The 105,141-nt window shown below is 39.6% G+C and overlaps 6 protein-coding genes across 8 annotated transcripts; 4 read left to right on the top strand and 2 right to left on the bottom strand.

Annotated features, from left to right (window-relative positions):
* Positions 1 to 4,101: 4,101 nt before the first annotated feature.
* LOC146318674 (protein LBH-like) lies at positions 4,102 to 9,388 on the bottom strand. The gene is made up of 4 exons (XM_084730291.1): positions 9,223 to 9,388; positions 6,655 to 6,733; positions 6,119 to 6,372; positions 4,102 to 5,513 (listed from the first exon to the last, which is right to left on the bottom strand). The coding sequence occupies exons 1-4, from the start codon at positions 9,246 to 9,248 to the stop codon at positions 5,396 to 5,398; spliced, it is 477 nt and encodes a 158-aa protein (XP_084586417.1). The 5' UTR covers positions 9,249 to 9,388; the 3' UTR covers positions 4,102 to 5,395.
* Positions 9,389 to 13,712: 4,324 nt separating this feature from the next.
* Positions 13,713 to 38,664, top strand: dmpk (DM1 protein kinase). The gene is made up of 15 exons (XM_084730769.1): positions 13,713 to 14,736; positions 29,819 to 29,910; positions 30,114 to 30,213; positions 30,316 to 30,440; positions 30,533 to 30,681; positions 30,970 to 31,063; positions 31,188 to 31,385; positions 32,510 to 32,758; positions 33,018 to 33,097; positions 33,202 to 33,298; positions 34,165 to 34,331; positions 34,509 to 34,606; positions 36,580 to 36,641; positions 36,899 to 36,973; positions 37,631 to 38,664. The coding sequence occupies exons 1-15, from the start codon at positions 14,571 to 14,573 to the stop codon at positions 37,730 to 37,732; spliced, it is 1,854 nt and encodes a 617-aa protein (XP_084586895.1). The 5' UTR covers positions 13,713 to 14,570; the 3' UTR covers positions 37,733 to 38,664.
* Positions 38,665 to 44,300: 5,636 nt separating this feature from the next.
* LOC146318672 (putative transcription factor ovo-like protein 3) lies at positions 44,301 to 47,606 on the bottom strand. Its single transcript, XM_084730394.1, has 4 exons — positions 47,180 to 47,606; positions 46,821 to 47,038; positions 45,693 to 45,882; positions 44,301 to 44,814 (listed from the first exon to the last, which is right to left on the bottom strand). Exons 1-4 carry the CDS (start codon positions 47,277 to 47,279, stop codon positions 44,480 to 44,482), a joined length of 843 nt encoding a protein of 280 aa, XP_084586520.1. The 5' UTR covers positions 47,280 to 47,606; the 3' UTR covers positions 44,301 to 44,479.
* An 8,462-nt stretch (positions 47,607 to 56,068) lies between these two features.
* Positions 56,069 to 65,795, top strand: LOC146318671 (vasodilator-stimulated phosphoprotein-like). The gene is made up of 13 exons (XM_084730768.1): positions 56,069 to 56,319; positions 59,126 to 59,297; positions 60,291 to 60,471; positions 60,965 to 61,013; positions 61,653 to 61,959; positions 62,136 to 62,233; positions 62,315 to 62,363; positions 62,463 to 62,505; positions 63,601 to 63,643; positions 63,804 to 63,866; positions 65,037 to 65,103; positions 65,483 to 65,540; positions 65,645 to 65,795. Exons 1-13 carry the CDS (start codon positions 56,315 to 56,317, stop codon positions 65,692 to 65,694), a joined length of 1,185 nt encoding a protein of 394 aa, XP_084586894.1. The 5' UTR covers positions 56,069 to 56,314; the 3' UTR covers positions 65,695 to 65,795.
* Positions 65,796 to 72,082: 6,287 nt separating this feature from the next.
* LOC146318670 (RAC-beta serine/threonine-protein kinase-like) lies at positions 72,083 to 87,174 on the top strand. Of its 3 annotated transcripts, XM_084730767.1 has the most exons (15): positions 72,154 to 72,238; positions 73,087 to 73,141; positions 74,150 to 74,312; positions 76,299 to 76,427; positions 76,586 to 76,697; positions 76,860 to 77,010; positions 78,385 to 78,516; positions 79,094 to 79,159; positions 79,974 to 80,042; positions 80,181 to 80,303; positions 81,431 to 81,559; positions 83,761 to 83,975; positions 84,052 to 84,139; positions 85,815 to 85,917; positions 86,051 to 87,174. In XM_084730767.1, the coding sequence occupies exons 3-15, from the start codon at positions 74,267 to 74,269 to the stop codon at positions 86,128 to 86,130; spliced, it is 1,443 nt and encodes a 480-aa protein (XP_084586893.1). In that variant the 5' UTR covers positions 72,154 to 72,238; positions 73,087 to 73,141; positions 74,150 to 74,266; the 3' UTR covers positions 86,131 to 87,174. The 3 variants fall into 3 exon arrangements, with proteins under 3 accessions (XP_084586891.1, XP_084586892.1, XP_084586893.1); XM_084730765.1 differs by lacking the exon at positions 73,087 to 73,141 and having other exon boundaries at positions 72,083 to 72,238; XM_084730766.1 differs by lacking the exon at positions 73,087 to 73,141 and having other exon boundaries at positions 72,100 to 72,238; positions 74,153 to 74,312.
* Positions 87,175 to 94,460: 7,286 nt separating this feature from the next.
* LOC146318669 (uncharacterized) lies at positions 94,461 to 102,668 on the top strand. Its single transcript, XM_084730764.1, has 5 exons — positions 94,461 to 94,597; positions 94,777 to 94,887; positions 98,381 to 98,588; positions 99,905 to 100,089; positions 101,325 to 102,668. The coding sequence occupies exons 3-5, from the start codon at positions 98,390 to 98,392 to the stop codon at positions 102,654 to 102,656; spliced, it is 1,716 nt and encodes a 571-aa protein (XP_084586890.1). The 5' UTR covers positions 94,461 to 94,597; positions 94,777 to 94,887; positions 98,381 to 98,389; the 3' UTR covers positions 102,657 to 102,668.
* The last annotated feature ends 2,473 nt before the right edge of the window (positions 102,669 to 105,141 follow it).

The following is a 105,141-nucleotide window of genomic DNA, read 5'->3' as shown; positions in this document are numbered from 1 at the left end:
GGTCATCATCTTCCTACAACATGATGGTTTCCACAGAAAAATCATAGATTTGTTTATAATTGCACAATCAATATTACTATAGCAACAAGCTAGCCAGCATCCATCTGTTACCTAGCAACAGAATGAATACCTAAACTGAATGAATAAACTGATTTGTTTTCAGAAGTTAGAAAGCAGCCATTAACCAGTTAGCTTGAGCATGTACAGTATGACAGCCTCAGCATGTCTGCTGAGGTATTTTACAGATAATGAAGAAGACCAACCACAACTACTTGTGTAATTTAATGATATTTAGCTGAGTAGATCAAGTCATAAACTTAAATATTCTCTTGAAAACTTTGTATTGTGTTAGACCAAAGTTTCAGTGAACATACAGTGCCTCACTGTCACTGTCTCTTACCTTTTAAAGAGACATGTAACTGTGGTCCAGTTTGAAGAACAAGGTGTTTCATCCAGTGATGGTTACTTCATGGACTGGTAGCTCAGTGAGCACAGTGAGAATGGAAGTGAACACTGCCACAGAGACCGACAGAGGTTTGACAGCAGAGAATATAGTACAAAAGTGGTTTTCTAACAGCACTATAGCTAGCTGTTAGCTATAGCTAATAAAGCTATCTTTTTTTTTTTATCAGGAAACACTGTAAAACAACCTTGGTACTGTATTCTATCGGTTGCAGAGGCTGTGTTCAGTCTCAGTCCACCTGTGTTCTCTGGTAGGCTGAGGCAGTCCACTGCAAAATGTCTCACACATAATCTGCTGTAACAGACACTACATTCCCCAAAGTGAATAAATTCTAGTCAGTGGACATGTAACTATGGTATTTTGGGGACACGGAACACTGTTTGGCATGACAAGCATCTCTGAAGACACACCAACATACCATATTGTTGTTATGAATCTTACCCTTAGCATCTGCTGAAAGCTGAAGATTGATTGATTAGTGGATGTCATGATATTATTGGTTGAAATTGGTTGGTTCTAATTCACATAGGCATGTGTCATATTTAGTCAGTAATAGGAAGAAAACATTATTGGATTTTGATATAAACTACAAAAAATATTTTTTTAATCATTCTTTTCTTTTCTTTTTTTTTGTGCATAGGCATATTGTTAAATAAGTGCTACAGATGCACCAGAATCTTAACGTGACTTCTGGTATACACCACACCCACTTTTGATCTTTATCTGAATACAGAAACAGAGATTTTGTTGGTTAAACAGATACAGATCCTAATGATGATGTCCTTAAGCACCTCTAATAGGTGCACAATATGACTAGGAATGTGATCTAAAAGGGTTCAAACTGACTCGACTCGACTTTAAGTTTCCATTCATTACAGTTGAATACCTTTGAGGCCCAACGTTTCACAGATCTAAAGATCTAATCTCAGCACTTGTGGGCATGTATCCTCAAAGTCAGGATAATTTACCAGAATATCTGTTGTTGTAATACTGACTTTCCCACAGGGTTTGAGCAGCAGTCTTCCGATTGCCCTGCCTGCAGCATGTTTAGTCTGGGATTAATATAAAAACAGCCACAGTCCTGAGGGGACGATGGGACCATCAGCGTAGACAAAGAGGGAAAGTTTGAAATAAGAGACAAAGTGAGTGTGTCTCAGTGTCAGCATCGTTTCTCCAGTCCCTGGGAAATGTCAACCAACCTCTGACAGCTTCTCCCCAGGGGCCCCCTCCCCCCCAGAGCTTTAAATTCAACCCTGATAAATGTGAGACAGAGCGAGAGACGTTAATGTATATCACACATAACAACTGCTCAGCCTGTATGAAACATGGGCACATTTCAGGCCTGAAGCCAGACACACTATCTACAGTATTACTGCTTCATATAGTCAGATGTCAGAATCTAATCTGTATCTCTTCTCCTCTCACCGCCGCACAGCCTCTCTGTCTGTCAGGCTTTCTTTATGCATGTGGGAGTGTTTGTAATTTCTGCTGACTGTGGAGATATCAGCATGTAATTCTCAAGGGAAAAGAATAAAATGTCAAGCAAAGTTTAAAACATACTGACTATGTTTGAACCGTATTCAAAGCCCTTAATAACATCTCTAAACATTTGTTTTCTTCGCATTCCTTTTTAAAGTTATTCCAGGTCTCCTGTGCAGCTCATCATACAGTACAATGGAGATGTTATGCTCTGTCCAGTTGTCTGATAACTGGTGACAGTTGCAGGGTTTTTTCTTTGTGAGACAGTCTTAAAAAAACAGTCCTGAGACCTGCTGGATCGCTTCCCTGCTCTGACATTGAATGTTGTTTCTGTTTATTGTAAAAGTCAGTGTTTGCCTCATGGAACCTTTCAACATGATGAAAACTGCACTTGGTCAGCAGAACTCTGCGGCAGCCTGTCATCAGATATGTGACGGATCGACCAGAGATCTGGACCCATTTATTGGTTTTTGCACCACACAATTGTGTCAGTGCTTAATCTAAGCCATGTTTTCACCAAAAGTACCCAATATTTACTCCCAGGAACTGCTTTTCAAGGAACTAAAAGGTTCCTTCAGCCCATGGTTGTGATTCCAGCATGGTCCCACAAAGACCCACAAAGATTAAGTAAATAAGACAGCTGACATATGAAAAGCTGCACATAGCTGTACATAAACAATAATGTCATATAATGCAATGGACAGGACTCATTATTTGTCTGACAGAAGGACAGTTCCTCCTGGATGTTGTCCTGAGCATAAATGCTCAATAAGCCTGAACTTTGCTATTGGTCCATCTGTGGTTTTGCCATTTGTGGTTTTTGACCAATCAGAAATGTTCAAATGTTGCAAACCCCACTGTCAAAGTTCCAAAACTTTTGTAAAAGTATTATCCCCACTGAAGACTTTTTTGGGGTAAAATGATGTCTCCGGAACTTTATTTAGATCCTGGTCCTTGCAGTGGAAACACAGCTTTTAACTGACCAATAAAAGCCACAAAATAACCTTTGACATACCCAGAATTCTCTAGTTGGGCAGAATCATGCAGGTTTTATTAGACTCTTTATAAAAATTTTGATATTCCAGAAATGTGTTTGTCAGTGTTGTTTCAGTTCCACCACTGTACTGTCCTTTTAAGAAGCTTCTCAGTAGAATAAAGAACTTTTTTTTTTTTTTTTTTTTTTTTTACTGTTCTTTACATACATAATGTGAATATTTGCAGCATGGGAAGCGTTCTACAGTTGTGTGTGTTGCTCTGCTCCCCTCTAGAGGCCACCTACTGTAATCACATGGCGTCTCACTGGTGTAACTTGATATTGTTTCTTACTCTGAGGGGTTAATGGCCCCTCTAGTTAACACTGAGGTGAAATTAACGGCAGCAGACCCCTTTGACTTGTTAAATTGTCAGTCAGCAAAACAGCAGAGTCATAAGTGGAAAGGGTTGTCGTTTATCTGAAAATCTTCAAATAAAGCTTTAAGCAATTCAACATAAGAACCTGAAGAGTTTAAAGAACCTAAAAATAAAACAACATAAATTGGATTTGACTTTTTGCCTTAATTTGCCTTAATACTCTTGTGTTACTCACTGATCTGAGGGCATCTCAACTGTGTACAGTACACTATGTGTGTCTGTGGGTGTTATTATTGGCTTCTAATGACACCCTGTATGCTTGCTGTTTAATCCGTCAGGCTTTGGTTGTCTGCTGGAGCAGCAAGTGTCATCTCTGAGCTGATAAGGACCTGGGCAAGGTTTTGTACTTAAGATTGAAAATCAGGGGAATTTACTGTTTCATATTCATGTTCATATTCTGTGAAATCAACTCGATTTTTGCACTGAGGTCATAATAACTATACACACATGTTTTTCATGTTTTTAAATTAGCATCAAGTCACAATTTTGTGAAATATTTGGACAAACATAATCTGCAACGTCCTAGCTGACTGCTAAAAACACAGTAAAATTATAGCCACAGCAAATCCTGCTTCTTGCATCAAGGTGTGTGTGCACAGCTTCTGCTTTTATTCGGCTCCAATGGTGCAGGACTTCATTTCCAGACAAATGCAGGCCTTTCTACACTTCTCAGTCTAGAACTATTCACTAATATACAAAATTTCTAGGAGACAGGGTTGCATATAATGACCTTCTGCATAAGAACCATGTGGAAATAAATACAACTTTATTGTTGTACGGTAGCCTTCCAGACTGAGCTGTCAGTACATAAAGGAAAAGGTGCATACAGACCTAGAGCTATCGCCACATAAAGATTATACAAAAATTATATGTTGGTTTCTCCTCTTTACATTTCAACTTTCACTCAGCTTTGTCCATGACTGTGGCATAAATCTTTACAGTTTCATGACAAGATGCAAATCAAATTTGTGCATTTGTGAGAAACTAAAATGGAGGAAAAAGCAACATACCAAACAACTTAGGTTGTAAAAACAATTAACACTGGAGTTCCCAACAAACAATCATACAGATATGATACTTTTCACTTTTTTTTAAAATAGGGGTGGACCTATACATAGCATATTTGCTATATCAAGCAGCATTTCAATAAAAAAAAAAGAATTTGCAGCTAATCATTGTAGCTGTGTATATACAATGTATTCAAGTCAATATTCCACAGGTTAACAATAACTTGACTTTGCTTAATGAATATGACTGTTCTGAAGGGTCTGCACACATTGACGTTAATTTCAGTTTTCAATTGTGAGGGTTTGAATTTAGAGCTGTGCTGCCCCAATGTGGACTAAATCCCATTAAAGTGCATGTTATTACATCTTGACATAAAAATATATATATATATTTGACAGTGTAGTTTAGCCATATTTTAATGCTGGCACAAAATGTGGTCAATCAAGACCTAACAAACTAGGTATGATCAGAGTCGTCAGTCTTATCCCTGAACTTAACCACCGGGACTTTAAAATCCCACACAGGCCACGGCAGCTATTCCTTTTGGAGATGATGGAGGTGTCCTCCTTTCTGTTGGTCCACTAATGTTATGACGGAGTTATTCCATGACACAGTTGGAGCTCTCATTACTACAGCAACAGCCATAACAGACATGTTGGGCCAGGGCCAGGCTTTGGCCCCGATAGTCATTCATCACATGCATATTTTCTGTGGGATGAGATTTGCGTCATAAAAGAAATAAATCAGCCTGGGAGGTCCTGGACCTTCTGGTTACCTACTTTAGCAGTAAAGTGCAACAGATTATTTTAAATGAGAGGTATCAATCCAAATATGGCAGTACTTGAATCAGCTTAGTACTAGTTATTTGGAAATGGACCTTGTTTTAGTCCAAATACATTTACATGTGTAAGCATCTCAACCTTCCCAAAGGGTTCATCTGTTATCGGGATCGTCAGACACGCAGAGGTTACACATCATAAAGGTTCAGGTTCAGCTGAACTGCAGTGGTTATCAGTCCATACTGGTTGTACTGGTTCAGCTCCTCAGGCAGGGTGGGGCCGCCTCAGGTGGGGTGGGGGAGGCAGGTGGGGTTAACCGAGAGAGGGACAGCTGACTCTGGGATGGTCCAATGGAAGACTTCCTGGCAATTGAGCTGCAACAGAGAAAACAGTCCAACACGGTCAGTCAGGTGGTCCAGTCAATGCAGAGGATATTAAAAACACTTTATATTAAAGGGCCTATTAGGTAAAAGGGTAATAGGTAATAAGACTCTTATTAACATAAATATGTGTTATTGTCACTATATATGTGTTAATAATACCACAATAAACATGTTTATTGTGAGATCATAAGACATTTCGAAACACTTATAAGAAACTTGTTTACAGTTTATATATTATTACATATTATTTCTTAGTAGCTGACTATGAATTTATTAGAAGTTAATTATGCTTTTATTAACATTTAACTATTTTTAAGTTAAGTTAACTTTGCATTTATTAACTGTTAACTATGAATTTATTAACAGTATGCATTTTGTAGCTACAAGGATCTAAGGTGTGATCAGTGCTTATTAAGGTCAATAAATCTTTCATTATGCTCTTGGATTAATGTGTAATGAAGGGATAAAATGTAAAAGAATTTTCTGTCACATATAATACTGTCAGCATTAATCAGAAATCCCAGTATTAGTCCTCATTGGTTAAATCCTGACAGACTGTGGTTGAATTGCAGAGACTGTAACAGTCTAGTCCTTACCCTTCCTCCCCCATGTCCTCCTGCTGCTCTCCATCCATACTGCCCTCTGTGCGATCAGCACTGCTGTCCTCGTCCTCCTCTTCCACATTGTTGCTCATCAGGCATCCTGGAGGCCAGCGCAGCTCCCCGCTCTCCATCTCGCTGTGTTCTGTTGGCTCCACTACTATGGAGGGGAGACGCTCTCTCCTGTACAGGAAGTCTTCAGGATAGGTGTTGGAATCCGACTCTTCATTCATGTTGGTTTCAGGGAAGATCTGGACCAGGAAGGACATTTATAAGTTATGCATTGTCCTAAATTCATGGAATAAAAACAACACATATCACCACATCTGAGACAGTGCTATCATCTTCACATCCTTGCCAAAGCATCAGCCTTCTCAGAAGAATTAAAAAATATGGGGAAATTTTTGCTATTGCACTAAGATATTAAAGAAAATGCGTCATGCACATTTGAAGACAAGTAATAGTATTTAAACAAGGCTAAGTAAGACAGAACACTGCACTAGACTGAGCCAAAGTAAAGGTGTCAGTTGTACCTGGTAGGCTCTGCTCCCTCTTCTCTGAACTGGATTCTCCTCTAGTTGAGACTCCACTTGACTGAGAAGAGTGGTCATACTGCAAACACACACACACACACACACACACATACACACACACACACACACACACACACACACACACACACACACACACACACACACACACAAACATACAGTATTGCTTGATTCAAGTACATGTTGTCTGTGATGTGTATATTATCCAACCACATCAATAATCATTAAATTTCAGAACTATTTAATCCAAAGATGCCTTGTTTGACTTTAGTTTACACTGAATTGAATTGGTTTCAGTAATGAATTAAAGTTACAAAAGAACTGCACATGCTTAAACCAGAACTCAAAACCATTGTACAATAATCACAAGACACAAGTTCGACTGGAACTAAGACACACTGTCAGAGCAACGTGAGATCTGCTGTTCAGGCTGTAAGGTTTTTCACACTTCACTTAGTCCAGGGCTAAGACTCTCTTAGAACCTTATTAGTCCCTTGCTAAGAAAGCTTTCACACTGGCACAATCCTGACACGTTCCAAAGCAGGCTAACCATGACTTTAGCCTAGGGCCTGCTGCTCCCAGGCAGGGTTAGCCTCCTGTTTCTGGGATTTTCCTCTGAAAATGCACTAAACTGGACAAAAAGCTGTCAGTGTGAAATGGGCCTAAAGGTGGAAATATACTTGGTTTTAACTACACGTTCGCTTACGCACCCCTATGCATCCCTATGCTTCATGGCTGCCTCGCGTATCCTGTGTCCATTTGGAGCGATGGTTGTGCGTGTCCTCAGAAATTAACGCTATGCATACGCAAACGTATGGTTAAACAGCAAGTATATCTCTGGCCAAAGGCTGCTAAATATGAGTTACCAGTTATTCTGGAATGTAAACATTTGTTGTATGTTCCACAGATTTTTAACCCATCTAACAGAAGTACAATGTGAATCATATAGCCCAGGATGTAGGTTAACCCCAGGTTAACAATATGTGTGTGAAAAGGGGCTAAATTATCCCGAGTCAACTCATAGTCCTGGACTAAGAATAGCCTTAGTCTAGAAATATGCAGTATGGAAAGCCTATGTAAAGGTTTACAAAGATTGTCACACTTTTGGGACCATATATTTAAATGTAATAAGAGCTTTGTGACAAAATATCTTAAGTCTGAATTAATTCTGACATTATTTTAAGAATTCTGTCATAAAACTCAGAATTTTGACTTTAAAGTCAGAGAGAAGAGTTAGAATTATGTTAGAATTCACAATTCCAAGACTGTTCTCAGGATTCAGATATTAAAATAAATTCTTACTTCATTGTTAGAATTTTTACTTCAAGCTCAGAATTTTTACTTTATTAATTCTTACACAGAAATCTGACGTAAAACTGACGTAAAACTCTGCTGATGAAGTCAGACCTCTGACTTAATTTTAATCTCAGAGCTGAAAGAAATTTTTCACGTGTGGTCCTAATCCTGTTCTTTACAAATGTATTACCTTCCACCTGGCCCCAAGCCCAGGCATTATCCTCACAGTTAAAAAAAGACAACAACAACAAACACTGCATTTATACTGACATGAAATTCGGATGTGACCTAAGATTTATGAGTTTTATCTCAGGGATTTCCAATTTAGGTCAAGTCCACAGCGACAGGCAGATGGAGGACTGATTTTCCCTGTGTTTCACAGTGAGATGTTCCATTTTTTTTTTTTTTTTTAAAAGGCACTAGCTGTGTGGACAACGAGTGAAGGGATGAGGATGGAGAGGGGAAAGAGTTTCTCCTGCTGTGTTAATCTGCAGGTAAGCACTTAATAACATAACAGGCTTTAACGACAAGTGACTCCTCAACTCTAGCGATGGGGGAGGGATGAGAGAGGGTGGAAAATAAAAACAGGACCTGAGATTTATTTATTTAGAATTATAAAGAGGAAAGTAGGAGAACATTTGGTTTCACTAGTTGAAGTGTATAAAAGTGATTGACCAGTTGATTTAACCGCCTGTAAAGTCAGAATAGAAAGACCAGACCTGTTATATTTTTATTCTTTCCAAATAGGCATAAATACATATTAATGAATGTACAGTGTGTTTATACTGTATATGCACACTGGCATGATGGCATGGATCATCTGAATAAAATATCTATTGGGATGGGACACATGGGTAAAATCAGAGTTTACAGTCTCCAATTACTACTAATTTTATTTTTAATTTTTATTTATTTGAGCTTAACCAGAGTCGGTGGCATCACTGCACAGTTCTGTTACAGTACTACAGTAGCTACAGTATAGTGAGCTGTTGAAATTGGGGCACTGATTGACATGGTGTTTATCCAGGCTGTTGCTGTGTAATCCCATTTCCACTTCAAGGTTTTGATAAATTTAGTTTCAGGTATAAGAAACCTCTTGAATCAATTATCTTGTTCGCTTGTTAAATCTACAGTCTGGTCTCATAATAACACACACACTGAATTTGTCACAGCTATGGCAGTCTGAGCAGGTAGTTCCATTGTGTAAAATTTCTGTTTAGTGATTATTTATTATTATTTAGTCATGTATCTTACCTGTGTGAGGCGGGGATACAGCTCATCTTTGCTGGGACTTAAAGCACCCGTAGGCCCTGAGAAATAAAAAACCAGAAGGTATTCCCAATATCTTCTTTTTCAAAAATGCCCCAGAAGCTGGACTATTCCTTGTGAAAGTCGGCCACGCTGTGCTGTCAGTCACTTTCCTTCCTCCCAGCAGTCACAGGTTGAGCTTCTTTTCTTCCACCCCCTCCTCCTCCTCCTCCTCCTCCTCCTCATCCCACCCCCCCCCCTCCCCATCCTCCTCCCTTCATTTTCCCACAGTGTCCCGGTCAGTGACGCACACAATGCTGCACATTCAGTCTGATGTGCAAAACCTGCTGTCCAAACTGACAGGCTTAGTGTCGCCTTCAATTACTAACAAAACCTTGATGTAACATGTGAGTGTGCGGCCACACGGGGCCTCATACATGCAGACAGCAGGTGAGCTGCCCCGGTCGCACACACTCATCATATCCCTGAGATTATTTTACATCGTGATTAATGCCACAGGCTTTCCCCCAAATAACTCCGACTATTCATCATTCGCAGAGCTGCTGATGCCATGGCAGATTATGAAACACCCAGATAAGACTGCCTAATAGGGAATCCAAGAGGATTGTGGGTAGAACATTTCCAATGAACAAGATTTTAAAGTAAACAGCAGACTTTCTGTGATATTCTGGGATCAGAGCTTAGTCTATGTGTCCAGGAGTGTGTGGCGCATGCGGGGCTGCAGGACTAAGTGGGAACTCAGTGCAGATAACAGTGATTTTTATAGGTTTGCCTATACTGGCACTTCCATTGATCGTCTAATTATATGTGGGCTGTTCCCCTGCTGCTGCTGCTGCAGGATTAGGACTCATTTTCTAGTTTGACCAGCAGGAGGTGCCAGCATATTTGGGGTAGTTCTGTTGTCTGTGCTGTAACTCCCCATCCACTGCTCTGAATACATGAACAGGCTGCAACAGGAGTGTTTTCACCATGTATGTTATATTTGTGTGGTCCGATCCAGAACTGATTTAATTGCTGAACCCCTACAGACTGTTTTCTACATGTCATTACTTTGCTTAACGTGTTCACATTGTTTGTATTCAGGATTCAGAGATTAATATTAAGCATGCTTTTATCGAATGGCAGTTTGAAGCAGGGCTGCCCCCTGAAAATCCAAGGTTTTAATCATCAGTCGGAGACCCCTCAGTCGACTGAGATTCTTCCAATTGAGCAGACATATTTTGTCCGTCAGCGTGCATTACAGTAATAGGATAAAAAAAAATCTGGAAGCTTACAAAACTCCACAGGGAGAACATTTCAATGAAGAAGTATAAACATGAGAAATCATGAATGGATTTTTATAGCTGCTGGATTTATTTTTAAAATATCCTGGCGACAACATGCACTGGTGGTATTCTGAGGGTGAAACAAGTGGTTGATAAACAAGTTTCGGCTCTTGTTTTTCAGCTGCATCCATGGGCGCTATTGTGCCCCTGCAGAATTAAAGATGGGTCTGCAGTGCCCCCCAGTCCTGAGGCAAAGCAGGAAAGAGAAAGTACGAAAGTTGTAAAACTGCCATAAACTAATACAGATAATTAGTGACAACACAACACAATGTCTGTCAACAGCTTTGTGTGGAAATATTATAAAGTGTGTGTATAAAGTGGCATTTCATCCTTGCAGCCGTAGCACAGGTCAGGTTGCATGCAGCATGTGTAGTTTATATTATGCTCATTATAATGTTAATTAGTATTCAGGTTTTGAACCCACATACATCAGGCTTTTGTTCCAAGGATAGAAAATGTCTTAATTTGGGGAAAATTATTAATATGTATTCCTCACAACATCATGACGTTTACCATTACATTGGCTGATATTTTTGCCCTCCCAGTCAAGAGCAGGACAGCTTGCTTATGCTTGTTTTGCCACTGATAGGCTTAGATTGTTATTTCATGTGTCTGACAGCATTATGTAAAGGATCCCTTTAATGAGTAAGTTATGTTTTGTTTAACCAGACACAGTTGTTTTATTGCTCTCTGCAAAATAACCACCCCCTTTGGAAAACTGTCATTTGCTTCATTCAAATAGTAATATAATATTCAAATAGACCCTTTAATTTGAGGCATGAAGGAGCACGGAGCGCACAGGGCAGCTGCAGTACTGCTGCAGTCTGAGGAGAGAAGTTCCTATAGCTCAAGTGTGCGTCCACCTATGGACCTGTGGGAGGACGCAGACTTGTACTTTCTCTGACTGTGTAAGCAGTCAGTTCTCTGGGGATGCTATACTGGAGAAGTCTCAGGAGACGTTGGTTTTTTTTTGGTTCACTAAATCTCAGATAATTGGGCAATAGTGTTACTGGCATCACACTTGAGTGGTTTTGATGATGTTAGATATTGTGATATTATGATAGTGACTTTGTTATTTGGTGTGTAACTGGTAGATGTGAATACCATATCCATGTTAAGGCAGGGGCTGCAGTCATCATGTATCCACTTAAGTAAAATAAAACATTATTTATGTACTGTAACTTTAGTTTTATGGTACTTCTGGATTTGGAACCTAAATAAAAAAATACTGACAACAGTAATGAATGGCATCAGAACATTGGTCTCAGATATAGATGAACTTATAAATATTACAACCCCTTGTAAAGGAAAGTTTCAATATAGGTTGCTGAAATATTTTTGTTGCAAAAGGCAATAAGACAAATTTTCAAATAAAAATAAAGACCAAAAATTATGAACCCCACATTTAAAATGTGATATCACTCTAATAAAGCCGTGGCAAAATGGATTTCAGATTTGAACTACTTTACTGTATCTCAACAAAGTACTAGTAGGATGGCAAAGCATGCAGCAGAAAAAAAGACAAGCATTCTTTCATTATTTACTATTAACCTGGCATCAGGTGTGTCCCCATAAGGGAATAAGAGGGGGGCAGCCATCCCAATAAAATCGCTGGTCCCCTGTAGTCAAGAGCGGCCAGTGAATTGAAATATTTGTAACTGACCCCAAACATGACCTGTTCATATTAACTTAAGCCTAACAGAGGAAAATTCCTATTTCTATATTTGTCAAAATAGTTGATGTGAATGAAATAACAAATGCAACCAGCCATGTTTCACCTTCGACTCCCACCTTTATATGTGCGCATGACAACCATGGTCTTACTATATACGCAGGTGGCAGAAAATAATATGTCAGTGTGTTTGAAATTCCTTAATCTTTAGGGTTTGTCCACAAGTCAGAATGTAAGATGTACATGCAGTCACATATTAAAGACACTGGAAAGCAACAATAAATGTGTGTTCTCACCACAGAAACGTGTTATTGACCACCCAGCCAAATTTGAAGGATTAAAAAAAAAGTCACTAAGGATTTAAAGGTAAGTCTGAAAGAAATGTTGGGGTTGTCTGTCTCAGTGTCAAACACCGCTATGACCTGAAACCTGAAACATGGGCACTCCGACTAGCAGCTTTATTGGACATGTCCAGACGTGTTTGAACCACCAGAGCCAGAGGACGGTGACAGGATATTTTTTGTGTCGTCTGTGTCGAGTTGTTAGAACAGAAGTGAGCTGAAGTGAACTGCTGGTCTGATTTGGACTGAGCGAATCTCTGAAGGTACGTTTGTAAGTGACTGTTAAGGAGGGTAAGGGGAGGGGGAGGCGGTGTTGTTTGTGAGTCGGTTCCTGGGGCTTATATTGTGCTCGGAGACCAACAGTCTAACTCCACAATTCAATACTACATAGTTCTCAGTCTTTTAACATGTTTTCAGCAATTATTTTCTAACATGTATAATGTCTTTGGAGGAAAAAGTCCCTTTTCATTTACACATTAGTGTCTGAGGGCAGGGTGAGCTTAAGTGTTTGCAATCTGCGAACTCACTGCTAGATGCCACTAAATCCTGCAAACTAAAGTCGCGTAAATTGACATTTAACAGTTAACATAACAACACAGATATTTTTGCCAGACCACTCTCATGTGATTGGTAACACAAAAACTCACTGAGAAATACACAAAACATAATACACTAATGCTTCATTTCCATGCTACACACACACAGATTAGTAGTTTGAGAAAAACAGTCACAGTCATGTGGCAGCATGGAGCATTAGTTTGATGCAGTGCAAATGCAGTTTAAACAGCTATTAAATGGCGAGACTAAAAGTTGAGGGTTGTGGTGTGTGGCAGCTGTGGTGTATTTATAAAGAGAGAAGAGGAAGGAGGCAGTTCACTCAAAAAGCCAAAACATCAAAGTTGGGGAGGAGAAAGAGGAAAGTACAGACACAGAGAGCTACAGACACTGCAGCCGAGGAGGACAGGAGGACAGACAGAGTAAACGGACAAACAGACGGACAGTGGAGGACTTTTTAAAACCAGTGAGCCGGGCGAGAGGAAACCATGTCTGCTGCATCCTTGACAAAGAGTGAGTGAGGGAGACAGACAGAGGAAAACAAGACTGAGAGGGGTGACGGGTGGGGGGAGAGAGGAGTGAGGCAGCAGGGATACAAAAAAAATTCAAGGGAACTAAAAAAGATCCTTGGACGGTTGACAAAATAAGAGATTTGCGCTCTTCAAAACATGACTGAGTGTAACAGCAACAGCCAGCAGTGATTCAGGTCAGTGGTTCCTGTTTGCTCTGTCACAATGTGAAGAAAAAGGGAAGAAAAGCAAACAAGGACAGGTAATAAAACAGAATGAAGTGACGGATGGAAAAGGAAAAGAGGAATTGTTTCAGAGTGTGTGCGTGCTTCTCTATTAGGCTGTAATGTTGTAGTGCTGTAGAAAGTTTGGAGTAGCTTGAACAGAGGGAGTGGGGAGAGAGGGAGAGGGAGACTCAAAGACCAAAAAAGGTCTGGAGTCAGAGCTGGAGGAATCACAGGCTTGACAGATGCTGCACAGCCATGGGGAGAGAAGAATAAGGAGAGAGACAGACAGACAGACAGAGGAGGGGACTGACATATCATGACAAACAGGGCAGGGGAAAAAAAGTAAGTGCAAAAAAAAAAGTAGACGCAGAGGGAAGAAGAGGGAACATGAAGTGTTAAAAGAGGATGTTTGTAGAGAAAAGTCACACTCCTGTACTGTAGAGAGAAAAGGCCGGTCAGGAGGGGCAGGGGGTGGGGTTAGGTGGTGATCCAGAAAGACATCCACAGAGTGTGTGTAGAGGGGGGGATGAGAGGCACAGTCCAAAAAAGAAAGTGAGGGCAGGCTGTTACTGTAAATGTGATTCTCAAGAGACCGACTGTAAAGTGTGAACCCAGAGGAAGAAGAAGACCCAGCTCGTCTCAAAACACCATGGACATTTCACTTCCACTCTAAACCAAAGGGATCCCCTCAGCCGCCGGGCGTCATGTCGACGGGCCCTGGCCTTGGTGCACCTGACCTGGCCAAGGGCCCCAACAACACGGGACCCGTTGGGCTCCAGACTCTGTTGGACCTACTGGTGGGCGTCTACCAGGAGTTTTACTCCTCGCCCTTCGCAAGGGAGAAGTATGTCTCCGGCTTCCTGCAATGGGGTGAGTGTTTTCCTCTTATTTTTAGGTGTTTTCCTATATACACCAAGTTCTTCCTCAGCTTCTGCTTGACTGACATGAAGCCACAGGGGAATTTGTGACAACTACACCCTGTCATTTAAATAAGAACACAATGACCTACATTATTCATTCTGCTACTGACAGTAACATGTTCCTCAGCAACCACATTGTTTGGCCTTGAAACAAGAACAATCAACTGAAACATTACCCAAAACTCACTGCACGCCATGTGTGACCAATCACACATGTCACAATTGCACAACCATGTCGTGCTTTGGAAATATAGTATACCACTGCAGGCTGTGTGGATTTTGACAGCTTGTTCTCACTCCCAACACGTTACATACAGCAGCTTGATCAGTGCCCCTACGCTTCAAACTGTAGACGCTGTAGGTACACCTGTAGCATCATTTTGGGGGGCGAACCTGTTTTGATGTGCTGTTGAAGTCAGGCGGCATCCTTTAAAGAGTGTGAAAATTAGCATATGGAGAAGGTGGAGTGGATGGATGGGTCAAACAAGCACAGAACAGGACTAAGACTCTTGTCCCGTCTAAAACCAATAGAAAGTGTTGACCAATAGTCAACATGTTACATATGTTAACTTACAAAATTCAGTAATTCATTTTATTAAACACACAGCTGTCACCCAGGAGACTGATGTTCTTGTCCTGTGCAAAACCAATAGTCAGCATTGCCTTTTTTTTAAACTTACATAATCTACAAGTTACATTATGTACAGTAACTTTTGTAACTAATTAAACTAATTTATGTGACTAACAAACTTAACCAAACCATGATTTTTTCCTACCCCTACCCAAGTAGTGGGGGGGCGGTACAAAGGGTATAGAAAGTATACCGGTATGAATTTGCCCTGAGGAATGAATTTTGACTATACCCTTTTAAAGTACTGACTGGTAGAGCCCTCACTTTGTTGATCCATCTCTCCACCCTGGCCTCCTCCCTGTGTGCCTCTATGCCAACATCTCACTGTTTCCTCCTTTGCTCTTGATGAACAAGAGTTATTATTCCTTGTAGCATTATAAAGGTGCCCCACTAGTGTTATTTTTTTAATGTGCTGTCAAAGTCAGGCGACACAGTAGCCTATGACGAGCGAGAAAGTCAGTGTACGTACATGGACTTTCTCACTCTATATACTGTGTCAAAAGCCCAGATGGGTTTACATTGAGGTCACTTGACCTGGGTACCTTTGTGTAACATTATAAGCTGTAGAGGTGTGTGACAGGCAGTCAGCTTTTTATGACATGGGAATGAGAGCACAGGACTTTCAACCTTCCCATTCATCTTTGCCTGTCCTTAACTAAATGGTTTTATTGCTTAATCCTAAGGTATCCGCTGCCTATAGATACCTTATCTATTATTTGTGCTTTTTTGCAATAACCCTTACCTTAACCATACTGTAGTGGCTATGTGTGGATAGTGTAGGGAACAAGACTTTAAAAAACTTTGCACCAAAAGTAATGTATCTGGCTGCATAGAGTTGTTTTGAAGGCACATCCTACTAATATAGTTGGAGAGCGGTTTTTGTCTGTTCCACTACTCCTCCATCTACATTCCTCCAATCCCATCTAAAACTGTGTTCAGGGCGCTGGGTTTTGGATATAGTGTGTATTATTGGTGGTTTTTGTTTTGGTTCAATTTAATTTGATTATTCATGTTAAATTAATACTTAGCAGTTTTACACTTTACTTTCAAACCCTTTATTTTGAAATCCAGAATACTTTATTTTGAAATCACCTGGCTCTACTTTTTCCACAGAACCACAAATATAACAGAAAAAAAGGAAAACAGTTACAGCTCAAGACTCCTTTAACACAAATTGTAATTTTACCTTGCATAAAACAATATCAGTTTAAGTGCGCGCTATATTTAGAACATTTTTGTTGCTTTAATTTGCTATTAGACAGCTTTTTCTAACAGGGAACTGAAGCTGCCATCAATCCTCTCTTCACAGCCACAAGTCCCCTTTGGCAATACCAGTAATTATACCTCACAGGACGCAGGAGTTACTGCTGTACTGCTGCCTCAGTTGTGTCAAAATACCAAAGTCACACAGTAACACAAACAAACTAACCAGTTGAGGCAGTGATACAGCAACTCCCACCTCAGGTAAAATTACTGATTTTGTCGAAGCAGTCTTGGTGGCAGTGAAAAGAGCACAGACGGTGCCCTCAGGTCCCAGTCTGTCGACAGCAAGGTGAAGTGATGAAAATCATCTAAATATAGTGTACACTTAAACTGATATTGTCCTCTTTAAGTGGCTAAAATACATTTTGCTGTTGCCCCCGTCTACAGTGATCCACAAACAGCAGTAGTTACATGAGTTACATGGCAGAGTTTCCATGTTGGTAGGATGATGTCAATCAAATGTGATCTGCCAGGCCTGCACAGTCTAAACAGCAAAATGAGCTGTACTTTGAACCAAGTTTTCAAATAGTTCTGAATAATTATTTTTGCTCAGATCCTTGAGGATAATGAATGAGAAACTAAACTTTGATATTATGTGTTTTTTTTCGTTGTTGTTTTTTTTTTTAAGCCACACTACGCTAAGAACAGACTTCAGGCAAAGGGTCATTTTAAGTATAATGTAACCAGTATAATGTATGTACATATCTACTATCATCAAGCCCTAAGGTTTTGTATGGAGTTTTCCTTTTTTTTTCTCCTTTTATACTTCAATTTAAACAATCACATATATTTAATTTGTTTGCCTTGCAGGTGCAAGTGATTACTATGACCTTAATATACAATATTATTATTACTGCACTATAATATGAGACTTGTGTGTGTGTGTGTGTGTGTGTGTGTGTGTGTGTGTTTTTTCAAATGTATCTGCCATGCATCTTTTGTCATATCTCTTTCATAAGCTCCATTGGGCACTTTGCACTTGATATTGTTAACCCTTTAAAGCATGACACATTAAATAATTGCCAGAAATTTCTTTTTTGTTTTTTAAACTTAAGTGTTGATTGGACCTTAAGACAAAAACACAAAGTCTATATCATTTACATATGTGATATTTTGTGTGTAACATATATGATACGTTGGACATTTAGGAAATTGATCAGAATAATTTTTATTATAGAAACAATAACAAGCATTGTTAATCACTTTTAGAAAATTTGGCACATTTCAGTTGGTTTGGTTGTTTTCTTATGTTTTTTCGTTGTCCAAACAAGAACCTTGGTCAAAAAGACAGCTTGGTCAATGTAAATTGAATATATTAGAACAATATAATTTACAATTATGATAACCCAGGAATTGTTTTATTGAAAATAAATTAAAAAGACAAATACTCTCAAGCGCTCACTTGCTCATAACTGATCATAACATACAAGTGATTATAATGTGAGCAGATTGCATATGTAATAGGAATAATGTGGTAGGGATAATGCAGATTGATGAAAATGGTGTCATACGGTTAAGGGGTGGGTTTAGAGCTTCAGGAGGGTTCAGGGAAAACTGGGAGTTAGAGTGATGGAGAGGGTTTGGGTATAGGGTCAAAAGTTTTATGAGTCAGGAGAGGGTCCAGGAAAAAGTTTGCAACGCCCAAAGGGCACTTTGTTGTAGTCACCTCTGACAATTTCTTTACAAGTACCGTGCACAGACAAAGCTAAGGTAAGTAAAAAGAGGAATCTCTTCCATCTGCAGAGTTAGGATCCATTTTTATAAATAGTGTTGTATGTGATAATTATTTCATTATCATTTACAGCATCTTAACTAGTATTTTAATGACACATTTACACGTGTAGTATTTAAGTTTCTTCTTCATGTCCCTCTTGTCTAAGAGCTAATTAGTTCCTACCTGTCGTTGTTTGGGGGGGACAGGTATGAGTGTGGTGCCATGTATGCAACAGTTTTGTTTACCCTGCTGTGAACCACGAAGAGTGAAGTTGCCTGTACTGAGCTGTCAGACCGTTTTGATGAAGAATAAGAACATGAAGAGAAGTTGTAGCATCTTATTACGAAGAAAAGAGGGTTACTGACTGATGACAGCAGTGTTTTTTCTTCGTCTTTGGATTAATTTGCAGAGGCATCAGCTAGTTTACACCCGCCAGGACTGATTGGACAGCGGCTGGCTGCGGTCTACAGGTGCTCTGTGTGTTTATTTCAGTTTTACATGGACTTACATGGAGTTTTATGGACAGTTTCCAAAGTCGCTGCGGTCATTAGCGGATGATGTTGAGGACAACGAGTCTCTGGCTGACGATGACGGCACGTTCAAAAAAAGAGGCTAAGTATCAGCAAATGCCTTGAACATCGTGGCGGTTCTTTAGATGTTTACTTGTATCGAGCGGCTAATTTTCGTATGAGTACGAGCATGTGAGGACAGTATCAGACCAATACACAATGCTGGTATCGGTGCATCTCTAATAAATAAATTACTTCTAACCCTCACCCAAGATTCATGAAAGTAAATCTTAATACAATAGCAACTTGATGTGTTTCAGCTAAAACAGACCGCAGCTCACCAAACAGAACAGATTTGTTCAGGCTAATTACTGTTGATTTTTTTTTTCTCAGATTGACGTCAGTCTGCTGTGTTTGCACAGAAATAGTCAGTGAAACTTCCGATTTTACAGTATCGATGACATCTAGCTTGATTTATGTGTTAAAGTGTGTTTTTCAAGCACATTTATACTGTAGACAACCATTTGAACCGATCTTAAACAATTAAGTTCACGCTTTAACTTTTAAGTTTGAAATTGTTGATTGAAGTGTGGCATCATAAATTATTCACAAGAGGAAAATGTATTTCTGAATACGACTTGTCAGAGTTATTGCAGGCAATGAACCATACTAATCTTAATATCTTAAATATCTTCAAATTGGTCCTAATAGATACCATTTATTTGTTTTGGCTCATGCTTTTGGTTCTGTAGCTAAACTATTTCCTTATAGTGAATGACTGGAAAATTAGGATAGACTGCAAATTAAAAGGATAAATGTGGGCGGCATGGCCCTAGGAGCAGCATGTACGACAATCTGTAATCATTCCTCATGTTAATATGTGTCGATCCTCTTAGTGAATTAATGTTTTTGGAGTCTGCACACTGACATCAGGGTCAGTTACGAATTAGCTTCACAGAAGCTAAGTCGGAGGGCACATTTGAAGCAGTTGAAACATAATTAGCCATTCTACTGGTCCAAAGATGATGTTATTGATTAGTCTACTCTTTTCAGTTCTTGCTAAAATAGCCAACAATTCTCCATGGAATTGTACACAAAGTAGAGACTTCAGGGCACTTGGAAACAGTGTGGTATATGTGCTCCCCTGATGAATAACGCTGTAGATCAGATTGATTTTTATAGCACTGTGAAACAAATAATGGCAGACAATTTAGTCCAGAAATAATCAATTAATTTTGCAACATTTCAATAATTTATCAAACTAAAATTACAAATATTCCCTATATATATATATATATATATATATATATATATATATATATATAGATATATATATATATATATATATATATATATATATATATATATATATATATATATATATATATATATACACTGGGGGGCTTTTATGACTTTAATTTAAAGGACAGCAGAAGATATAACAAGAAAGAGGGACAGAGAGCAGGGGACTGACATACAGCAAAGGGCCGTAGGTGGGAGTCAAACCCATGGCCACTGCACAGGGCTCACAGCCTCGGTACACAGGGCAAATGCCTCTACCAACTATCAGGCTACCTACTTTCATAGCTTCTAACTGAATCTCTGTTGTTTGGAATTTAGTTTCTCTCCTGCATCGCTGTTTGTACTTTCAGGTATCAGCTTTATTTTACTGTTTCATGTTCCTTTCAGCTGGATAGGAGTGGTGTTAAGTCACCTTGGTTGAAAACATGATTTTTTTCAGATTTTTTAATAAAAGCTTTTAATTCAAAAATAATTGATTACTTTTATTGAGAAGAATATAGAGGGTGTGAAATGGATTTATCAACATTTTACAACTGCTTGACTCAAAACAAAACAATTAAAATATTGTCTTCAAGCGGGTAGCCTTGTTCTAATGGAAATGCAAGTCCCTGCCATGCAGAGATGATGTTTAGAGTCAAACTGAGTCAAGCCAAGCCAACCCTAGTCTTGCATAGCCAGACATCTCTGCACAATGCTCAATGCATATCGTGCTATAGAGCAAAAAACGTCCTGTCTTGTATTTGTCTAAACCAGTCATCTTGGGTGAAGCTTAGCCCAGGATGCAGCGACAGTGCCCCTGCCCCTTTTGGTGGACCGTTTGCACATTTGGAGGTGAGCCTGGACTTTAAAGGTAACGACTGTTAGCTTGGTTGTACCATTAGCATCACAGGCACTAATTTGCCATTTTTTGCATGTATCTAGCATCTCTATTGGAGATGATTTTGTGGGGACTTTGAAAATGCAGATGCCACAATACTGACTGAAACAAGTCACCTAATGGCAGGCTTGTACTCACAGAGTGCATCCAATGAGTCACACTAAGCCAGCACGTGTATGGAAAAGGGCCACTGTGTCTATTCAGAAGGTTAATATTTTGGCATAGCTGATTGGATCACCCCAGTAACTTCATTTATTATTATCTACATACAGTATAAATTAAATATGTATACACTGAAATATTCTACTTTTTAAAAAAATCTGGAAAGCAATAACATTACTATTAAATTGCATTAACCTAATTAATGAATTTATATTCATCTAAACTAAACCCACACTGGATTCCATTTAGAGAATGACCAACAGACAAGGTCGACATTTTCCAGGGATTATAGTGCTATGACAGCACCGGGCACCGCAACTCTAAAATGAGCGGCACAGTTTTGGTCACAGACCACACAAAGCTGCCCCACTAACCTCTGTGTTGTGACCCAGAATACGGTGTGCTTAAACCACTACAAGGTCATGAAAGGCAACACTCTGTGTGGCTGACTCTGCCATCCAGCACGAACCTCGCCAACAATTTTTAACTGGTGTCGTGTCACCGAGACCACCGTGACTCAATGACATACAATGTATAGAACATAAAAGATGGAGGAGGAGAACAAATTCTGCTGACATTGCATGGAGGTTATTTCAGCTGCTGTCTTCCTGACATGCCGAACATTTTTTATCAGTTATGGTCAATTACTGTCATACATGAACACACTGAATGGCTCATAAATGCTCCCCATTGTAGTATTACTGGCTGCCTGCCACCACTCTGTGTGTACATCTGTTGACATGTCATCACCACTCAATTTTCACACCGCTTCACTCCTCACGCTTTCTATATTTCTATACTTTATATTTGCATGCATACAACTGTGAATGTGTGTGTACCTATTGTATTGTCCAGTAGGAGAGGGGTGGCGAGGGGGTATCATGTGTCCCCAGTGATGGGACATTCCAAATTTAACCACCACCATGTGTTCGGGAATGAAGATCAAGTGTCACAGCTGGCCGGCCTTCATCAGTGATGAAGCAGTTTTCTTGGTTTAGCTGCACGTGAGGCCTGAGCTTCAGATTAAATCAGCTTCACACGCCTGGCAAGGATGACAGAAGCGTCACGGACAGGGGAGATAATGCTTTAAAAGTCGTGTAAAGCAACTATAAATGTGTGTTCTAAGTTTGTCATGCTGTGGAAACGTGTTATTAACCACCCAACCAAATATGAATTATTAAAAAATGGCTAAATATATAAAATTTGGTGTCAGAATCATGAAAAAATTAGCAGTATTCTCTGCTCTGAACCACTCTGCTGTCTTGGTGTCAAACACTACTACAACCTGAAAATGACTTGAAACATGGATCTTACATCTAGCAGCTTTATTGGACATATCCAGGCAAGTTTGAGCCACCAGATCCAGAGAACAGTGACAGGATAGTACATTTTTTTCCTTCTGTGTTGGGTTGTTGGAACTGAAGTGAGCTGAAATGAACTGTAGGGCTTATTGGGACTGAGCTGAAGGTACATTTGTTAAAGTGGGGGAGGCGGTGTTGTTTGTGTGTCGGTTCGCAGGGCTTATATAGTGTCAGGGGACCATGGCTCCATAACGTCACTGAGCTATGTTTGAGATCCACCCAAAAAATCCTAAATGCAGAAATTGTGAACAAGTTAACAATTTAACTCCATAAATAGTTGTCAGTGTTTTCACATATTTTCAGCAACTGTTTTATAACATATAGAATGTGTATAGATGAAAAACTTATTAACTTATTAATTTATGTTAAATGTTAAATAGGCATACAGATATGTATAGAGCCTTCTGTACATGTTCGGCATTCATTTTGTCTGTATGTTTTGTGACAGATTCCAGATACGGACAAAACAGAGCAGAGCCTACCACTGGAAATCATCGGGGGCAGTGTAGCCAATAGTTTAAAAAAAAGACACGACTACAGTTTTAAAGTTCTATAAAGTATTGAAAAATTACATTTTACATCAATTAGCTAGCGAAAAGAAGTCTCCATCCACGTTACGATGTATTTAATGGCTGCACAGACCACTGCATTCTGCAATCCTGCCTCTGATTTTGTCTTTCTCAAGGGGTACATTGTTAAACCTCCTCCAGCATCACCATGTTTGTTGTTGTCAGAAAATTGATTCTTTTACTCCTTTGGAGTAACATTTTACTCTCTCGTATGTGGATGCGTAACATGAAGAAAGCATGGAAGTATATGGGCAGTGACAGTTGCAATATTTGAAACAGACATCCGTATTTTCGTACATAAATCAGGCATAAATACATTTTTTATTGACTGCTGTGTTTTTGTATGTTAACCAAAATGATCTGTGGTATCATTTCTTCTAACTGGAGCTCAATAATTTAACATTAGTTCTTCATGGTTCTCTCCTGCAGCGTGACTGGATGCTGTCAGATTCTGGGAATGAAGTGTAGACTTGCTTTGAATGAATAGTGCGTAATGCTTCAGATCCCATAATTTCATGGTAAATAGGGGTAATTACCATGTACTATATTTTAAATTTCTTGGACATTGCCCACATGTTACTCCCAGATTTCATGGTTAATTATGTGATAATTAGCAAGTACTGGTTCCATATAGTTGATGGTAATTACAATGCAACAGATTTGAAATTCCTCTGAATTTGACCCCAAATTTCATAATGAGTATGTATGAAAATGACACAGGAATTGAAAGGAAAATAACTGATTCATGGATTCACACTTTTAAAATAACATGCTTATACTTTTTTGATTTTGTCAAGTCTAACTCATCAAATTTGTCACTTGAGTCTGACTTAAGTTCAAGTCACGTGACTTGAGTCCACACCTTTATTTGAATTTTTAAATTATCCATCTCTATGATTTCTGCTGCCAACTGGGCCAATGGAATTTTATTGAAAATTTCTGAGACTAAGAAATTTCAACAGCAACATGGTTTTCCAGAATTAGTATCCCCATTACTCTAGACAACCAATCAGAACTGCCTTGCCTAAAGCTAGATATTCAGGTGAAGCATCCCTTTGATGTGGAAAAAGTTGCATAATGCAGCTTTAACACTGATTAAATGTGTTGTGCCTTGTGTGAAGCTCAGTGTAGGCCTTGATTAATCCAGTTTGCTATGACAAGAAGAACTGGTGGATTAAGTGGAAGACTTTGAGCTGAGCCAGACTGTGAGAGGAGCATTTCACAGAAGATTGTGTCGAACGCTGAACTCAATAAAGTGGAGGTTCGTTGGCAACAAATAAAAAAACACCTCAACCTGTTCTCACATGGCTGCTCTATTTTCATGTAGCTCTCTCTCCATGCCCTCTGTGTCTGCCTTGCTTATGGTCTGGTCTCTCCCTACATGGCTTTAACAGGAGAGGTCAGTGATGGGTACAGCGCCAGAGTCAACATTTGCAGGAACGAGCAATGACTCCATCACTGTTTGTCTTATGGCCTCAAAAATATCATTAGTAAAAGCAAAGTGCTGTATTATCTGTCCAAGTGTGTTGATATGAAACCAGCATGCAATAAAATACATTTATTGACATTGAAGTACCAGTTAATCCACTTAGATACTGTTTTGATAATAATAATACTAATAATAATAATACTACTACTAATAATAATAATAATAATAATAATAATAATAATAATAATAATGTAGAAAATAGCAGCAGCATGCTGAGTAGGTTGCCTTTCAGTGTGATACAAGACATTTGTTGTCCACATATGAGGATGGATTTTATGAATGGCCTTTAGTCATCAACATGTGCAGTCATGAGATATAATCACAAGACACCGCAGCTACTCACAACTGTTTTTCGTTGCTGTGTGTCCCATTCAGATTGGTGACTAAGAGGGATTGTTGGAGTTTTTTAAATGTGTGGTTGTATGAGGCACAGTCAGTGTAATACCTACATTAGATGGTGGTCGGCACGCCCCCAGTTTGGAGAAGCAGCAGGAGTAGCAGCAGGAGCTAAGTGATATACGGCTAATCTTCGACTCACACTGCAGCTTTCAACAACTTCAACCAACTCTGTAGAGGAGAAAATCCCTCTCTGCTCAGTTTGTTCACCGCTAAAACTCTGTGGCCACTCCGCATCCTGGACAGCGATGGCTTTTACTGAGCTAACGGTGCAGCATGGAAGCTGCTCTCCACCGCTGGTGACATAACATTAATACAGCAGAGCACTCCGCCTCTGCCTCATTTTGTTATTCTGATACAGGCAGGACACTTTATAGGTTTTTCAAATTTATAAATTAATTAATGAATACAGTTAAGTGTTTAAAATAAAAAGGCTGCAGTTATGTTACGTACTGTATTTCAGTGGGACTGAAGTAGGAGACTGAAAATTGTGCTCCCTTTCCTATTAATTCAATCAAGAATCAAATTAGCCAAAATATTCCCACCCCTGAATGTAACATACGCACCATGTTTACTTCTAAACAAGGCTACTTTTTCAGTTTTGGTGCAGATGGCTGAAAGTGAGCAACTGCAGATGGATACAATCTGACCCGAAAGCTTAAAAGCTTCAAATTTTGATGCATCAAGATGCACCGATAATTGTTTTATAATGACATCATGAGCTTCTGAATCAGAACTGAATCATGAGGTACCAAGAGATTCTGCGAACTGTTTACAGTCTTACTTTACAGCATCTGCATGTTGGAGATTTACTGTGCAAATGAAAGCAGAAATATCAGCAACAGACCCTGTGTAGGGACCTCTTATTTCTTCAGCTAACTGTTTCATTTCATATTGATCCATAATCCATCTACTCAAACTGTCTGCTCTGTCGTTCTTCATGGAGGGGAGTAATTTCCGTCCCTCAGGACAGGAAGCTGGCAGAGGGGATGGCAGAGCACTTAGGTGGTAGTGTTGAATAAACACAAGCAGGCACACAAGCACAGGATAGACACACGTGCAGTACACAGACATGCACTGTCTGCTCCACAGACCCTGCTTGCTTTGGACGGATACAGCTGCAGGAAACAGAGGACGGGATGGACAATGATGTTCATTTCCTGCACAGAAACAAACAGAATGATTTTTTCCCAGTGTTTGTTGGGATTTTTACTAAAGAGGCACAAATGTGAAGAATGAGATACTGAGTAATGAGCAGTCTGCACAGTTCAATCTGCCCAAAAATGAAAGTTATCAAGGTTATGTTTTCAATGACTAGACATCATGACCAAAAGAGACATTTGTCTTATAATCTGTGTAGTGTTTGTAAGTTCTTTTTTTATGTATGATCTTTCACCGTTGGCATGGTATTGTGGAATAGCAAGTCTCAGTGCTACAGATCTGAGAATCTAGGACACACTGGAGGAGTTACAAATCAAATATAAGCTGAATTTTTCCAGATTCCCCAGGAAGACCGGGAGGATGCAGCTAGGGCAGGGCTTCCCAATCTTTTCTCTTGAGACCCGACAGAGAAATTTGATGTCTCTCAAAGATGCAAACTTACAAGAATACATCATGAATTGCTGTGGGGACAGTGTTGTTCATGTGACAGTTTGTGGGGCTTATACGGTGTTGGAGGACCATGGCTCCGGCATGTCACAGAGCCATGTTTAGGCCCACCCAAAAAAACCTGAACACAGAAATGGAGAACAATTTAACAGTCTATCTTAAGAAAAAAACTCCCTTTTTCCTTTACACAGACTTTAAGTTTCTCATCACCACATAACAAACATGCACTGTCCACTGAAACATTGAAGGGCTTTTAATTTGAAACAGGAAGTGTTGAGTTTGTATTAACAGCATAATTGAGTAACTCAAACAACAGGGCAGACAGAAGCGTATGAAAACGAGGCATTATACTAAAATATAGTAGTGACAGTCCACATTTCCCATCATGCCTAGTGGTGGGCTGAGAGGGGTTTTTTTAGTTTGATGATTTATATTCCAAAATACAAATATTACTTTTTGTTGTGTTTTCATAATGTGTCAGTTCAGACTATGGTATTTTATGTTGAAAATCAGATTTATTTTTTTTGTGCTGGTATATGGTATAAAATATTATTGAGGTGGCTGTTACATTTCTTGACACCAGCTGTATTTTGCTACTATGTTTTAACATTCTTGTACCCCTGTGTTGGATGAAACTAAAGTCTGTGAAAAGAAAAAAAGAAGATAGAAACTAGCTGCTGAAAGATGTGAAATGACTGAGAGCTATGTAGTACTGAATTGTGAAATTAGAGCGTTAAACTGTTGTTCACAATTTCTGTGTTCAAAATTCTTTTGGTGAATCGCTCTGTGATGTGACGGAGCCATTGTCTCCTGACATTATATAAGACCAATTAACAACACCGCCTCCCCCTCCTCAAAGCGACCCCTGTGCTGATGTGAGGATGGATGAAGGTTCCCAAAACAAGAAGAAATCCCAGAGCTTCAGCAGAAAACAGCGTTGCAGCCAAATCCAGTACAATTGAAGTGAACAGCGACCACTTTTCAAACACAGCTGCGCAGCTGCAGCAAAGAAATTGTGTTCCTCTTCTATGTCGAGGTCCTTTTTTCATTTTCTTCTTTGTTCAAAGTTTGTGAAGTCAACCGTACGCGTAACAAGTCACTATTTCTGAGCAGATCTCTCTCTTTTGTCTGAGTCGCTTCCAGGTAGCATGTAAACCCATGTGTGAAGGTGTCACGAGATCTCATATATCTCGTGTCGCGTTGCTTGGGAGAGAGCTTGTGTACCTGTCGTTTATGTTGCTAAAGGCCTCTTTCTGTATCTCACTCGGTGGCAGTGCCTGTCCTAATATGATGAATTATACTTACCAAACAGAGGGAATTAAAAATAAAGACCTATCGCTAATAAAAGCCTGCTTCAACTAAAGGCCTGTTACCATCTGCAGTTGAGAGAAATAAAGGCCCTGGTTGCTATTTGAGGAAATATGTTATGCATTTGACTCAGTAAAAATAGGTCCATGACCCATTTTCAGTCATTATTCTAAGTTTGGAAATTCCTGGGCTAGAGAGAAGCACATCTGGGCTACCTAGCCTAGTCTGCTGCCACCGTAATCCAGCCCTGTCTTAAAAATACAATAAGCCGTCATATGAACCAAGTGATTTATGTTGTCATGTACTGCAATTATACAAAGGTCTGTATGACATCAAAATGAATGCTGTCTATTCATCTGTCTGTTTCTCGGTAACAGTGACACAGCACAGATCACATGGCTGGCCCGGTCTACTGACCCGCGGCTACTGTAGACTGCATGTTTGCAGTGGATAAAGGATCCTTTTCACGGGACTGTCTTGTTGCTTCAGGAAGTCTCCGGCTCTGAGGCGACACTGTGTGTTTGTCTCTGTGTGCCTGACATTGCTCCTCAGCTAAAAGCAGTTTAGACTGTGCCTCACTTGCATTCCTCTCAGTGTGTGAGGAGGTGGGGAATGAAAATAATAATAAAGGACTGGAAAACTTGCCTCAATTCATAAATGATAGCTGCTATTTTTAGCTGTACAGAGGTCCTCCACTGTAGTTACTGTTGAAGAGGAACTCCCTTTATGGCAAATAAAATCTTCTGCTCAGCTCTAAGTACACAGAGCACCAAACTGTCTGCATGCACACAGTTTATAGGAGGCTGATGGTATTTGAGAGCCAAGATGAAATGAGCACATCTGAAAAAGCAGGAGCATCGAGGCATGTCACAGTTTATGGTATCCAGAAGGTCAAATCACCTGACCTCATCAGCTTAACCAGCTCCAGAACATTTAATCTAGGTCATTATAGGAATGGGACTGTCTCCACTCATAAAATGCGACATGTTAGGAGCATGTGAAGAAACAAAATGCAACAGTTTAAGCAACAACAAAAAATGCCAGTGGTTATCAATTTTGTCATCTCTCTCTTACAGGGAAAAAAAGCAAATGAGCCCATCCTCCAAAAAATCTAACTATTTCTGTCATGTTGAAAAGTAGATTCCACAGTCTAACAGGATAAACCAGAGGTTTTCAAAGTGGGAGGCAGGCATCCTCAGGGGGCTTCAAACCATTTCCGAGGATGCTCAATGAATAGAAGTGGGGTATGGGGTGGCATCCTTTCCCTAGCTTTGTCTAAGGGGAGACAAAATCATAGACTTTGAAAAGCTCTGGTATAAACTATTTAACTTTAATTGAGCTAAATTAGGCTATTTATCATTGTAACCCAATGTCCAAATTTGAATTCAATTCTAGAAATTATCACAGAGCAGTACAATTACACTTGACAGCAGACTAATCAGTGTCTGGCTGGATAATCAAAACAATATCATTTTAATGTACAAATGAATATCTTACTCATAAACAAGGATGATAAAACTTAATTTTAACTCCTGATTATTGAGCCTAAATTAGCTAACAAGCTAACATGAATTGTAGTTGGTGCTATAAAAGGTAAACTGACATGAAGTACAGTAATCAGTGCTGGTAACTTTGCAAACACGTATCTCTGTGATAATAACTGTGTAGGAACACAATTGCATACAATACGTACAATACATACTTATGATTCTGTCACAGAAGTGCCAGAAGTTGATACAGAACATCTTCATTTCAATGTCCACTCTGATATAAGGCTACATTGCGGAGGAGAAATAATACTTATTTGAAGTCATAATTTCTGTCTTCTCTCCTCCAATCACAGCGGAGCCCCTGGTGAGGCAGGTGAAGAAGACTCGAATCAAAAGAGAGGACTTTCACATCCTGAAGGTGATTGGCCGAGGCACATTCAGTGAGGTGAGCCGGTCTGGAGCAGCAAGATCTGACTAAGTAGATTAGAATTGTTTCCAGAAGAATCTAACTAATTTATGTAACTGCTTTTACGTCATTATTTTAACAAATTGTTCTTCTTTTGATGAGTGATCCTATGTCTTGAGAAATGCTTGCAATCATTTAGTGCATGCCCGCTTCATGTGGGTATTGTGGTTATTCTGTTGCAGGTTGCTGTAGCGAGGATACGAACCACACAACAAGTGTACGCTCTGAAGATTATGAATAAGTGGGACATGCTGAGGCGAGGAGAGGTAAACCTGCATTCACATTATATGGGCAGTTATTGTAGACTATATACTGGGCTGGGATGAAAGAGTAAATTTGAGGGAAATGCTCTTCAGTATAAACTGGGTGTCCTTCAGCTGTTACCTGGTTGTCTCTGTGTTTGTGTCTTACAGACAGCATGTTACCAAGAGGAGAGGGAGGTTTTGCTGAGAGGTGACAGACGCTGGATCACAGAGCTGCACTATGCCTTTCAGGATGACAACTATCTGGTACCTATGAACATGGGCAGTCATTTATGCTCTGCTAGTCTATTGCATATGCTGCATTTAACTTAAATCCCACTGCCATTTTCCTCCCACAGTACCTGGTGATGGATTATTATGTAGGGGGGGACCTGCTTACTCTGCTCAGTAAATTTGGAGACCGGATTCCTGAGGACATGGCTCAGTTCTACCTGGCTGAGATGGTCATGGCCATTAACTCTGTCCACAGACTGGGTTATGTGCACAGGTAGACTATTCTCTTTAAGAAATTGTGCTAATATTGTTTTAATTTATTTCTTTAAGTTTTCATACTGCAGCCAGGTACAATAGCAGAGAAATTTTCACAGAAGTATTAACATTGTTTTTCACATGCTTCACATCTTGATTTTCTGATCAATAAGTCCAGTATAGCTCAGAAAACACTTTACTGGAACTTTAGCATGTCTACATGGAACCTACTGACATGTTTTTGATTCATGAAATCTGAAGTCCTCTTGAGATGACACTGTCCCTCTCTACCCCGTTTCTTCTACAGAGACATAAAACCTGATAACATCCTTCTAACAGCTGATGGACACATCAGACTGGGGGACTTTGGTTCCTGTCTAAGGCTCCTAGAGGATGGGATGGTGAGAGCCGACACTTCACGTTTTAAATATTTTTTCATGTCAATGACCGTTTCACACAACTGAACAAATGCTGGAAATATGAGGTTTTATCTTTACATCCATCAGCCCACTGTCCTCATTGCAGGTTCACTCGTCTCTAGCAGTTGGGACACCCGACTATCTATCTCCGGAGATTTTAAGAGCAGTGGAGGGAGGTGGAGGTTATGGTCCTGAATGTGACTGGTGGGCTCTGGGGATCTGTGCCTATGAGATGCTGCTGGGGGGAACACCCTTCTATGCAGAGTCAATTTCTGAGACATATGCCAAGATCATTCACTTTCAGGTACAGAAAAACACAGACAACACCTGCAAACAACTAATGTCATATATATTATATACACTGTTAGGACTTCTCACTCTGATGCCAATAACATTTTCATTGATATATTTAATTTTGAGAGATAAACTAATGATTTTGAGTTACAGGCTTTGGCAGGTAAGGTGCTGTTTTTATGAATTGTTTCAAGAATTGCACCCACAAAGTAACTCAGAAAAACTCTATCGCAAACTTGACTGCAGCAGTGCACCCACAATCCACAAGAGGATGCAGAACATATAGAACATTGTATGGGACAGGAAAGCTACAGACTCACAAACCCAAGCCTAAGACTGAGTTGAAGGTTGGTTGCTAGCAGACTGAGAAGCCGACTGTAGGCTAGTATGCTTGGAGACTGGATGGCTACTGGGGAACAGTGAGAATGGACCCTCAACGACCTACCATCAGCCTTGAGCCCAGAGCTGGGTTCTTCTCATAGATGGAAAAAACTTGATGACAGATTCACCATCAGAGTCATTTGCAGGATTACAGGATTGGACCCAGATGCCGGTGACACAAGAAGCAGATGACTTTAGAGATTTATTGAATATATAACTTACAGACAGATACAGGTAGGCAGACAGATAGGTGGGTAAATACAGGTCTAGGTAACAGAAGAGCAAAGCAAAGCAGCCAGGACAAAATGGCAAAAAAAAACAAAGGATGTGGGCTGGTATATGTAGTCAGTGGCTGAGATGATCACAGTGACTTCAGGGCAGATTTGAGTGGGATGATCTCAGGAAAAGGCTAGGGGTACCTGGTGGAAGAAATGAGAATGGCAGTGAACGTGCCTGGGAAGTGGGAATGTGGGGGCTTAGATGGTCAAAGAGGCAGGTGGCTGTTCTGTGTACATATGCAATATATTGCATTATGCATAATCCAGAGTTGGCAAAACTGTCCAATATGTGCAATGCAACTTCAGCTTTAGTTTACTTAAATTGCAAGTCACCCAACAATACTTTTCAGAATAAAATATAACATCAGAGATGCTATGAACACTCAAAGTAGCAAAGCAGTAATACTACGAGTAGTATAAGCAGCAGTGTAAAGACCAGACTTTTAAAGGATTTTCTCTTTTTTTTTGTCCCCAGGAGTATTTTGAGTTCCCGTCCTCTGGCCCTGAGATTTCAGAGAAGGCTCACTCCTTCATCACTGGGCTCATCTGTGAGAGGGAGGTCCGTCTGGGGAGGAAAGGCTTCAGTGACTTCAGGAGTCATCCTTTCTTTTGTGGACTGGACTGGGCTTCTCTGCACAAAGTCCCCGCCCCCTTCCTGCCTGAAGTGTCTAATCCCACTGACACGTCCAACTTCGACATTCTCGACGACTGTCTCAGTGAAATGGTTTGTCTTTTGACACTCACCATATAAAGTTGTACTTATACTAGAACGATGGTTGTGTCTGAAAGACAATTCCACACTTGTACAATTGAACAAAATGGTACACACTTTCTGTGGAGGATGCAAGAAACCTCACATTATTTTATGAATTTTGAGTCTGATGTGAAATAAGAATTGATAAAAAATTTCACATATACACACATTGTTTGTAATTGAATACATTAACAGAGCAAGCAATCATGGTGGTTGTTGTGTCCTGCAGGAGACGCTGTCTGATGTGATGGACAGAGCTCCAATAGGCGTACACTTGGCTTTTGTTGGATACTCTTACACTGCCACCAGGTGAACTTAAATTCATGATTAAACTTTTATGTGCATCAAACAACTCCCAGCTGTCCTTTATACAGAGTCTTACTGGGATTGTTTAACTGGTCTCTCTTTTATAGTCAGACTGGTGCCATCGACCGCAGTGAAGACATCATGATGCAGATCGACCCCTCAAGGATCAGGGACTGTGAGAGTCTTTACACACCGGAGAAGCTGGTGAGAACAGAGACATTGTCACAACTTCCATTTGTCTTTTTCTCAGGTTGCATCCATTTAAGTCATATATAGGATTTACATAGGATTTACATATTTTTCACATCGCAAAGTTAACCCAGCCAGTGATGGAAAATATGGATTATAAAATCTCAAAAGATGCCATGTATCAAGTTATTCCACAACAATCAAGCAACCATCTTCATCTATAACATGAACAGCATCTTCATTTTCATTACAGGTATTCACTGTGCATATTTCAGTTTAATCCCAACATATTTATAGTGATATATAATATTTTAATCTGTAACATGAGTGTAACAGGTGACCGAGTGAAAGTGAAAAGGATGATGAAGCATAGTTCAACTGACAGAAAAATTATGTTCTAGATTGGCAAATATGTAATGATATTAAAACTAAAGTATGACTTGGCTGTATAATATCAAGTCTAAAATTCTCATCCACAAAGGCATAAATACTTTGAATGTAATCATAACAATGGCAGAACAGTTTTTGTTCATCACGAACACAATAAAAAAGCTGGAGGAAAACATTAATACTTACTGCACTTTGCTTTTGCATTGCTATTAGAACCATATAAGGCAATGCAATGGGCAGGTTGCAGCAACTATGTTTTTGGGGTCAAAGTTCAAATTATCCATCATTGATTTTTGGGAGTAAAAATAACCTTATTAACACATATACAACGCCCATTTCCTGCACTTTAAAGCCATTTTCTCATTTGCACCCTGTGAGTAGTTGTTTAGGCTTTGTAGGGGAATGTTTATTTTCATTTATACTGTTCAGTGTTTCCTTGTTGCGTTGGTCCTGATCTACCTGGTCCTGATCTACCTGTGGTCTGAATACAGAGCCAGCTGTGGCAGCTCGCAGACTCTCTGCCAGTTGACCTACCTGGACTGCTGGAGCTCCCGCTCACTCTGGAGAAAGGCCCCACTGCATCCACCCACACCACCACCACCACTGAGGAGGAGGAGGAGACTGAGCAAATATCAGGACTCAATGAAGATCTGCAGAGGTATCACACCAACACTATATTTAATTTAAAGCATTTGATGTGTATTATGACCTATACTGCAGCCAGCCACCAGGGGGCCATCCAGATGTGTTGGCTTCACATTTGGGGAGCTGTCAAGTGGTCCATTTTTATATGTAAATGGATTAAACTGAAAGTGTTTCCTTCTTCATCCACCAGACGGCTACAAGAAGCAGAGAGGAGGTACTCCGAGCTGGAGAAAGAAATGGAGCGATTGAAGGAGGAGATGCAGGACAGGAGAGCTCCCAAGGAGACAGGCAAGGGATCAACACCCCTGCTTCCTCATCCCGCCATCATCTTCGTCATCATCATAATCATCCATCTGTACAGCCTTCTGTTCCTCCCTGTTTCATTTAATGTTGACTGCAGTTATGCCACAATGCCATAGAAGCTAATTTTGACGACAGTCATGGGAAGAGATTTTTTTATATGGTAAAGGTTACTCTGAGGGATGCACGATAAATAACAGGGCTGATAAATTAAATTATATTATGGGCCAATAATGGGAAATTTATATTACTATTTATTATTCTGATAATAAAATAATAGCTGATAAATATCAGCTATAACCAGTAGGCAAGTTGTTCATTTTAATAGGAAGAATGAACTAGCAAACCAACTAGTTTTTAACTTTACTGGAAAAACTAACTGAACATTTGAAGAGTCATCACTGTTATAATGTTGTTGTTTAATTCCACCCAGTGGCGGACTCTGACTGTCTGAGGCGCATGGGTGGAAAAATAAGGGTATGCTGTGAGGCCCCAGTGTCCCAAAAGGCCCCAAAAGTCATGATGGACATTATCATGTTTTGTCCATTGGAAGGCTAACCTAGAGGGAACTTGACCATAGTCTGTGCACTGATAGGCACCCTAAAGGACAATGCTTTATTCACGTGAAGACACTCCAGAGGGCACTTTGTCATGATTTATCCACTGGAAGGGCAACCTAAAAGGCACTTTACCACATTTTGTCCACTGAAAGGCACACTAAAGGACACTTATAATGTTTTTTTTTTCACTGGAAGGGCACTTCAGAGGGCACTTTATCATTATTTGTCCACGGAAGGTCACTTTAGATGGCACTTTATCATGTTTTGTCCGATGGAAGGGCAACCAAAAGGGCACTTGTTTCCTAACATGGTGGTCATGGATCCACCAGTGATTTCATCTCCTAAGGTGCGAGTTAATTGTCTGTGATGTAAAGCCAAAACTCAAGTTTTGCAATGTGCCGCAAATGACACCCGACAAAGTTGAATTTCACTCTGACTCTTAAATGGACCTCATGCACCTCAAAAATCAGGTTAGAAATGGGTTAAAATTGCAGAGTGTTTGACCATTTTTACCGGCCATGAGAATAAGGTAATTATCAGTTATCATACTGGCTGCAAAAACCCATATCGTGCATCCCTTGTTACTTTTAATGTTGTAGTATAACTAAACATACACTACCAGCTATCCATGCAGTTGTTGATGAAAAGCAATAAAATCCACATGAGAACATTAAAGGCCATATAGAGGTAGAGCTGTGGCTTTTGTTTTCATTTCAAATTTAACCCAGTTGGTTAAAAAAAAACAAAAAAAAAACTTCTAAGCTGTTTTCATTATGTCAGGTATTTCAGTAACATGATCTAATCACACAGACATCCACACAGACACAGCACTACTTTACTTTACAGTCCTCAGTCTGTTAAGAACAACATGAATGTGAGGTGGAATGAGTTCCACTCTGAATAAACACAGAGCTGCACAGTCCCAGTAGCATCTGCTTATGTTGGAGCCTGAGTCAGAACATGGTGGTAAATACCCAGTCTAAGAATAGCGCTGGTATGCAGGGACTTGGATGCCCATTTCAATAAATCAATAGAGTGTCATGAGCTTTTAAAAGAGGCTGTGTTGAGGCTCTTCCTGCTGCTGGGCTGATGATGGATGAAGGTGTTATGAATAATGACCACAACTCCTGTTGCTGCGAAAGCATGTGGACAAGAGACACGTACCTCTCTGTGTGTGATGATAAAAACTTGACTTCAGACACTGCTTTCTTCATCACTTTTCCTCTCACTCACACCGTACTCCCTGTCGTCACTGCAGATGTGTACTGTTTTTGGTTCTGTTCTGTTTCTTTGTGTTATTACAAATCTGGCTGGCCAGCAGTGCACCCTGAGGCTGAATGCCTGCGACAGCGCCGCCGCACATCATGGGCTCTGATGTTCCTCTTTCTCCTCCAATCACAGAGCTGAGTATCTGCCCAGCATCTGTTGCTCTGCCTGCCCACTGTGTGGACGCACCAGGGGATGTAAGCCTCTCTTTAATCACTTCATATTCTCTGTCTCTGTCTGACATGAAAACAGAAACACCTTTAAAACAGCATGAACAGGTTTGATTCTCTAATTGATTTGCAGAAGCTTTGCAGTGAGTAACTCAGACAGTCTAACAGGCAAACAGAGAGTTTCTGTGTATGACATGAAGTGTGTACAGCTGGCCAGGCTCTTATTCAACAGGCTAACCTCAGTTTGTTTCTACAAAGCTGCTGTTGACTTGCGTGTGTTACAGAGGGAGAGAGCGCCCCCAGCTTGCCACTACCCGCTGGTGATACCTCTACACCGCCACCTGCTCCTCTTCCACAGGGTACAGTAATCATCATAGTCACTGATCTGGGGTTTTGAATGCAACACTGACATTTTTATACCATTGATATGTGGGGTTAGGGGTAGTATTCAGTTCTGTCACTCTCTTAAAGGAGCTGTTCACCCCAAATTTTTTTGGAGATTCGTCTGCTTTCTCTCAAATACAATGGGACTAAATGGCACTCGGCTTGCGGTGCTGAAAAATAAAAAAAATACATTTGAAAAATTCAAAACCAGTCTCTCCTGGAACTACTTTCTTCTGTGCAAGACAGAAAGTCCTACATGAAACTGCTCACAACAGTGCGTACATGATGCACTATCTTTCGATAGTGTTTTGATTTTGGACATGTGGTTGAAAGTCCTTACCAATCCATCCACCCCACATTCTCCTGACATGCACTTTCTCACTCTGTATACTTTGGGTAAAAGCCTCTTTTAGCTACAGATGGGATTATATTGAAATTTGAAAGCCTTGCATGCTACATACAGCCAGCAACAGATACCTTGTGCATCTGAATGAGTCGCAGGGTTCCATGACAGAATGTTGGTATTTGACAACTTGGGTTTGAGAACAAGCTGAACAAAACCAACCTTTTAATCTAACTTTAATCTAATCCAAAGAACTAACATTCTTCTGCTTTGGATTTTTGTCCTCCAGGTGCGTCTACCACAGGTGAGGAGTGAGTCGTACCTGCTGGTGTGTGCAGAAGGAGGGGAGCTCCAAGCCTGGGAGAGACACTGCTATACTGAGCTCTCCTAAAAGTGACCCCTCCCACTGTCACAGGACAAAGGACTGAGCCCCTGCTCTCCGCTCGCTCCTTGCCCCCCTCCTCAGCCTCATAAACTTCCCGAGACAAAGGAACAGCAGGACTGAAACACTCGTACAGCGGAGGCTGTCGTCACTGTGTGAGGTTTTCAAACTAATGAGACAGGCAGATCTCACCGCTGGGAGCCAATGAGGAAGAAATGATGAGGACATCTTCTGACCTACCTTGCTCGCTTACCAGACTGAAAGACACGACAGAGATGCACTGAGTTCAGAGGCCACACTGATGATGTGTGACGCAGAGAGGGGCCAGAAGAATCACTCCATGAGCATCATATGATTTCTCTTGTGTACTGTGTATCTGCACCCAGGGGTGGTTTGAACTTGTTTTGCACTACTATAGGCATGTTTTTGCTGTGCCTGATTTAGTATTTAAAAGGTTACTAATAATGACCATGATGTCTGTACATTAACTTAGACCATACCACCACAGGCTCTTATAGTGTGAAGGGTGTGCTGCAGAAATAAGTTAAGTATGAAGCATAGAGATAAAAGGCAGAACACTAAAATCACGCTTGTGTATTTTGTAAGCTGATTGACATCAGTCATCATTCATTAAATGTGAGCGAAAAATTTGACTTTTCCCCCACATTTTCAAAATATTAATTAAACAATTAAATGTTTCTTTTTCTCCCTACATGATTGTCTAAATGCTATTTCAAAACCTTTTGCACATTACTAGGGATGGTAACTCTATTTGAAGGGGTGTGAATAACATGTCATGACACCTGACACATGAACATGAAAGAGTCTTTCTGAATGGTTATGATGGTTGTAATTAAGTATCGTCAATTCAGTCAGTTGCATCATTTTTAATGCAAAGGTGATTGTTTGGATGTCTTTGTTATGGCAACTTGACAACTTTGGCAACTTTTTTATGGCAACTTGACATTAACACATGACAGTGTAATAACACTAAATTACATTGTAATGACATATCCAAATGTATAAAAAAAAAATGTATCACTGTTGTGATCAAGGAAAATATATGTGGCATGGTTCTAATGGCTTCATGATAGCCAGTTACAAAACCATCCACAGATGACAGTATAATGTAATTTTATGCATAATGATAAACAATTTCTTTAAGTTTGGTAATTAGGGCTAATAATAATTAGAGAACTTTACATTGAAAATGACATAACTAACTGAATGGCACTTGATAGCACATGGTTGGTTCTGACATTGGCTGTCATGAGACTATTACAGATGTGTCAATATTTCCCTTGGTCCCAACTAAGGTGATATAGTTTGGACTTGCCATGAAGATGTCATAAGTGTTATTACACTGTCAACTGTTAATGTCAAATTGTCATCATAAAGACATTGTCAACATTTGCATTAAAAGTGACATAACTAACACTTAATAACAGGAGTCATAAACATTCATGAAGACTCCTTCATGACAGGTGTCGTGACATGCTTATGACAGTGTCATGACAGTCTAATGAACACTACTTTCAATACAGTATTACTGATCTTTTTTATTTTTTTATTTATTTATTTAATTGTTTTTTTGTTTTTTTGTTTTTTTTTAAATAGTCACATTTAAGAATTTGACTCTAAAAGCTGCAATTGCAGAAAGTAAACTCCTCCTCAGGTTGTATATAAACTCATAATGCCCTGAAATAATACTGAGGATATGTTTGTTTCCTCAGTGGTAACTACGGCCCTGATGATGATATGCACTTCTCACTATTACCCTGCTGTGCTGACACTCTCATGCCAGCACTGCTGGCTCCCTTCAATACTCCAACCTCAAGTGACTGGAGAGTAAATGAGAAAGACAGAAAAACATAAGAAGTGTGGTTTCATTTGGGTAAAATACTTTATGAAAGCAACCCTTGCACTCATCTGTTGCATTTGCACTCTCTGTTGCACAATTAATTGGCTTCTCTTGCTTGCATTGTAATAAAATTCAATTATCATTGTCAAAAATGTACAAAGGAATTTGAGATCAGCCACCTCAGGTTTACTCATGGATTGGCTGAGGTTCAGTCGCAGTTTCAATCCTATTTATTGCTTTGGTATTTGCTGAGTGCTCAAAAGTATTTAAGGGAAATCAAAAGAATGTATGTAAAGAGTGCTTCAATAAATGGATCACAAAGTGCCTGAAGAAGTGAAATTATGCATTTGATATACTCCAGCACAGATAGAAAGAAAGGGAAATAAATAAGGAGGGAAATAAATGGGAAAAGACTGGTTGATATGGTGGAACCTAATGTAGATTGTAATACATGCTAAATGTTTTTTAATTGTGGACTTCCTGGTTGAAACAAAGACTGTGTTTTATTCCTTGACATCAGCAAGAAGACCTGCTGCCCAGTCCCAATGTGGCACATAATCAGTCCAGGACAAATCCCCCTATTAACAGGTGAGAGGCTAACATAATCTGAAACACTAACTGGAATAATTAAATTAGTAAATTATTTTCTTCACCAACATTCTTAGCTATGTCCTTAGTAGAGGGAACTTTATGGGCATAATGTTTTGCGAACACTACGAGCATAACCTTCTGGGAAAGTTACAGAAGGGACCTTACGGGCATAACGTTATAGGAATGTTATGGAAAGAACGTTACGAGCATAACATTCTGGGAATGTTATGGGCATAACATTCTAGAAATGTTAAGGGCATGGTTACGGAAACAACATTCAGGGAACATTACGGAAATAACGTTGTGGGAACATTATGGAAAAACATTCCAGGAACATTATGGAAATAAATTTGGGGGAACGTTTCGAAAAATTTGTTCCGGGAATGTTGCAGGTATAACGTTCCAGGAAAGTTATGGACATAACGTTGAGGGAACATTACAGAAATAACATTTCAGGAACGTTATGGAAATATTGTTGTGGGAATGTTATCGAAATAACGTTCCAGGAATGTTGTGGGCATAATGTTGCAGGAACATTATGGAAAAAACGTTGAGGGAACATTACAGAGATGACTTTTTGGAAACGTGGGCATAATGTTGGTAGAACAACATTCAGGAAATGTGGAAATAATGTTCTGGCAAAGTTACAGAAATGACATTTGTGGAACATTACGGAAATAACGTTCCAGGAATGTTACAGAAATTACGAGGGAATATTACGGAAATAACAGTGAGGGAACATTATGGAAAAGTTCTGGGAACGTTGCAGTTATAGTGTTTCGGGAATGTTACAGAAATAACATTGATGGAACATTACGGAAATAAGGTTGTGGGAATGTTATGGAAAATGTTCCCGAAACATTGCGGGCATAAGTTCTTGGGAATGTTACAGAAATTAAGTTGAGGGAATGCTGCGGAAATACCGATCTGGGAACATTGTGGAAATAACATTCAGGGAATGTTGAGGGCATAACGTTCCGGGAACGTTCCAGAAATAACGTTGAGGGAACGTTACAGAAAAATAACGTTCCTGGAATGTTACAGAAATAACGTTGGGGGAACATTACGGAAATAACGCTCTGTGAACGTTGTGAACATAACGTTCCAGGAACGTTACAAAAATAACATTCAGGGAACAATCCGGAAATGACGTTCTGTATGTATTACATGTTATGGCTGCATAACGGAAATAATGTCACGGGTGCATTATGGAACTACCGTAACGGGAACATGTTATGGAAATAACGTTGCAGGAACGTTACGAAAATAATGTTCAGTTAACGTTAACGTCCATATATTATTACTGAAAATATCTTGCGGAAACATCATGGAAATAACTGAGGGAACTTTACAGAAATAATGTTCTGGGAATATCATGAGCATAACGTTCTGTAAACATTGCGGAAATAACGTTCAGGGAATGTTACGGAAAAAACGTTGAGGGAACATTACAGAAACAACATTTCTGAAAGGTTGCAAAAATAACGCTAAGGGAATGTTACAAAAAATAACATTCTGGGATTGTTGTGAAAATAACATTATGGGCATAACGTTCATGGAACGTTACAGATATAATCTTTGGGGAATGTTACAGAAATAACGTTGCAGGAATGTTGCAGAAATAACGTGCATGGAATGTTATGAGCAGAACATTTGGGGAAATTTATGGGAATAAAATTCAGGTAACATTACCGAAAAAACATTCCACAGACATTGCAAAAATAACATTCAGGGAATGGAACAGAAATAATGTTCCAGGAACGTTATGGATTAATTATCGTTATCATTATCGTTTCTCAAAGGTTGCAAAAATAACGCTATGGGAACGTTGTGAAAATGTTGTTCAGGGAACATTGTGAGCATAACGTTCTGGGAATATCATGGGCATAACGTTCTTTGAACATTGCGGAAATTCTTTTTTCTCTGGAAGAAATTTTGGGAACGTTACAAGCACTGGGATCAGAGTAAAGGTGCTGACTGTCAGACATGACAGTCTGACAGCTAGTCTCATCCATCTTGCACTGACCCAAATTTGCGTACTCACTCGGTTTCAGAATGTCCAGATGGAAAGATTGTAAGACCTTGAGGTTGAGGTCTAGTCTCAATTTTTTTCATGCTGGATGGAGACTGGATTGTGTTGTTTAGACTAGATTTCTAAGAAGAGCCATGCACACATCTCTGTGACCCTGTTATCTTGGGTCTAAGGAGACTGCTGGAAAGATTGCCATGCAACAATAAATACATTCATTTTTAGGATGATGAAGACCAGTGTTTTTTTTTTATTCTTCAAAGTACCATTAATATTCATTACCTATTCAAGCGGCCCTGAAAGTTCTCAGTGGGTGATGAACTCCACCAAGGCTGCCCTCCTGTTTGTGGTTTGTGGTGTCTTATTGCAGATGATGTGGTTGTGTTAGTTTCATAATGCTGTGAACATCAGCATACACTGGGGCAGTTGCAGATGAGTATGAAGCAAGTGCGAGGCCCTGATTGTCTGCCTGAGACAGTGGATTGCTTCCTGTGGGTGTGGCTGCCCCAAGCAAAGGATCTTGATCATTGCGGTGAAGAAGGAACTGAGTTGGAAGGCAAAGCTTCCAACCCTCACATATGGTCATTAACTTTGTGAAGTGACTAAACGAATGAGGTTGTGGATACAAGCAGCCAAACTGACGTACCCATGTAGTGCGACTGGGCTCAGGCCACACCGGTTGCATGTACCTGCGTGTGATGGCAACTCGCTGAAATGCTGCAGTTTGCACACAGTTACGGTGGTAGAGTCAGCCCTATCATATAACACTGAGTCTGCAGAAGGGTTTTGAAGAGAGGAGCTGTATATATTGGTATAATGTTGATAGTGTAGCAATCAGCTAGTGCTACCACAGGAGGTTACTTAAGTTCATCCCCATACACACACACACACACACCCCTTCACGCACACCCCTTCACGGTCATGTACACATCTCCGCTCCAGAGCCAATGGCCGATGACACCTCTTCGTCTTATATTGATGACAATTCACCAAGATGGCACGCGCACAGTCCAACGAGGGAATGGCGAGGCCGTCCTGTGGAAAAACGTTGCCTTGCATCTTTCTTTTTGTCCCTAATAGTCTGCACATTCACTGGAGGCCACGTGGTGGAAGTCTGATTTGATGGAAGTCTGGTTGTTTAATCACTGGAGAGACAGAGCAGAGGATTATATCCTCCTCAACCTCCTCAAGCTGCAGGGACTGTCGGAGTGACTCCTGGCTGAGTTTATTTTTGTTCTTCTTTTTTGTTCCTTCTTTCTGCTTTATGTGGGGAAAAAGACTGAACTGAACTCTTGTTTTTTGAATCAAGTGGATTGTTTCTGTTTTTGTGCACCAAACTGAATTGAACTGAACTGAACTGTGGGAAAAGAAGTGTTTTTTGCTTTGAATTTATTGAGAGGGAAATTATCCACTGGATTTTTTTTCTTCTTTTTCTTTTTTGAGTTTCTGAAAGGGAATGACGATTTCATTTCTCTATTACTGTTATGTGGTTTGCTTTGCTTTAATACACTGATTGTACTTAATCTTAAATGCAGTGGTTTTGTATTGTTTGTGGCTTTGCTGGTTGATGGTTGTATATCCTTTAAGAAAAAATAGTTTTGTTGCACATGCTCTTATTTCATTACTTTATGTGTGGTTCACAACTTTAAAAACATGAAATAAAATACTGACTCACACCCTGATGATGCGTTGTTAGGCACTGACCTAACTGGCACCCCAAGCAAATACAGTCATACGGTTACAATATGACTATCAACATATCATTTTCACTGTGTAGTTTTGCTGTGAGTTACACATGTCAACCCCAAATTATTCCTGATGGCCAATCCAGTGCCACACACTCCATTCCACACTTCACACACATGAATGAGAGGTAAATTCCAAGTGCTTTGTCCAGTAAAGTCAAAAAGTGCACTCTGGAACTCTTCTCTTGACTTTTGGTGAATGATTCAGTGAGTCAACCAAATTTGGCAAGAATGTATTTATACATAATGAAACAATGAAAACACTAAGAATCATTTTTGATTATTCATTTTTTATTTCAGCAGTAAATATACATGTGCGTTGAATAACACAAGATTATTAAAACAGGGGCATAAAAGTAAAACAGCTGATTAAAAACAATGCCTGGAAGCAAATCCTGATGAATGAACACAGAAATATGAATATATACATGGCTTAAGTGTTACACAGATGAATACTTCATTAAAGCTAACAAACATTGTTTTAATTTATGATTGGTTTAGGAACAGCTACAATACAGTAAAGTTCAGAATTAGAATGAGCCTGACATGTAGTATGCAGGAGATGTGTACAACAAATAGGGATTGAGTTTACGATCTCCTGATGCAAAGCTGCTGTTCTCATGGGCCTGGCGGCGGTAGTACCTGCGGAGGGCAGGGCTGCCGGGGTGGCACTGCCTCACGTGGAGGAAGTACTCATCAGGGCGGCTGGAGGTGTAACCACAATCCTCGCACACAAAGATCTTGGAGCGTCTCTGACGGTAGGCGTACTGTTGGTGGACACCATGAATCTTTCTCATGTGGGACTCCAGAGAGCAGCGCTGTGTGAAGGCTTTCTCACACAGCTCACACTTGTAGGGACGGATACCTGCAGCAGAGGGAGACAAAGGAGGTTTTTTTCACTGCATTTGTTTGTGTGGATGCACTTGTACATTCAGACTGGCAATAGCGGCCTTGCAGCTGTGTGACATTGTGGGCCAACTTTCAATGGTGCTTTTACAAATACTGTTGTAGATTCTATCTTTAACTGAATATGCAAGAAGGAATCAACTTGCTCATCTATATATGAAGCTGAATTTGTAGACTCCCAGCAATTTTTCCATTTACTTGGGAAGTCCAAATGAAAAGCTACATATGCCATGGCCAAGTGCATCCATTATCAGCTGACACTGCTCCACTCCTTTACTGCTGTTTATACATGATGGCAGTAAAAACCTACCAGAGGCAATGCAACAGAGCAAAGAAGCCTTGAGGGTGTTATTACATTATAATTCAATCAAATCAACGTGCATCCATGAACCTGTAGTTAAAACTAGTTAATTAATTCAGTACCAGCTATGTAATCTAACTAAGACTTCCAGTCCTTGCAAAACCACACATCATAAAACTAAATATGCACATAGTTCTATCCTGCAATCATGCAACCACACGCTACAAAGTCCATATAAAATATAATAAACTGCCCTCTGCTCTACACATGTGATGCAACTATGTCCCATGTATGTCAACTGTTAGAAAAATATTCTGAACCTATCAGTGGAAAATACAAGCCCTTGTAGTGGATGTACAGTGATGACATGCAATTGTCCATAGGGATTACAGTGTAGCTGATTTCATGGCAGACTGCTGTGGCGGACACGCTCAGTACTCAGAAACTGTTGTCCCCATTAGTCAGACCAAGAACTTCACTGAAAAACAAAAACAAGCTCCAGGCTGGTGTGTGTATGATAAAAGTTCATTGCTGACCTGTGTGTGTTCGCATGTGCCTCTTGAGGTCGAAGGTGTCGTTAAATCCTTTGCCGCAGAATCGACAGGGATGTCTCTTCACCAGGCTGTGGCACTTGAGGTGGCGGGTCAACATGCGCTGCAGAGGGAAGACCTTGTGGCACACCGAGCATACAAAGTCACCTGAGCCAGGGGAGGTACGGGGTCTGGGCTGGATGGGAGAGATAATTTCATAAACTGGCTTAATAAGTATGACAACATGACAACACTGATCAGCAGCAGCATTTTTTCTAACTTCTTCTTAACTGTCACTTTAAGCCCTTTTGATGTACTTTAGCTCTTAATTCAGAGTTGCCCATATGCCCTTCACAGTAACCATGTGAACCCGAGTGATTTGACTGACCTTTTAATGAGTACTGAACCATGCCGAATCCAAAGTTATTACCCTCTGGTGTATTCTAAGACCGTTGCTGGAAGTGACATTTCTCCAGCCACAAGGGCATACAGATACAAACTGTGTGACTGGTGGACTGAGTGTCGGGGGGGGGGTGCACTCTTTGATACCCCTATGGTAGATAAAACATGGTGAAGTGCCCTCCAAAGTGCCCTTTTAGTGGCCAAAATGTGCTAAAGTCTCCTCTAGGTTGCCCTTCTAGTAGAGAAAACAAACTGCAGTGCTATCTAGGGTATAGGCTACCCTAGATACTAGAAAATGATTTGGTCCCTACATCCCTTTAAATAGTTAAATAGGTTCCTGTGTATTTTTATTATGATTAATGGTTTTCACCATACTGGTGCCCTTTTTATTGTCTAGCTCCTGCCCCTCAGGCAGCCTGAGTCAGCCACTGCAAACTGTATCTGCACTTGTTGTTCCTCTACCTTTGATACTGTGGCTTCCATTCCCATCCCTTCTTGTTGTATTATTTGTAGCTGTAAATTGTTCAGTCTAACATGCTAAGTTTCTGCCACCATTGGAACGTCACTCCATGTTTCCAGTCCACTGCTGTCAGCTGTCTTTCCAGGCTGTCACTTTCCGTAGTTCTTAGGTCTTAGGTCTTTCCCTGGTTGTCAGTTGCTCTATTCAAAGCAGTCACTCGCTGTTTGGTCACATTATACAAGTGACACTGTACTTGACAAGTCTGACATTACCTTGGCTCTGCTGACAAGTGCGAGTGTGCTGGGATGGTAGAAGGACCCCCGGAGCATCAGCGTGGACCAGTCCGGCCTTGTGTCAGCCCCTGCTGCAGCTGATCCTGCCAAAGGTACCGACACTCTCATCCCTGCTGCTGCCCCACATCCTAAAGAGGCTACTGGCTGAGGCACAGTTACAGACTGCTGGCTGTCGTGCTCCTTAGCATTTTCATTCCCTGAAAAACCATAATAGGAAACAACTGTAAATTTAATAAGTAAATTAACAAAGACATATTAATCACCACATATAAATGCTTAACAGGGATAAAGAAACTTGTACTACATCTGAAAGTAAATTTAAAGATTGAAATTCTTACCTTCTATATTATCTTCTTTCCACTCCAGCTGTTCTGGCTCTTTCCACTGCCATGCTCCACATGCCCCACGTTTCTTCTTCACAAGGAAAGATCTCGGCATCTTTTGAATTCTCTCAGTCTCATTCAGCTTCTTCTTATATTTCTGTCATTTAACTCACCCTCAGCCTCTGATCCTCGCACTTGAATGTCACTGCTTTAAGTTTGTGATCTGCAATGGATCAGCCTGGATTCTTTCAACCCTTACATCCAACCCTCATCCCTCGACAACCGGCAGGTACAGTATCCCAGCAAAAATCACAGCGCTCATTTCCATACCACTCTCTGGGAAGAGTGGTGAAGGTTTAGAGCTGGAAAGAAGGAGGGGTAGTAAACTCAGCATTTTGACTGGACTACACCTGTGTTGACTGTGCGTGTGCACCATTTTAACTGGTCCCCCACTGGTTTTGCATGTCAGGTAGTGAGAATCCGGGGAGCTTCGTATTCAAGTGGCCCTTGGCATGCAAATTCTTGTCCCTACCAAGCCCTGGCCCCAGACAAAGGGCACGGTCTGAGTAACAGGAGCAAGCACAGAGGAGCCACAGCCTTAACTGCTAGGTAAATCAGGCCTTTCTCTTTTTTTGACCTCTTTCTATTGCGATTGTTTGGTGGGATTACAGAGCCTCTAAAAATGCACACAAAGGCCATTCACACACTGAGAAAAGATGTCAGGCTCTTGCTGTCCGTTGACTGTGTTCTTTACATAATTGTACATACACGATGGCACTTTCTACCCTGTTGTGTTGGTCCCTGGCGCTCACCCAGTGCATGCTGGGACGGGCAGCCGCCCCACAACCCTGAACAGAAAAAGATAAATTAGAAAATGCAAGGAAAGGTGGATTTAAATATTCAAGATATCTCCGACACTTTAACCAATATATTACTAATGTACATAATGCATGACTTTTATTTTCACAGACAAATTCTGACAATGAACAACATATTTTGAAAGCAAACTGCTGCACAGCCTTGTCTAATTGTCTGCAAAGTGAGCATATGCTTAAGAGGAAAATGAACTGCGTGCATGTTATTTCACTGGACTCTGCATGGCAAATACAAATGCAGGCCGAGACTAAACCCCATCATGCAAATAGCTATAGAGGTCACTCCAAGAACATCAGCAGGATCCTGTAGTGCAAACTGTACAGTAGTATCAGTACATGTCAGCCCTGACTTAACGCTACATTTGGCTCACTGAAGAAAAAGGAAAGTTACCAGACTCTTTCACACGTTAAAATCAAAATCAAACTAGACATGAAACTCTTGTTCAGTGATTGTCAGTGGGATAATGCATTGCTAGAATATTCAAATCGGTACATAGTTGAGAAACTAAAAATTAAACTGGTCCCTGAAGGTGTTACTATACTATTATACCTGATACCTCTGTTGCATTTTACTGCTGTAAACATTTTATTTCTGATAAAATCGTCTTATTTTTATAGTGTTTTGGTCCTGCAGACTTATTGAGGAACTTTTTGCTTACTTTAGTCTTTCACCATACTTTACTTACATACTATAACTTAATTTACCTTAACTAAGCACATTTCATTATTAGAAGTTTTCATTCCACTCAGCAAATACAGATAGGCTAAAGGCCTTTTCATTTATTAAAATACACTGGTACATATTTTCTTGTTTTATGCTATAGCCTCCCTGGAGAGGAATGCACCAGCCGCCACTGATTGTACATGTATGGTATGCTGCATATGTTTAAAATTGATTTTTGATTAACAAATAAGGCAAAAGTGAAGTGTATTTGTTTATTTACTAATGGGAGATGTGTTTCATAGTAGTCATAATTTTAAAATGTTTAAGTGTACGTTTTTTTCAGACAATAATTAAGTGCTCATTTTGATAAAATCTCTTATTACTTTGTGACGATATGGCGTATATGTGTGTTAGCGTTTTCTAAAATGCCTGCAGGAGACTGTTGATTGTACTGTGTGTGTTGTTGCCTTCCGGAGCTCTAACTGTATGCAAAGCACCAGCCTGTGTGCTGCAGCATGAAAATGAAATGGTAAAAAGGCAGCTCCACTTTACTTTGTCCTAGACAGAAAACTGGCCCTTCCAGTGACAACTATCTCATGTTGGGCTCTTTGTCCATGGACTTGAGTTTAAACTCTGCGCACAGTGAGCTGTGTTGACTTTGGATAGATGAGATGATGATTGCATTGACAGAAGCTAATATTAGGTTCCTGAGAGATGAAGAGCCAAAGATCAACTCTTGTGCACTGTTAGACTTGGCAAATGCTGATCAAACTTTATTTACAAATTTCCATACACTGTAACTTGTAATAAATTGACTTAACTTACTCAAAATTTTTAAGTAAAGTAGATCATTACTTTTTAAGTTGATATAGCTTAAAAGTACAAAGTTTAGGCAACCCATGACAGTCAGTACAGACAGTACATTTGAGTTTAGTTAACTCTAAATTGTTAGAATTAGCAAGTTTTGTTAAGGAGGCAGTGCTCATAAAAACAGTTAACGTCACAAGTCTAAGAGTTCACATTACTTGGAAAATATTAGTAAACTAATTGCCTTCCAGTTTCATGTAAGCTGAACTAAAAATTAGAAGCTTTTGAGTTTGGAGGGGGGATATTGCCAAGAAAAACTTGCTTTCTTTTTTTGTTCTCTTTTCAGACATGTGGTCAAACTTCAAACTTAGTACATAAATTGTATTTTGGGGGGGATTAAAACTATCAAACTATTTCAAGAACGTTGAATATACTAATGTTAGTCTTTAGAATTCTTCATCATCATGCAACTGCAAAAATGTGCAAAAGTGAGAAATACAGTCTTTGAATAAAGTCAAAATGAGTTCTTTAGTTGTTGAGGGAACCTCAAATATGTCCAAAGAGCAGATGAGTTTGATTACTTTCCTCATCCGAAAGCTGCTTACCTAAATTTACTTTGGTAAAGTCAACAAGATGAGCAGAAATCAGTTACGTTAACAGCAATTATGTTTTATTGTGTTTAGGTCAAAATGAGCTTGGGGCATCTACAATGGCCTGATGAGGAAGACTTTTTCTTTTTTGTTTATTTTACATCATATCAATGACCAGTCTGAACATGAGCCATGAGGCCATCTTTAACTGTTGCTGTGTTCATGGTCGGCCACACCCTTACTGCCTCTTTCAGGCAGATAAAAGGTCTGTGTGTACTTGTGCGTGATGATTTATTGCTGCTCTTCTTTAGCTATTGAAATGGGATAATACAAGTTAAATCAACGTAATTACAACACTTTACATAAGCCTACTAGCAGCTTTATAACAGCAACAATTCAGCTGTAACAGTGATCCACCCATTGTCTCTCAGTGTGTGAGCATGGTGTGACAGCTCTCTTTTGGTTTAGACATTTAATCTGTTCATGTTGTTTCACAGTTGTGGTAAAGTGCCTTCTCAGGTGCCCTTCAGGGGGCAAAAAGATATAAAGTGCATAACAACTTTAAGTGCACTTATGGCTCAACGCATACAGCTGTCCACCAATGCACATTTGTTATTTTTCAAGTTGTATCAGATGCACTAGATTTATGGATACAAATTGTGCTAAACTAGGCTCAACACCTCACAAAACAATACCTTAATTAATTGTTCATTAATATTCCACGTGGCAGTACTTCAATTTGCGAACCATGTCACATATTATAACTTAACCAAATATCAAGGGCTGAAAGAAGACACCACTGTTTCATTTCAGCTTTTGTTTTGTGAGAATGGCTTCCATTTAAGTTTTTTTGTAGTATTCACAGTATCTTTTTTAAAATTTAACATTATATATGTACCACAAAGCCTTTGTGATCAGTGTGACAGCACATGTCCTCTTCCACAGACACTGTCGTGTTGGTGTGGTGTTTCCAATCTTCAACCTCACCTCTAGATGCCAGTAGATCCTCTACACTGGTCCTTTAGCTTGATGGTTGGGTTACCAAACCAGCATATCATGATGCAGGATGTAGATGAAACAAGTATGAGAGAAGAAAATGAGCCAAATACTGAATATCTGCAAGCAAAAAAAGCAAAATAAAACTCAACTCAGATGGCACTGATGGATTTGTGCACAGATGTGCAACATGCAAGCGCCTAACAAGCTCATGGTTGAAGTGTACATCTCAACATTCACAAGAAGTGGCCTCTGTCATGACCATGTGTCACAAGAAGGCTATGTTCACCAATTTACCTGGAATCCAGCAGTTTTATGAACACTGATGTCCAGATGACAACATTAGCAGCTATATGGCACAGCTTATGTCAAGCTGCTGATGAGTTATCTGAGAATAGTAGTGTTATGTTTCAATTTACCAACAAAACAGAGAAGCTGGGCCCTGTTTCTCTGAGCCTCCTTAGCATTAAGTGGATCGTGAGCCGTACCTTAAGGTCTCCCTTTACCTTTAGGGATGTATTCCAGTCTCCTTAGCTAATGCAAACCTTCTGAACTCATAAGGTGCCCCTTTGTGATGTGCTCTGATCATGTCACTGTTTTATCTTTGTTAGGCCAATATTATGCAGCTCAAATGGACAGTTACTGCTACTTGCACAAATTACGTCATTAGTTAAAATAAACTTAATGAAAATTAAGAACACATCATGCAAATGTTATTTAATCTGCCTATTCTTATCATGATAGAAGCCTAATAAAATATAGGCCTCTCCATATTTTTATGTAATGGTGCTAACCGAGGATATGGCTTTTCTGAGTGTCTGGTTAGTCTATAGTAGCCTTTACATGCAAATGCACACACACACACTGCAATTAAACATGGATATGCTGCTACTGCTGCTGTGTGTAAATTTGTAATAGCCCTCAGTTTGTATGAAAACAAAATCATTTACCCATTTAGCTATATCAATTATCCTGGCCTTTCAAAAAGTCTCAGATTATGGTTTATGTCCCAATTCATTCTCTGTTTTATATTTTGTAGGCTATAGGCTTCATATTTATTGAAACTGTAACAAGGTCTCATCTGGACTCTTAAATAGATTAAATAGATGATCTTTAGTAGACATAACCTCCTTTGCTGTAATATTAGATTGAGGTAAAATGATTATGGCAGCAATTGTTATGTTAACACATTATTTATGAGCCTTTACAAGTGAACAAGTGATGCGAGAAACACCTTACAACTTACGATGTACCTTAGCAACTCATACTGGTAATTAATTTATTCACATTTTTATAAATACAAATTATATAATGTATTTCTGTGCACTGATATGTATTAATGTTATGTACTGCTGCAGACTGTGTTCAGCCTGGTATAGAGACATTAGGAGAATGAGGAACTACAGACGCATCATGAGAGGTAAGAGGAAATGAACAACACATATGTCTCGAGAAGGCTATTGATGAGAAAGCTAGACACCAACAAGGTGTCAGTTTCACACACAAACATACACGGGTGCTCAAGGTTACATGTATATTAGCAGATGTAGATATTTCTGTATATTGCAGTTGCAAAGTATTTTTAACTGTTCGCTGTGTTCTGTTCTATGCTGTTGTTTGTTGGGGGCAAGGCCTAAGCTCAGGGGACAGACAAGATCAATAAACTGATAGGGAGCTCAAGACTGTTATACAAAAGAGTGCAACACAAAAATGAAGAATCAGGAAGTCCATCAGACCTGCTGCAGTGAAGTGTTGAAAAGTGTTGCTGACGATGATATAATATTGCTATCTATAAATATGTATGTCACATACAACCACTAACATATGGTAGTACAGTCTCATTGTTGTTTATGGTGCTGTGCTCTTCCCTTTTCCCAACTGTTAAACTACTCTATGTGTATGGTGACATTTAGTTTCAGGCCTGGTTGATGACAGGTGTCCCACTCTATGGTGGATTGCACAGCATTTATATTCTGCTCCCCGCACCGCATTTTGAGACCATGTCCCGCATTTTGATTGGCTCTAGTTTTCAAAAGTCAAACTACTGCAGGACAGACACTCTTCCAAAATCTATCAATCAAATTATGCACATGTGGGTCAAGTGCAGGATAACCTGTCACCGTCCTTCCTTCCCTTCAGCCAACGGAGAATTGGGAGCCACCACTATGACAAGCTGTGCAGATTTAGTTGGAATTTGATGGAAACTACAACAAAAACTACTTATCTGTTGTCTGTCTTTGTTACTGAAATCAACCAGTGGACAAAGCACAGAGATGTTACAAGCTAAGAGGAATAATAAAAATGTTTATTTTTATAGCAAAAATTTTAGACTATCTCTTGGCATTGGTGATGTGTCCCATGCTGTCCCACACAAACATATGTTTTATCCCACATTTGGGTTGTTGGAATCTGGTGACCCTACCTCTTGGAGATTAATAAAGTATTTTGTATCATGTTGTATGAAGACAAGAGGATTCCTCAAAAAAGATTTTGTTTAAACCCCAGAAAGATAATGGTAAACAGCCAATGTTGTTATTTATACCCAGGCGTCTAGCTTGGCATGACAAAAACAAGCATCCAGGTGTCCATAGCCAACAATGCTATTTGTACCTGGGGTGCAAATCTCCACCCACATGGCAGAGACAAACCATGATCTTTTCTTAAACCTAACCAAGTAGTTTTGTTGCCTAAACCAACCCAAACTGCAACTGAAAACTGAAAAAATAATAAAAAGAATTCAAAAAGAAAGTCAACAAAGTGTTAACAGTGACTTCCAGGTTGCCTCAACTGGGACTCTGCTGTGTGTAACACATTCACCTACTACAATAATGTTTGCCAAATGACTTTGTCGGCCAGGTAAACTAGTAGGGAGGGATGTGAATAGCTGAATAGCGCATATGTGCCTATCCTCACCCGGATGTAAATAGTTACCCCGAAAGATAATTTACTTTTCAAAACAACAAACAGCACAACTACAGTTTGTTTTATGATGTATAATGTGTTGCCATAAAATCCCAAATAGCATTGCACTCTGTGTTTATACTGTTAGTGTCTCCTGTCTTAACTTTTGTGATTGTAATGCCATGCTCACTGCATGTGTTTGGTTTCTTGTTCTGATGTTTGTTGTGTATGATGTTGCAAGTAGAGCTGCTATGATGCAAGACAAATTTCAGACTTGTTCTGACAATGAAAGCATCAATCAGTCAATCTAACTTATGAGAAAAAAAAAAAAAAAAGATCTCAAATACACCGGCCAAAAAGGCCAAGTCTTTCCAACACCTTGAAATAAAAACGATAATATAAAGCAAGATGACAATTTGCAGATTTTACAATTATCTGTTCCTCCTTCTTGTAAACTAATATTTATTCAGCCCTTTACAGTCAAAAATAATGAAGTTCACAGTTCTTCTTTCATTGCTACTGCCGCTCTATGAGGAAGTGAAGTAGTAGTTAGCAATGCAGTGACAGACTGAGAGATAACACATTAAACTTCAACACCCTGTCCAGTATATTTAACAGCATGAACACAACTACATTAGTGTTTTCACTCTGAATACATAAAATCCTTGATGGCTGGATGTATTTACTATAACCATCAATCAACCATCGGGCTCAAGGTTCAGCTATTTGAGTAAAACAGTTTGGCACTTCCCTTTTTTTTGGGGGGATGACTCAGAACATTTTTTTGATGTGGTTTCCATTACCACACTGCTAACACTCTTAGAAATAAGGTTCTCAAAAGGGTTCTTACTGAAGGCCTGACCTAAGATGATTTCCTACTAAAGAACCCTTTTTGGAAGAAGGGGTTTGTCAGGTGTTCTAAAAGTTCCATTAAGCAAGGTGGTTGAAATCCTTGAAGAACTCTTTAGCAAAGGTTTATCAAGGGTTCTTTGTAACATAATATAAATATGTTCTTGATAAAACCCTTGAAATATAAAAGGGTTCTCAATAGAACCCCCTGGTGGGTTCTAGATAAACCATTGGAATATAAACTGGTTCTCAGTGGAACCCCCTGAGTGTGTTCTAGATAAAACTAATGGGATATATAAAAGTTTTCAGTAGAACCCCCCATGTGGGTTTTTGTCAGCACCTTCAGAGGGTGGGAAGGTTCTGGATAGAACCCCAGACAGGGTTCTAGGGGGAATCATTACATCTTAGTGGTGTTCTTTGTAGAATCTCTCAGAGGGAGTTTGGATGAAACCTTTCAGAGATGGTTCTAGATATTACCCTTTCTACCCTTGGTAGAACCCTTTGGAAGAAATTCCAAGTGAAACGTTTATAAAAGGTTCTACTAGGAACCGAAAAGGGTTCTCCCATGGGGGCAAGCTGAAGAACCCTTTATGGTTCTAGTTAGCACCTATATTTCCAAGTGTGTACCCATGACTCAGATGGTGGAAAATGTACATTTACTACATACAGTATACTACTACTACTGTACTTGTAGTGCTGCTGCTACTGTTATTACTGTGACTACTTCCACATCCAGTTATACTACAACTACTGTATCTAATCCAGTTTTGAGTCAGTTTTAATACTTTCAGACTGAAGTAGGACTTATGGCTTAATAAGACTACTGCTGTTGGATAATACAACTAACAAAGTCATTCATAGAAGAGTAATAACTGACCACAAACACCTAACATTTTACAGGCAGCAGAAAAAGTTGCACTGAATCACCACATGTGACACTTCCAACTCTTTATCTCACGTAGTCTAAATAATTATGTGATGAGGTCTCATGAGAAGTGTGCAAGTGTAGTGAGTTTTGTTGTCCTTCACCCCCCAACACACACATACACACACAAACAGACAGAAGTGCCATACAGCAGGGCACCACTTGTACTAAAAACTACCTCCCCTCCCCAAATAAACAGAGGGGGGGAAAGGAGAAAGCAGACAGAAATCAGAGCCACGGTAAAAAAAAAAGGAGGAGGTGTGAAAAGGAAATTTAAACGAACGAGAGAAAGAGACTAGAACAGGAAGAGAGAAAAAAAACCTGTCTAGGAAATGAGAATACAAAGGCAGAAGTGCAAGTGGTTGATGTTAAACAGTGTCATGGGAGTGAGTGGTGGAGGTGTGCAGGCAAGAATGACAGCACGTTTGACGGAGTAGACAACAAATCTACTTGTTTGAGGGAGGAGAAGGCTGTTCAAGTTGATGAGAAGAAGCAGATTGTTAAAAAGAAAGTCAAACTTTGGATACTGACGACGGCTGGAAGATGGGGTAAGTCATTTAACTAATACCAGTGAGCATGTACATTCATATAAAACTGTTTCTTTTTACGCCCAAGTCGTGTTGAATGTCTCATTCATGAATAACTGAAAAAAGCAGAACAATACAGCTTCCTATCAACTCTAAACTTGACTTAACAGGCTCTTCAGTTCTGACTACATTTCCTGCTGCATGCAAGCATAAAAAACTCAGAGCAGGTGTTCCGTTTTAAACTGTCACATATAACGTGAAGATATCAGAGCTGGAGTTTGTGCGTTTTTACCGCGGGCAGCGCATATTGTTAAATCCTAAAAAAGATGTTGCAAGCTAACAATTTGGAGAAGTTAGTAGATATCACTCACAGGTGACATGATATCGCCCATATAAGGCAGCATTGTGCTGAGCAGAGGAAGCGGTCAAAACCCTTTTGACAGGAAGTTAAGATTTCCCACAGGCTACAAACTCTGCAACAAGTTCACTGAAAAAACTCATTGTCATACCACCTCATAACAAGTACCTGCAGTGCTGCTGAAAACGTACTTCTATTTTCTATTTCCTTACTTTGACTTACAACATTCAAACTAATACAACACACATGCAAAGGCTTGCAAAGGCCTGGTTGCATATGAAATATCCTATGAAAACTGTGTATATACAACCCCAGAAATAGTTTTAATGATATAATCCACAAAAATGTGTAATAATAGTCTTACAGTGGATGAGTGACAGTAGACATACATTTACTGAAAAATCGCGTAAAGACATCATACATTTAGAACATAGTTGCTGACAACATGTGAAAAGACTGAGAACTATGAATTGTGAAGTTAAATGTAGTTGTCAACAATTTTTGTGTTCAAGATTTTTTGGGTGGACCTGAAACATGGCTCAGTGATGTCTTAGAGCCGTTGTCCCTGATTTTGTACTTGATTTCCATTTCATACCACTTTACACTTCTAGGCTACTGAGTGTTGTAGTCAGGACAACCTAACCTGAGACTTAATCTTGACCAGAAGTGTACTGAGACCGAGACAAGACCAAGACTTTGAGGGGTTGAGACAAAGGAGCCTTTTACATCAAGAATCTGGGGCCCAGATCTGATTACATTTGACCCAAAGTCCAGTTAGTTTGATTAGTGTTAACACTGTGTACTGTACCCAGGAATGGTTCATTGATTTGTGGTGTTGTGTATGGTTCATGTGTACTCATGTACAGTTCACACCCAGTGTGAAAAGTGCCAAAGTCAAAACCAAGAACAAGGCAGGGTGAGACCAACTCAAGACCAGGTACTGTCTCATCTCTAGTTTTCTCACCAACTAAGGGAGCAGCACTGCAGCGTGCAGCATTTATGTCAGAACTGACATTAGCTAAATTACGATGTAACACCTAGCTACATTGTCATCATTGTTCATCTTTACAAGCTAAAACAGTTGTCACCATGCTCCATCCCCTCAGTCTCGCACAAAGTTAACAGCATTCTCTCAGTACTTGTTAGGTAGCTTGCTTACCTAGCTAAGTGGCAAGTAGGCCTAGCTGGCAAGCATCTCAATCTAGCGCACTGTGATATACTGCAGGCTACACAGGCTAATATATATATATATATATATATATATATATATATATATATATATATATATATATATTTATAGAGCTAATATTTGCATATTTATATCTTTGGGAGAGGGGTGAAAACATTTCTCAAAAGTTTCAGTACAGAGGCAGATTGGTAATGTTCGTCACTTATTTACCTTTCTTTATGCTTAAGTGGTGATAAAGGTTTGATGTAGTCACTGCCGTCTCAGTAAACACTGCAATGTGTAGAGGTTTTGGCTGACGTCTCCTCCCAGACATCCTCTCCTGTCTCCCACATTCATTTTGTTGGAGTTGTTGTGTTGTATCAGAGGCAGGAAGTTTTACTTCCGTTCCAGTATTGATGTTAGCAAATAGTGCATTGGTAATTTAGTGATATTCTCACAGTTGTGGTCTTCACTAGTCGTGAAATAAAATCCACAGTCCTCTTTGTCTGAGATTTAGACGAGGCAGAGTTAAAATGTGTTTGATTCCACAACCAGACCAAAACCTTATTGTGAAAGAGTTAACACACTTGGTGTGGAGGAGGGCTCTGTATCTATTGATATGATATGATATCAATATGAGCACCATACTGTCCCAAAACCATTTTTGATGCTAAAATACATATAAAATTCACAATAATATTATCTGACCAAAGAACAGCTAAAAATACTTTGATACTGTGTGCTGCACGCCATGTGGTCTACACCAAAAAAAGCATTGAGGTTTGGTAGTCCGCCTGGTGTCAAGACTTTCTGGTGTGTTATGTTTCCAGTTTGTCTGAAATGAAAATATAATCTGGTTAGCATGAGCAGTTACAACATCCATGCCTGAACAGACCAATAAAAAACTTGCCATTTCCAGAGCAGATTTACATCCATACTGGAGTTAGTTTTGTTGTACAACAAACTGTTAACTATACTTTGATCATATTTTAGAAAATGTTGGGATTGGAAATGAAAATGTCCAGGGTCAGTGGTCTTGTCTCATGACAGAGCTGATGTCAATCAATCCTTTTTTACCTGCTTATTCTGAGCCTGTCCCAACACACATCGGGTAGGAGGTGACCACAAATACCTGTGGGAGAAACAAAGCAGCAATAAACACTCAGCACCAAAACTAGGGACTAATTATGAATATTCTTGAATTATTTCTAGATCTATACTATGCTATAGCTCACACTTGTTGTTCTCCACTTCCTGGTCTCTTCTCATACTCTGCATCTTATCCCCTCTCCCTCCAACAGTGAGACCAGTATCTGCCAGGTGAGGGCCACAGTCATGCTGTATGATGACACCCACAAGCGATGGGTGCCAGCAGGATCTGACACACCTTCTGTCAGCCGCGTCCAGATCTACCACCACCTCACAGCCAACACCTACAGAGTGGTGGGCCGCAAGATGCAGGCCGACCAACAGGTATGCAGACAGAGCCACACGGACAGTCACCTTCGCATGTTCTGGTTGTACACACATATAGTACAGTCACACACCAAACTGCATTATTATTTGCAGTGATCAGCCACAACATTAAAAGCACTGACAGTTGAAGTGAATCATCTTGTTATGACGGCATCTGTAAGTTGATGGGACATACAGTATTATGCAGTGAGTGAACAGTCAGCTCTTTAAGTTGATGTGTTGGCAGCAGGAAAAATAGGATGCATGAGGATCTGAGCGACTTCAACAAAGACCAGATTGCAATGATTAGTCAGCTGAGTCAGAGTATATCCAAAACAGCAGGTTTTTTGGGATGTACTGTACTCAGCATGCAGTGGTTAGTACTGTCCAAAAGTGGTCCAAGGAAGGACTGCTGAAAAAGAGAATGCTAGCTCTGAAAGAAAGATATCAGAACACACCGTGTAGCTGCTATGAAGCCGCAGATTAGTAACTGTAAGTCTCTTACTCTGAAATACTAAAATGACTTGAGCTTAACAATGTAGTTTAACAGTATGGCTCAAGTTTCTTAAAGTTCATAGAGCAGATTTCCAAGCTCGCCAAATTCTGACTAGCAAAGACTAATGTGTGCTAGTTATTAGTGGGAAATACAAAGTTGGTGTGATCGTTGCTCAGATACATTACAAAGCCAGATGCCATTTATCTATACAGAGAGGAGGGGAATGATTTCCTGTGCTCCTTTTGGCCAATGCATTATCATTACTGTCTAGTGGTTTCATTGTATTCTGCTCAGGTCATACAGACTCATTATACAGATGTAGAGAATAAGAATCACAGTGACATATGACATACACCTTTCAGTCTAATGTAATTCAAACATAAACTCATAAAGGATTATTAATCTGAATCAGCTCACATGCCTTTTCTGACGTTTGCATTGAACATTATATTGTCCGAGTGCCAGTGTCTCAAATCCTCAGTACTGTCTTCTCATGTGTATCCTGTTTATGCCAGGTGGTGATCAACTGTCCCATTATCAGAGGGATGAAGTACAATCAGGCCACAGCGAACTTTCACCAGTGGCGGGATCCCAAACAAGTGTGGGGGCTGAACTTTGCCAATAAAGATGATGCCACTCTCTTTGCCAACTCCATGATGCATGCATTAGAGGCTCTCAGTGCACCTGCAGGCACAGGTAACAGGCAATGCAGAAGGGCACATTAGATCCAGGTCAGGCAGTATGAAGTGATTCTTTTATAGTGACAATTCCATGTCTACAGCATAAACCCAAATCAAAGCCCAATTATGTCTTTTAAACATGAACAATGTAAGAAGTTATAGACATTATAAATTGATTTTGTAGTTCTTTTTCTTCAAATTCCTATGTTTTATGTTATTCAACATATTCACGTGAAAATACATCCACTATACAGTAATATGTTGAGTGCTGTGCTCAGTTTAAAGTGTTTCTTTAGTGACACATGTAATCCCAACCATCCTGTCTATTAGCTTGCCCTAATACAATGTGTGCTATGACTGAAAACCAATGTGAGGCTGTGGTTTTGGTGGGTTTTCTCTGGAATACAGCCCTGCTTGCATCTACTGATTTCTTTTAGTTTAAATAGCCTGGATTCTGCAGAGCACACTTGCCAATTGCAGCTAACAATAATGTTTTTGTTTTTGCCCAGGCCCAGCTCATAATGAACCTTCTGCACAGGAGCTGGAACAACAGAGAAGGTACTGTTAATAAAGCTGCAACTCATGTTTACTTTAATCTTTGATCGCTGTCTTGATTTCCGTATTTGATTAACTACTTATAAAAGCTTCAGAATTGAAAAAAATGCCTCCACATCCAAAACGCCGAGCTGACATTCTCAGATTGTTTACAGTCAAAAATGTAATGCAAAAATGCAATTAATGAATACAAGCTAATCCTCACAGTTGAGAAGAAGCTGTTCAGCTTTTATGCTCCATAAAAGACTTAAATGATTAATCATTTAATCAAACAATCTTTCCTGACAGTGTTCCACATATAACATTTTCTCTTTGGCTCAATTCATCTTTTTCATTTTGGTGATATTGGCCAATTTACTGACACAACAACTAGGCTTTGAAGCATGAATGAAATGTTTTGGGTGAGTTACTGCCTTTTGTAGACATGCAGTAGAGTTGTGATGTCCCGTGAGACAGTTGTTACAATTGCACGTAAGGTTTAGAAAATGTTACGCAAGACCGTTTTAAAAATGAGCCCCAGCGTTTGAGAAAAACTGTAACTCAGCTGGCTGAACATAAATATGAAACGACTTGTAAAAGCAACAGGCTTTTCACACCAACAGCAGCATAACAAAGTGATGAATGATCCGTTGATCTGTCCAGACTGGAGCGTCAGAGACAGGAGCAGCAGGAGAGGGAGCGTCTGGAGAGAGAGAGACAGGCCTCCGCTGCTGCATCTCCTCCTTCTGCGCCTCCTGCTCCTCCAGCCCCGCCAGCACCACCGGCACCTCCGGCACCGCCGGCGCCCCCACCACCTCCACCTCCGCCTTCAGGAGGTGGCCCACCTGCACCTCCAGCTCCGCCTCCTGGGGGAATGGTCCCCCCTGCACCACCTCCACCCTCTAGTGGTGGAGGTGGAGGCGATCTGGCTTCTGCGCTAGCAGGAGCCAAACTGCGTAAAACAGTCAAGGTGAGCTGCCTGTATGCTTTTTCTACTTTGTGCACACGTTCCCTGCCATATGAAATGGTATAAAAACATGTGGCTTGGATGATTGGTGTTTTCATTAATTACAGACTGAGAAGCTACTCAATGGACTAAATTCTTTTAAACATAGTGACTGGAGGTGGGGGTTTTTTTGTATTCAGGATGAGGGAGAATCAGCCCCCAAACCAGCACCGTCATCTGGTGGAGGGGGAGGAGGAGGTGACCTAATGGGAGAAATGAGCGCCATCCTGGCTAGGAGGTAAGTTATTACTTCAGATATGTCAGTGATCATCTGATATGAGGGAATGTCTATAATCGACTGTTTAAACTGTTTAAACAGGAGGAAAGCTGCTGATAATCCTGCTGCAAAGAAGGTTGAACCTCGAAATGTAAGTCAGTGATTGCTGGGAATTACTCTGCAATATTTGTGGAATAAGCAGTAAGATATGAGTGGATGATAACATTGAAATGTCTGTATGTGAATGCAGGAGGATTCTGACTCCTCAGGATCAAAATTCTCAGGAGCAGGAGGTGAGTAATGCTGCTCTCATTACTGCTACAGGACTGTAATAGATAAGGAAATGGGTTTTCACTAGGGATGTAACAATATATCGAATTTTGTGGTATTGCAATAAAAAAAATGTATCAATACCTGTGAGGATATGCATTACATGGTTAATTATTTTACTTTATTATCTTACTTTAAAAAAGGACTGCTGCTGACTGCTGCATTGTTTGTGGTCTGCAGTTGTACAGACATAATCAGATAATTAATGCTAAATTTTTGCACATGGTTTGGCCATGGCTGCTACTTTATTTTTTTTCATTAATCAAGGAAAGAAGCGTGTTTTTGTATGAACGAAAATGCTGTGTGTTTTTTTTATTTGGTGAAGGACATTTTTCATCTTTTTTTTATTTGTTTTTTAATTTTGTGATTTCTATCATTTTGGAGACTTGATTAATGTTCCTTGAGTTTTTTGTATTGTTACATCCCTAATTTCACTGTAAATTAAAAAAAAAAAACTCAAAATTTAATATTTTGTGAACAACCAAAACATATATAGAATATGAAAATTATATGTATATGTTCCATTCTGTGGTCCTCAACCCTGGGGAAGGGTCACAAGATAATTTTGGGGGTCACCAGATTATTGTGAAGAATTAAATAAAAAGCTGTGTCAGGAAGCGGTTCTTAGTGACCCTTAAAGGCATTCAACATATGGGACAAGCACTCAAAAGTATGCAAATACATCTGACCTCAACAAAAAAAAATGAATAAAAAACTCTTCTTCCAATTTTGGCACTTTTGTGCAACAGTATCGTTCTTAGAGCTAGGGCCAGTTTTTGCTAGCTGTCACATAGGATGGTTACTATGGTGCGGTGGCTTCTCAGAAAAAGTATTCCAAATCAAGATTCAGGCCGATGGGAAACTTGACAGGAAATTACATCCCGTCTCAAGGCGGGTCTGTCAGTGGCACCATCACCTGAGAAACACAAGGCACACAAACCCCCAGTCTGATTATTCTGGGGGGTCTTGTCCAGAACCACTGTGTTACATAACAACATTTTAGAGTACAACAGTCATGAAACTGTACTTTAATAATACATATAATCATATTTCACCAGAAACCAATGCAAAGCCCGTGGAAAAATCTGCAACCTTGCCAAGGTAAGAGCCTGATCCATTAAGTCTTGACAGTCCACATGTTTGATTGATCATCGCATCACATCATATTTTCCGCTAAATAACAATTTGCCCTGAGCAATCCATACCACCGCAAAAACCCAATCAGCGGGCACTTTAAAGGATCTGCATGTTTTTGCAACAGGCAAACAATCAAAAAGGACCCCAGCCCCAGCTTCCCCACTTCTCCCTCCTCTAACTCCACCAGGTATTACTCCACCCTCTGTCCTCACTTGTCGCCAAGGTTCTCTCCTATCATGGGATGCTACCTCTCAGTTTTCTCTGCTTCGTATGCTGCCTATAGTCTGAGTCAGTGAACTGAGCTCTGCGCTGGTATCACTGCTGTTTTTGTCAGTGGTTTGCTGCTTGCAAATGACTCACTACAACAAATAAAGCGCTTGACATTTGGTGGTTTCTGTCTGAGGCTATAATTACTGCATAAGACCGAAACTGCAATGGGGACCGCTGTCTTCTGCTTCAATGCAACGTGTTGCCGTGATGGTTCCCTGCAAACGCATTCAATAGAATTCTTTCTTTGTGTAAGAAGCATGAGCTAGGAGTTTTTTAATGTAGAATATCAGAGCAGTAATGAGTATTAATATTGGTCTTCCCAAAGAGTATTTTACTATATTCTTTGGACAATCATCAGTCACATTTTGAATAATACTGGCTGACAAAACTTGGCTCAAATGTCTTTATAAAGACTTGAGGAAATGGTTTCTCTTACTGAGACATACGCAGTTGTTGAGAATTTTAAAAATCAATTGGTGTGAATGCCAGAAGCACCATATTGTCCATACTGAGTGAGTTTTATTCAACTTTTAAACCCTACTCCTATTAATTAGACAGCTTTCCGTTTTTCCAGCTGCTACTTCTTCATAAAAAGTTAAGCCACCAGTACAGTTCAGATCCCAGCCATTATTGTAGCAACAAAATTCATCTCCCCTATGTTTTGCCTCCTTTATTCCCTTCCTACTTTTCCAATATCACAGGCCTACTCGCTTCACCTTTTATATACTCATTCATGATTTCTGGTAACTCCAATCAAACCTTGTCCATTGTTTCATGGTTTTATTCAACTTTTGAATCCACTCATTCCCACTTCTCCAGCTCTTCTTAATCTTCTCCATACAAATTAAAGCCAGCAAAGCAGATCAGCATCAGCTTTTCAACATGCAGAAACCACAGCGCAATTTTTTTCACAAAATTCACTATTTTTGACTGCTGCTGTGCTGTTTCCTTTTCTCTTGATACATGAAGTGCTTTTGTTATTTCTGTCTGAAATTAATTGTGGTGATCCATCTGGCCAGCTCTCCTTCGGAAAAGACATCCATTAGTCTGTTTTGTGCGAGAGTTAACATGGATCTTTTAATCTTAGGATGAAGGTGGTGAAAAAGAACTCAGATGTTGCAGGAGGTGATACTGATATGGAACGAGTCAAACAGGTTGGTTCCTCCATCTCTCTCCGGACATACAACAATATCCTGCAACTTAATTAACTACACTAAAGCTCTGTGTTGTGACTTTTTTTGTAGCACAATATTAATTTTTTATTCCAACCCACATCATTCTCTGTGTGACACAGCAAATATTGTGGCATTTTAAGATTTTTCATGTGTTTCTTAATCAGCTGTGAATTGCAGGCACCAGGGAGTAATGTCATCAAAAGTACAACAGACTTCAGGTGCAAAGTCATAACTTTGTGTCCAGGATGTCACCATTACGCCAAATTATCACATATGCCTTGAGCTTTAAGGCTGTTTACTGAAATACTGTTAATTCAGGATTGCCAAGTAAGAAAATGTGTTTCATCTGTGTTTGTAGGAAATTATTGAAGAAGTGAGAAAAGAACTTCACAAAGTGAAGGATGAGATAATCAGTGGTGAGTAACTTGTAGTGTCTGCCCTCTGTTGTCATTAGACCAACTAGATACATTTAGAGCAAGTATGAGTGTGTGTTATAACTATATATTACTTGTTCTTCCAGCACTGCTCCAGGAGCTGCAAGGTGCACAGCCAAAGGATGAAGAGTCCTGAAAGACTGAAGAATGCGGCAAGAAAATAATGATTACATGTCAATGTTTTATCATGCAATGCTCAGGAAATTTACAGATTTATCCGCAGATAGAAATTGTGTTGTTTTTCTTGACACTTTCTCTTGTATGTGACAGGGAAACACATTGTATCAAATACTGATATTTGGCTTTGTGTTTATCAGATTCATCTTTTACTCAGTCATCTCCACTTTCATGCAACTTTATTTTGTGGTAGGTGTGGTGTGCACAGCAACATGAACACACAATACAAAGAATAACCCACAATAAATATGACTATGTGAAGAACAGTTCAAATGCACTGATGTTCATGCCAAATTTTATTTTTGACTGAAACCTTCTTTCACAGCTTTCCCCTATGTGGGATTCTTTTCCTGTTGTGTTCATTTATGTGCTCACATCCGCAGAAAAATAAAAACTGTGTAATAATTTCATCAACCTCCACAGGCGGAAGGACCACTTAAGTCTTGCACACTTTAAATGCTAATTCAGGTCAACTCAAAAATGTAAATGAACTCAACTTGCGTTTTTAAAAAAGTTTTCTAAGGTTAAGATATGAAACTGAACCAACAACTGTTCAGTCACACTAACATTAATTTGCATTGGGTGTTTTTTTTTTCCATTTCCTGAAGAGTAAGAGTTTTGGATGGTTTCGCCCAACAGCAACATATATATCTTCCTCAAACTATAAAAAGACACGTCTCAGGAGATTTTTAACTCTGCAACAATTCATGCTGGGAAATCAGCTAATATGCTGCGCTTGCTTCCTAAATATAAATGCTTTGTCTCATTTTTATGTGTGTACAAGAAAATAATAAGTTGGTAAAATAGTAGGAAATTGCTGCAGTTTTAATTTAAAAAGTAAAACATTTTGTGTTTAAAGTAACATTGTTATTCTTGTTGTAAAATTATTTTGTTGTATTATGTGAGCACAAGTTTTTTTTTTTTTAGAAACTGACTTCACGTCATAAAAACATGAAAACACTGAGTACATGTTTTACAACCTTTTTTCCTGGCTCATTAAACTATCAAAATATATGGTGCACAATTTACATGATGTCAACTAGGCAACAATTTTAATAAAATTAACTTTAAAAATCAGAATTTGTTGATTAATATAAAATCCATATCAGTCTCCACTGTAAACCCGAACATGTAGAAAATACTCAAAATGTTTGACATAACCGATTACCTAAAAATATTTAAGTAGGGGTATTAATTTTTTAAAGTTGAGATATAAGTAAAAATATATTTTCAGTTAAATTATTTGATTGATTTATTTTTTTTTAAGTTTTCTGAACTTAAATGTAATACTTACATTTTCTAATTTCAGCATACTAAATGAAAATGATTTGATGACACTTATTAAAATTAAATTCAACTAACTAATCTTTTACTCAATAAATTTAATTGTGCACAACCTATATCCTAGGGGGTTTTGGAATGTCAAACAAAACAGGCAATCTGAGGAAATTCCAGTGGGCTTTAGAAAATTGTGAGGACCATGCATAATTGTATTCCTTAGCAACATTTACATAATCTAAACTATGCTTTAAATGAGCAAATAAAATAAAATAAAATACAAATAACTAACCAATAAAACAAAAAATAAATAAATAAATTAAAAAAAGTCAACTTTTATGGAATCAAAAGCAAAGAAAGATCCTTAATTGTAATAGTTTAACATAAGTAGCCACAAAGTGCAAATTGTTAGTTGAGGTAGATGAGGCAGTAGAAAAATATCAACACAAAACCCTCACCGAAAAACTATGATTTGAATATCCATAAGCTTGTAGTAAAAATACTGAGCATGTTAAACAATTTAGAAGTGTTTTAGGAGTTTGTAACATATTAACAGCCAAAAAGTCTCCAGCCCCTTTAAGTTAACTCACAAAGCTCAAATGGAACTTCTGTGCGCTCAGAAGCACAAACGTGTATGTACTATTTATGCAACTGCACATTTAAACTTCTTTAAACAAGTCATTTTTCAGATTCAGTGGGCACAGCTTTGGTGGTTTGCTATCATCAAGACGCATCGGTATCTTCTGAACAAAGCTAAATGTGTGCATGACCTTCCTTGGATAATTAAAGTGCAATGCATAGAGCAAGCCATACAACACTACAAGTGCATCAGTCAACCCGGGGAAACCTCTCGCAACAATTTCATCTTGGATTACAACGGGGTTGAAATGGACCATACCAGTAGTGTCGTCAGAGACCACAGTGAGGAGAGCCACAGGTGTGCCATCAACATCTGACTCGTCTTCCCACTGAAAAATACAGACAATGCAGTTCTGAGGATGATTACAGGAGCAAGGTCCCAAGTCATGCACTGTATGCTTGCTCTCTCCACAAACTTAAAAGGCTGTATTCATATACAACACTCATATGCCAATATGCATGTTGAGTGTTACCGGTGGCTGCAATGATTCCTTCTGTCTATACTGGCTCTATAATCCCTTCTTAATGAAACACAATTGTAAGGAGGACAAAATTCCAAGTGCTAGAAAAAAATGCCCTCTAAAGTTCAGTAGAAGCTATTATGAGGCTTTAGCAATCTGACTTAGGCTTATAGGTATTTTTCAAAGTTAGTCTTTCTTTCTCTTTTTGTGTTTCCAGAGAAAGTGTTTTCTTGCTGAGCTGTGGAAGGATACTTTTTGGTAAACACACGTTTGTTGCTAAGATAAAACATCAATAATAAATTTGCACACTTTAATAATAAAGATATCCATATGTCATATCATATCTGCTTAATTAAACTTAGGGAGACTTTTTGCATGAAACAAGGAGTGTGGATTCATCTCCATCTTCTTACAGTTTGTTCATGCCTAGGAAGGAAGTGCTTCATGAAGAGGAGGAAGGATAACAGTAACTGATAACTTGGTCATTGTGTAACATTTGAGCATTTTATTGAGGTAGACTAGAAAAAATCTAAACACATCCTATAATCTATTTGAATCTAGAAAAATACTGTGGTATTCAAGTTGGTTTCCTATTCGTCATGTCATATTAGCATCATAGTTACTGATATTGACATTTCTGTGAGTGCACTGTGTACTTACACTGCAGGTCTTAAGTCAGTCATCCTCCTGCAGACATACTGGGAGGGCATGAAGGGCCAGGCTGCGCCTCATGTATACATCATGTTGTTCCTTAATTGACAATAGGGAAATAATAATCATAATTCATTTTCCAGCACAGTCTCACAGTTCTAGCATTGGAATTCTTCATTGTAATAAAAGTATAAAGAAAAAAATCATCCATTCAGCTGCAATTTCAAAAATTCAAGAGAATTTCACAAAAACATAGTAACTCAAACAATGGATGAAATGAAATGGAAGCTAACCCTGACCTTAAACATAACAGTATATACATACGTATATACGTATATACATATCAATGATGCCAGGCTACATAACAGACACACCTCTAGGGCTGCATGATATGGTGAAAAAAAAGTCATATAGCAAGTTATATAGCGATTATTTTGACTGAAATTGCAGTTGTGGTACGATTACTGGGAATTATCAGTTTTGCACTACAATTTTTATTTTTACTGAAAAAAAAATCTTTAGGATATGACATTTGCTGGGGTCTATACAAAACAAATATGCTTTCTTTCATCTGAAGAGCAAGAATTTTAGGCCAGAGCATCTGTGCAGCACTACAGTACTTCATTGAAATGCTGTTTTCTCAAACATTTTTCCTTTTTCAAAAAAGTGCAATTTGGTTCTGGTTCTGTGATTTGGATATTGCACTTAGCCATTAATTGTGCAGCCCTACATACCTCTGTGTACAACACAATACAGGTCACCAGACCACAAACTACAGTACATCCTGCAAAATGATCACAGGGAAAAGCAATTTCAACAAAAACATTCCTCATCAATTAAGACTTTCATTACCACTGTGGTTAAATACTACTATATTAAAAGGAAGTAGCCACTTAAGATGTGGCAACTCGTCTCTGCAATGGTAGGGCTGAGGGGAAGCTTCAGGTTCACGGCCAGTAAAATGAAACAGTCAACCTTACTTCAAAACTATTTCAGGATACATCTTACCGAGATGTCTTTGAGACTCGATGAAACTTGACAAAACGTGACGAAACTCAACTTCCACTTGAGCCTAGGGGTAAAGATCAATTACTTTTAATGAATATGAATTCAAAATATATGAAATACATAATATTTACTGGTTCAGTCACAATATTAACTGTATATCTATAAGTTTTTGGATATTAGCTGAGGATATTGTACAGTACTGTTTGTTTATACTAACTTTCAGTGGATGGGTTACATGAACCCGGTCTCCTGGGTGAAAGCCCTGTGTCCATCCACCCACCCCATCTTGTCCTTTTGATGACTCTATACTACATACAACAGTGGATGGATTAACACTGAAATCATCTGAAAGCCTGGTGCATCTCTTTTTAGCTGCTGGTGGGCACTGTGTGGATCTGAAAAAGTCACCGAGGGCCATTCGCAAACTTGGTCATGAAAACAGGCTGTCTTGAGACCACAAAGTTTGTTTTCTCACGATAATGGGTTATGCTTCTTTAGAACACAAAGGGCAGTTTTCTTAAGATAACTTATCACACAGTTTATCATGAGAAACCATCACTGAAGTGTGCTCTGCACTCACTGGTGAAGCTGCAGCCAGGCCAGAGGAGGACTGATCTGAATGTTGTCTCTAACAGAAAGACATGAAGCCACTTCTGTCAGAGTTAGACATTGACTTAAGTGCAGTTTACAGTCTGCAGCCATTCCCTTTTTGTCAGCATTTTTATAATGTCTTACTTACATTCAGATCAGTCCTCATCTTTGAGAGGGCAGCCGGAGAGGGCCACTCCAGCTGCAGCTTTGCAACAATGGGTACTTGTTACAGGGTGTCTTTTTCTAACTGTTTAGTTGACTGCTCCATCCTGTGGTTAAATTTTGTATGACAGTTGGTAATGGGAAGAGCCATAGCAGTGTGTCTCTGTCTGGGTTTTGTGCTGCATGAATTAATGAAGTGAATACAGGAATCATGGAACACATCTGGCTTGTGTCTTCACTCACCAGCATTCTGCAGTACTCCTCTATCTGACATATTCAGTTTAAGTCACTTAAATATGCCTTCTGTGCTTGCTGGCATGGAACTCCTAATCCTTGATAAACATTAAATAATAAGATTATTAAATAAAATGATCTCATCTTGAGAGAACAGCCTTTTTTGTCTTGCGATAACAAAACTATTGACTCAAATTAATGAGGTAATTAACTTGTGATGTCTAGTTAATAGCATTAAAGGGATAGTTCATCCCAAAATCAAAGAATACATTTTTTTTTCTCTGACATATAGTGCTATTTATCCATCTATACTGCTGAGGATTGGAGATATCAGCCGTAGAGATGTAGTTCTTAGCTCTAGAAGTAGTTCTTATATGAAAATCCTCACAACAAGGTCTGTGGATTATCTTAAGTAACTGGGTAATGATTTTTGGAAAGTGACACTGGTTTTGAATTTTTCAAATATGTCGTTTTGGTACCTTGAGCACCACAGGACTAGTGCCATTTAGTTCCATTATACTGGAGAGAAGGCATACATCTCTCAGTCATTTCTCCAAAACTCTTCAACCCACATGGATAAGCACTACAGGCCAGAGGGAAAACATGTATTTTTGATTTAGGGTGAACTTTCCCTTTTTTTAAAAAAAAAATATATATATATTTACATGTAGGGATGATCTTGGTGTCCATATTATTCAAATGGTAGCCCATGGCCTGTATCCAGTCATTTGACTAGGCTCTGATTAGGCTATAAATTTACTATTTTCATAGTAAATAGGTGATAATTAACAATTTTATATTCAAAGTTTCTTTGAGCCTACCCACAAATTACTTCCAAATTATCCCCAAATTTCATGGTTAATTATGTGACAATTAGCACATTTTTTCATGTAATGGATGGTAATTGCAATTAACATATTTGAAATATTTTGAAATACTTAATTACCCACAAATTATCACCAAATTACCCTTTTAGATTTGCATGAAAATCTGGGGGTAATTTGCAGGTAAATTAAGAGGAACATCAAACATGTTGCTTTGTAATTACCACCTATTACATGAAAACGGTACTAGCTAATTATCACATAATTAACCATGAAATTTGGGGTAATTTTGAGGTAATGTGTAGGTATTTTCTAAGAAATTTAATATGTAATATTTTACTCGGTCACCTATTCACCATGAAATAATGGGACCTGGACGTCCAGACCCCGGCACTTTACTTTTTTCAAGTCTTCTTTACAAAAAAAAAAGTAAATGAATAACAGCCCCGTTCTGTAATATCCCACTAGTTTTAAATGAATCTGCGCCGTCTGGCCTGCAGGTGGCGCTGTGTGTCCGGAGATCAGTGAGCATCGGTCTGATACGGAGAAGAAGAGAGCCAGTCCATGGTGTTTTCCTGGGTGGATGGCCTGCACTGGATCTAGCCTGTCAAAACTGCACTGAAACGAGAGCAACGTGGGATAAAGTCAGACAAATGTGCGTTAAGTCTTGTTGTTTTATCATTAAATGTAGATTAAATCGGATTACGAGGTAAATCGAGGAGACTGTAGCTCACAGCTCATAATAATAGAAGTTATTTGGCTACCTCGCTATTAGCAGGCTAACATACAGCAGTAACCTACAGAAGCCATATGATCGCTAATGTTAGACAGTGTTTACTAATACACAAACATTTACAACTTATGCAAGTAAAGCAGTCGTTAGCAAAATTACAGAAGAGCGGTGCACTGAATGTAAAGTAGACTGTGGGGAGCATAAGTGTGTTTTGTTATCTCTAAAAGACTACCTTAATATGTGATATTAAGCTTTAAAATTATTAAGAAAAACTACTTCTTATTTAGATGACATGTATGTTAGTAATGTTGTTATTCAGAACTAATTATCGTGTTGGTGGATCAGGGGCACAGTAAATATAGAATCATTGTCATACGTTGGTTGAGTTATTACTAGCTACAGAACAGAACAAAACTGAACTTAATGTCTTTTAAATGGCTTGTTGAAATGTTAACATCTACCCTTTGGACGTCTTTAAACGAACGTGAACTATTCGCTGAAGGTTGAAAGCTTGTTAGCATGCAGCTAACAGTTAGCGAATTCCTGCTAACTACCGTTAACGTTAAATAGCAGTCAGCTAACAGCCAACAACAACAACGTCATTAGCTTTAACTTAACTTTAATTTAATACTGAGATTAACGGAATATTAAACTACATTTACAAATGTTTAAACGTCTTCTTTATGTATAAGTAATTGTTTTGAGTCATTTATCTTCTAGTAGTCTAAGTGTTAATTCAGCGTTAAGATGTTTGTTTTTAATTTCTGCAGGAACCTCCTCTCTGAGGAAACCCATTACTGTCAATGTGTTGGGAAAAAAGATCCCGTAAGTCATAATAATAAGAAACTTTATCCAAATGAGGAGTTAGTGTCCCAGAGTAATGACTTAATAGATTAAAATATCTAAAATAAATGAGAAAGTTGCTAAAATACTAAACATAATGTGTTAGTATCTCAAAATAATGAAAAACCTATTCAGAATAATGAGTTAGGCTAATATCTTAAAATGATGAAATGCTTACTGAAAATAATGAGTTAGTCTCTCAAAATAATGATAAACCTACTCAAAATGAGTTAGAGTTGATATCTCAAAATATCTTAAAATAATAATAATAATGAAAATAAAATAATGAAAAACATACTGAAGATATTGTATTACTTGTCTCATAATAGTGAAAAATCTACTCAGAATATTGAGTTAGTATCTCAAAATAATGACTTAATCATTTAAGAATAAGCAGTTAGTATCTCAGAATAATGAGATACTGACAGTAAACTGAATATCTGTGGATTGTGGGCAAAACAAGATATTTGATGATGTTATCTTGAGAAACAGTGATTGACATTTTTCACTATTTTCTGATATTTTATAGACCAAACAAATTGAGAAAATAATCAACAGATTGATTGATAATGGAAATAAGAGTTATATGCAGGCTAATCTGCTGTTTTAATATCATTATATAGTATTGCTTGTCCCTGTGACTTCACTGAGTAGGGGATCTGGGCAGCATGTGAAAGTCTTCAAATGTACTTAATTACATAATGATAAACTCAGAGCTGTAAAGGGTGCAGAGTGCAGCTGAGCTGATGTTTTACACTGAGTTTTCTTTGCAGGCCGCTTGTTGAAAGCAGACTAGACATTACAGTTACCAGTTACCATATTGGTTTTCTATTTCATTTCAAAAGTTTCTTAATAAAACTTGCAACTATTGACTGTAGGTTTGGAAACAAAACAGAATGAATATACACTGAGTAAGTACTGGTGACTGTTCAAACTGTCTGAAGTGTTTGAAGATGGCCCTATTTCCTTTGTTCTGCTTGTTTCATCCAGCAGGGGCTGTTCACATCTTGATAACTGTGACTGAGTCTTGCACGGGCCTAGAGAGAAGTCCGCTGTTCCCCTCCCCGACCTCCTGCTCCTCACCCTCTCTGAAACACATCTCTCACCATGAATGAAGTTAATATAGTCAGAGAGGGCTGGCTTCACAAAAGAGGTAAGGAGCGCGAGGATCAGTAGACGGTATTATCATGCTGATAATTCACAGTCAGAGAAAGACTTGACACAACAAGTAATATAAGTGGGGAAACTTTCTCAACTCGACTGAAGGCTGGACAGGGAAAGGGAGAACATGCAAGAGTTGTGACTAAAAATAACTTTATTTTAATATAAATAAAAGGAAATTAAGATAAAGCCAAATGAAACATAACAAAAGTAAATAGGGTGGAAACCAGAGTAGAGAGAGACTGTCTGGCTGCCTTCAATTTATATCTTACAGCCAGACCAGGGGGGCCGCATCTGCCCGACAGCACCCCCATGTGTCACAAAACCTTTTGGTTTAATTTGATCAACATCTAGAATTATTAACTTTAGATGTCAATGAAATGTAGCCAAAAGGTGCATCTTGACCTCTTGCATTCCACCCATGCTACCCTACACCGATTTTTGTCATTTTTAGGGGGGTCAGGGGTCTCTAAGGGGAGATAGCAGGTTAATAGTACATGTCACATAGATGTGGTACACATTATCTGAAAGCTGGATCCTGAAGAGTAATTTGAGATGCAGCTCAGCACTGTATGTGTCAAATTATTTTGTGTCATAAATCTGTAATAAACATTGTGTTTCCGTTAGGCACCTATTCACATTTTGAAAATTTAGAGTGCACAAGAATAATAATATAATGATGGAATTATATTATATTCATTCACATGATTCTCTTTCATGTCTCATAAGTTGTTAAAGCAGTTTTGGGGTTATTACCATTCATTAGACAGATGTGGTACAAAATGTAACTATTTTTGACCACTGGAGAATTTGTAAAAATGGTCAAAAATCCTTCCGAAATACCAAATTAAGGCCTTGTCCACATGTACACAGGTATTTTTAAAAAATGGCATTTTAAAACCAAAACAATCTCTTCCCAGACGGGCATTATAGCACCATTTCAGAAAAAGTCTCTACATATACATATGTACATACATACATATACATATACATATACATATGTACATACATATATACATGTACATACATATGTACATACATACATATACATGAGCATGCATATGTTGATGTAAACAAGAACCAGATTGTAACCTGACTGCTCTTCACAGTATCCTCTCAGATAATTCTCGTTTTATTAAAACATCTTCAATAGCATGTGTTTGACTGCATTAAACTGATGTTAATGCTACATAATAATATGTGCAAAATGAACACAATAACTGCATACAGACCAAAGCCATCATCTACCAGCATCAGCGGTTTTCCAAAGTCACTCAAGTAAATGCAACCTACATCCACAGGCACACTCATTTTTGTTGTTGTTCCTTCCACATGTAGATGTAGCCTTTCACTCAGGTTGATCAGGCTGATCATTCAAAAGTTTTCTTGCTATTCCTTGTCCCTTCATTTAAACAAACAGGGAAACCATGGAGATAACACGCACACTGACGTCAGACAAAGGAGCCATCGGCGCACACTCTGACGGAAAACAGTTATAAATATCTTCACCTTAGCAGGAGTTTTACAAAAGTTTTTAGGGACCTAAAACGGCGTCCCTGTGTGGACAGAAAGCCCAAATGCAAAGACAAAGCCCCGTTTTTAAAAATACCTATGTAGGTGTGGACATGGCCTTATACAGCATAGGAGTAACATAAAGTGGTCAGCTCTTGGGTACTTATCTTTTTCATTCAGATATCTATAGGTGAGATGTTAAGGAAACCCTTTGAAAATTGCCATACTAGTAAGCATTTTATTAGCCCGCTTTCTAACAAGCTAGCATGGTTGGTACCAGTAGATTCCTTAGGTCTTCTAGTTTCGTGTGATACCAGTATCTTTACTCTACAGCCTCTGAAATACAGTAATGGTGGTGAGGGATGTGGAAGCCCCCCCCCCCCCCCCCCCCCAGAGTTAAGGTGGTTAAAATAGCATCCACATTCCTTTTGCCTGACTCAAAATTGCTTTTCTTTTTCTGACCCAGGTGAATATATCAAAACATGGAGGCCCAGGTATTTCATCCTGAAGAGTGACGGTTCCTTTATCGGTTATAAGGAGAAGCCTGATCTAAATGACCAGACTTCACCACCACTCAACAACTTCTCAGTGGCAGGTCAGTCCTCCAGATGGTAAAGCGTGACTCAGAACCGTGGCCCTTCCTTGATAAGCATGTCATTCTGCTCTCTAAAACCATCAGCATCAGTTCTCTCTCCAGTGTTTAAATCTTCAGCAGCCTTCTGTAAACACCACATTTCATTGGGTTTTTCTCAGAATGCCAGTTAATGAAGACTGAAAGACCCCGGCCCAACACATTTGTCATCCGTTGCCTACAGTGGACCACTGTCATTGAACGCACCTTTCACGTAGACCGCAATGACGAGAGGTAAGAACAGACTATAATATTACGTCAAGCAAGCTGCTATGTTTCAACGAAGCTTGTGTCAAACAATGGTGAAAACGGCACTCAGCAGCCCCTCTAAAACATGGTGTATTTGTTTGATGGATTGCCTGGCATTTCCATTTTATATGAATGTTTACCACGCAGAGAGGAGTGGATGTGGGCAATCCAGTCTGTGGCAAACAGTCTGAAGATGCGGGAACAGGAGGAGGAGGAACCAATGGATGTGTTCGGCTCACCCAGCGAAACCAGCCTGGAGGAGATGGAGGTGGCTATGTCCAAGAGCTGCCCGAAAGTGGTGAGAGTGCCTTGACTAGTTTTGGACATCGAAGATAATGAGCTCAGGTTTGATCTGATCCAAATGGCCATATGAACACCATAGCACTTTGGCAATATGTTTGCTTGCGATGGCATTTGAACATACAAACCAGGAAGCAGCATTTTAAGGGGCACAGTAAAGCCCACAGTGACATTTCTCCACTTAATATTCTTTATAGATTTGATTTTTACTGTATTATTTCTTTCAGAGGAGTTCATTAATTAGCTGTCTGCCTCCAGACCCACCGAAGGTTTTACCCTCCAGACAGTTTTACATTGTACTCATAAAAAGGTGAATTTTCATGAAGGGAATTTTCACTTTTCAGCACTGTGTAGCCAGCTAAGCAGAACTGTGGGTCCAGCTACTGTTAAATATTATCCAGTTGCATAATCAGAGAGAGACTATCAGAGAATGTTTTTCAACTGTTGGTCAGACATAAGGCCTCATGCAAGCACTCTGTCTTCTTCTCCTTGATCTGTTTTGCTGTTTTTTTTTTGAGGTTTGCTTCAACAATAACCTGCCCTAAACTGCTTGTTTCAATCTGATGAACTGAAGATAAAATTAACATTTATTATGCAATTAGGTTTGAGCAACATGCAACTAGAAGGAAGAGCACGCTGCTGATAATATAACTTCTTTTTTCTCGAAAGAACACGAAGAGGATAAACTAATGTTATATTATTTTATAATATTGATGCTTTGTATTCAGTTCCATAAACAGTCACGTGTAAAGCAAATAAACAGAAAGGAAAAGGGCTCCTTTACTGGTCGGCGTGGACGCTTCATATCCAGGTTATAAAGATGTGGCCATGCAAACACAACAGTAACTTACTGCATACTGATCCTTCAATATTAATAATCTAATGTTACTTCTAGCGTGTTCTTTTTTTGACCTTGCATAGCTTAGAGAGCAGACAGGATTCCTTGAATGAATGACCTTGTAGTTATCTGACAATTTTCAAAGTCTTGTAGTGTGGCCCTGGCATCAGACAAATGAACCAGTGCACTCCAGTGGAATAAAGCAGCTAATGTTGAATTAGGAGAATATATTGCAATATTAAAAATTGAAATATGGTGTAAAAAATGTTGAGTGATCTTTTTTCACATTCCAGTTACATACAAGCATTTATAAACATCTTAAAATATTTATTATATTAAAGAACGTCAAAGCAACAGCAGTGTTTCTCAAGGATGTGAATGCACATGAGACATATGACAAGAAAAGCTCATCTCTGAATATTTCTCAGATTGATTGTTTTTAGTTTAAATGTTCAGATTTTTTCAAAATCTGTGCAAAATACAAAATCCACAACCTGAATGAGTTCTCACACCTCTGCCTTGTGTCTGTTATAGACAATGAGTGACTTTGAGTACCTGAAGCTGCTGGGGAAGGGGACGTTTGGGAAGGTGATTCTGGTCAAAGAGAAGTCCACCGGAGTACATTATGCCATGAAAATACTGCGCAAAGAGGTCATCATAGCCAAGGTGAGACATGGGTGTGTGTGTTGTCACTTATGTTATTCTGCTGCTTTGCTGCCGTGAAGCACTTCTTGCCGTACATTTGCACACATTTAAGTTTGTTTACCTTTGCATGAATTTCAGGATGACTCATCTGCAAATATCACTTTGTTTGTTTTGTTTTTACTGGTTTTACTTTGTGTTCCTTGACTTCAAATTAATGCTGCACAATATTGTAAAAAAAAAAAAAAAAGTCATTGCGATGTTGACTGAAATTGCTATATGCAACGTGATTAGGGGAATGATTTTGCGTGACAATTTTCATTTTTTGACTGGAAAAGAATTTAAATAAACATCAGTTCAGGGGTAAACTGTCCCTTTAAGTGCCCCCATGCTGGGACTGTGGTAATAATGCCTCACAGGGCTATTGCTGACTCTGGGACACAGTTGCAGAAGTAAATAAGGGACTACTCTATATATCAGCCACAAAGATCATGTCAAACCAGATAGTTACCATCTTGATGCCTCATGTGCTGTTAGGTAAAGCTTTACATTTTATATTATGTGTTTTCAGTGTGTCTGACAATAGTGTGTTTGTTGGCAGGATGAGGTGGCCCACACAGTTACAGAGAGCAGAGTGTTACAGAACACACGGCACCCCTTCCTCACGGTAAGAACACTTACAAATTGACCCACTTGATAGTAGAACTGTGCAGGAGCAGCTCGGTCTGAGACACAGCAGCCAGGACTCACTTGAGATTTTGTTGTACATGAGCCAAGTGGTCGTCAGGTCAGTCTGAAAGCTCTCGGTGCTGAGCCCCTGCTGGGTGATTTCACCAGCCACTTGGCTAACCACTGACAGCACTTACCAGCATGAATAGTGTATTGCTGTCACATAGTGTCTTACAGCTACTGGGTTTTTAGGCAGTTCCCGTCACATTACCTTACATTTTGTATATATTGTATGTTTAATTTTTTTATATGTATCAATAAAGAAGGCCAAACTGTAGCTGTAGGGATGGCAGTGTTGGTTAGTCCACCACTTTAATCCAGCAACAGCAACAACAAGAAGTACTGGATAAATTTGGATGAAACATGTTTCAGACATTCACATCCCCCTCAGGATGAATTCTGATAGTTATTTTGATCCTCTGATTTTTCATCTACTACCACCGTGAGGTCAAAATGTCCAATCCTTTGGTTTATTGCCATATACCTGCAAAATCAATGACATTTCTATCCCATCTAGTTTGTGTTTAGTGCAAATGTTAGCATGCCAACATGCTAAACTAAGATGGTGATGATGTTATTGTTATTGTGAACGTGAGATTAGAGGCTCCGTAAACGCGTCTTCATCACGCCTGCCCATGTGCCTCTTTGTGGTTTCACCATTTTTCCCACCTGATTGTCGAGAGTTTCGTTCAGAAAGTGTGCTGCATGCAGAGATCCACCCTTTCCTCTAATGTGATAATGTTCTTCTGCAGACACTGAAATATGCCTTCCAAACCCACGATCGACTCTGTTTTGTAATGGAATACGCCAACGGAGGCGAGGTGAGACCTCACATCCACACATCTCAGTCACATGCAGATACACTAATGTCGCTGGGTGTCAACAACTTGCTGTGCACACTGAAACAGACAGTCTCTACTTGGCAGGTTTTTGACTCCATCTGCTCTCGCCTCTTGCAGCTCTTCTTCCACCTGTCACGGGAACGAGTGTTCACAGAAGACAGAGCACGCTTCTATGGTGCAGAGATTGTATCAGCGCTCGAGTACCTCCACTCACGTGACGTTGTTTACCGTGATCTGAAGGTGAGTGCTTGTAGTAACTATCAATCCTGAAACGCATAGTGTCCATGATAACTTCAGAGACAATGATGTGATGAATTCTAAACTTACATTTCACCAGGACGCACTCGTCTTCAGTTAAATAGAATTCAAGCATTTAATAGAAGTTGAAGCATTTATTAGAGCTGCAATGATTAATCAATTATGAATCATTTTTGAAATTAAAGGCCAACTGTTTTGATAATAGATTTGAGTAATTTTTTAAAGAAACAAATACTGAATTCTGTGATTTCAGCTTCTTAAATGTGATTATTTTCTGGTTTCTTTACTCCTTTATGACAGTAAACTTAATATCTTTCGGGTTTGTGGGCAAAACAAGATTGATGATTAGATGCAGCTTGACGTGGCATCCTCAAAAATAGACTCCACACTTATTTTACATGGAGCAGAGTGCTGAGTTGCCTCTAGGATGTGTTGCAGCGATTCTGGTAGAATAACCAACATTGTCCAGTGGCCACGACCAGCAGTTAGTTCATATAACTTCATATTTACTCGTCTTGATTCGTTTGTAAAAGCTCAGTGTGAACAGGAACTGGTCTGTAACTAAAATGCCACAACATATCATTTAATTCCTCTGGTTCGCACCAAATGAACAGGTGTGAAAGCACGCTGAGTGAATCCTTATGAAAATGATTCTCGTCTAGTTCTTTCTCTTAAATTCAGATGTAGTAAAGAAATGACAAAAAGGTTTTTACTTGAAGCTTTTAGTGGAGTCAACATGTCCTGCTGAAAGGAAATGTTCTATTGAATTTAAAGTCTGAAAGTGACGTCAGTCACAAATTGTTGGTCCTTTCCCTGATATACCCCTGACAATGAACAGCAACATAATGCATAATGCTCCTTTGTTGCCTCATATGTAGTTGAATAGTAACTGAACAAGTAACCTATAATAACTGTTGAAATCACAATGTTTAAACATTAGCAAGTTGAAGCTGTTTTCATCCACATGGATTTTGAAAGTAATGTATGACTCTTTGAAGTGAGCAGTGAGAGGGCAGACTCTTATAACAGAATGATAATGTACCAGAGAGACTATTATATCCATGATCATTAGACTTGTATCTGATGTGTGTTATTTTACCCTCTCTCAGCTGGAGAATCTGATGCTGGATAAAGACGGCCACATCAAAATCACTGATTTTGGTCTTTGTAAGGAGGGCATTACTCCCGACGCTACCATGAAAACCTTCTGTGGAACTCCTGAATACCTGGCACCCGAGGTGAGGCACTGACACTTACTGGGTGGTACGTGTTAAACACAGCTGTTGACCTCTACATGTCATGTTTCCCCACCTCACAGCCTCTGTGCTGTAACACAGCCATCTGCTGGTCATTCATGTCTGAGTTAGAGGTAAGGAGACTTGTGAAGTGTTCTGAAATAATTTGGCAGTTGATACTTATTCTTAAACACACAGTACATAAATTCTGCTGCTAGGGGTCTGTCTCACATTAATCAATAACAAAAGACGTATTTTGAGGTAGCGTGGGACCATGGGAATTGTCTCGATTGTTAAAAAACCACCACTGCAGATGAAAATCTGTCTGATGTGACTCAGGCAGAAATCATGTTCATTGACGGAGTAATGTTTTCCGCCGACTTCCATGCTCACTCTGTGGCCCCTTTCACACCTGGTATTAACATGCGTCCTTGGTGATCTGAGCATAAGTGGACATCTCTGAGTACGCAAGTTCACGCCTCACATTACACTGGGTTTATAGATGCATCACGTGTGACCGCTTGTGAACAGATCTCAGCTCTGTATGCAAATAAATACGAAGGCCGTTTCTTTAGTGGAATGTCCATTGCTGTCCATTTAGTTGTCTATTCATTCTTTTTTTTTTTTTTTGTTCAGCGCCAAACTAAACTCCTCTATCAGCTGACAGAGAGCCTCATATATACCCAGCCAGCTAGTTCTAGTCAGCAGCTTGACAGGAGAGCTCCATGGGGTGCTGCGATTTCATAACTTAAGTACGATCAGGACTGTGCACACTTTTATTTTTTCTGACTGTGTGAAAATGTCATGTTTTCACATCACAGATGACGAAGAAAGACAGTAATGACTCACTGGGCTGAACAGAGAGAGAGAGAGAGAGAGAGAGAGAGAGAGAGAGAGAGAGAGAGAGAGAGAGAGAGAGAGAGAGAGAGAGAGAGAGAGAGAGAGAGAGAGAGAGAGAGAGAGAGAGAGAGAGAGAGAGAGAGAGAGAGAGAGAGAGAGAGAGAGAGAGAGAGAGAGTGTACATCCTGGTGCACCACACAGCCTCTCTCCTGTCAGCTCTTCACGGACACTCAGATGTTTTTTACAAGGACAGAAACAACCTAATGTGTTGCATTTGATGCCTAATTTACAAGCAGGCACAAATTATTAAGAAACCACTGTAGCTGTTTTTCTTCCCCGCTCTGTATGCAAATAAACACATTTGCAAAATGTGTCATTGTTTTCAACCACCAGTTGGCTTGAACAGACGTGCTATTATTTTTGCAAAGAAATAACGTAATGTAAAACATTTCCCAAATTCACAAAGATGCTCAAATACTTTGAAATTTCTCAGTCAGCGTAAAGTTTGCATAATCTCTCCTTGCTCAAAAATTCTTGAAATTGCGCAATTTTTTGATGCAGTCTGAGGTTACTTGTATGTTAACAAACATCCGCTGCACCACATCTGCGTTCACACTGTTGAAAGATTGTGGTAACAAGAGCAGTTGGGCCTCATGTGTGTCCTGAATGTAGTCGGACCTGTACATAGGACTGTCCATTTGTGATTGAATCACTCAGGACATGTTAATAGGTCTGAACAGGGCCTCTAACATATTCCACGTATCCCATGTTTTCCTGGACGGTATAGCAACTAGCGTCTGGCAAGGAAATGCACAGTCACCTTGAATAAACTATGAATTTCTCTGCAATTGAACATTTTGAATAATGTCAGTACACAACTGAACAAACTATATAATATAGGTCTACCGTTTTTACATATTTTAATGCAGAAATGTTGCATAATGTAGCTGTAACACTCGAATGTTTCAGCGCCGGCACGCATTTTTAATAATGAGAGTGAAGAAAGAGGTGCACATAAGACCAAAGTTTCACTCTGATTTAATTATACAAGCTCTGGTGTTGGACACGATGGTGGGAAATTTTAGTCACAGGAAGTGATCATTCAAATCTGAAAAGAAAAATACAGATTGAGGTCAGAGAAGTGAATGAGTAAGCTTTATGTATATAACTCTGTTCAAAACAGCTTTCAAAGTGCTATACTGATAATGCATGCTAGTGTACGGCACAAAACGGCAAGTAAAAACTATAATTTATAAAACAGAAACAGTTTAAGTGGTGCGTGCCAGATATAAATGTTGTTGCATTCAGTTCCTTCTCACTGCCATTGTTGAGAATTTATAATCAGGCAACTGTCTGTTCTGCAGGTCTTAGAAGATAATGACTACGGCCGGGCAGTGGATTGGTGGGGTCTGGGTGTAGTCATGTATGAAATGATGTGCGGTCGTCTGCCTTTTTACAACCAAGACCACGAGCGATTGTTTGAACTCATCCTCATGGAGGAGATTCGCTTCCCCAGGAACCTGTCGCCCGAGGCCAAGTCCCTGCTGGCTGGACTGCTCAAGAAGGACCCCAAACAGAGGTACGTGACCAAACAGAGACCTGAGTTTCTTCATTTTCGGAAACACCTGCTTACATTCTGTTGTTTGGGCTGACAGGTTAGGTGGAGGTCCCGATGATGCCAAAGAAGTAATGAGTCACAAATTTTTCATCACCATCAACTGGCAGGATGTGGTACAGAAGAAGGTAAGAGGAAGTGAAACTGAGGTTTGCTTTTCAGTCACACAGATGGAGGACGTCCTGGCTGGCTGCTTAGTCAGCCTTCATATCTGAGATTTCATCAGCTCTCGCCGTCAGTCGCTTGTAGATAAAGTGCTTACATGCTGAAAGATGTTCTCGGGGTTGCGAACTGACTGCTGGAAATGCACGGGACGAAAAACCAAACAGATTAAAATCATATCTATGCGTTGGAATCAAAACAGACTTCTTCTCTATCACCATTATATGATACATTTGCATATGTAACACTTTGTTTTCTGAATGCACATCTACCACCAAATATGCTACACAGTACTCAGCAAGCACTTATTGTATTTTCGTGTCAAATGATGGTGGAAATATTTCACGCTTTATCAAAACCTAAACGAAGAAATGCAGATCTCATCAAATTTCTTAGTGCAGCAATTACAGGCCTCACAATAAACTGTGGAGAAATTCCTGGTGATTAATATTACCATTTAAGATTTAAATTCTCATTAAAATCATGCTTAATTACCCTGCTTTAAAAAAACTCATAGTAAATTACTGTCAAGCATCAAAGAAACAATGTGTCAAAACATTGACACTGCAAAGGACAGCTGAGGAGTTCAAAGCACTGGTGTTTCCGACAAAGCTCCAAGCTCCCATCATGCTTTAGAAACATCACCCTGACTTACTGTAATATGTAATAATGTGGGCGTCATGAACAACAACCTGATTATTAGTGCGTCAGAAATCTACCTGATCAAAGTCAGGTTTTACTTGCCCCTGTACAGATTGTTTTATTAGTTAATAAAGCCTTAAAAAACATAACAAATTTTAAAATAATTTTTATGTTTGTGCCTTAATTAAAACACGCATTCACAGAAACTAAATTTTCTGATAAATTACTCCTATTGGCTTTTTACTTACAAAGCTTTTATCACTCCTTCAAAAAGAGTTTACTTGGCAAACATAATTTACCCGCATTGGTTCTTGGCTTTTATATTACAATGTTACAATGGTAGAGGGCTCAGATGGTGACCATCAGGCATTGCAGTGGAAGATGGTATCGTTTTTCAACCCCACCCTAATGTGTGTAATGTTTCCTTAGGACGGAAACCTAAAGACATTCAGATTAATATAATGACAAACTGAGAAAGGCAGGAAATCTCCATATTTTAGAGGGTGAACAGGGTGAATTTTCTGCTATTTGCAAAATTACTTATTAATCATTTATCAAAATGGTAAAATCTTTTTTAACACTTGTTTATTTTAAGATACTTGGCTTGAAAGCTGCAACAATCAATGAATCAATTATTAATGTCTTGTTAATTTAATCACCAACTATTTTGATAATTGATTAATTGGTTTGAGAAATTTCTTTAGTAAAAAAAAAGTTCAAATTCTCTGATTTCAGCGTTTTAGATGTGAATATTTTCTGGTTTCTTTATATCTTTGAGTAGCGGTCAAAAAAAAAATAGAGGACGTCATCTTTGACTGGAAATACTGAAAGGATCATGGTTAGACCTATTTTTCAGACCTACTTGTCTAATTTTATCTTTTGTATATTTAGTATTGCTCTTAAATAAAACAAAATTATTTCTTCTCCAATTAATTGATGGATGGTAGAATAGTCGATGACTGTAAACCTAATAATAATCTTTTCCCCTCCCTCTGTCAGCTCACCCCGCTCTTCAGACCACAAGTGACATCAGAGACAGACACCCGGTACTTTGATGAGGAGTTCACAGCGCAGACCATCACACTCACTCCTCCAGACAAGTGTAAGTATCCTGTGACTGTGGTGGAGCTTCCAGGTCTGGACAGCAGCCGGTTGATCATCTACGTGATCCATGATCAGGGTCTGCTTGCTGGGCTGGAATGTGACAAGTGATTTCTGCTGTCTTGTTCTCGCAGGCACCAGTCTGGACTGCGAGGACCCCGGCCAGCAAGCACATTTCCCCCAGTTCTCCTACTCTGCCAGCATAAGAGAGTGAAAGCACCTCTTATACACACACACACACACACACACACACGCACGCACGCACACACACACACACACGCACACAAAAACACATGAGGCATGAACACCTTGGCCACATCCCTTACAGCTATAAAATGAGCAGAACCTCCATCTTTAATGAGTTGTTGGTCCTGTCAGGATCCAAGTGCCTCAGCTGGTGGCCATATTGTTCTGTAGAAGCCCCGGGCACTGCCTGGCCACACTGGCTGTACTATATCAAACTGGACTCCAGTACCTCACATAGTCATCAGCACAACTCAACAACAAAATCAGGACTCCTGTCTGTAGCGCCTTCGGAAGGCCTATAAACAACTACTGCTGCTTCTTCATTTGTAACACTCTCCTTTTTATGGTCTTATGAGAAGCCATACAGTTCCTTCATGATGTTCCAAGTGCTCTTCTTCACAATTAGCTGTTGCCACCGGTAACAGACAGGTTTGTATATGAGGGAGGAATACGCGTGGCAGTTTGTTGGGTGTTTTTCTGTAAGGTGTGTGTGTGGATTTTTTTTTTTCCTTTCTTTTTTTTTTTTTCTTTTTGAGAAAACGGGGGCATCAAATCCAAACTGTTATCAGTTTAGTCGGTGTGTCTGTGAGAGCATGAGGATTTGTGTGTGTCTTGATACAACGCTTGCCCGATATGCATCAGGAACAACATATGAATTGATAAAAAAAAAAAAAAAACGTGATGATCAAAGTGTCTCTGTGGAGAAAAGCTTTGACAAAGTGAGACGTGAGGTGTCGGACAGAGACAGAGGCTGTCATTTTTAAACTGTATGCAATGAAAACAAATCATTTGTATATGAGTTTGCTCTCATCTCAGAATGTGATCTATGCTGACAGTCCTGTCAAGTGCGATGCAGCAATTAATGGGAATTGGGAATACCTTAATGCACAAGGTGTATATGTTATTTTTTAAAAACAAGGTTTTTTAATTCTAACACATTTTTGATCTTTCTTGATCAGCAAAATACACACCAGCCATGTGATTTAAAAGCACTTAATGATTGAAAGCAGACCTTATTTTGAAAAGATGGACATGTTCATAATGTAGCTGAAAGCTTCCTGGATTGGTTTCAACAACTCACCAAAATATGTTAATTGCACCAAGTATTAGTAATTCCAAAAGTTGCCATCAAATGTGCCGTAAGATTCATAATCCTGTTAATTTTTCTGATTCCATCAACATTAGGCCTATTTTAGAGTATTTAAATTTGACAAAGTTCCTGTATGGCTGCTTGTGTTTTGACAACTTTGGCTTTTTCTTTTCTTTTTTTTTTTCTTAATGTAATGTAGAAATCCTCTAAGTAAGGGTATTTAAAAAGCTATAGTTTTGATATTAATACTGAAACTTGGATGTTGTATGAAGGTTATGCACATGATGTCATTGTATACGCAAATCGCTGCGGTTACACCCACTGAGTGGCAAAAATACGACCGAGTGGCAGCATTAACATTCAGTTTGAATACATCGAAAAACAAGAAACATCTAAAATGTTAGAGTGCTGTTGTGCGATTGACTGAAATCAGAGCGATCTTTTTGGAGATTGCTAAAAGCTAAAGAAAAGAGCTATATACTGTTGTCATCAATTAAATATCTAGATATCTTTCATTTATGTTCTGTGTAAATGAGCCTTGTGGTCTACAATAAGACATTAATTATCACTCCAGACATAACTGCAAACATCAGCACCATGTCTTAACAATACTTTTATAAAATAAAAATATGTGTACACACATGTCCACATACAACCAGAATATCTTTTGGTGTCCTGGTCACTTTAATTGTGCTTACATATCCTGCATTGAAGCAATGTTAAAACCAAGCACCCAGGCTTTTGTATTTATCCAGTGTTCATATAAATGTTGGGAAACTTGATTCCTGGCCACATATCAGTGTCCATGGACCAGTGTCTTTGGTTAAGTTCTAAGCATAACTGTCGAGTCCAACTGCCCTCAATTTAAGCAGGTAATTGTTTCCCCTGCTAAAGGCAGCCATGCTGCAGGTTGTTTTGCCACTCAGCCTGACTGAGGGAACGTCAGTGCATACCTTCTATCAGCACTACTTTTGAAAAAAGGACAACCGCCCCAACACCAAACTGAAGTCATTGCACTTTCAGAGGACATGTTTATATTTAGAGTGTCATTCTTCTGTAGCATTCAGAAATAATTCTGTAATATTTCCAATTTACTCTTACGTTCTAACATGCCTACAAAAGTTGTCTTTCCTCAGATCATAACTGACCATCTTATACTATATATACTTACTACCTACTGGAGATTTAACAAGTTTGAAGTGGCCGACAGTTCACACCAGGTTGTTGTTTATCTGTCATCTTTTTGTCAGTCTTCCTGTGTCCAGACTGCTGCTGATGTTCAGACTTGAATGTGCCATTAATTGGACATTTTAGCTGGCAAGCTAAACAATCATCCAGGGAGCTGCCTCGTACATCGTGAACATGGTCCATTGCAAGATTTTGTGTTTGAGTGCAATGGTGACATGCAAGGATGTCTTTTTATTATCTGCAATTCTTCCCATCTATTATTAATCTGTAAACATCATGAGATGGTAACCATGACAGGTGTACCATTAAGATTTGCAATACTGGGTGTTATACTGTACATGAAAATGCACCCAACGTTGTATTGGTGCTACACTGTTGAGTCACTGGTAAAAGATAAAGAGCTGGTGCAGACAACCTGCTCGACTTCCCGTTGCTCACAGAGCCTTCTATCTACCACATATGCTGTTCTGAAAAAAAAAAATTCCGTTATTTTTGTTTTTGTCTTGTTTTTCTTCTGGTTTTACTTCTCAACTTTTCCCTCATCCTTCCTGTACCCCCTTCACAGATGGTCTCAAATTTAAGAAACTTCATAATGGTTGAAAGAAATGTATGTGTTTTCAGTTACATTATTCTATTCAAACAATTCATTTCTATTTGTCTATGATTGTAATTCTGAAAGACAATGATCCAATACACGTTTTTAACTGTCTTAATACATTCTCACGTTTGTGTCTTGATTCTTTTCATCCCTTCACAGTGAGCCGCTGAAGCTCTGTTTCTCCACGCAGTCCTAACAGTAATACAGGTACCAAGTACTTCTGTATATCAAAGCATCAGAGCACTGGCAGGTCAACAGCGGTTTACCTTGTGTATTGTTTTTCCTGCCTTCATCTTCAGAGGGGCAAAGATTTTACCAGCAGCCAATCGGAGATCAGCTGAGTGTGCTCTGTGGCTACGCAGCCTCATACACAGCAAGCAGCAATGTTCTGTGTTCTGACAATTTCTATCATAGCCAGCATTTGTGGATCAGACAGGCTTAACCTTTGCTTCCCCATGCATTGTTGAGCTGGTTGACCTTCCTTGGACCACTTTTGATAGGCACAAACCAGTGCATACTGGGTACACCCTACAAGCACTGCCATTTTGGAGACAATTTCACCCAGTCGCCTGACTATCCCAATTTGGCCCATGTCAAAGTCAGTCAGATCCTCAAGCTGCCTATTTTCCTTGCTTCCCACCAATGACTGTAAAGAAAGATGGATGATGCCTCTCCACTTCATCCCATGGGACAAAAATAAAGTCAAAATATCCCACTGTCATCCTGTGACTGTGCTGGTGACGTCAATTGAAGCCAGAGTCTGCGCGCTAGTGATCAGGGTTGGAGCCATGGTTTCGAGTTCCCGTCCACACAGCCAGCTGACTCAAATCGCGAGCAGAACTCAGCTGTCAATCATGGCATAAAGCCCCATTTTTATATCGTCAAATAAGTAAGTAATACCAAACACCACCAACATCAGCATGATAAAAACAAAGCTACCTAAAGTGACAGAAGGCAGCTTTGGGTAAAATCTAACATTGGGAGGCAGGATTATTAAGTTGGACTTGGCAACCAAAATTCTGAACTTTGGGGAGCTGTGATCCTGTCCATTTCTAATATATATTGCTGCTTCCAAGACATCAACTTGAAGAACTGACTTGTCTCTTGCTGTCTAATATATCCCACCTACTGACAGGTGCTAATATAACAGGATGATCAGTGTTATTCACTTGTTCAGACTGCAAATGTAACTTAAAATGTCTTCACTTAACTTTTAACCAACCAACACCTAGAAAATGTGGTGTGCAAACACAGTTTAGATGTCACCTCAGAGTCTTCTGCTCATTATTTTGTTGTCAGTCTTTTTTTTTTCTACTTAACAGAAGTCTGTTCTGGTTGTGTTGGCTCATTTACTGTCTGACACTATACAGAGGTTTAACACTTTGACTAAACTGATCTGCAGTCACATCTGAAGGAACACACCAGATGTTTGAGAGCAGCTGGGTTGGAGGGGTGTGAGAGTGAAAGAGGGACAGCATTTCTACAACTTTGTTCCACTGTCATACGGTTAAGACAACATGAGCTTTCATCAGACTGCAGTGCAGTCAGAAATGAAATCCATCCGAGAATATGAGTCTCTCCTCTTTAAAGACACTTTTATTTATTTTTGTGTGGCATAGGAAAATGGACAAACACAAATTTCTTGTTTGCTCCTGGTGCAGGTGCTCTCCTCAGTCCTTTGCTCAGGTGGTGCCTATGCATATTTGCCCTTGCACCGATTCATTTTGAAAGAGCAACGGCCAATGGCGAAACTCCTACTTGGTCGGCCTTATGCACTAATGGTTTCATCACTCATCTACTCAGTCAGTCACAGACCACCGTGTTTGTTGGACTGCACAGCTGTTGCAGTCCAGCCAATAGCACTTACCTAAACTGTCACGGGTGATCAGTCCACTGCTCCAACAATCGCCAGCTCAGATCTGGTTGAAATAAACACCTTACTCACTGAGTTAGACTTGGAAAGAAGCAGCGTGGAGAAACAATACAGAGTCAGAATATTTTCACAACTAACTCTGTGAATTAAGGGTTTATTTCAACCAAACAACCAGACTCGGTGATTGTTTGAACAGTGGAAAGATGAACAAACAACACTTTTTCTGAGTTTTATTTTGTTTCTATCAAGTTTGAACAGAATTAAAATGGTGATAATAAAATTACAGCTTTGCGAAGGGAGTCTGGTTAGTTTGGTGAGGGCAATAACACAGATGTTTCTGCTTAAACCAAATGTATCTTACTCTTTAACAAAAAGATTTGTCTCTGTAGAGAAACTTTCCATAATGTCAGACACTTAGAATAACTATCTGAGCCTGTCAGTAGCTCAGTTTCGCCTCTGCCAGCTGCGGTGCTGACGCTCAATACTGGACCACTTTCAAAAATTGTTGTTCCCATTAGTCACTTAGACACAAAAACATGGGAAAGTAGGGTTCAGGTTGAAAATACTGAATTATCCTTTAAAGAATCCCCATGAGTAATTAAAAGGAGAATTCACCCCAAAATCAAAAATACATATTTTCCCCTTGGCCTGTAGTGCTGTTTATCCATCTAGATAGTTTGAAAAACTCCGGAGAGAAGACAGACATCTCTATGCTGATATCTCCAAAACTCTGCAACTCACACCAAAAAAAATCGGGATGGACAAACAGCACTACAGGCCGAGGGAATATGTGTTTTTTGATTTTAGGGTGAACTGCCTCTTTAACTTTACAGCTGGGAAACAAGCCCTTATTGTCAATCAGTAGTTAAAACAGGAACTCTATTAATGAAAATAAATAAACACCCAGCCCTACCTCTTGCTTGTAGTTCCAACTTCCAAAAATGTGCTAAAAGTTAACATAATCAACTTTTGTTGTTTATTCCTTTTGCCAGAGACCCACTACAACACACTATGGATCCCTGATGGTTCGGGGACTCCAGTTTGAAAACCACTGGATTATTAAATAAACAATATTAGGAAATAAACATTTCAGACAATATGAAAACCATTGTGTATATTAACTTTGATCTTCAACATTCTTGCACAGTGTTCATGAACATGCCATACATCAGCCCTGTCAGTGAACACACCCTCAGTCAAAGTGTCCGCACAGGGAGAGTGTGAGACCTCCTCAGTTATGTCATGTTCACAGGATGAACGAGTCGCAGTTACGTAACCAGGTAACGTTTGTCGGAGCCGGTGAGCTGCTGCTGTGTGCTCCGGTGCAGACACACGGAGCCTCACGGTGCTTTTCAACACTCCCCCAGCAGGGAACATGTGCTGCCGGGGAGCGACCACGCCCCCACCCGCCTCGCTCACATGTTGCCGCACACATCCACTGTCTCCTGCGCTGCCTTCACGTCTTATGGGAATACAGGAAAACAATGGCTGGTCTGGGAACATGTTATTGTAGTCTTTCTGGACCTCTGATCAGGTGTCCCACAGAGGAGACGGACAAAGTTATGAATGAGGCGTTTAGGTTGTGCGGGAAATGTAACATGTCATTAATCAGTGAAAAAAACAGCAAATGTCCAGTGAGTAATGATCACATCACACACTACTGACTGTTAATCTGTTTAGACAGCTCATCATTAACAGCTTGGCCATACACCTGGGATGTAGGATATGGAGTCAGAGGGGTGCCATAAAAAAATTTATAAAAATTTAATTTATAAGAATTTATTTTATTTATTTAAAATAATAGGAAAATAAATGTGAAAATGCAAAGAAAAATGACTCAAATGCGAAATAATGCAAAAACAAATATATATATATATATATATATACATATATATATGAAAGAATAATTACAAACATTTTACATGTATTTATTCATTAATGTATTTTTATTTATATATAATTTATTTATTAGATTTAACTATGCTGTATATTGTAATTTATTTTAATTTAGCTATTTTATATAATATCATTTATTCATTTTTATCCTTTTTTTCTTATTTTTACTGATGCTTTTTTGTGTAAAAACATAAATAGTAGATTACTATTCAGCCTGGGCAGGAAGGCCCGCCCAATGCCACCTGATTGACAGCTTAGCCCTTCATCGAATAGCACAATAAATGCATAACTAAATTACATTTATTTGTACTTTTACTCATTTCTCTCTTTATTTCTACATTATATTGTAATCCTTTTTTTCAGATTTAGTCTTTTTATGGCACTCAGGTCCTGGTGTTGTCACTGATATTTAGCTTACATATAGTTTTTTGTGACACGTGAAAGCTGCTTCTTGTATGGTAGAGTAGCCTTTATGTTTCATGACAAGTTCCCCACATTTCTAGTAAAATGCCTGGTTTTCCATCTGTCCATGGATGTGGCATCAGAGAGCCCAGTTACCAGCTCCTCATGTAGCTTCGGGTCCCCTTCACAGCTCCAACATCTGTAAATCACAGCAGACATTATTGATCTGTATCCGTAGTCCTACTCCACACCACTGCACTAAAATCAATACTTATATTAAACCAGTACAGATCCCTGCAAAAAAGAGTCCTTACTGGAATTAGTCCAGTATAATTGGATGCCACATGCAGCCTATAAAACATCGGAGAGATTGGGTTGTAAAACTTTTTGCATTTCTCTGTTATTATTTGGGCCTGACCAGTTATTCTTACATCTGTTTGCTAATTACCCATACCATTACATTACATATGACATATTATTTACAACAGTGGTTCCCAAACTTTTTCCAGCATGCCCCTGCGGAGAAACTGGAAACAGTTCATGCACCCCACCCCATCATTATCATATCATTTGTTCATTTAGTAATAATTATAAAATAACAGAGTTTGTTTTTTCATGCACAGAACATAGGCCTACCTTTATAAGTATGCCAACAGATGTTACAGATGCTATTCAATCGCTCTATTTTTCAGTGTAAGACAAAATAATGTGTGTTCTGTTATGAAGTGGCTGCTCAGCTTTAGGATGGTTAGAACAATGTTTTGCAAGATCAGGACAGTTTGACAAAAATACAGCTTAAAAAAAAGATATTTTCATACATCCAAAACATTTTTAATGACTGGGGCAGTAGATATTGAATGTGTCTTCTTTATTACAGCTGGGGACAAGGTCTAACTATGAGTATCATCACTGTAGTATGTTTCAAATTGCTACCTAGAGACAAAAACACACCACATATGTGCATTATGCATATTTTGTAGTGTAGATAACTACATTTTCTTAATCAAGTCACTAAATATTTATTGTGACATTTTTGAAATCATGCTGTATATGAAGATGAAGAGCAGTTTATCACTGCCTCCCTGTGCATCACAGCGTCCAGCTTTAATATTTACTACAGCAATTAAAAGCACCATACTAGCACCGAATGCACCCCTCACGTGGACTCTCCAACGTCACCGCCTAAACACGTGTCCCGGCACGGGATTGGCCAAACCGCTACCGTTACGTCAACAGCGACCGCTGACACACTCATTAATATTTAGACAGAGGGGCGGGGTCACGCAAATGAAAATCATGGATGCTTTCAGTAGAGTACAGGATCAAACCGGCCGTGTTTTCAGGACCAGGGAGGACACAACGATGGACAGACAACTGCTTCACATGATGTATCCATCTAACTCTTTACTACTTTTTATTTTATTTCTTTAATTCCATATATGTAAATATATATATATATATATATATATATATATATATATATATATATATATATGTATATATATATATATATATATATATATGTATATATACATACATACATAAGGGATGTTCTCATTTTGTCTAGGATGGATTTGTAAAGTAAGGATAGAACAGGAGGACATTTTTGCCTCCCAGAGTGTGGAGATGCTTCGTGTTCCTGCTGCTTGTCTCCTGTCCCGTGGATAAACACTGACAGGTGAGTAAAGTGCTTTTACCTCCAGTTTCTAAAGTGTCCAAACTTTTGACCACTGCTCTAGCGTCCAGCATGAGCCTCCTCTGTATGTCCTGTACTCTGATGATAATGTTATGTCCAGCTGTTATGTTGTAGGGGTTTATATTGTGTATTGTGTGGGTGAATGGGGCGCAGCCATGTGGATTTACAGCAGGCTTATGTTTTTTTTTTTTTTTCAGTGAGCAGAGCAGAGCAGGCAGCAGTGTATTACATAACAGTGTTGGGGGTGGGACTGTACAGTCTGCCAGGGACCATCTTATCAAGTTCCTCCTGCTGCAGCCTCATCTGCATGTGCATGCTGTCATGTTTACACAGGCTGAGGAGAAACACATGACACACACCACCACTGTGATGAATGGGCTGGCTGTGATACACCTACAGCCTCTTGTTTATATCAGTCCTAATCATAGACTGCACTGTGTGTCTGTTTTGTTTTGTTTTTAAATCCTGTTCTTACAGGGATTTAACAGAGTAGAGTTCATGGTGACCTTAAAAGGACAGTTCACCCCAAACTCAAAACCAGATATATTTCCCCTGACCTATAGTGCTATTTATCCATCTGGATTTTTACTGGTGTGAGTTGCAGAGTTTTGGATATCAGCTGTAGAGATGTCTACCCTCTCTCCAGTATAATGTAACTTGATTGCACTTGGCTTGAGGTGTTCAAAGCACCAAAAAAATACATTTGAAAAAAAAAAAAAAACTCAACAGCAAAATCTCTTCCCTGAAATCATGGCCCAGTTACTCATGTAGGAACTTCTTCCTTTCTACTAGAAAGAAAGTAGTTCCAGTATATTTTACCGGAGGGTACTTAGAGTAAGTTACCTTTTTTCTCATAGATCATGAACCCTTGAATTTAAAAATAACTCAGTGAAATTGAACCTTGAATTAAATTTTTGTTTTAGTGTTGTGTGTACACAGGCCAGTCAGACCAGTCCAGATGTATTGTGGTAATGGGGCAAGGATCAATGCAGCGTCTACATTTATGTATCTCTGGATGAGACAAGGTGTTTGTAAATTGAAAGCTCACTGCTAAATCCCACTACTGTTCCTTTAAGGGTACTTGCAGTTAGTTTCAGCAGGATATGAAATGCCAAAAGTCAGAATTGTTTGATTTTATTTAAAACTAGAGACAAACTTGTGATTGGATCACACCAGCTGTAACACACTATGGTGATGTTCTGACCAATGAGTACTCAGTAGTCATTACTACATGATTACATGAGTTCTCAGTACATACCCATCTTCATTCTGATCTCAACTACACATCTGTAAAGTTTGGTGACTGCATCGTGGACGATTGTGACTCTATCGTGTCGACAGAATCTGTCAACCGACAGACACATAAACACCTGACGAAACACTCAAAACTGCTTCTGCAGTGGTTTCTGCCACTGTAGGTGTCTCCACGATCACATTTTGCCATGATGACTCACACACATAATCTCAAAACAATACCAGTCACGACAGCGTGTGGCTGGTAATAAACCGTAACTATTGTGTGTAATACATCCTTGGCTGACTCACTAGTCCAGTTTGTCAGATATTTCCTTGAATCGTGCTGTGGCTTCGTCTGGCGACATGAACCGATTCTTGGTAACATCTAAAAATGAACACCACAGCATACTTGCCTCAGAAAACACAGTTCTGTTAAGGTGATAAGGTCGATGCATCTCTAACATTTGCTTTTACATTTATTTTACTCTATTGTATTCTTCCCTTTGAATGCACACAGTCCTTACAGTGTGTGTGTGTGTGTGTGTGTGTCATGTCATGTCTATTCTTTTCTTATGTCAGTACGAGAGCAATCAAAAAAATCTAATTCTTGTATGTATGTACCTCTGATTCCAGTGTCTCGTAGAGGTGATCCTTTTTTTACACAACAGATTTTTTTAAAGCACCGTGTCATACAGTGGTCGATAACATCATTGAGACTGGTTTCTGTTTGGTTAGTTAACCTTTATGTATCCAGGAAATCTCATTTCAATCAAATCTCCGCTCACGAGACCAGAGAACAAACTACATCTTTACCTCATATTAAGACAAAACAGTCATCATACACATGCACTCATGAAATGAAAACACTTACAGAGGAGTGAGGTTCACTACAGTGTGTGTAGTCCGTGGTAATGTGAACCAGCCTGTCTCAGTTCAGAGGTCATATGATGAGCCCGTCCTGTGATCTGCTCTCATGATTTGCTCCAAGCTCAACAGCAGATGTTAAAAATATCTTTGTTAGTGACGCCATATTAATGACAACAAAGGTATCCTGATGGATTCTGTGTGTCACTGATGACCTTTGACCTTTCCACAGTTGTGAATGTGACAGCAGCCGCCTGCTGTAATGAATGGAATGACATGATTCAGCGTAGATAGTGTAGTGGATTTTTAGCATGTTTTTGTGTTATTAAAGGAGACGCAAGCTCACATGTTGCAGGCCCATATAACATTTGTTTCTGTTAGCAGGGTTGGGAGGGTAACTTTAAAAATGTGTTCTGATACAGTTAATAATTCATTGTTAAAAAAATGTAGTCAGCAAAGTAACCCAACTATCACAATACTGAGGTACTGTGACTTGATTACTTTCCATTACTTTTGGATTACCTCAATGGTGAAATTGTGTAGTTTACACATACATCTGTGTGCTCCACGTTTGGATCAAAACTTTTTCAAGTCTTTCCTGTAACGATTATTTTCATTATCGATTAATCTGTCGACCATCTATATGTTGTTTGGTTCATTAAATGTCAGAAAATAGTGAAAAATTTGTCAAAACGATTAATCGATTATCAAAAATATATATATATATATATTGAGTAAATTCATAGAAGTGAAAGTAAATGTTAAAATTTCAACTAAAACTATTTAATTTTTCAGACACTAAAAGAAGATAAATTAGGATTGCAGCTCATTGTGATCATTTGATTCTGTTTTTTTTTCCTGAAACCCAAAGATTCAAGTTTATCTAAAGAAGAAAAGTAACTAATCTCAACTAAAGATTAGGTCAGCAAAGCCTTTTTAAGTTTATTTCAAAACTTAAGAGTCTGAGTTGGGCTCAAAACACAAAACGCAGTGTGTTGCCATGAAATTTTAAGTTGGCTCAACAATTTTTTTTACAGTGTCGTTATATTACTACATTATTTTTGTGCCTTGCTGTGCTCCATAGTTAAACTGCTCATCCAGTGAACCGAACACCCAGAAAGCTTTTGCTGTAGCTGTCCAGATGTCAGCTATGATGGAAACAAAGTCGACCTCTCTAAGCGTGGGCTTCAAATTCGATTCATCACCACAGATTCTCCCTCAAGGAGCCAAACAAACTCAAAATAACACTTCCACTGTGGAGAGTAAGAGTCTCTCGCTCTCCTTCATCCAGTATCCTTCATTTAACTTTGTGTCTAGCAGCATAATGTGACCTGTGTACCCCACAGTGAACATTTGACCGTCTGCTGTCTTTCAGAGCTCTGGAATGCCAAAGGAACAGGGGCATTTTGGAGAGCGGGCTGCCCGCGGCGCCTCAAAAACTGCCAAGGATAAGAGTAACAGTGCCACCCTGCGGGCGTCGCAGGGTGGCACCCACAGGGAGCAATCTGGAATGGGCGATGTGAGCAACCGCATGCTGCGCTGTGACTCAGAAAAGGACTCTGAAAAAGACTCAGGGTACTCAGGTGAGCAGAGGTCCATTTAAATGTGACACTGAGACAAAATATCAGTATCGTTCATGATGTCAGTGCTGACATACGCTCACTTTTAATACTTGATTATTTAGATTTATTTCTATATTTGTATTTTTGTTGCCATGTCCTTGAGAATCCTGCTCCTGCTCCTCACTCACACGGTTACTAACATTCACAGCTGGAAGCAGCTGGAGCTGAGCAACTCCACCTCAGCAGTTGGGGGGGTGACTGTGTTGCTCGGGGGCACCTCAGCAGTGGTACCCCTCTATCACTGAGAGAGCTGCTCTTTTTACTCTCCCCACCCAGATTCATCCACCTGGACTGGGGATCAAACCAGGAACCCTCTGGCCACAAGACCCCTTCTCTGAGCTTAGGCCACCACTGCTGACGATGATCAGTTTTTCATCTGTAAATCTTTCCCGTTTATACTCACAAATTACACATTTCCATGTACTCATGTCAAAAAGGTGTTTGAACTAACATTCTGAGTTGCATTTTACATTAAAACTCCACAGCAGTGATGCTCCACTTAAGGCCCAATCTGGTCCACAGTAGAGTGCTGGGTGGCCCACCGACCATTTTCTAATTCACAATGAAAATAAATTTATTCACACTGGCAATATTTTTGTTTGTTTATACCAATTAGTAAATCTAATACCATCCCTTGGCTGTTGCTTGAGAAGTTGCATATCAGCCTACACACACTAGAAGAGCTTAAAGGGATAGTTAGGGGTTTTTGAAGTGAGATTGTATGAGGTACTTATCCATAGTTAGTGTATTAGTTACAGTAGATGGCGGTCGACATGTCCCCAGTTTGGAGAAGTGGCAGGAGCACTGGGGTAGGAAGCTAAGCAATGTATTGTAGACACCAACAAATCAATATCAGTTAAAGTGTACTCTATATTTATATTTATTTCGTCCATTCACTTTGTAGAGAGTGATATTTGGCTTATATTATGGTAGTTTCCCATCAGAAAAAGTTGTCTTCCTCAAATTGGAGGCGTGCCGACCACCATCTACTGGAGGTAATGCACCAATTATGGATAAGTTCATACAGCCACACTTCAAATAATCTGAACTGTCGCTTTAAGAGAAAGTTAATTTGTGCACTTGTTCCTGAATATCTGTGCACAACAAACATAATTCACATTTGTACGCGTCTGTTCACTAATCCACAATGCTGGGTACGACGCAGACGCCCTGTCACCCTGGGAAGCGGTGAGAACTTCACATGTATCCATCTTTCACATCTTTTCTCTGTCTTCTCTGCCTCCTCTCGCTCTCTGCTCTCCTCTCCTCTCTCTCAGAGGCCGGCTCCGACTCTGTGCACACTGATGTAGACGACCAGCGCAGCAGCGTGAGCGAACCTCACAGGGAAAGCGGCAAAAGCTCCAACAGCAGCAACAACAGTGTGAACGCTGCTCCCCGCAACATGCCTCCTTATGAGGAACTCACCCCCATTTATGTCATCAAGAACTTAGTGGTCAAACCGGTGAGATATTCAGTCATTCATAACATTTTATAATCGATTAACTCATGGCATTGCAATCTTTTTAGAAAGCTACAATATTAACTATGTATAACCACTGCATCATAACAGCTCCAATGGCATTACAAAACAGGGAGTTAACAGCTACTTAATAATCACATGTTGAAAACAAACAGTACTTTGAATGGGCACAAACACCTGTACAATATATTGCAGTCTAATACCATAGTGTATAGTGTTGTAGGACTTCAACTAACAGTTATTGTTATTGTTTTATTATTTTATTTAATTCATCTTAATTAATTATTTAGTCTATTAAATGTCAGAAAAAAAGAAAAATGTCCATCACATTTCTGAGAGTCTGAGATGATGTCTTCAAATGTTGTGTTTCGTCTGATTAACCGTCAAAACAGAGAAGAACACGAAATTCTCTCGTCAGAATCCATCTTGCCAGGTTTCAAGTTAACCGCTTGTGTCTCCATCAAAAGAGGTGCAGCCAGTCAGCGTTCTAGGAGGGACTACTGGCAGCTACAGATGTGGTTTTAGGTGTGACAACAGCAGGAAGCGTCCATGGAAGAAACTCCTCTCGAACAAACAATGGTGGCCCCTGAAGATGGTAGCTTAGATACTGTGATGGCATCAGTTATTTCAGAAGTGGAGAGTATTTCTTCATTGAAAGAAAAGCAAAGAACGGCACTTAAGGCTTTTCTTGATGGAAAAGATGTTTTTGTTCTTCTCCCGAGCAGCTTAAGGCAAGAGTTTGATTTAATTGGTTAAAGTTAGCCGGTGTTAGACTTGCAAGGTAGTTAGTTCATCCATCACCTGCTAGGGGTTTTTTGAAAGTGCCTGCCCTTTTCCAAACAGTTTCTAAGGACGACTTTCCAGATTTTTCTGTGTTACAGAGCATTTGGTGTGCCAGGTTACCAAAAATGTACTTTGACCACCAAATTCAGGGGCTTGGTGGCCCACAGGGCCAGTGCTTAAAAATCTGAATGTCTATCCCTGATGCATATCAATAGTTCACTGACTACATTGTAATTAATAGTTGGGGTAAGTCAAAGTCATTTGTTAGAAAGATTGCTAAAATTCAAAACTGTCTCAATTATTTCTGTGTCCTGCTGCTTATTTCTTTGTGACTTTAACCTCCTCCCCATCTTTCTCTTTTTCTTTTACTCTGGTTTGGTCTGATCTAATTGCTGATCACATAAAACCCCGCTCACAACCTCCTGGTGGTACAGTCTAGACCGGAGCAGCTTCTGCATGGCCCCCTGGCATGGGGCGGAGGTTGGCACAGCCTTACCAATGCCAAAGCACCCACCCAGCTCCTGCTGATCCAACAGCCAGCAATGTCCGCCCCCTCCTCCACCGCCCCGACACCTTCACCCGGTCTAGTTGCACCCCAAGGTCAAGTTAAGAAAGGAGGCAGCCGCAGCAACCAGAACCACAGCAAGAACCACAGCAGCAAGAACTCCTACCTGCCCATCCTGAACTCTTACCCCCGCATCGCCCCCCACCCGAGGAAAGAGAGCCATGAAGGCAAGGGTGCCACCTGGAAGGAGGGGGTTAAGGAGAGTGGCAGTGAAGGCCAGAGCCAGAGCAAGAGAGTGTGCATCGAGGAGGAGAAGAGGGAGGCTGTATCCACCACCAGCCACCTCCTGAAGCCCCAGCAGCAGCACCAGAAGGAGGCAAGAGTCCACACCCAGTCCCAGTATAAAGGCAGAGGAGGCCACAGCTCCATCCCCAGCTCCACCCATGCCTCCTCCACCACGACCCAACACAAGTCCCACCACTGCCAACAAAGCTCCGGCTCCGACAGCGTGGGCTCACCCTCCGTCTCCAGCTCCCAGACACCCTCACCTCCTTCTTCCTCCGACTCCCCCTCCTCCTCCTCCTCCTCTCCTCCTTCCTCCTCCCCCTCCTACTCCATGGCTCACAGCCCATACTGCCTGGCTCCTGACAGCTCGTCCACACGCCATCGCCGCTTCCTCAACACTGCGGAGATCCTGAACCAGTCGGGCCTGCTGGCCATCACGTTACGCACCAAGGAGCTGCTGAAGCAGAACGCCGCCACAGAGAGAGAGATCGCCCAACTCCGTCAGCACACCCACCTCCTGTGCCAGGTGGCCCAGGCCAGCCAGAGCAGGTGCAGCGAAGGCTCGGACAGCCTCAAGAAACTCCTCCAGACCATGAGCGAGTCAGGCTCCTACCCCAGCCTGGACTTCAATCAGCTGAAGGTCCTCAGCAGCAGCCAACAGAGCAAGAGTAGAAGCGAGGAGGACAAAGAGAAGGACACAAGAACCACTGAGACACACAGCAACCCAGTGCAGGTGGTGTCTTTACACAACATAGATGATGGAACATCACCACCCTCTCCGCTGTTTGCCCCCTCACCAGACACAGAAGACAGAGAGCATGCTGACGCTCCTCTCGACCCCATGTCCACCTCCTTGTCTGTTTCTTTATCCAGGTCTGTCCCTGAACAGGGAAGCAGACAAGCAGACACCGACAAGAACTTAAGTGATCTCGCTATGCTGCCAGAGAGCTCAACGCACAATAACTATCTCCTCTAGCTCCTGGGGAAGAGCGCATGGCCCTTTAATGACTGGCAGGGTCACATGTGAGCCGAGCAATACGGGAGAGCATGTCTTTGCGTGTAAAACTGAATATGTCTAATGGAAAGGATGGAATGATAAGTTTTTGATTAATACACATGATTTAAAGTTGATTGATATATTTTCCTACTGTTGAGTCAGGGACTTGCTCATTTCAGGTGTACAGTTTTCATCTGTATCTTTGCCTTCTGTGGACAGGCCTGTCATTCAGGTTTTCACATTCACAGTCAGTGACGGATGTCCATATAATATGTCCAATAAGTGACAGGAAGCAGTGAGACAACTGAAATATGTTTACAGAGAAACAGAGAACAGGACTCATGCACCGTCATCATCAGCACTCAGGTCTGGTGTGGAGATTCCAGCATTTAGAGGCTGAGGACAGTTTCTTCTTTGATGTGTTCCCTCTGACTTCACATTGAGGCTCACAAGCTTTCAGTGGTTATTCAGTATTTTACAATTGCTTTGGCCCAGTTTTCACAAAAGAAATTCAGTGTGCAATACCATTAATGCAAAAGAACAATGTGACTTTATAAATGTGTCCCTTGAGGGAGCGATATGTAGCCACTGAGCGTGCAAAGATGAGTACTGCAGTCCAAATAGCGAGTCAGAGCCATAGACTGTATATTACACTTGTTGCAATCCTGTTTAATATACGCTCTATGGTTGAAGTAAGTTGTTTCCCCCTGCCGCCCACAGGCAGGCTGCAGGAGCTCCTTAGGACCACAGGATGTGCACAACTTTGTGAACTGACAACAGGTGATGAGGAGTCCTCCACTGTAAGCTGATCAGCTGCTCATAACTGTAAATTTTCTGTCACTGTAAAGTTAAGCCCGTTATCATGAAAACAAAGTCCTCTGCAATGAAATAACACTCTGAATGATGAGTTAAGAGGCTGTCTCCCTGTCTGTCAAACTCCATTAACATTTTGCTCAGATTAGCTGGCTAGCTGGTAGGTCACCACTTTATTCGGCCGCCTCAGCTCCATTCATGCTCCACCTCTTTGCCCATTTTTGGATTAGCCAGGAGTTATGCTGCAATCCACTGTGCGTCAGTAGTTCTGAGTCAGATCCCAGTGCATCTGCTCAGGAAAACATGGACTCATGCAGAAAACTGACACTTCTATGTCAAATCTATGAATTTCACAAGCATCACTACAGGAGCTACTTTACAAGAGAGGAGAGGAGTAGGCAAGTTCCACATTTTCACAGAGACTTCTATCAAGCACAAATAAACTGAAGGGAAATGGCAACTCTAAAGTAGTTACAGCATGTGCCACAACATTACATGTTGTAAAAATTGATGAAAAGGTAATTCTGCTTGCTGGTCACTGTGTGCACTGCCATACTACCCAAGTTTCTGACTTGAATGACTATTCTAATGCACCTTTCCAAGTTGGAGATCATTTTTGTCTGAGGTCTGAGTACAGTGGATTGCAGCATTAGCTGAGTCTGGCACTACCAAGATGGCGATGGCCAGCGCCACCGCACTGTGAGAGTCAAAATGGCGCTTTAGAAACTTATGGGTGATGTCATGGATGCTCCATCCACTAACTATTATTTTGCCTATGCTTAGAACACAAAATGCTATCCATGCATAACACTACATCACATGTTTAGTCCTCAGAATAGACCTCATATCAGCACAAGGTTACAGATCACCAAATCAGTGCAACGTACAATGTGTTTGTAAGCATTTCTCCTCATCTGAACATCATTACCTTTCAGGTAACATAACACGTAACATACCTGCTAATAATTATTGCCACAGTTGTGGGAAAAAAAAGGAAAAATAGATGGAATTTCTCTCCTTTTGATTATTATTGTCCAAACATTGCAATGAGTGTCAATTCCAGTAATGGAACATTTGGTCTGTTTTATGCTCTCCAGCATTTCTGTATTCCTGTAGCTTCTTGTTTTTTGGATAGTTACAAACTTTGTAACATTGACAGACGTTGTAAATATCTAAGGTTTGATACACTGAATAAAAACAACTCTCTGGTGGATCACAACAGTTAGGTAATGCAGTGAAAAACATGTTCAATCATCAGTCTAGACTTTACTCATCTATATTTACAGTAGTTTACAGTATATTTAGTGAATACAGTCAACATGTTTTAAACTCATTTTAACACCAAATGCTGACTTCAGCAAGATTGCACTTTTTTTTCTCACTGCTGTTTGTATCATTTTGATCAACTGTGTGATGTTTGACATTATTTTTTATACAGATGTTTTTGTGTGTGTCTGTGCTATGTGAGAGTTTAAGGCCATAGCATTTGGAGTTTTGCAAGCTGTTTCGAAATCTGAGCCAAAGCAATTGTACGTTTTAGTTAAAGCATTTGTAGCAGTTCATGTTAGATAAGACAACACCACCTGGCAGAGTCAACTCTTATGTGCTCAATGGGAACAGCTGATTGCAATCTAAATTCAAAGATTAGCTG

Source organism: Lutjanus erythropterus, chromosome 11, assembly GCF_056507025.1.
Source record: "Lutjanus erythropterus isolate fLutEry1 chromosome 11, fLutEry1.hap2, whole genome shotgun sequence".
In the NCBI taxonomy this organism is placed as follows: domain Eukaryota; kingdom Metazoa; phylum Chordata; class Actinopteri; order Lutjaniformes; family Lutjanidae; genus Lutjanus; species Lutjanus erythropterus.
Note: the sequence above shows the minus strand (reverse complement) of the source record. Positions and strands in the feature narration are given on the sequence as shown.

Bases quoted from the DNA above. Each gene is read 5' to 3' on its own strand.
- LOC146318669 (XM_084730764.1), top strand. From the start codon at position 98,390: ATGCCAAAGGAACAGGGGCATTTTGGAGAGCGGGCTGCCCGCGGCGCC. The intron at 98,589-99,904 runs GTGAGCAGAGGT...CCTCTCTCTCAG, and splicing joins AAAAGACTCAGGGTACTCAG to AGGCCGGCTCCGACTCTGTG. The intron at 100,090-101,324 runs GTGAGATATTCA...CTGGTGGTACAG, and splicing joins AGAACTTAGTGGTCAAACCG to TCTAGACCGGAGCAGCTTCT.
- LOC146318671 (XM_084730768.1), top strand. The intron at 61,960-62,135 runs GTGAGCTGCCTG...TTTTGTATTCAG, and splicing joins AACTGCGTAAAACAGTCAAG to GATGAGGGAGAATCAGCCCC. The intron at 63,867-65,036 runs GTATTACTCCAC...TTTTAATCTTAG, and splicing joins CCCTCCTCTAACTCCACCAG to GATGAAGGTGGTGAAAAAGA.
- dmpk (XM_084730769.1), top strand. From the start codon at position 14,571: ATGTCGACGGGCCCTGGCCTTGGTGCACCTGACCTGGCCAAGGGCCCC. The intron at 29,911-30,113 runs GTGAGCCGGTCT...ATTCTGTTGCAG, and splicing joins GCCGAGGCACATTCAGTGAG to GTTGCTGTAGCGAGGATACG. The intron at 30,682-30,969 runs GTAGACTATTCT...TTTCTTCTACAG, and splicing joins AGACTGGGTTATGTGCACAG to AGACATAAAACCTGATAACA.
- LOC146318670 (XM_084730765.1), top strand. From the start codon at position 74,267: ATGAATGAAGTTAATATAGTCAGAGAGGGCTGGCTTCACAAAAGAG. The intron at 76,428-76,585 runs GTCAGTCCTCCA...GGTTTTTCTCAG, and splicing joins CAACAACTTCTCAGTGGCAG to AATGCCAGTTAATGAAGACT. The intron at 84,140-85,814 runs GTAAGAGGAAGT...TCCCTCTGTCAG, and splicing joins AGGATGTGGTACAGAAGAAG to CTCACCCCGCTCTTCAGACC.
- LOC146318674 (XM_084730291.1), bottom strand. From the start codon at position 9,248: ATGAGCTGTATCCCCGCCTCACACAG. The intron at 6,734-9,222 runs GTAAGATACATG...GTGTGTTTGCAG, and splicing joins TGTATCCCCGCCTCACACAG to TATGACCACTCTTCTCAGTC. The intron at 6,373-6,654 runs GTACAACTGACA...TTCCTGGTCCAG, and splicing joins GAGGGAGCAGAGCCTACCAG to ATCTTCCCTGAAACCAACAT.
- LOC146318672 (XM_084730394.1), bottom strand. From the start codon at position 47,279: ATGCCGAGATCTTTCCTTGTGAAGAAGAAACGTGGGGCATGTGGAGCA. The intron at 47,039-47,179 runs GTAAGAATTTCA...ATGGTTTTTCAG, and splicing joins GAAAGAAGATAATATAGAAG to GGAATGAAAATGCTAAGGAG. The intron at 45,883-46,820 runs GTAATGTCAGAC...TCTCCCATCCAG, and splicing joins CACTTGTCAGCAGAGCCAAG to CCCAGACCCCGTACCTCCCC.